General features: G+C 36.4%; 6 protein-coding genes and 2 non-coding genes across 10 annotated transcripts; 5 read left to right on the forward strand and 3 right to left on the reverse strand.

Annotated features, from left to right (window-relative positions):
- Positions 1 to 21,868: 21,868 nt before the first annotated feature.
- Positions 21,869 to 24,363, forward strand: LOC112762531 (uncharacterized). The gene is made up of 5 exons (XM_072223825.1): positions 21,869 to 22,168; positions 22,818 to 22,961; positions 23,059 to 23,664; positions 23,754 to 23,951; positions 24,041 to 24,363. The coding sequence occupies exons 3-4, from the start codon at positions 23,182 to 23,184 to the stop codon at positions 23,898 to 23,900; spliced, it is 630 nt and encodes a 209-aa protein (XP_072079926.1). The 5' UTR covers positions 21,869 to 22,168; positions 22,818 to 22,961; positions 23,059 to 23,181; the 3' UTR covers positions 23,901 to 23,951; positions 24,041 to 24,363.
- A 6,170-nt stretch (positions 24,364 to 30,533) lies between these two features.
- LOC112762758 (protein FAR1-RELATED SEQUENCE 5-like) lies at positions 30,534 to 31,707 on the reverse strand. Its single transcript, XM_025808602.1, has 3 exons — positions 31,319 to 31,707; positions 30,870 to 31,202; positions 30,534 to 30,804 (listed from the first exon to the last, which is right to left on the reverse strand). Exons 1-3 carry the CDS (start codon positions 31,705 to 31,707, stop codon positions 30,534 to 30,536), a joined length of 993 nt encoding a protein of 330 aa, XP_025664387.1.
- An 8,614-nt stretch (positions 31,708 to 40,321) lies between these two features.
- On the reverse strand, positions 40,322 to 40,429 carry LOC112767719 (small nucleolar RNA R71). Its single transcript, XR_003185160.1, has one exon. It is a non-coding gene; the product is annotated as a small nucleolar RNA R71 (small nucleolar RNA).
- A 9,633-nt stretch (positions 40,430 to 50,062) lies between these two features.
- On the forward strand, positions 50,063 to 60,651 carry LOC112764172 (lethal(2) giant larvae protein homolog SRO77). 3 transcript variants are annotated; one of them, XM_072222321.1, is made up of 25 exons: positions 50,063 to 50,477; positions 50,668 to 50,798; positions 51,164 to 51,248; positions 51,566 to 51,619; positions 51,819 to 51,910; positions 52,017 to 52,120; positions 52,380 to 52,452; positions 53,465 to 53,924; positions 54,795 to 55,130; positions 55,300 to 55,506; positions 55,620 to 55,718; positions 55,812 to 55,884; positions 56,526 to 56,656; positions 56,785 to 57,073; positions 57,156 to 57,376; positions 57,453 to 57,577; positions 58,026 to 58,140; positions 58,667 to 58,722; positions 58,843 to 58,936; positions 59,018 to 59,198; positions 59,269 to 59,334; positions 59,405 to 59,452; positions 59,526 to 59,641; positions 59,721 to 59,783; positions 60,202 to 60,651. In XM_072222321.1, the coding sequence occupies exons 1-25, from the start codon at positions 50,424 to 50,426 to the stop codon at positions 60,307 to 60,309; spliced, it is 3,381 nt and encodes a 1,126-aa protein (XP_072078422.1). In that variant the 5' UTR covers positions 50,063 to 50,423; the 3' UTR covers positions 60,310 to 60,651. The 3 variants fall into 3 exon arrangements, with proteins under 3 accessions (XP_072078422.1, XP_025665496.1, XP_072078423.1); XM_025809711.3 differs by having other exon boundaries at positions 50,140 to 50,477; positions 57,450 to 57,577; XM_072222322.1 differs by having other exon boundaries at positions 50,140 to 50,477; positions 56,529 to 56,656; positions 57,450 to 57,577.
- Positions 60,652 to 61,637: 986 nt separating this feature from the next.
- Positions 61,638 to 64,956, reverse strand: LOC112764173 (zinc finger CCCH domain-containing protein 29). The gene is made up of 2 exons (XM_025809715.3): positions 64,582 to 64,956; positions 61,638 to 64,053 (listed from the first exon to the last, which is right to left on the reverse strand). The coding sequence occupies exon 2, from the start codon at positions 64,041 to 64,043 to the stop codon at positions 62,010 to 62,012; it is 2,034 nt and encodes a 677-aa protein (XP_025665500.1). The 5' UTR covers positions 64,044 to 64,053; positions 64,582 to 64,956; the 3' UTR covers positions 61,638 to 62,009.
- Positions 64,957 to 108,714: 43,758 nt separating this feature from the next.
- On the forward strand, positions 108,715 to 109,791 carry LOC112762762 (zinc finger BED domain-containing protein RICESLEEPER 2-like). The gene has a single exon (XM_025808606.1). It carries the CDS (start codon positions 108,715 to 108,717, stop codon positions 109,789 to 109,791), a length of 1,077 nt encoding a protein of 358 aa, XP_025664391.1.
- Positions 109,792 to 129,828: 20,037 nt separating this feature from the next.
- LOC112766773 (jasmonate-induced oxygenase 2) lies at positions 129,829 to 134,077 on the forward strand. The gene is made up of 3 exons (XM_025812667.2): positions 129,829 to 130,457; positions 131,187 to 131,517; positions 133,726 to 134,077. The coding sequence occupies exons 1-3, from the start codon at positions 129,937 to 129,939 to the stop codon at positions 133,984 to 133,986; spliced, it is 1,113 nt and encodes a 370-aa protein (XP_025668452.1). The 5' UTR covers positions 129,829 to 129,936; the 3' UTR covers positions 133,987 to 134,077.
- A 4,409-nt stretch (positions 134,078 to 138,486) lies between these two features.
- On the forward strand, positions 138,487 to 138,594 carry LOC112767570 (small nucleolar RNA R71). The gene has a single exon (XR_003185012.1). It is a non-coding gene; the product is annotated as a small nucleolar RNA R71 (small nucleolar RNA).
- Positions 138,595 to 144,179: the final 5,585 nt, after the last annotated feature.

The following is a 144,179-nucleotide window of genomic DNA, read 5'->3' on the forward strand; positions in this document are numbered from 1 at the left end:
ACCGGATATTGTTCAAAGTGTGGGTGTATGCTCAAGATTTCAATCTCACCCAAAAGAATCCCATCTTACGGCTGTTAAACGCATCATTAGATACATTAAGGGAACTTGTGATTATGGCTTGTGGTATCCTAAATCTGATGAATTTTGTGCAGTAGGGTTTTGTGATACAGATTATGCGGGAGATAAAGTGGATAGAAGAAGCACATCCGGAATGTGTTGCTTCCTTGGAAGCTCACTCAATATGTGGTCAAGCAAGAAACAAGCCACAGTGGCTCTATCCACAGCTGAAGCTGAATATGTTTCCGCATCTGCATGTTGCTCACAATTAATTTGGTTAAAAACACAATTGGAAGATTACAAATTAAAGATCAATAGTATCCCCCTATTTTGTGATAATATGAGTGCTATAAACATTTCAAAAAATCCTGTTCTGCACTCAAGAACAAAGCACATTGAGATAAAATATCATTTTATTAGGGAACATGTGCAAAAGGGCATTATTGATATTCAATTTGTAAAATCTGAAGACCAAATTGCTGATATTTTTACAAAACCCCTCTGTGAAGACAGATTCTGTACACTGAGAAAAAGTTTGGGACTGTTTGATTTAAGTTTCATTGATAAATTATGAAAAGTTGATTCTGTTCAGTTTTGTCTCGTAGGTTTGGACGAGATAAAAATACAAGGATGATGAAGGAGCTGTGGTCAAGGGGGAGGCAACGCAGAATTCAATTTTTATGGGCCTCACTGAATCTCTTTGACCCCACTCGGACCGTTTTGTTAGTTCATCATTTTTTCTGAAAATCAAAATCTTTTTGTGGTCTTATCTCATCATATCTTAAGAGGGGATGATAGTAGAAAAAGAGAGTGACTGATCTAATGATACTCTGAATTTTCTGATGTTTATTGCCTGCCAATTTTATTTGATCTGATATGTTGGCTGAACTTTATGTTGCTGGATATTTTTGCTTGATTGAATTATTTGGCAGGAAATATTTTTTGAACATGTTGAGTTTTGGTTACCTGTTACTGCTGCTGAATGCTCTGTTATTTTGCTCTATGTGTATTTGACTCAGGAGAACTATTTTCATGTGTCTTGGATGACTGTACCAAACTTAACTTGATGCTGTTTTGTTTTATGCTTGATTTATTATGGATTGCATTGCTTTGCAGGGTCCCTCTTTGATAACAAAAGGGGGAGGAGAAAAAAAAAGGGCTTAATTGAAACTGTTATGTTTCATTGATTTGTTGCACTATTTTGCAGACCTGGTTTGCTCTGTTTTATGCTCTGATCTGGCTCTGTTTTGAGCACTTTGTGTTAGTGTATTAATTTCGAGTTGAACCTTGATTGTCATTTGCTCAAATGCATGTGTGCTGTCTGGACTATTGTGTTTTGGTGAAAAACAAATATTCTGCCTTTTGTATGATGTTTTCATTTATTTTGCAAGACCCCTTGATGACAAAAGGAGGAGAAAGTGCTGAAAATTGAAATCATGAAAATAGGGAATGAAATCCGTGTGGATTTATGATTATCCTTGTTATAAATATTGTGTTTTTAAAGATTATGTTTTATTGATATAATGCTTATGCTGCATTTGTTTTAATAATGTGACTGCCTGGTTGTGAACATGTATTCTAGTGGTTGAAGCAATGGATTTATCTTGATGAATATGCTTGTTACTAGTGGAAAAGAAATATTCTGATTCATCTTGGTAAACATGTTTGTTGAATACTTTATTTTTGGCAGTTCCTTTAAGCATTAGGTATGAAAATAAATGTTGAAAATTGCTGTGATCATGTCGTGATTAAAAATATTTTCTTACCATAAGTATGTTGCTCTGATTTGATTGGAAAATATTTTTAAAACATCAATTTATTTAAAAAAAATATATTTTTTTGGTTAATTATGTTGTAGTTTGAGCAGATAATCAATTTATGATAATAAATGAGTTTTGTTTATCACCACATTCTACTCATAAATCAAGCATTCAACATTTCAAAATAAACATGTTGAATAACATTGTTACTTGAAGCTTGATTAAATTGTTACATGTTAGTGCTTCCCTTGGTAAAAATGGCATATATTAAGGGGGAGCCATGTGACAATTAGAAAGGAGGAGAAATTCAAATTCAAAGGGAGTATTCTTTACTCAATCTTTAAATTTCTCTCCATTTCAATTTTAATAATGTTTGTCATCAAGGGGGAGATTGATGAGTTTGGAAAACTCTAAATTAATATTTGTGATGACTAAACATTATTAAAATAATTAATTACAAAATTATTAATTTGATTTTCATTTAACATATGTTAATTAATAATTTTGTGTTGCAGATTTTATATTTGGGCCGAAATGAAAAAACGAGATCCCAAGCCCAATAAAACCAACATTCAGCCTTGATGTTAAAATTATTATGAGGATAGTGGCTGAAACAAGTGTTTTATTAAGTGTGCTAGCAATTGTGATAACAAGCCCAATTAAAGGTCTTGGTATGAGACCAAAAATGCTTGGTCCGAAATTAAAAGGAAATGGAGCACAATATTATTTTATTCACTTAACAAAAGAAACCCATTCCTTTGATTATGTGCTGCATGCTTCAACGGATATCACTTTTATCTTTTGATGGAATCCAAATTTTATTAATTGGAGTTATTGCAGACCTTGAAAACATGAGAGAGATTATACAATTGATTTGATGGCTCATTAATGCTACACGCCACCAAGAAAGAAAGGGGAGTAGGAATTAATTCAGCTTGTTACTTTATTCAAACTCATTACATGCTTTTAGTTCCACTTTATCTTCTCTCTCATCTCTTTCTTCTCTTCGGTCACTTCAACAGAAATTATGGAAGCCATAGAAGCTACTTTGAGCTATCAAAAAGAAGGAAGAACAAGCTACAAGACCATCATGAAGATGGCAAGAAAACATAAAAAATATAGTGGCTGAGATTCTTATCACATATGGTAAGATATGGTGATGTTATCTTGAGCTTTGCATGCTCAAAAAGGAAGTTGAAGATTCGGCCAGCATGGAGGAGATTTTTGAAGCATGACTTGTCTTTGATTCTGCTCAACCACCACAGGAAGTAGCTAGAGTGGCGAAGTGATGGTTGAAGGCAGAGATTGAAGCAGATGAAGTCATCATCATCATGAAGCATCAAGGGCCAGAATTCCATCTTGGAGAGCAAGCCAAGGATGGAGAGCTCGGATTGATGAAGGGTGATGATCAAGAAAGGACTAGAGGTAATTGCATGTTGGTTAATGCATGGTTATCTCTTCTCTCTCTATGTGGCCGAACCAGTTTTGTTGAAGGAGGAAGAAGTTGGTTCGGTTTTGGCTTCAAGTGTGGAGGCTTTCCTCTTCTTTAAAAAGGGGGAACAACCACTGTTTGAAGCAAGGAGTTAGAAGTAAGCATTGAGAGTGCAAGGCACAGGATTCTCAGAGCTACCTAAGCTTACAGATTTTCTTCTCCTTCAATGTATTCTGTTTAGTATTTTTCTGTTTAATTTTGTCATGTCTTGAGTCTCATGGAAAAAGGCAAACAGTGAGGTTTGTAATGAAAAAGCCATAGAGCGGAAAAAGGCAGAGAGTGCAAAATTAAAAGAAAAAGCCATAGATGTCTTAGAGTTCCTTTGTTCATCTATGTTGTGTTTCATGATTCTGTGGGAATCCCCTTGTAAGTTGGGTTAGCACTTTACAAGTTGTAATCAGATTGATTATAGTGAAATTCCATCATGTTTGTGATGGAGACTGGATGTAGGCTGCACTGCACTTAGCAGCTGAACCAGGATATATCTTGGTGTAATCTTTCTTCTCTCCAACTCCATTTCTGATTTCTACTGCACAGGAGCAAAAACTAAAATTGTCTCATGCCAAGTGACGAGACAAAACAAAAAGTCTCGTGGCAAGTGACGAGCAAAAACAAAAAGTCTCGTGTCCAGAGATGAGCTAAAACAGAAAAGCCTCCTCTGTATTCAGCAAGTGTCAGCAACATAAAAAAGGGGGCTAAGATTCAACCCCCCCTTCTCTTAGCCACTGAAACCATCACATGGGTTCAACCTTTATATCTTAATCATCATATACATAGTTAACTTGATATAGAACCGTCATTGGGTCTTTGATTGAAAAACTCTCATGACTTTCAAAATCTACTTGCAATATCCTATCATTAAAATCCTTAGAGTTTGATCCTCTTGACTACTTTCAAATAGCATATTTAAACTACTTGCGGAGTATCGTTAGTTCGTCACCAATATTCAAAAAAATTCCTCCACATAGGTCAACAAAAAAAAAAATAATTAATTTCAAGAGATAAACATTTATCTATGTCAATCTCTTATTAAATATATGTCCTCATCATTACATAATCGATACCTAAATCACATAAAACCTTATTATAACTGATAATAACATAACAAAATAATAATAAAAAAGTGTCATCTATAAAATATAAAATAATAAAAATAATTAAATACATGCTATGAATAATAAGATTATATGTTTTGTAAAAGAAAGTGACATTTACTTTCATCGAATATCTATAATAAATTTTTTCACTCACTTTATGTGTTATTGACTAATCACGTGCATTATAAAAATCTTTAACATTTTTAGACATTTTTCTTCGACTGGCATGCATATAAAAGTTAGTTGAATAGAACTAAATACAACAGATCTATGTTGATCATATACTATTTTTCTATAATAATGAATAAATAACAATAGTATTTCAGACATTTTAAAGAGTATAAATCAAAAGAAAAAATAGCAGAATGAACGATGAATGCATTTTTTTTCACCGAGTAAAAACTTTTCACTTGGTGATATTTATAAGGATTTGGGAGTAAGTTCGTCGAAACTCTGAACAAACTTTAAAAATTATATCAAGTATGTCTTATATTTAGACAAATTTTGTAGAATTTCGAACAATTTGCCGAAGATCTATGCGAACTTTAGAAGATTTGTTAAAGTTTGCCGAAGATTTGAGCGAATTTTGCGAAAAGTTAAAAAAAGAAAATTCTAAAAAATAAAAATATTTTAATTTGTTATAGAAATTAAAGTGTTTTTCATTTTATAACAGAAAAAAATCAGATCTCATCAATGTGGGTATTTTATTTGCACTTTCAAACAATACATATTTTCTTTGGTTTTTCTCATCACTAAAAAAAAAAAAAAAAAAAAAAATTCGAAATGAACCAAATTAAATTGGACCAAATATATATACGTCAACAATGATCAGCGGTAGAGGGTCAAATGTATGGATAACCCATTACATATTAGCATAGGATTATCAAATTAGCAGCCATTTATTAGTAGATAAAGATGTCAAAAACGTCTTTTTTTAAAGATGTTTTTTAAAAATTAAAATTTAATATATATAATTAATTAAATTGTATTATTTTTATTAAAATTAGACTGGACAAATTAATTTAGTAAAAAAAATTAATAAATTAAATTTTAAACCGGTATAAATTAATATTTTTTATAAAAAATTACTACAATATCCCTATTATAAAATACAACTAAAATATATATATATATAAACTTTAAATTCTAACCCTATAACGATATAAAAGAAAATGGTTAGAATTTAGAATTCTCAAAATTAATATATATAATAAGAGTATTTTAGTCATTTTATATAATAGGGATATTGTAGTTATTTTTTATAAAAATAATATTAATTTAGACAAATTCAAAATTTGATTCACTATTTTTCGGTCAAATTAATTTGTCTGACCTAATTTTGACAAAAATAACATAATTTAAGTGATTATATGTGTTAAATTTTAATTATTAAAAAATATCTTAAAAAAAAAAGACGTTTTTTTACGTCTTTATGCTAGCATCCCCCTTATTAGTATAGCTGTTTTTTTTTGTTAAATTACGCAGTTGGTCCTACACTTTCAGTGAAATTGTAAATTAGTACCTATACTTTAAAAGTTTATAATTGGGTCCCTAAAGAGAATTAAAATTTGTAATTTAGTTCTTGCTGTTCAAAAAGTGTTTGATTTAACAGAATATTCTCAAAATATTCTCTATTTTGAACATGTGAGCTGCACATGTTTAACAACAGGGACCAATTTGTAATTTTAGTGAAAGTATGGGGACTAACTGTGTAATTTAATCATTTGAAGTGACCAAAATCTTCCTAGACTATCTGAACCTACCCGTCTCTCTCCAACTCTCTTACTCTCACTTTCTCACTTTCTAAAACGACACCTGAACCCCATGGTGTGGAATTTATAACCCACAAACTAACTGGCAAGTGTACTGGGTCATACCAAGTATTACCTCAGGTGAGTGAGGGTCGATCTCACGAGGATTGAAGGACTAAGCAACAATGGTTAAATGATTTACTTAGTTAGCCAAGCAGAAAATGGTTTTGAGATGTTCAAAAGGTTTAAGAAGTGACTTCAAAATATCAGAAGACAAGCAGTAAATGAGTTGTGAAATATATATGGGGAAACAGTTAAGGCTTCAGAGTTATCTATCTTTCGGATTGAATTTTCTTATTAATTTATTTTAATCATGCAAGATTTAATTCATGGCAAACCATATGTGACTAGACCCTAATTCCTTAGACCTTTCTAGTCTCCTCTAAAATTCATTAACTACCAATACCTTGGTCAATTAATTCTAATTAGAAGCTGCATGATCAAATTCCAGTTTATATGCCACAAAAACTCTAATTACCCAAAAATAAAAGGATTATATGTCACGTATCCCGTTAAATCCAAATAATTAAAATTTAGGAGAATGTGTTTTCAAGCTGTTGTTCAAGTAAAGAGCTTTTCCAAGTTATACAATAACTCAAATAGAAAGAGGGTCATACTTCTGTTTCACCCAAATTCATAAAATAAAGAACGAAAACAATTCTTAAATATAAATCAAGACATGAATTAAAATAGACAAAGCAATAAAATCAATTCATATAAATAGACAGAGCTCCTAACCTTAACAGTGGAGGTTTAGTTGCTCATGGTTCAGAGTAAAAAATAAGAATTGTAAATTGTGAATTGGAATAATGTTGAGGTGGAACCCCCTGTTAACTAATTGGGATCCTTTTATATCTAATCCTAATAAATTTAAAATTCAAATTTCTAAAACTAAAATAATATTTTTTACACAGTTGGTCCCCATACTTTCACTAAAGTTGTAAATTGGTCCCTATTGCAAACATGTGCAGCTCACATGTTTAAAATAGAGAATATGTTGAGAATATTCTATTAAATCAAACACTTTTTGAACGGCGGGGACTAAATTACAAATTTTAATTATCTTTAGGGACCTAATTACAAACTTTTAAAGTGTAAGGACCAATTTGTAATTTCACTAAAAGTATAGGACCAACTGTGTAATTTAACCTTTTTTTTTTGTTTTCTTTTTCGTTTTGATTAATTAAGAATGAAGGCGCTTATGAAGGTTTACATAACACTAATCCGCCACGAACCTAACTTGGTTTAGGTGAATGTGACTATTGTGCTGTGTTTTGAATTATATAACCCAAAGCATCTCACAAAGGTAGTAGTTTGAACTTTAATTTGAATTGAATTATCTCACTAATAATTCGGATTATTCAACCCAAAAATGTTAAGAAGCTACGTTGACTATGTTTTTTATTTTAAAAATAATTTAATTAATATATGTTCTCTACAATTATCAATTGAAAATGAAACTATAAAAATAGTTAAAAAGGGATTAAATTTATCTTTTATTTAGACACTAATAAATGTGTACTCTTTTTCTATTTTTTATATTTTTAAATTCATCATAAAATCAAACCCCCGCCTACACTTGCATTCATAAACCTTATATATCATTTAATTTGGAATTTGAAAATGATCAATGGTCTATTTGATAAGAAAATAAACAAATGAAACAAATAAACGTTAAGTCTTTCTTCTTCACCATTAGATTAAATATTTTCAGTTTAGTTACATCTAATTTGTGTTTTTGTGTTAAATTTAATTGAAAATATATCACTCATAGAATGACTATTCAATAGTTTTATATATGAGCCATGCGAATTGTCTATTTTCACATACATAAAAAGAGAATAATTATATAAAGAAAAGGATATTTCAATATTTTTAATATATATGTTATGTTGTTATTTTTTAAAAAAATAATCTGTTCTATCATAATTTTTACACTAGTTTTTTTTTATTATGGGACGAGGATTTTATTTAAATATGCGTGAAAAATAGATAGAAAATTAGTAAATTTAAAAATATTAAAAATTTTAAATTTATAAAAAAAATAAAAAGATTAATACAAAGACTAATTTTATTGATGACCTTTCATTTTCAAAAACTAAATCGAGTTGTTTAATAAAATTTAAGGGCCAATTTAAATCACATGATAACCCGTAAGGGTAAAAATAGGTAGTCAACTTGTCATGTGCTTACAGTTTGGCCTGACTTATTGCAAAACAATGATACTACATGTACAAGTGTTTTATAATCAAGTCTAATCATGCAGGCATAAGTGCAGTGAAAAAAACACACGTGTGCATCACCATTTCTCTATCTCAGTACATAAAATTTTGCGCCATACAAACTTATCGATATAATATAAAAGTTTTTGCATATAACACATAAATATTTGTTATGAATATATTTTGTTGATTGGATAAGTCAATGATCTGAAAATGCATGTGGTCTTTTAAAAATTTATGTAATGTGAACAAAAATTTTGTAATATGCACCAAAATTTATGTTATATACTAAAATTAATGTATTGTGCATGTTTTTTTTATTGAGTGTCAATATTTTAAGCATGTGGTCCTTCAAAAATTATGTGTTGAAAACAAAAAAATTTTATACTGTACACTATTTTTTTTGTGTTTTACATCAAAATTTATGTACTTTAGTTTTCTCAAGATGCATAGGAAAAGAAGAATATAAAAATGAAGTGGACGATAATAATAATAATAAAGGAGGATAAAGAAGAAAAGGAAGGAGGAGAAGAAATTAAACGACAACAAGATAGGAGTGGCAGCAGCGATGACAACAACAATGTTAAAAAAAACGCAAAATAAGAAGAAAATAACAAATGAAGAGGAAAAAGAAGGAAAAAAAAAGGTAACAGCATCGTCGTAGGTATGAAAGAGAAAAAGTACGCAATAACTTAGTTAGAAACCTAGTTTACAAAATGTTTGAAAACCTAGATTTGTTAATAGCAAAATAGATCCAAATCTAAACTTTTTTAAAAGTCTAAATTTATTAGGGTCGAAGCTCACAAATTAATCTAATTAGCTTGCCAAATCTACTTGAACCTTGTTAATATATAAATAACTATATAAATACCTTTTTAAAAAAATTGTTAGACTTTATTATAATTAAATATTTTTATATTTTTAAATGCTTTAAAAATTTAAATATTATTTTAAATATTTAATTTAGCATATTACTTTTAAGTAATTTTTTATTGAAAAATATTTTTTAAATAATTTAAAAGAAAATTATCAAGCCTTTTAATAAATATAAGATTACATCACACTTTATAACATGCCAAATTTAGTACTTAAAAAATTAGTTTACAACAAATTATATGTCAAATTTAATTGGTTTGTTTCCACCTTTGATGACATAAAAGTGATATGTAGATAAATTATGCTATAATAATATTTTATGTGTCACTAATTAATATATCATCACCTCATTATACGTGATCGAACTATATTCTAATACATGATGTTAATTATTCACATTACGTAAAGTGAAAATTCAAGATTCAAATTGAGCTAATTGAAAATCTAAGGATTAATTTAAAATTAAAGAAAAAATTTAGTTGCCACTTTAAAGTTTAACTCAATGACCAAGTCACCAATTGAATTGCACTTGGCTTTGGTTTTGCTTCAAAACCCTAATCACTAAATTATTCGAGTTGGGATTACTAGTTTTAAAGCTCCATTTTCATCTTTACATTGCCTTCGAATCTGTCGCTACATCCACCTTCTGTCGTTTTTCAGATCCACCTTCTAGTCTTTCATTTTTGCGTCTTCATCTTGCTCTTTAGATTCTCTTTTATTATTTATGTTCAAGTCGGATCTGACTTGACGAGACCGCGACCAGGTACTAGACGTTCCTTGACTAATTCTCCTCTGGGACACTGAGTGAGAATCGAATGGGAGTGGACCTGCAATGACACTTCGATGTCAAAATCAATAAAGTGTCTATGAGGTCGAAAGCTAGGGTTAGGTTGCATACCTTGGGAGAATCGTGGTTCCCCTTCTTATAGGATTCCGGCGCTTCTTGAATTGGAAAGATACGATGCGTTTCCATGGCATTAAGTGCCGGAGGTGACATGGGTGGAATTAAAGGAATGTGCCATATCAACGCGCAGATCCCTAATAAGTCGGGTCTTGGGTTCACCAGTTGTTGGGCCACCTGGTCTAAAGCCCAGGCCCGGAACAGTAGTCCCTCAAACGTGGCAGCTTAGTTGTTACAACGTCGTCACATTTCTGGGATCCCAAGGTGGTGTTTGTTCTTCGGGAGTTTGACTAGAGATGAACGGTTTCCAGAAGCTCCTGATTGTGGGAGGCGTTGAAAATGAAGAGAACGAAAAGAACACATAGAAGGAAGAGAGCGCAAAAAATATTGAGAAAATAAAAAAAACGAAACACGCATAAAAAAGGCAGTTATATATAGTTGTGCATTAAGTCAAAAGGTTGTTAGAAGTAAGGCCAATTATAACGTACAGATTTACTCATACAGATTTAAGGAGGTGTTGACAAAGTGGCAAAGATGATGGTGTTAGGGAACAGGCTTGGCAGGGCTTTATAACATTGTCTGCCTTGGCTGCTGTAGGTGGAGCTGGCTAATGAAAGCTGGAGCCGATGTAACAAATCTGATATTGGATTTAGTGAGTGGGCTGGGCCTTTGCTTTAGAATTTTGTTTTTGGGCATGAGTGGACTAGAAACAAGATGATATAAGAAACAAAGAAACAAAATGACATGGTGGAGTCCAGAAGAATGCAGGGTCTGGTAAAAAATAAACAAAATCGTAACCCCAATTCAGTAAGATCAGATTCAGAATCGTCAACCTTCTTCGTAGTTCGTGGTCCTTATCTTCTCTGATTCACATGTGTGAATTTCTTCATTATTGATATGAAAGTCCTTGTGGTTCGTTTCCAATGTATTGATCGAATATCAGCTTCACAGTGTTTGGGAGATGTGGCCTGTGACGGACTTAAAATACCTACAGATAAGGCCAATGAAATCGCGACTTATTCTGATGGTGTCCACCTTTGGGGAAAAGTTATATACCCTGAGGAAATACTTTCCTAGTATTCGACAAAGTCCGTTAAAAGTTAGGTGCTGTTAAATTCACTTCTGGCTGCACTTTTATTTTCCCTTTTTGTATAATCTCATGTTTAAGGGTTTTTTAATTTTTTGTGGCTTACAGTGGTTCCTGGTTGCATACCCAGGAGAATACATGGTAGAATAGGACCTTTTCGGAATAGAGGTGATTCGGAGGAGCAAATGGTGGCCGATTTGGGTAATCGAGGCTTGCAATCCTACGATGACCATAGAGGTATTACTTAGTTCGGGTTATTTTGTTTGGGCTTAGTCCAAGACTGGTTAAACATAATAGGTTTAAAGAGAATGTAGCAGCCGCTGTTCTATAACAAGGAGAACCCTAACCCCAGTTCATCACACCTAGAAGCAGAAACGTCGACCCCTTCTAACGTATGTAACGGTCCGGGCTTTAAGGTAACTCCTCGCCCTTGTCGTCTGGTATTTCAGAAGTGTGAATTTGTGGGTTATTTATATTGTAATGCCGCTGTGTGTTGCTATGATTCATTGTTTGATTAATTGTAAGGTGGGGGTTATGAGTGGGGGAGAGATCTGGATTACCTCGGAACAAAGACACCGCGGGATAAGGAGGAAGAGTTCCGGTGCTTTGATGAGGGTGATTACCCTTGGGATGCGCACTGAAGAGGGAATTGTGTAGGTGGCGTACAGTAGAACTGGAAAAAAGGTATGTTGAACCACCAATATTTCTTCATATATGTTATTTTTGTTAACGAAGGAGTTGAAAGGTTGGTCCAATTCATGTATTTTTTTTAATTTTAGATACTTAATTTTATTTTAGGGTGTTGTTGTTCTGTAGGCGATGAGTGATGCAGACCCTAACCGATATTGTGTTGTTGGTGCTTTGTTGCTTCAATCAGATACGAGTCGAAAGCTTATTGTTGATGAATCCAGGTAAACTGACAAATTCCATACTATTCTGGGGACTATGTTATTTATAAGTTAGAGAATCAATTCTAAACCTAAATTTATGTAAATACCTTGCCTTTAAAATACTTATAATATATTTTCGCATGTATGAATTGCAATGAGTCACGTTGATGCTTGCATGTTGTGTAATTGAGAAGGCAACAGATTAGTTTGGAAAAAAAGTAAAGCTGAATATCCACACTTAATTAATGTAAGGGTAGTCTTGGGTGATGGAATGGAACATCAAAAGAGGGTTCTGTGTCGGGGGAATTGCATTATACAAGCAGTTTTTACGAATCATGATTTTTATTGTTGTCGGATTTTCTGTCCATGTTCATCGGCTGATTGATTGTTGATAGTCCTATCTAAATGCATTTTCTATTTTTGATTGCTTCTCCGGTACCCCCGCATTGTAATGATTCGCCTCTGCCCCGACAGAATCACGGAAGGAGCAATTTAACACGGAAGAGCAGCTCCAAAATTGTTTAGGCGGCTAGTGGTTCCCTCGTTCTGTACCTCTTCACGAATCGGTTAGTAATATAGTAACTTTTGTTGGGTATAAAGGTATCCTGGATTTTAATAAATTTTTCCGTTTCGAAACTCCAATTTATAGTTTGTTGACAAAAAAAGGCAAAATGATCTGTCAGATTTTGGTTAAATTGCATTAATTCCAGTTCAACTTAGTATGTGAATAAAAAGTCGTTAGAACAGAGAATACTAGTGTATTGTATAGTTTTCTGTGCCTGTTGTTAGTAAATAGTTGAGTACGTGCTGCTGTAAAGTCGGATAGTTTTAGAGGATTGTTGGAGAGGGTTGTCTGGTCCGATATCGGTGAAGGTATCAGCCAGGGAAGGAATAAAAGTAAAATGGAGTAAGAAAGAAGATGTTAGTATTTGGTTTAATGAATGTTGGTACGGAATTGTAAAGTTATTGGGTTTAGGGCATTGGTATTTTGTGATTTTTAAGTGTTATGGAGGATCTAAATTTAAGTTCCCGGTGATCCATTCGAGTGACTCGGAGCTTGAATATTCGAGTTTCACAAGTTTCCATGACGATGACCTCCTTGTGGGAAATAATTTTCCGAGTCATATAAGGGTGAGCATCATGGAAACTTCTGAAACTTGAGTATTCAATCTCCGAAGCACTCGAACAGATCACCACGAGATTAAATTTAGATTCACCGTAATACTTAAAAATCTCAAAATATTGATGCTTTAACCTGTATAGCTCGACAACTCCGTGCCAAGCTGCATTCAACCAAACACTATCATCTTCTTTCTTGATCCATTTTACTTTTATTCCATCCGTGGCTGAAAATTCCAACGATATTGGATTTGATAGTCCTTTCCAGTAATTCTTTTCGAAAAAATGACGGGAAAGATCCTACCCAGCAACACGGCTTAAACAAGATATTAACAATCGACACAGAAGATTAAATATTAACCAGATGGATGATGATGTTTGTTTTTTCTTTGTTGAGGGAATATTAAATTGAATTTTACTCGGGAAAAAACTGTTGCATACAATTTTTGAGTGAAATTTTTAGTACGAGTAATGTTAATTTCTTACCCCTATTGTTGACGAGGACATGGAGGAGGACGGGTGCAACAACAGGCAATCAATGCGTAAAGTTGGTGTTACAGGAAGCAGCAGAAGAATAAGAAGATTTACCATAGACGTTGCAAACAATATGTCCTTGTCCGCCTAAGAATGCTTATCATTCGATTGCTTAATTGGAGGGGAATTCCGAATCTAGCTATATCATCGACGTTTGATTCAAAGCAGCCTCTGAGCATGGTATCATTTTTTGATGCCGTATGTGCGGAGCTTGTTGTTGTGGTCATGCCGTTTTCTGGAACAACAACTGATAGGCAGGATGAGTTTTGGAGTAAAGCGTGTTCTGTTCAAACAGATAAATATCCCAGACCTCTGTGCTGAGGACAGTTACCCCCTCAGTTTGTAATTTTTGGTGGTGCTATGTGTTTGTAATTTACATCCTCGCACATTCTTCAGTAGCTCATCATTGTTGCCTTTGGGGTTGAATGACAAATCTCGGGTGAGTCCGATTGCTGGTTATTACAACATGACATACCCAATGAGAGAGTATCTGCAGAAGCACGCAATTCAGACACAGGATTACTTGGTCTAGTTGTTGCAAAGTTTTGGTCTGGTAGTGTTTGCATCGCTCGTAGGGAAAAGGCACGGTAGTAATTGTAAGATGACTTGTAATTTTTGTTGGTTTTTTTTTTACTTAATTATGAGCATCGGTGGTAGTATACATGTCATTGGTTTTCCATTTTCATGGACTTTTGAATTTCCGTTTATCCAGTTCATTCTGTCTGATGTAATGTAACAATCAATTTTACAGTTATGAGTATTAAGTTCGATTGTGAAAGTTTTTTAATTTCTAGTCTTGGGTGAAGTCTTGAGTGAATGTATTGGACATACTTTCCTGATAGGTGAGTGTTTTCAAGTGACTTAGTTACAATGTTAGGTTTTGTAAGTTCAACCGTCCTAGACTCAATGGTTTTTGATTAACGTTTGGATAATAAGTACTCTTATGTGTGACTCTGAAAATCATGGTCTGTTTTCTGGTGTACATTTTTGTATGCGCTTATTCTGAGAGGAAGTTGGTTTCATAGGGGGGTTTTGAATAAATTTGTAACCTCCTCCAATCAGGCTTGTTTACCTTACAATCCCAGACGGGACATGTGCATCAAATAATTTGCGTGGATGGTTAGTTGTTTATAACGTCTACGATTGACCTATGTTTAAGTCATTGTAGGAGCCGTTACGATTTATTTTAGCGGTTCTCCTTTATACATTTCTGGCATGTACGACGTAAGGACACCTCTTGAATCTTATGCTCGGTAAAGTCTATCATAGGGTCACCTTAAACAAGTAATTGGAAGTGATATTAATTTGAAACGAAGCTCATTGTTAATGTTTGTTACTATTTTATTAACTCATGTACGTTCCACCATAAACTACTCCCAGCCGTAGCTCTTTAATGGGATTAGAAAATTACCAACTACGGGTAATCAACCCAATAGAATCGATTTATTGTGTTGTCATACTTGTCGAAGTGAACGGAGTACCCGTGACATGCAACGTGCACAGTAGGTTAACATGTAACACAAGATCGACAAAAATGCATGCTGTATTGCTAGGTTACTGACTTCAAAACAAGGCTGCTATGTCGCTTATTGTAATTTTAACATCCTCCCGTGGGTACACTTGGTCACTGGAAGTCATATGAGGTTAACTCTTTCAGTTACGGTTTAGTCATGGTTTCGAAGCTGTGTGCGCATCCCTTTAAATTTCGTTCGTTAGTGGGGCTCCCCAGTTTTGGGTACCGAAATTCGGGGAAGAGATTAGGGTGGTAAAATTATTTTAACCCTAGCAACAGACGGCTTCATACATTGATCCTCGCAGTAGACATAATACAATAAACAAGGAAAAAAAAAAAGAAAACATCACGAAAACTAGAACACCATACACACAAACAACGAGGACCTGATGGATGTAGTTCATGGACGATACACGCATGGACGCCTAAAACCGGTGGTTGGCCAACTGTATTCGGAGGCGTTGTTGATGAGAGTGGTCCCTGAGGAAAGTATTAAGAAGAGTCCGAGTCGGAGTCTACCAAATCCGGGCTGTTACACCGGAGAGCGTACCTGTAGGAGGAGCGGAGCTCTCTGTAGCTGGACTTCACTGCCCTGATCTCCCATTGTAGTTCGTAATTTAGTGTCAGGGCCTCGTTCAGTAGGTCGTAGTTGTAATCATCAAGGTGCTTCCCGGATATCTCCAGAAAGACGCGGATAATCTTCGCTGCGGCATCTTCCCGAGCAAGGTGAGGGTCCGTGGAGAATCTGCCAACTGCAGACAAGGCACCGGTGCGCAGTCCCGGAGGGATCAACACGAAAAATCTGTGAACAATGCCCACAATAGTGAAGTCTCGTGTTTGGATTTGGTAATAAGGAGCGGGTCTAGACAGCTCCTTGCAAAGTTGTCTTAAGGCAGTTTGGCGGCTCCTCCAATCGGCGACCTTGCTCCAGTCACGATCTGGGATCATCTCGTCGGCTACGGGAACAAAAAGTTTATGTCAAGAGTGGTAACGGAGATGAACTAACGGGGATCCCCTCGTTAAGAGCTGTTCACCCAAAAGAATGAAACCAAGTGTACTTAAAATAGGTGAGATGGAATACTTGATCCCCTTCTCCGTGTGTTGCTTATGAGCCTGGCAACCTCGTCGGGGTTTTCGGAAGCCCACCGTTCTTGCCTCAAACGATCAGCAACGGAGATCGGATCTGGACCATCGCCGCGTGCTTCCGCGATTAGAGCGCGGATGTGCTCGACGGATGCCGCCTCTTCATAAGTGTCTTGAAAGGTGTTGCTGTTGGACATCTTTTCGTTTCTACTGCCACCGAAGAACTTGTCTACGCTTGTTATGAGTTCGACCAGGAGGATGGGTTTAGTGCCTTCACAAAGAGTATAGCCTAAACCTGTGTTGGGCTCCCCATATATAACCGACTTATCCATTGCTAAGGGTCTTCAGTTTCCTTGCTGATTCATTTATCTGTAAGATTGACTCCGTATGGCCCGGTATTCGTTTCTTTAAAAATATTTATAATTTATTAATTTATTTTGACGTTTATATGTTTTTCATGTTCAAGAAATGAATTTATTATAATTATTTTTACGGGAGTGATTTTTTTTAATTTGTTGTTATGTTTGAATTATTTTTTGTTATATTTACTTTCAATAATTTCTATAAAAAATACGAAAATTTTTTTTCCTTTAAATAGTATTTTTTTGTATTTATTTTTATTATGATCTTTTTCAGGAAAATACTGTTTTTATAATTAATTTTTACTGCAATCTCGAGAAACTAACACCGTCATGAGTGGAACTCTGCTGGGGACAGTTTCAGGAAAAAAAAACAATTTACGAGAGAGAATATCATTCCGGTGTTGGTTTTTTAAGTGTTCGGGAAAAAACATGAAAAAACCATCCTCGAAAAAAAAAGTTACTAAAAATTATCTTCTGAAATAAAAATAACCAAGAAAGTAATGTCGGTGTTTTTGTTAAGAAATTATTCAGAACGACACTCATAACACAAAACTATATAAAACCATTTTAGGAAAAATAATTAGACAAAATTATGTTTTCATAACGAAATCAATAATAAAATAATAATCATAGATACAGTTTAAATTTTAGGTTTGTGTTATCTTTTTAAAATTATTTTGTACAATTCTAAAAATAAGGAAGCAAAAATATTTTGGAGGGAAATAATCATATATAAATAAATTAAGAAATTATTGTAAAGGACCGTTGGAAAGATTTAATTATTAAAAAGGACTTTTGATATTAAAATTATTAAGAAGTTCTAAATCTTTGTACAGTATTTAATAAGAAGTACGAATTTTTTTTATAAAAAGATAAATATATCTTTAATTATATTTTATTTATTTTTATAATTTTTATATTAACAATTTTAATTTTTTCCAATATTTTAGTAATTTTAATTATTTAGTTATTTATTTACCTTACTTTTTTTTTGATCTTTTGTCTTTTTCTCTCGTTGGGTAAAGATCATAAAAATAATTAATTAAAGAAAAAAAGGAAAATAATTAACAAAAACTACTAAAATAGTAAGAGAAAGAGAATTTATGAAGATAAAGGATATAATAAAGAAAGAAAAGTGTAATTAATGATATATTTATCTCTTTATTAAAAGATTTGATTCTACTTCTGAACTAGTATGAAAAAATTTGGCCGTTCTTAATAATTTTAATATTAAAGGTCCTTTTTAAAATTTAAATCTTCCTAAAGGTCCTTTACAATAATTTTTCGTAAAAAAATTTCACATAGAACGTACTTTTGAATTTAGGTTAACATTTTTAATGCAGAAATGTTTAAGGTAGCAGACCTCTCCTGAAGTTGTTACTATGATCAATAACTATTATGATGTACTATCGTTGATCTTACTACTAATTACTTTGTAGCCAAATTACCAAATAACAGCAACGAAATAAATCAACCACCTCTTCGTCGCAATCTTCCTTTGTGAATCATCCGTCCATCTACTGAGAGTGTAGCATTAGTGTACCCGACGTGCTCCAATTCCTTGCAAGAACGAACAGCGGAGCACACCACACATGCCAAGTAGGCTCACTTCCAACAAACAGATGACAAGCAGAGTCAACCGAGATACACCGGAAAACACACATACTGTCAACCTGGCCACTGACAGAGGTCACAGCTAATAAACAGATGAAAAGCAGAGTAAACAGAGTTACCACATAAAACACATAGACTATGGAAATGGTGACTTAGGCCTAATCTGCATAGTATTTCCTATGTATTCACCCTCTCAACCAATACAAACCAAAGATAATAGCTCCACCCTTGGAAGGACAAAACACCTCGGAACGTGAGTTCCCATGGTGCAGTTAAATTCGGGACAGTTAGCTTTCGAAAAGAAATTTTCTATGCATCGGTCAGGTACGTTGAATCAAAATACTTTGTTATAGTATTCACAGCAACGTTGCTATGCCTTTTGAGTTAGTGGATAACTTATTCATGTGGCAACGGAAAGGGTGGTCCCAGCGTCCAAATTTTTGGCGTGCTCGAAGATATATTTAATTAATTCTGAAGTAAATTTGTATTTTACTTTAAAATAGGCAAAGATATTTTTTTTTTACTTTTAGAAAATAGATTTTAAATTACGTAGTATTATATATAAAAGAGAAAAGAAACTTTTCTTCTGGATATTGATTCCACCTCAATCCAAATTTACAGTTTAAGAGAATCCTTGTTTCCACTCTGAACCATGAGCAACTAAACCTCCACTGCTAAGGTTAGGAGCTCTGTCTTTTGTATGGATTGATTCTATTGTTTTTTTTCTATTTTAACTCATTCATTGATTCATATAAATCAAGAATTGTTCTCGTTCATTTTCTTATGAAATTGGGTGGAACGGAAGTATGACCCTCTTTCTAATTGAGCTCTTGTATAACTTGGAAAAGCTCCTCACTTGAACAACATCTTCAAGACATATTCTCATGAATTTCTATTTATCTGGACTTAACGGGTTATGTGACATATAATGGTCTTATATTTGGGTAATTAGGATTTTCGCGGCATATAACTAGAATTGAACTTCACCTTCTAATGGGAATTAATTGGCATATAATCCTCTTAAATTCACTGCTTGCTTGTTTAATTTTCTGAATTTACTATTTAATGCAACTGAGACCGAAAAGCTCTTTTCTGTTTGTGTAATTAAGCAAATGACTTAACTATTATTGCTTAATCCATCAATCCTCGTGGGATCGACCCTCACTCACCTGATTTATTACTTGGTACGACCTGGCTCACTTCCCGGCTAGTTTGTGGGTGTGAACTCCGCACTGACAGTATAGGGATTGAAGTTTGAATGAGAGCAACTCAGTAACATACATGAAGTGTTGGATTGAAAATTGTTGTTCCTACTAGAGCAAGGAGAGAACACCCGGGTATGAAGTTTTATCTCCGATGAGTTTTTTGCGCGACATTTGTTTCAGGATGGACCGTACTTTCTACCAAAGAAGCATTTCACCAGAATAACTAAATCGGAGTCAAGTCAATTTGGTTCTCCGAAACCGGGCATAATGCCCAACGTTTATATGCTCTAGTAATGAGCATTCAACTCATTCACAGCAGAAAAGAAGAAAGAGGCCCGACTTGAGAAAAAAGACGAGAAAATGTGATGTTACTACTTATCATCGCCTTACGATAGCAATGTCTTGACCTACGGACCCCCATTGATGGGCTGTTCACGGGCACACAAAGCTCTCGTCGACTTCCTGGTTTCTATCTAAGAAAACCTTGTAAGAACTCGAAGCAGACACTCCAGTTTCCAATCTAGATTTGTGCGTATTCGGCCGATGGTTTCTGAGTAAATTTTGTGATTTTTCCTGTTTAGGTGATCTGTTGTAGCGGCTTGCTTGAGAGAAAATTTGTACAAGCTGTTTCATCTGTCTGTATTCTGTATGTATGTACATAACTAGCCAGCTTATGCTCCGCGAGCGGCGGCTAGATCACTATCATTATTAGCTTTTGATATACGTACTCAAAAATCTCGAGATCTGTACTTATATCTTGTGCTTCGTTTAGTGTGGCTTCGTGTGAACATTCTGCGCTATTCGACGTCTGTTGTTGTTAAAACATGTTCTTTACTTATCGGAGGAATACATTTTTTAATTTCCGTTGGTGTTTCACAAATCTTTAGTGTAAAAAGTAAAATAACTGGTATAAAAAAAACGAACATTCTCTCCGTGACGCCATAATTTACAACATCTTTTAAGACATTTTCTCCCCTATGAGGAAGATATTTTTCGTGTGAATAAATAAAAGTTCCTAACGTCAAGTCATTACGAGATTCCCTGCATGCCCTGGACGATGAGAGAGCCCCGTTGAGTCGGGATCTTTGTTGTTTGACTAAGAACCCGCCACGTGGCGATTAGTTGGAAAATAAATAGTTACACAAATTTATTATTAGTAAATAATCATAATAAACAATTTTTTAAACATATTTATTATCAGCAGGTGGGATTATTAATTTCCTTTGATAACTAATGTTTTTACTGAACTTAATTCAGCTTATTTGTTTAACTATTACATGAAATTATTAAACTGTATTTTATTTTTTAATGATTACAATTTTTAATTACATTACCAAATTATAAAATTATTTAAGTGTCAATTTATATTATTCAACTCAAAATGAAATTTGAGTAGTCATAATTTCATTATACTAAATTATAATTATTTGAGGAATTACGCTAACAGAAATACCATTTCACTGCCTCAGACGATGGGTGTTCTAGTACTAATTACTACTAGGAAGATATATGCTAACTATTATCAACTTGTTTTTTTAAAGAGTTAACTACTCGAATCCTCCGGATAAAATGGATTCATGATGACGGGTTAAATCATTAAATCCAGTTAATACAAATTCCCGAGGTGGCCCCCGTTTGATACCAAAGATGCAAAGGGAAGGCTTCTATTCGTACTATGCCGTCGAAGTTGTAACGGTACAGCAACTTTCGAAGAGTGAAATCCTTGAACGTACCACATCAGTACCGCCTTTAGTGTACCCTTATCCATAACGTCGTCCACGACCCCTGTTCGGCAGAGTCACATCCCTATGAATCTATAACAGCGTGCACTATTGGTAGGGAGAGCAGGCCCCTGCGGTTGCGTGCCCGAGGCTGGGATTAGGTCGGACGTGACGTGATTGACAGATCTTGGCGGGAAGCTCTTGTACGGGCATGGTTTGTAGAATAATTCAGCTGTAAAAGACCACAATGTCCCTGCAATGGACCCGTGACATTTTTTGGTTATTTGCATCAGCCTTTATGCGATGCACCTAGTTTTATGATACTGCAGTTGAGGTGTTGACGGGAAAATGGGTTGGCTGAGGGGATCATAGAACTGAGTCACATGGCTGGCATAGGAGATACAGTTCCACTGTCTCGCCACACCAACCACAATGCATGTGAAGTTGGACTATTGAGTGACATTCGTCTCTTTGCAAAGAATCAGCCATGACTAACAGAGTCAACCTAACTGCCCCCAAAGGCATTTCGTGTTCCAGAAACCCCACGGTTCTTTGGTATTCTCCTTTATTTTGGAAGGACATGTCAATGTGATCGATGAAGATTACATGATCGGCATTCGGGTACGGATTACACTGATTTTTCATTTAAAGGTCACATGGTGTGGTATCTTTAGCGAATCTCTGACGGCTAACAGGCAGGGATAAGCTCCACTTCCTGAAATCATTCGTCGGGGACACATGTCATCGTAGCGGGAAGATGGAGATTTAAAGCATACCCCCGCGTCATCAAAAAGAGGTGGAGGCTCAAGTTGTTCTTCACGAAGGTTAGCATTCGAAACTTTGTATCATTACACGTTCCTGAAGAGTTGCATTTGTGGATGCGCATTAGATTCTGTTGAAGTTCTTCACGGTATTCCACTTCATCTCTACGGGGGACGTCACCCCCACGGTTGACGTCTAGGTCCTCCAGTGCAATCTGATGTCCTGTATCTCCACTCGCTTAAGCCACATCAGCGAACCACTATTCGCAGAACTGATGGAGAAAAAAAAAGTTTTTGTTCAACCTGATGCAAATTAAACACGGTTTACCTATGGCAAAAAAGTGTGAAAATTGTAGGGCCAGGGTTGTACAGGATTTTGAAAGCATTTAAAAAAAAGGGCATTTCCGGTAGGACCAACTTAGCTTTTGTTTCGGGTGCATTCATGGGCCGACAAATAAGTAATATAAATGGGCTTCATAGAAAACTATCATTGTAGACCTGATACAGCATCACGAATGCTGAACCAGTGTTGGCCCTTGTATGAGCATGGTAAGTAGACGATAACAACCTTTAACGGGCCGACCAAAATAGAAAACCAAAAAAGCAGAAAGTTTAAGTTGGATATAATTTTGGTTGGGCGCCAGGCGCATTTGTCGCTAATGAAATTCGAATTTTTTTTACCCTAAACCGCTCACTTACATGTTGTTTGCAGGCGTGCAACAAGCAACACAATAACAAGGTCGCCATCAAGGTTTGGTTTCTCCGAACCGCCCGTTAGTGTCCGTCCTTGGTCGCCCATGCAGTCCGAGTCGAGGCGTTCATGTGCAAGGCGAGAAACCCCAACCCATTTGAACAGGTTTGAGACTGTTCCGCTATCGGTATTTATCATTCCAATTGTAAATATGTTATTTTTTATATCAGCAGATTGACATCGTCAATCGTTATGTCCGTAGCTTACCTCAGCGAACCAATGTCAATCGAGGGTAGTCCCTTGCCGGTACTAGATCCTCCTGCGCCCGTGTTGCAAACGTAAAGATATAGATGTGACCAGTCTAGTAATTAGTTTGGTAAATTCTATGAACAGCTGCATTGAAACCTGTTTAGTTATCGATGTCCTGAAGTTGTTGTCGAAACAGGATTGCAGCCCAATTGCACTGAGTGTTGTCACCAGCGTGTCCGGCCTAAATAAAGAAATTCAAAGGCTCATAGAATGCATATGCCAACACAATCAGGTCGTGGCAGACTTTCGGAAGGCGTTGACTATGTTGGCGAAGATTCAGGACAGGGAGCAACAGTGTGACCGAAAAAATGGACTCAGATGCCCGTGTTGGAATGGGATCCCGTCAAAGCGGCGACTACGTCCAGAGGATTTGCAGCAAGACGATCTTATTTCTCAGGAGACGAACCCGTCGCAACACCATGATCCGACCTATGTGCCGACGGTGGGTGCAAACTTTAGCATGGATCACATGCCTTTCAGATCCAAGAGGTCTAAGAAATCCCCTCGCAATCGACGATCCGCCCGAGCCAAGACGCAGCCAAAAATACCCCCTAACTTGGTAAGGCCTAAGACCGTTATCAGTTAATTAAAATGGTAAAGCAACTATTTCTTTGACCATATTTTTCCTTTTTATACTTATGCAAGTAGTGCCCGTCTAATTCCTGCCAAGTTGATCTAACCGGCGAACGAGGAGGGCAGAGTCGACGTCCTCGTCATCCACGTAGCAAGTCGCCGCGGCACTCTAACTGCCTACAGAAGCACTACAATTACCTCGCCCTTGTTGGTAGCGATTGAGTTGTGGACGAGTCGGCTCTTTTATGCATCAATGCGGACAAGATCCCCAAGGTTAAGTTTCCTTTTTTTTTAATTATTTACCGTTCACCTCCTTCATGACTGACATGAGACTGGTTGTGGTATTTCACTATTTGATGTAGGCTTTCAACCTAGCCTACGTACCAATACGGAGCATGGACCTCGCAGGGGTTGAGCTTGCTATTGCAACGTACATCTTTAGCAAGGATCTTCCAAAGATGTATATCAAATGTTTTTAGCAATTCTTTCTAGGGTGCATTGCTTCATTTATTATGGCATAGAAAATGTTTGCGAAAAAGATTTGGAGACTCCAACGTTATTAGGCAACAATTAGCTCCACCCTCTGTCTGCTTTGTTACACATTTGTCTTTTGATTACGCAAAACTGGATCAGCGAGTATGTTGTGACCCTTGAAAGCATGTCATTTCAGTGAAATTCTGGCTGACGTTGGTCACTGTTAAGGGTGTAATCGGTTCGGTTTTGAACCAAAAACCAACCGAACCGACCTGATCGGTTCTACAATGAGACCAACCATTCGGTTGGCTGCTGTTTGAACAACCGAACCGAACCGAACCGAACCAATAGCGATTTGGTTCGGTCAGTTTTTTCGATTTTTTTATTCCTAATAATCAGAATTTAAATTACCATAAAATGAACTTTAAAACTGTCAATAAACTAGAATAACAAGAGTATATCACATCCCAATTCAATACAAATTCAACTTAATTAAACATAAAACAAATACAATTAAAAATGTCTAGTAAAACAACAAAAATAAACACACTTTAAACCGAAACAGTCACTTTAAAATAAATGAAAACTAAACAGCCACCATACTTAATATGAATCCACACCAGACTCATCGTCATCTTCCCCGGTTGGTGCAATTTCTTCCAAAATAAAACAAAAAAATCAATATGAATTATAAACATAAACATAATATAGATTATAAATTATAAACATAAACCATAAAAGGAACTACAAGATAACAAATTAACAGCACACATATATGCACAAAGAAATACAAATTAACGGCACACATAAATATGCAGCCATAATGAAGAAAATAATAATTATGACTTGTTGATCCTTGATGCAATTTTCTAACAAAAATAAAAGAAAGAAGATATAAAAAGAAAAAACTTCTTTGAAAAAATTATCAAGTGGAAAACAGTACAAAAAATCATTGTTCTGCTTCAAAATACAAAACCGGCAGGAGCACAAAGTTGACAAGCAAGGTAATCTGGTTTGACACAGTCTGCCGATCATGCCTCTAATCCAAAATAATTTAACTCCAACAAAGGTCATCTGGTTTCAGATGATTAAAACAGATTATAAAACATATTATATGCATTAAAGCATATTATATGCAGCCACAACAAATTATATGAGTTGATTAGATTAATGCAGTAAAGAACTAAGATAAATTCTGCAGCAAGATGTTAGGCTAGCTGAGATATAAGTGCAGAAAAGAAGTGATTGCGTAATATTTTATGACTAGAATTGATAGGATAGAATTATATCCATTGACTACACCATAGACCTTATATATATATAGCTATAAGACTAACTACTTTTTGTTATTGAAACAGAACACTAACTAATGAAACTCTCCCCTATTTGCTTGTTGTACGTTCCATAATTTTTACTGATTCTTGATTTTCTTCTTTATGGGAAACATTGTTAACTTTTTATTGGATAAAACAGAGACCAGGGTTTGGTAAACAAGATAAAAAGCAAGAACAATAATTAAGCAACAACAATAAAATTCTGCAGAAAAAAATTTCAATGAAACTCATCTTTCTAATTAAGCACAAACTAGCAACAACAATAATTTTAATCAGTAACAGGCTAACAGCAACAACAATAATTTTAATCAGTAACAGCAACAACAATCAGGGACAAATTAAGCACAAACCAATAAGAGCCCTCAGAGACAAAATCAATTATAAAAATTTGAAAATCAGATCTAACCTCCGAAGAAGACATTGTTCAGGTGCTTTTTGCAGGAGAGGGCTCGGCGACTGGAGTGCTGCTCTGCTTAGGGTTTCTTGCCACGACTTAGGGTTTGTTCCGACGGCTTATGACTGGATGACGGCGTGGACTCCAGACTACACGAGGACGCGAACTGGACGATGCTGCTGGCTACACGACGATGCTGATCTTTGCTACGCCTACGAGCCTGCGACGGAGATGAATGGACGACGCTCTCTGGCTCTCTGGCTCTCTCAGGCTCTCATTCTCCCAGACATGGCCGCGTGGAGGAGGAAGAATGGAAGATGGAAGTGAGCTATGGCCTGTGGGTATGTGGGTGTCTCGTGTCTGTGTGAGGAGTGAGCAGTGAGCACCACTGAGGGTGAGTGGGTGACTGCGCCGCGTGAGTGAAAGGAAGAGAGAGTGAGGCTATGAGGGTATTCAGAGTCTAGGCTTTTATACCTAGGTTAAATCAGTAAAAAGAATCACTTATGCAGCATCCTATTCAGTTCGGTTTGGTTCGGTTTGGTTTTTACTAAACCAACCGAAAATCGAATCGAACCGATCGATTTAGTTCAAAAAAACAAAAAAAAAACCGATTTTTTTCAGTTTTTCAATTGGTTGTTGTAATTTTTGGTTCGGTTTTGTGGTATTTTTTGGTCCGGTTCGGTAACTTACACCCCTAGTCACTGTGTTGCGGATAGAACAACATTATTAACGTTTGGCCTAAATGAAAGAGTCATAGATGACGTGAGTGTTTACATTTAACTTAATGCATTAGTTGTTGTCTTACAATTATCATTTGGCCGAATGTCCCATATCATCACTTGTAAGTTGCTTGCTTAATTTGCAGGTTATTACTATCGTGGCAACGATGTTGTCGAAGACCTCCAGTCAGCACCAGTGGTTTATGCTGACTATGATCATGGTGAGTCACGACACATGTAGCAGCGACCATATACATGGGTGTGGTTAAGTCTTTCTTAAGCGTGTGGTAAAGTCAATAAAGTTTAGGATAAGTTTCGTTAACTGAGTTGGGACCCATGTTTCTTGGACCTCAGCAAGATGCCCTCCAAGGAACACGTATGATGCAGGCTAACATGGACGCAGTTGTGAGCAAGCATATGAGGTGCAAGGTCAACAAGGTTACCGAGGTTTGTAAACGATTTCCATATCTGTTGGAAGACGTGATTTATTAGGTCGTAAGTTATACTCCCTAATAAACATTTGTTGCCCCCGTTGCGACCAATAGATCTTTCAACTGATGTGGACAGATGGACCTAGTACTTGATGGTCGTGGACGTACTCTGACAGAGGCTGATGTACTTCGATTCCTTCAAGTGTACAACGGAGACCGAGTCAAGAAAACTTGGTATGACGCAAGTGGTAAGTGTAGTCACTGGGTACCAGATCCTTCACTTTTAATACATGTTACTTAGGTTAATACCTCTTACCATGATATGCTTGTTAGTTCTGAACTACGTAGTATGTACCATATTATACACGGCTAAACTATGTTCTTGTGATTGTGATGGCTGAATTATTTCCTTCGTCTTTGCTAGTCTTGTTAGTGTTGCTATATTAATTCATAAAAGTGTGAAATGTTAAGAGAAATGCACATTGTCATATATTATAAATAGCATGGAACCTGTGGAGCCACCGTTTGTAGGTGGAACTGGTTTGATCCAAGTCGGACCCCTGGACCTGACTTAATTACCTATACTGGCTGCGTCTACTAAGTTATATGTAGGCCTGATTTTTTTTTCGGAATTTAATCGTAAATGATTTCCTCCGACTTGTTTCTTAATCAGGCGTTGCATCTGGAGTCGCTAACAATTGGACCCAAGTAGCTATCCAAGACCACTGCTGAAAGACCACGCTTCTCGTCGTACCCTTTCGAGGAGCCTGTGGTGCCTCAGCAACATCGGCTATCGTGAGTTCTCTTGTCATAATGTTCTTAATAATCGTTGTGTAGCATTATCTTTGTGCAACGTCTTTTGTGTATGGCATTGCTATTATATCAGTCTCTAAACAAATTATTCTTTTGTTTGTGTTAGGATGGACTGCGGTGTATGGGTCTTGCAATGGATGATTAGGGGAGCTCTATGGGCTATACACAGTGTGACGATGTGTGTTTCACGAACATGGATCATGAGTTAGTTAAATGTAATTTGATAACGATGAAAATACTTAAAATGTGATATGACAGTGTTGTTAATCGAGCAAACTCGGATGCGAATAGCCATTGACCTTGTATTGAGATCACATAATGCAAAGGCAATCGATGTCGTGGAAAAGGCCATGACTTTCTGGAGAAAGGAGCTTGCGTCTTCGCAATGTGGACGGAAGTGATAGGATTATACAGTGTGAAGAACATATACGTCTGATGTTGAGGGGACTCAGGAAATTATTTTTTTGTTTGCGTGCTCCTCTGACCGGAACATACGACCGGTGATGATGGACATTGACACCTAAGGAACTGTTTACATGTGCATCATTTTTTGTATCTTTTTGTATTTTGTTAGACCAGCAGTAGCGTCCACCCTTGTTCCGCGTGGGAGCCCAAGGCACTTGATACGCATAGTAAGAATGATAGGAGTTTTCAGCCCAGATGCGGTTAGCATTTCTCAGGTTTAAAACCAGTATCCTGGTTAGAAACTACACTCTCATTATAACTATTAGGAATGTGACACTGCATACTCACAAACGGTGCAAACAATATTTTTTTGACCGTCTTGCACAGTGTACAGGCAGTTAGTTGGCTGTAAACTTTAACATTGGTGTCATCGATATATATATATGTTTGCAGTATGAATTATGGTTACTTTAGCTGAGTTCATCGTTGAATGGTTTTGGGCCCAACTTCAATAATTTTGATCACCCTATAAAAGGAATAATAGGGTGTGGAACAAGTTTAGATGCATCAATAAACCACTAAGCAACTAACAACATAATTCACAAGCTGCGTTAATTCAAGCTGGCCCTCAACCATTCATCTAAATTAACAATCGACGTGTCTACATTTATGGAGACATACTTGGCACAAGTCAGCATGCCTTGGCCCGCAACCACATGTAGACTATGAGTTGTGCCTAACCTTTTGCACAACACAAACTACTGATCAACTTTAACAATCAACGTGCCTACAATTATAGAGAAAAGAGTTGGAACAATTCAGCATGACTTATGACAATCACAGATTACAGCTTTAATTAACTTCCGCTTATAAATTCATGTTAACAAATCCCAGGACCATAAAAGAACCATTAAACTATAGTTGAACACAAGATGGACTTCATGTTCGGGAAACATATTGATACTACAAGTTCCGAAACCATGCGTAAAATATAAGTAAAAATAATACGAAGCAACCATCTGAACGTACGGAGTACACCCAGATGTGTACTCCAGGGAACATCCTGTAATCTTGAACATAATTCTCTCAAAGCAACAACGTGAGATAATGAAAACTTGTCGAAACCTGCGCGGTTGTAGCCATCCCGAGTCCCTTTCTCCCGCAGAGTCTTGTTGCTCAACCTATAAAAAGTTCCCTCCGGACCTGTTCCCGGACCACTATTTGCCCATTGCATTCTAAAATAAGATTTAACAGTCATAATCTCAGCCTTAACCATCGTAGTCTTAACATGGATTCAGCTGACATCGGCAGCACAATGACTGAAAATATGAAACATGCATACCTCTAGAATCCACTGTTGGAATGTATCAGAACCCGGTGTATTAAACTGCGTAGGAGTGATTGCGGGAGCTCGTTCAGGTGAGGAAACTGTCGCAGCTGCTTGAGTAGGAACTAACCCGTGCTTGGTTGAGCAGCTGGGAGCGGCAAAGAACTGTTCTATGTGCTGCCCCCCGAGGAAGAAGTTCCCACTGCCAACCCCTGGGTTCAGCCGGGGTAGACTCGAGTTGGTTGCATTTGGTTCGGGGGGTCTCGGTATGTATGGATATGCACCGCCGGGATTACCAGGTTGAGAGACGCCATGTGCAGCCTGCAAGTAGATAAACAACTTATTCACATAAGAGGGCTATGGAAGAATAAACTATACGTTGCGAAGCAAAAGGCAATTCAATAAACATAAGCAACATGTTACGTGGGACCGAAACCAACAAAAAAAAAGTAAATTACATACAATGTGCCAAGTTTACAACACAGACTATATTCAACATGCGTGCATAAATGTATTCTAGCAGATAATATGAATCTAGTTATTCAGTAACCATTGGCTTGTCATATTCCCATCGAATTTTCCAAACCACTGTATCTCACCTTGCATAGGTAATTCACATGTAAAAAATAACCTAAAGCATGAAACATACCTCCGAGCAACTACGCCCCGAACGATTCCCACTGGGCTCGCTTGATGATGGATCCCCGACCGTGGCTGATGTCCCTTCTCGGATGCCAGCTTGGCTCATCTCCCGTTGGGACATGCACGTCTTCTTCGTGTGACCGGGAATCCCACAAGAAGTGCAGCAACGCCTCTTCCCCCCAGGCACCGCATTTGTCGAGGACCCCGTCTCCCTACCGTGTTTTGGGGCCCCCTTTGTCCGGGTGACAGGCGGATCCCTCACGACGTCTTGTTTCCTCACCCTTTCTTCTTGGTCAACCATATTGCCCCTTCGCACCTATAGCCTCCGTGCCAAAGAGGTAAGTGCATCCCTCGCTAAAAAGAAGTCAGCTGCATCATCAGAAGCTAGTTTCGCGACGACACTTATGGCACTGCATAGAGCGCCGTACCTCAATAAATGACTGTTGTGTCCCGATGAATTACATGTTGCGTTAGCTGTCCATTCCTTGGCATCTTTACACCAACGCCTCAGTATCAAACCAGGTGGGATTTCGTCCCAACCCTCATACTTCATCACGCAAAATATATGGCAGCAAGGAATGCCTTCACTGTTCCATATCATGCAATCACATTCAATCTTCGGTTCGCTTGGATCGTAAAGCACCTTACGAACCTTACGACGGTTCCCGACGCTTGAGAACTTGTAGACGGACGTCGTGCTAATGCTGTCTTTCCCAGAAACAATAAACTCCCAACCCCCTTTATCTGTTTCCTAACCTCCTTGAAAATTGCCCTGGTGTATAACTTCGCAGCAAACAGCTCGATCTTATCAAGGCCTGTAGTTAGTACAGGCGTGTAGTACGATGAATAAAATTGAGCCGTGACCTCGTTGTTGCGGTAATCTTTCACCACCCTATCCAGGATCTGAACCAATTCAAGAAGGCTATTTGTGGACTTCAGGAACCCTTTGACGAATGCATTTATGCCCTCACACCTGGAAGTTGTCCTGTAGCCGGTGCAAAAGGTGCCCCGTAGATATGCCTTTGCCCAACTTTGTCTTAATTCATAGGTGCTTTTGATAATCCTAAGCTTTCCACGGCCGTGCTCCAGTACTCCTCAAACTTGGCAACATCGAAGTTTGCATAAATAGCCTTTTTGAAGACCTTCCAAAATTCGGGCTCCTTCACCCTTAAGACACAGTTTTTTTCCAAGTGCCACCCGCATAGGCGATGCCTAGCTGAAGGAAGTACATCCGCAATTGCTGCTCGCATGGCTTTATCCCCGTCGGTGACCACAACGGAAGGCTTCTTGTTTTCCATGACATCAAGCATATTCAGCAACACCCATCTATATGCACGGACCTCCTCGTCCTCCAGCAACGAGAATCTGAAAATTGCTGTCTTCTTGTGATGATTTGATCCAGAGAACACCACTAGAGGCTTCTTGTACTTGTTTGACCTGTATGTTGCATCAAATGCAAGGACGTCACCGAACAGCTGGTAATCCGCCATCATCTGCCCATCCACCCAGAAAAGGCTGCCAAGTTGATCCCATGTTGTTTTCGTATATCTGGCGACAGTCATCATGTCCGCGTTGGCCTTGCCTTCCAAATAACTTATTGCTGTTTCCGCGTCTCCGTCGTTAATTTGTGCTATCCTTTGGCTGTGAATGTAATTATACAGGTCCCTCTTCGTAAACTGAAGCATCCCGTACCCCCTGACTGCCCAGCCATGTACGCCATAATCTTCGATGTCGCAATCCCAAACTTTTTTAGACTATCAACTTGAGCCTTATCACTCTCACTTAGATTCCGGTGACTGGGAAGAAGATGAGTAAACATGGTTGTAGCAAGAGGGTGGTTATGGTTGTCGTCTATCCTCCAGACTTTCCACACCTGATCTTGCAAACCATAGTAAATTTTCAGCTTCGCTGAACAAATCGTGCGACTCTCCGGCTTATCCTCCCTTACTCTTTCTGGACGATTGTAGTGTTTCTCATGCCTTGTACCTTGACAGTGACAAAAAAAGTCTCGTCTTACCAAAATACCGTTCATTCGAGTCACGTCACCCTTCCTTACACCAAACCCCCTAAGCCTGGCAAACTGTTTGTATGACGCATAAGCCTCTTCCTCGGTACTAAACACTTTGTCCAGGAAATCCTCCGTGGACCTAAAACTGGGAGCATCACCCACACATGTCTCCTGGCCTGGGCCGACCCCATTCCCGTGGGTTTCGTCACCCATTTCAGCCGTCTCTAAGTCATTCTCATAGGAGTCATCCTCGTCATCCCCACTCGAAGAAGTGATACGGAAATACTCCTCCTCACTAAGCCCGCCCGAATCGTCCTCCCCAACGGTGAACTGTAAGTTCGAATCCATCTTTGACAACAAATGAAGCCATTCACCTGGAAGATGGTTAGTTGGCAAGTAACTTATCATGACTTACTATGCGACTTAATTAAACACCCGCATCGGAATAAGTACTTAAAACAGGCTAAGCATACTTAAATAGCAAAACCAAACTTCATACAACAGTGAGTGTTCCTCACGCTATATTTACTACACATCGATCGAATGCAAGCAGCACTCCCAGACGGGAAACACGGTGTGACAATCTCTAATCGAATACAGAGTAACAACCAGCATATATTTAAATAATTATATACACAGCAAGTCTCCGCTTATAAATGATACTACTTATTTTAACGCACACTGAATAACCAGTAAACTCATCAATAATGCCACAACACCAACATACTTACATATAGTCGCGTCCAACCTCGGGACAGGGTGTGGACATGAATAAGCTTTATCAATTTCATCCAACCCTCAACACTCGCTTTCTGTCCAATTTGTTCAGCCTGAATGAATGGATTATTTGAGCAATGCAGCAAAGTTATCCACATGGTCAAAACAATAAAGAATAACAACAATAACTGTTTTTAATTGAGATCATAACAAGAACAAAAAAAAAGGGAATGGGAGCCATGCTCTATCGCAACATTAGTATAGGAAATATTTTCTTTGCCAAAAAAGAAAAGAAAATAGTCTTTCTTATGACAGGGACCACTGGTGTAGGCACCTACATTGAATACAACTAGATCAGCACCTCCTCTTACATAATATATTTTACTTACTATTAACTTATCAAAAATTAAAAAAAATAATAGCCTAACGCCATACAAACAAAACTAGCACAACGTAAGACATAACTCACGTTACTCAACCAATGGAACATGTAAACGTTATAGCTAGTCTTTTAAGCCAACTCTCACGCTATAAAGACACTGGGTGTGAGAAAGACACTGCATACTAATACACTGAAACTTTCCATCTTTTTAACTATGACTACTAAAGACTATTCAATTGTTACTTGCACGATCTACGACCGCCCAGTACACATCCACAAACATGTCAAACAATTTTGTATGAACCCTATTCTCTATCACAATTAACTTCTTCTTCTCCGTAATCTCATTTTTGTTCTTACAATGTTGGCAAATCCATAAAAGGGTACCTTAAAGACAACATTGAAGCACGGCAATGTGTAGATGACTCACTTCATGTGTTCTATGCAATGACTAGCTACGGTGAGGAAGGAACACCTGAATGTCAAACATAAAAACACAAACAGGAACGAGAAATTTCATGCGACAAGTAGCAATTGTAAATCAATCCCAAAACTCTATAACACCAACAACTCAGTATTCAGGTAGAACGAGACAAGTTGACATTCCAGTCGTAGAAATTCAAAAGGAGGAAAGCACCAAGGCAATAGCATAAACAACAAAACTTGATAAACCACGTACCTCATGCTTCTATCCGAAACCAAAGCCACGCACAATGCAACGGTCGTTCTCAATAGATTAATGGATTGAGTTCACTTCAATACACCTTATGCTTCAAACCTCTAAAGCAAGACACCGTTTTCAACAGAGTATAACCCAACAGATGAAAAACCAGCCTACTTCATACCTGCCCCGACCCGGGAAGTAGTGCAGCACCGGCTTTGGCCCCCGCCCGCAGCGGTGACGTCTCATGCACAACCGCAATCAGCGCCGGATAGGAGAGGAACCAGCAACCTACACCGAAGTTGGTTTCGAGCATTCGACCTCTGCCTCTGTAGCAGCACTGTCTCCCTGTACCTCGAACCTAGGGCATCATTTTTGGGCATAACATCCTCGTCACTGCTTCGCTTTCCTTTGATGCATCAGGGTACGCCTCTGTGTTTTTTTTCCTACCTTCCATTTTCAATACAAATAAAAACAAAATCCATCTTCTATTGGATACCCAAATATTTTTCTTGGCATAGCTGATGAGCGGATAATTTATACGCTTTTTGACATTGTTTTTAGTATGTTTTTAGTAGGATCTAGTTACTTTTAGGGATGTTTTTAATAGATTTTGTGTTAAATTCACATTTCTGGACTTTACTATGAGTTTGTGTGTTTTTCTGTGATTTCAGGTATTTTCTGGCTGAAATTGAGGGACTTGAGCAGAAATCAGATTCAGAGGTTGAAAAAGGACTGCTGATGCTGTTGGATTCTGACCTTCCTGCACTCAAAGTGGATTTTCTGGAGCTACAAAACTTGAAATGGCGCGCTTCCAATTGCGTTGGAAAGTAGACATCCAGGGCTTTCCAGCAATATATAATAGTCCATACTTTGGCCAAGAATAGACGACGTAAACTGGCGTTCAACGCCAGCTTTCTACCCAAATCTGGCGTCCAGCGCCAGAAAAGAATCCAAAACCAGAGTTGAACGCCCAAACTGGCACAAAAACTGGCGTTCAACTCCACAAATGGCCTCTGCACGTGCAACACTTAAGCTCAGCCCAAACACACACCAAGTGGGCCCCGGAAGTGGATTTATACATCACTAAGGTGGATTCATTCCTTGTTCTTATTTCTTCTGTTTTTCGTTTTCTATGTTATGTGCTTATCTATGTTTGTGTCTTCATTACATGATCATTAGTAGTTAGTAACTTTGTCTTAAAGTTATAAATGTCCTATGAATTCATCACCTCTCTTAAAAGAAAAATGTTTTAATTCAAAAGAACAAGAAGTACATGAGTTTCGAATTTATCCTTGAACTTAGCTTAATTATATTGATGTGGTGACAATGCTTCTTGTTTTCTGAATGTATGCTTGAACAGTGCATATGTCTTTTGAAGTTGTTGTTTAAGAATGTTAAATATGTTGGCTCTTGAAAGAATGATGACTAGGAGACATGTTATTTGATAATCTGAAAAATCATAAAAATGATTCTTGAAGCAAGAAAAAGCAGCAAAGAACAAAGCTTGCATAAAAAAAAAAATTAGGCGAAAAAAAATAGAAAGAAAAAGAAAAAGCAAGCAGAAAAAGCCAAAGCTCTTAAAACCAAGAGGCAAAAGCAAAAAGCCAATAACCCTTAAAACCAAAAGGCAAGGGAAATAAAAAGGATCCCAAGGCTTTGAGCATCAGTGGATAGGAGGGCCTAAAGGAATAAAATCCTGGTCTAAGCGGCTAAACCAAGCTGTCCCTAAACCATGTGCTTGTGGCGTGTAGGTGTCAAGTGAAAACTTGAGACTGAGCGGTTAAAGTCAAGGTCCAAAGCAAAAAAAGAGTGTGCTTAAGAACCCTGGACACCTCTAATTGGGGACTTTAGCAAAGCTGAGTCACAATCTGAAAGGGTTCACCCAATTATGTGTCTGTGGCATTTATGTATCCGGTGGTAATACTGGAAAACAAAGTGCTTAGGGCCACGGCCAAGACTCATAAAGAAGCTGTGTTCAAGAATCATCATACTGAACTAAGAGAGTCAATAACACTATTCGAAATCTGAAGTTCCTATAGATGCCAATCATTCTGAACCTCAATGGATAAAGTGAGATGCCAAAACTATTCAAGAGGCAAAAAGCTATAAGTCCCGCTCATATGATTGAAGCTCTGTTTCATTGATAGTTTGGAATTTATAGTATATTCTATTCTTTTTATCCTATTTTGATTTTCAGTTGCTTGGGGACAAGCAACAATTTAAGTTTGGTGTTGTGATGAGCGGATAATTTATACGCTTTTTGACATTGTTTTTAGTATGTTTTTAGTAGGATCTAGTTACTTTTAGGGATGTTTTTAATAGATTTTGTGTTAAATTCACATTTCTGGACTTTACTATGAGTTTGTGTATTTTTCTGTGATTTCAGGTATTTTCTGGCTGAAATTGAGGGACTTGAGCAGAAATCAGATTCAGAGGTTGAAAAAGAACTGCTGATGCTGTTGGATTCTGACCTTCCTGCACTCAAAGTGGATTTTCTGGAGCTACAGAACTCGAAATGGCGCGCTTCCAATTGCGTTGGAAAGTAGACATCCAGGGCTTTCCAGAAATATATAATAGTCCATACTTTGGCCAAGAATAGATGACGTAAACTGGCGTTCAACGCCAGCTTTCTACCCAAATCTGGCGTCCAGCGCCAGAAAAGGATCCAAAACCAGAGTTGAAAGCCCAAACTGGCACAAAAACTGGCGTTCAACTCCACAAATGGCCTCTGCACGTGCAACACTTAAGCTCAGCCCAAACACACACCAAGTGGGCTCCGGAAGTGGATTTATACATCAAATACTTACTCATGTAAACCCTAGTAGCTAGTTTATTATAAATAGGACCTCTTACTATTGTATTAGGCATCCTGGATTGTATTCTGATCCTGTGATCACGTTTTGGGGGCTGGCCATCTCGGCCATGCCTGGACCTTTCACTTATGTATTTTCAACGGTAGAGTCTCTACACTCCATAGATTAAGGTGTGGAGCTCTACTGTTCCTCAAAGATTAATGCAAAGTACTACTGTTTTCTATTCAATTCATCTTATTTCGCTTCTAAGATATTCATTCGCACTTCAACCTGAATGTGATGAACGTGACAATCATCATCATTCCCTATGAACGCGTGCCTGACAACCACTTCCGTTCTACACTAGATTGAATGAATATCTCTTAGATCTCCTAACCAGAATCTTCGTGGCGTAAGCTAGAATGATGGCGGCATTCAAGAGAATCCGGAAAGTCTAAACCTTGTCTGTGGTATTCCGAGTAGGATTCAATGATTGAATGACTGTGACGAGCTCCAAACTCGCGATTGCAGGGCGTTAGTGACAGATGCAAAAGGATAGTAAATCCTATTCCAGCATGATCGAGAACCGACAGATGAATAGCCGTGCCGTGACAGGGTGCGTGAGCATATTATTCACTGAGAGGATAAGATGAAGCCATTGACAAGGGTGATGCCTCCAGACGATTAGCCGTGCCGTGACGGGCATTGGATCATTTTCCCGAGAGATGACCGAAAGTAGCCATTGACAATGGTGATGTATCACATAAAGCCAGCCATGGAAAGGAGTAAGACTGACTGGATGAAGATAGCAGGAAAGCAGAGGTTCAGAGGAACGAAAAGCATCTCCATTCGCTTATCTGAAATTCTCACCAATGATTTACATAAGTGCCTCTATCCCTATTTTATTAATTATTATTCGAAAACACCATTATCACTTTATATCTGCCTGACTGAGATTTACAAGGTGACCATAGCTTGCTTCATACCAACAATCTCCGTGGGATTTGACCTTTACTCACGTAAGGTATTACTTGGACGACCCAGTGCACTTGCTGGTTAGTTGTATCGAAGTTGTGACAATTATGAATTAAGATCAGAGCACCAAGCTTTGGAGCCATTACCAGGATTTGTTCAAGCCTGGAGATCACAATTTCGTGCACCAAGTTTTTGGCGCCGTTGCCGGGGATTGTTCGAGTTTGGACAACTGACGGTTCATCTTGTTGCTCAGATTAGGTAATTTTCTTTTTGTTTTCTTTTCAAAAATTTTTCAAAAATATTTCAAAATTTTCTCACTTGTTTTCGAAAAAAAAATGTTTTCAAAAATATTATTTTTCTTCAGAATTTTTAAGAATGAATTCTAGTGTTTCATGAAGCATGTTGAAGCCTATCTGACTGTAAAGCCATACCCAAACTACTTTGGGATTGGCATTCAACTAATCACTCCAGTCCATGTAATTATATGCTAAAGCTTGGCTGGCTATTAAGCCATGCCTGACCCTTTGATTGGAGCGTTAAGACTAACATGGCAAGATTCCTGGAATTCATATTAAAAATTTTGAAATCCTTATTTTTATTTTTCACAATAATTTTCGAAAAAAATTTAAATAAAAATACAAAAAAAATTAGAAAATCATAAAAATCAAAAATATTTTTGTGTTTCTTGTTTGAGTCTTGAGTCATGTTATAAGTTTGGTGTCAATTGCATATGCATCTTGCATTTTTTCGAAAATATCATGCATTAATAGTGTTCTTCATGATCTTCAAGTTGTTCTTGGTAAGTCTTCTTGTTTGATCTTGATGATTTTTTGTTTTGTGTCTTTTATTGTTTTTCATATGCATTCTTGAATTCTTAGTGTCTAAGCATTAAAGAATTCTAAGTTTGGTGTCTTGCATGTTTTCTTTGCATTAAAATTTTTCAAAATTATGTTCTTGATGTTCATCTTGACATTCATAGTGTTCTTGGTGTTCATCTTGATATTCATAGCATTCTTGCATGCATCACATGTTTTGATCTAAAAATTTCATGCATTGCATAATTTTCATGTTTTTCATAAAAATTTTAAAAATAAAAAAATATCTTTCCTTTTTTTTCTCTCATCAAATTCGAAAATTTGGATTGACTTTTTCAAAAAATTTTAAAATCAAGTTGTTTCTTATGAGTCAAATCAAATTTTCAATTTGAAAATCTTATCTTTTTCAAAATCTTTTTCAAAATTCAAAATCTTTTTCAAAATTCATGGTTATTTTCGAAAATTCCAAAAAAATAATTTTCAAAAACCTTTTTCTTATTTTATATCATAATTTTCGAAAATAACATAATCAATTAATGTTTTGATTCAAAAATTTGAAGTTTGTTACTTACTTGTTAAGAAAGATTCAAACTTTAAGTTCTAGAATCATATCTTGTGATTTCTTATGAATCAAGTCATTAATTGTGATTTTAAAAATCAAATCTTTTTCAAAAACTAATTTCTATCATATCTTTTCAAAAATATCTTCTTATCTTATCTTTTTCAAAATTTGATTTCAAAATATCTTCTCTAACTTCCCAACTTCTTATCTTTTCAAATTTGTTTCAACTAACTAACTAACTTATTGTTTTTTTCTTAACTGTTTCAAAACTACCTAACTAACTCTCTCTCTCTAATTTTCGAAAATATCTTCCCTCTTTTTCAAAAATTTCTTTTTTATTAACTAATTATTTTTATTTTTTATTTTAAAAATTTTTCAAAAAAAATACTAACCTTTTTCAAAAACTATTTTCAAAAATCACTTACTCTTTTTCAAAAATTGTTTTCGAAAATTCACTTCCCCCTCTCATCTTCTTCTATTTGTTTATTGATATACTAACATCTTTCCTTCAACTTTCCAAAAATCCGAACCCCCTCTCTCTCTGAGTTCAGATTTTCTTTCCTTCTTTTCTTCTACTAACACAAGGATCCCTATACTGTGGTATAAAGGATCCATATTATTATTACTATTTTTTCTGTGCCATCTTCTTTGTCATATGAGCAGGAGCAAGGACAAGAACATTCGTGTTAAAGCAGATCCAGAACCTGAAAGGACTCTGAAGAAAAAATTAAGAGAAGCTAAAATACAACAATCCAGAGATAACCTTTCAGAAATTTTCGAACAGGAAAAGGAGATGGCATCCGAAAATAATAATAATATAAGGAAGATGCTTGGTGACTTCACTGCACCTAATTCCAATTTACATGGAAGAAGCATCTCCATTCCTGCCATTGGAGCAAACAACTTTGAGCTGAAACCTCAATTAGTTTCTCTGATGCAGCAGAACTGCAAGTTTCATGGACTTCCATCTGAAGATCCCTTTCAGTTCTTAACTGAATTCTTGCAGATATGTGATACTGTTAAGACTAATGGAGTAGATCCTGAAGTCTACAGGCTCATGCTTTTCCCTTTTGCTGTAAGAGACAGAGCTAGATTATGGTTGGATTCTTAACCCAAAGACAGCCTGAACTCTTGGGATAAGCTGGTCACGGCTTTCTTAGCCAAGTACTTTCCTCCTCAAAAGCTGAGCAAGCTTAGAGCTGATGTTCAAACCTTCAGACAGAAAGAAGGTGAATCCCTCTATGAAGCTTGGGAAAGATACAAACAGTTGATCAAAAAGTGTCCTTCTGACATGCTTTCAGAATGGACCATCCTGGATATATTCTATGATGGTTTATCTGAGCTATCAAAGATGTCACTGGACACTTCTGCAGGTGGATCTATTCACCTAAAGAAAACGCCTGCAGAAGCTCAAGAACTCATTGACATGGTTGCTAATAACCAGTTCATGTACACTTTTGAAAGGAATCCTGTGAGTAATGGGACGCCTATGAAGAAGGGAGTTCTTGAAGTTGATACTCTGAATGCCATATTGGCTCAGAATAAAATATTGACTCAGCAAGTCAATATGATTTCTCAGAGTCTGAATGGAATGCAAGCTGCATCCAACAGTATTCAAGAGGCTTCTCCTGAAGAAGAAGCTTATGATCCTGAAAACCCTGCAATAGCAGAGGTAAATTATCTAGGTGAACCTTATGGAAACACCTATAACTCATCATGGAGAAATCATCCAAATTTCTCATGGAAGGATCAAAAGCCTTAACAAGGCTTTAATAATGGTGGAAGAAACAGGTTTAGCAATAGCAAGCCTTTTCCATCATCCACTCAGCAACAGACAGAGAACTCTGAACAGAATACTTCTAATTTAACAAACTTAGTCTCTGATCTATCTAAGGCCACTGTAAGTTTCATGAATGAAACAAGGTCTTCCATTAGAAATCTGGAAGCACAAGTGGGCCAGCTGAGTAAAAGGATCACTGAAATCCCTCCTAGTACTCTCCCAAGCAATACAGAAGAGAATCCAAAAGGAGAGTGCAAGGCCATTGACATAAGCACCATGGCCGAACCTGTGAGGAGAGGAGAAGACGTGAATCCCAAGGAGGAAGACCTCCTGAGACGTCCAGTGATTAATAAGGAGCTTCCCTCTGAGGAACCAAAGGACTCTGAGGCTCATCTAGAGACCATAGAGATTCCATTGAACCTCCTTATGCCCTTCATGAGCTCTGATGAGTATTCCTCTTCTGAAGAGAATGAGGATGTTACTGAAGAGCAAACTGCCAAGTTTCTTGGTGCAATCATGAAGCTGAATGCCAAATTATTTGGCATTGATACTTGGGAAGTTGAACCTCCCTTGTTCATCAATGAACTAAGTGATCTGGATCAACTGACATTGCCTCAGAAGAGACAAGATCCTGGAAAGTTCATAATACCCTGCACCATAGGCACCATGATCTTTAAGGCTCTGTGTGACCTTGGTTCAGGAATAAACCTCATGCCCCTCTCTGTAATAGAGAAACTGGGAATCTATGGGGTGCAAGCTGCTAAAATCTCATTAGAGATGGCAGACAATTCAAGAAAACAGGCATATGGACAAGTAGAGGACGTGTTAGTAAAGGTTGAAGGCCTTTACATCCCTGCTGATTTCATAGTCCTGGATACTGGAAAGGAAGAGGATGAATCCATCATCCTATGAAGACCTTTCCTGGCCACAGCAAGAGCTGTGATTGATGTTGACAGAGATGAAATAGTCCTTCAATAGAATGAGAACTCCCTTGTGTTTAAAACTCAAGGATCTCCCTCTGCAACCATGGAGAGGAAGCAGAAAAAGCTTCTCTCAAAGCAGAGTCAACCAGAGCCCCCACAGTCAAACTCTAAGTTTGGTGTTGGGAGGCCACAACCAAACTCTAAGTTTGGTGTTGAACTCCCATATCCAAACTCTAAGTTTGGTGTTGGAGAGTCTCAACAAAGCTCTGCACATCTGTGAAGCTCCATGAGAGCCCACTGTCAAGCTATTGACATTAAAGAAGCGCTTGTTGGGAGGCAACCCAATTTTTATTTATCTAACTATATTTTTCTTAGTAATATGTCTTTATAGGTTCATAATCATGTGGAGTCACAAAACAAACAAAAAAAATCAAAAACGGAATCAAAAACAGCAGAAGAAAAATCACACCCTGGAAGAGCATCTGTCTGGCGTTCAAACGCCAGAACAGAGCATGGTTCTGGCGCTGAACGCCCAGAATGGGCAGCATCCTGGCGCTGAACGCCCAGAACAAGCATGGTTCTGGCGTTCAACGCCAGAAATGGCAGCAAATGGGCGTTGAACGCCCAAAATGGGCACCAACCTGGCGCTGAACGCCCAGAGTTGTGTGCAAGGGCATTTTGCATGCCTAAATTGGTGCAGGGATGTAAATGCCTTGACACCTCAAGATCTGTGGACCTCACAGGATCACCTCAGGATCTGTGGACCCCACAGGATCCCCACCCACCTCCACTCACTCTCTTCTCTCTTCTCAATCATCCTTTATTCCCAATAAACACTCTTCCCTTCTGTTTTCCATTTACCACTCACATCCATACACCCACTACCTTCAAAATTCAACATCTCTCTCTCTCCCACCCAATCCCACCCATATGGCCGAATACACACTCCCATCCATCTCCTCCATATCTTCTTCTTATTCTTCTATTCTTTCTTCTTTTGCTCGAGGGCGAGCAACATTCTAAGTTTGGTGTGGTAAAAGCATAGCTTTTTTTATTTTTTCCATAACCATTGATGGCACCTAAGGCCAGAGAAACCTCTAGAAAGAGGAAAGGGAAGACAAAAGCTTCCATCAAGGGTCTATAGCTCAGTGGTAGAACATTTGACTGCAAATCAAGAGATCCCTGAGATACCTCAGGGGATACATTTTTTTCCACACAATTATTGGAAGCAACTAAGGGTGGAACATCAAGAGCACTCCATCATCCTTCATGAAATCAGAGAAGATCTAAAAAGCAATGAAGGAGGAGCAACAAAGACAAGGAAGAGACATAGAAGAACTCAAGGACATCATTGGTTCCTCAAGAAGGAAACGCCACCATCACTAAGGTGGATTCATTCCTTGTTCTTATTTCTTCTGTTTTTCGTTTTCTATGTTATGTGCTTATCTATGTTTGTGTCTTCATTACATGATCATTAGTAGTTAGTAACTTTGTCTTAAAGTTATAAATGTCCTATGAATTCATCACCTCTCTTAAAAGAAAAATGTTTTAATTCAAAAGAACAAGAAGTACATGAGTTTCGAATTTATCCTTGAACTTAGCTTAATTATATTGATGTGGTGACAATGCTTCTTGTTTTCTGAATGTATGCTTGAACAGTGCATATGTCTTTTGAAGTTGTTGTTTAAGAATGTTAAATATGTTGGCTCTTGAAAGAATGATGACTAGGAGACATGTTATTTGATAATCTGAAAAATCATAAAAATGATTCTTGAAGCAAGAAAAAGCAGCAAAGAACAAAGCTTGCATAAAAAAAAAATTAGGCGAAAAAAAATAGAAAGAAAAAGAAAAAGCAAGCAGAAAAAGCCAAAGCTCTTAAAACCAAGAGGCAAAAGCAAAAAGCCAATAACCCTTAAAACCAAAAGGCAAGGGAAATAAAAAGGATCCCAAGGCTTTGAGCATCAGTGGATAGGAGGGCCTAAAGGAATAAAATCCTGGTCTAAGCGGCTAAACCAAGCTGTCCCTAAACCATGTGCTTGTGGCGTGTAGGTGTCAAGTGAAAACTTGAGACTGAGCGGTTAAAGTCAAGGTCCAAAGCAAAAAAAGAGTGTGCTTAAGAACCCTGGACACCTCTAATTGGGGACTTTAGCAAAGCTGAGTCACAATCTGAAAGGGTTCACCCAATTATGTGTCTGTGGCATTTATGTATCCGGTGGTAATACTGGAAAACAAAGTGCTTAGGGCCACGGCCAAGACTCATAAAGAAGCTGTGTTCAAGAATCATCATACTGAACTAAGAGAGTCAATAACACTATTCGAAATCTGAAGTTCCTATAGATGCCAATCATTCTGAACCTCAATGGATAAAGTGAGATGCCAAAACTATTCAAGAGGCAAAAAGCTATAAGTCCCGCTCATATGATTGAAGCTCTGTTTCATTGATAGTTTGGAATTTATAGTATATTCTATTCTTTTTATCCTATTTTGATTTTCAGTTGCTTGGGGACAAGCAACAATTTAAGTTTGGTGTTGTGATGAGCGGATAATTTATACGCTTTTTGACATTGTTTTTAGTATGTTTTTAGTAGGATCTAGTTACTTTTAGGGATGTTTTTAATAGATTTTGTGTTAAATTCACATTTCTGGACTTTACTATGAGTTTGTGTATTTTTCTGTGATTTCAGGTATTTTCTGGCTGAAATTGAGGGACTTGAGCAGAAATCAGATTCAGAGGTTGAAAAAGAACTGCTGATGCTGTTGGATTCTGACCTTCCTGCACTCAAAGTGGATTTTCTGGAGCTACAGAACTCGAAATGGCGCGCTTCCAATTGCGTTGGAAAGTAGACATCCAGGGCTTTCCAGAAATATATAATAGTCCATACTTTGGCCAAGAATAGACGACGTAAACTGGCGTTCAACGCCAGCTTTCTACCCAAATCTGGCGTCCAGCGCCAGAAAAGGATCCAAAACCAGAGTTGAAAGCCCAAACTGGCACAAAAACTGGCGTTCAACTCCACAAATGGCCTCTGCACGTGCAACACTTAAGCTCAGCCCAAACACACACCAAGTGGGCTCCGGAAGTGGATTTATACATCAAATACTTACTCATGTAAACCCTAGTAGCTAGTTTATTATAAATAGGACCTCTTACTATTGTATTAGGCATCCTGGATTGTATTCTGATCCTGTGATCACGTTTTGGGGGCTGGCCATCTCGGCCATGCCTGGACCTTTCACTTATGTATTTTCAACGGTAGAGTCTCTACACTCCATAGATTAAGGTGTGGAGCTCTACTGTTCCTCAAAGATTAATGCAAAGTACTACTGTTTTCTATTCAATTCATCTTATTTCGCTTCTAAGATATTCATTCGCACTTCAACCTGAATGTGATGAACGTGACAATCATCATCATTCCCTATGAACGCTTGCCTGACAACCACTTCCGTTCTACACTAGATTGAATGAATATCTCTTAGATCTCCTAACCAGAATCTTCGTGGCGTAAGCTAGAATGATGGCGGCATTCAAGAGAATCCGGAAAGTCTAAACCTTGTCTGTGGTATTCCGAGTAGGATTCAATGATTGAATGACTGTGACGAGCTCCAAACTCGCGATTGCAGGGCATTAGTGACAGACGCAAAAGGATAGTAAATCCTATTCCAGCATGATCGAGAACCGACAGATGAATAGCCGTGCCGTGACAGGGTGCGTGAGCATATTATTCACTGAGAGGATAAGATGAAGCCATTGACAAGGGTGATGCCTCCAGACGATTAGCCGTGCCGTGACAGGGCATTGGATCATTTTCCCGAGAGATGACCGAAAGTAGCCATTGACAATGGTGATGTATCACATAAAGCCAGCCATGGAAAGGAGTAAGACTGACTGGATGAAGATAGCAGGAAAGCAGAGGTTCAGAGGAACGAAAAGCATCTCCATTCGCTTATCTGAAATTCTCACCAATGATTTACATAAGTGCCTCTATCCCTATTTTATTAATTATTATTCGAAAACACCATTATCACTTTATATCTGCCTGACTGAGATTTACAAGGTGACCATAGCTTGCTTCATACCAACAATCTCCGTGGGATTCGACCTTTACTCACGTAAGGTATTACTTGGACGACCCAGTGCACTTGCTGGTTAGTTGTATCGAAGTTGTGACAATTATGAATTAAGATCAGAGCACCAAGCTTTGGAGCCATTACCAGGATTTGTTCAAGCCTGGAGATCACAATTTCGTGCACCAATAGCCCACCTTAACAAGTCCACTAACAGACAGTGCAACCAAAAAGCTTCAACTGGTGGCTCAGCCAACCCTACCATCAACCGGTAGACAAGCTCTGCAAAGCAGAGCAACGTGTCGATCTCATGGTCATTTGGGCAGAAAATCTGTAAATCTGTATCAATTTGAATCTGTACCATATAATGACCCTAGAAGTAATGGCGCATGGAGCTGAATTAGGTTATAGAAACTTGGTTGGACTTAATTGATTAAATGACTTAGATATAAAATTTCATTATTAAATAATTAAAAATAATAGTAAAAAATAATATATTTTAACAGGATTGTTACACATCCAAGTATTTTTTCATCTAAGTTTATCCAAGTAGGTCCAACACCAACAAAAATTACTCTCATTAAAAGAGCATCATTACACGCACTTTTTCTTCTTCTCCTCTCCCGCGCTTCTTCTTCTTCTCCCCTGCACTTCTTCTTCTTCTTTCAAATACACGCATACGTCATCTTCTTCTTCTTTCAAATTCACGCATACCTCTTCTTCCTCCTCCTCCTCCTCCTCCTCCTCCTCCTCCTTCGCGCACGCAGATTGTTCTTCTGCTTCTCCTCCTCCTCTTCTTCTTCTTCTCCTCTTTCGTTATCATCATCACCAACAATACCAACATTTTGCTAATGGATTATTTTTCAATCGAATTGAATGGAATGCAAATGCTAAATTGAATTGAATTAAATTGAATGGACGCAGGTGTTCTGAATTAAATTGAATTGATAATATCTAAATTGTACATACAAGTGTTTTAAATTTAATTTTATATAATGGATAATGTTCCGTTCATTTAGTACTATACAATTGTTTCACCTTAGATGTTCGGTTCATTATGCAAAAAGTTGTTTTGAATTTGATTTTATATAATAGATAATGTTCCGTTCATTTAGTACTATACAATTGTTTCACCTTAATAACATGTTTGGTTCATTATGAATTGAATTGAATTGAATTGAATAGATGCAGGTGTTCTAAATTGAATTGATAATCTCTAAATTGTAGACACAGGTGTTTTGAATTTGATTTATATAATGGATAATGTTCCGTTCATTTAGTACTAATAAGGTGTTCGGTTTATTATGCAGAAAGTTATTTTGAATTTGATTTTATATAATGGATAATATTCCGTTCATTTAGTACTATATAATTGTGTCACCTTAATAACATGTTCGGTTCATTATGAATTGAATTGAATGGACGTGGTTGTTTTAAATTGAATTGGATTGAATTGATAATCTCTAGGAGGAGGAGAAGAAAGAGGAGAAGAAGAAGAAGAAAAGAAGAAAAATTTGTGTGTGCAAATTTAGAAGAAGAAGAAGAAAAAGAAGAAGAAGGAGAAGGAGAAATAAATGAAGAAGAATAAAGATTGCGTAATTTGAAAAATTAGGGAGTTGCTATGGTGCTGAAGGCAAATTCTTCAGCAAGTGCTGATGCTGCGTGTCCCAAGGTGGTGGAAACACGCGTCTACCTAAAGAAATACAGAAGTAATATGAAGTGACGCAGATGTGATGGGACGAGTAGGTGCTATATCAGTAAGGTACGCACGCTAAGTACACAACCTTTACTTCTTATAACTTATTTAACCATTTAGCACTCTAATAATATAATTAAAGATATTGAGAAATTAACTCTACAAATAAATACATCTTATTCTCCAAATAAAATAAAAAAATATATCACATCTAAAATAGGTTCTTTATAATTACCCGGTATTGATACAAAAAAAATGACCGTAAAACTAAAAAATATAGTGCTTAATTTTTTTATTGACACATAAAATAAAATGTTGACTAAAGGTATTTCACATATTATATGTTATTTGATATTTTTTAACGGTTGTTTTATTCTTATGTATTACCAACATAAAGTACTTTAATATTAAACTTGGTTAGAAAATTTATTTGATTTAGTACTTGCACAGTAGCATGGCTCCATCGTTATTATTCATTATTAAGGTCAAATCTATATCATTTACTATTTAGCTACTGTTCAGTATCACTTTAAACAATTTCTAGTAGAAAATTCATCTCAATTTCTATTTATAACCCACTTGTATTAAAAAGTAATTTTAGATTAATTTTTGTATTATAAACAATAAATAAAAACATAACGTGTCTCTCTCTTTTTCATTAAGAGAAACTAATTTTAGTCCTTATTATGGTTCCACTTAATTAATTAAAATAATTAAAAGGAATATAATTGTATTAGTCCGGTTGTATTTATTTGATGTCTATTTTCAGCGATTTTTACTACTATATACAGTAATAATCCGACAGAATTAAGAAAAATTTAGCTCATATCGTGAATAGATATTCTTTTTCACTAACATTTTAAACATAGTCAAATAAAAATTTTACTCAACAATTGATAATCTAGTTATTACTTAATAAGAATATAACATTTTAGTATTTTTTCATAAAAACACAGTTTTAATTTTATTTTTAAATTAAAATAAATATTTTTTTTATTAACCAACTCATTAGTTTATATTCATTATATTATTATATATTACATATTATATGTATTTATCGAAAAATAATATTAATAAATATTATATAATCTTAAAAAAAATTATATTGTTATTTACTAAAATATTTAATTTTTTTATTAATACATATTTAATTATATTTATAATAATAATCATGACTAATAAAAAATATACTAAATTTAAATATAAGTGAGTCTAAAATTAAAATAATTAATAACAGGAATTACTACACATATTGATACAACATTTTTTTTTATTTTCTTTATTTATTTATTCCACAACAATATATATAATTTAGTATAATTACATATATTGATCCAATATATATCAAGCAAATCTCAAATGATTAATTTAACGCACGAAAATGACAACTGCTATAATATCATTAAAAAAATTATTCATAATTTTATTCTCCACGTTTTTAAATTATTAAGATATTAAATAATTATTTTAATATTATTGTTTATTAAAGTCCAAAATAATATATTATATTTTTTTGTATAATATTAAAATCAACTATTTTAATCATTCATTTTTTTTAATCCCATTTTATTATTTGAGTTTTAGGATAGCGTTATCATCCCTTATTTTTTTTTAATGTTTTTAATTAAAAAAAAAGACAAACAAATTACAAATTGTAAGATTATCCTATCTTTTATTAAAAATCAAATTAAAAGACAAAAAATATCCCCTTAAACTTATCTAAACATTTCAAAACCTATAAAATTTAACATACAAGTTAACTTAAATTAATTCTACCATTGGACTCGGATAATAAAAGTAATGGGACATGCATCATGTATACCTATTATCAAATATATTGTGTCCACCACATTTATACTACCACATCTACATGTCAACTACTAATCACTTTGGTTAGCCCAGCTTTACCAAACAAAAAAGGTTTTACAGTCCCGTCCATTTCATATAAAATATTATTAATTACAATAATTATATTATCCTTAACTGCATTAATTATCATCTCTAAACCATTTGCTAAGTACCGACAATTTACAGTTTTACACAGATACTGTCAACTGAGGGGGCCACGATAATTTTCGTTGGCATCATCTTTGGACACGCGTTTGAGCGACATGCATCGTCAGCGGGTGGGGATAGATCTTCACTCAGCACAGGAGAATTTTCCGAAAAATTATTACAACAACTTGGATAGATTTAGATAAGAATTTTGTTTGGATGTAGAATTTTACTTATATTTTAATGATACTATAGCATTTCTATACCTAAATTGTAACATACATATAAGTTTATTATGATTTTGATAGATCTTTTATCATGTATGGTTGTTAACTCTATCAACCGAACAAGTAAAACTAGTAAAATTTTCAGGGAAAAAGAGGAGAATTTAGTTTAGAATCAGCTGCTTATCGGTAAATCAATAACTACTGGTCAATTATAATTATTCTTTATGGAAAAATATGTTAATACGTTTTAATTTTGAAAGAGAAGAAGTCGATGGAATAGAGCAATGAATAACTTCCACGGGCCCTACATCTTCCTTTTTCAGTTTTTTGCTTTTTCGAACACATCTTCATAGCTCCCTTGCAGCTTCAAATCGTACGGTCGAACAGTCGAAGTGTTCCCTGCAGCCCCGCATCACCGTCCATCTTTTTTATCACATCATACGAACAAGCGCCCTTGCACGACGCATCATACTGGTGAGTAACACGGTACCTGAAACCCGCGCAGAAACCGAAAAAACCCGAATACACAAAATCTTCAGCACAGAAAGAAGCGAGAGCTCATTTCTATTCATTCATCGTCATCATCAACATCAACATCAACAGCAATGTTTTCTAGATTCTTTCAGAAACCTCCACCACAGCAATCTCCTCATGCGCAGGTAGTGCGTGCCTCCGTTTCCGCCATGGATCAATGCTTTTTTTCTATTTTTTTCCCTGGCGAATTCTTCGATTACTTGTTTTCATCGATTGTGCATTTTGAATGTGCGAAGTTTCTTTGTTGAGCTATGCATTGATATGATTATGCGAGTTTTTTTTGAAATCGATGCCGTGTTTCTGTTCTTTCTGCAGCAGGAAGCGGGAAAAGGAATTTCTAAATCAGCGGATTTCGATCCGCGAGTTGTTCTTCACTTCGGAGTTCCATCTACGGCGTCTATCCTTGCATTTGATCGCGTCCAGCGTCTATTGGCTGTGGGAACACTGTGAGTTATTTACCAAAGTAGTAACATAATAGTATTGACCAATTCGTGAATCAGATAACATTAATTTTAAGGAAGATCATGTATAGTATGCATGCTTTTGTAACTAGCTATATTAATTTTCATTGGTTAGGCAGGTTTGTTATGTACTACCTGAGGATACGTTGAATACTTTTTCCTTCAATTTTGTTTAAAAGGAATACATACGCAATATCGTTATTCTTTCTGTTTGATGATTGAGGAGTAGCATATGTATTGGAATAGCAATATTACACTAGCATTTTATCATGTTGTGGACTTAACAAGTTTCCCATGGAGAGATTTAGTGGCTTTATTAGTTCACTGAGGAATTTTCTTCACCCTTGCAGTGATGGCAGGATAAAGGTGTTTGGAGGAGACAATATTGAAGGAATTCTTTACTCGTCTAAGCATACAGCCTTCAAGAATTTAGAGGTTCATAATTTTCGGTCAATTTTCAATTTTAGAGACTATTCTATTCTATTTATTTATTTTATCAAAAACATTCAATCTCTTGTATATTATATTATGACCGGGATAATGTGTCTTGTTTCTAATTTTGAGTGTCCGTGTCCATGTCCGTATCCGTGTCTAGAGTCATGTGATCATGAGTATCACATGATGTGTGTACAGAACTGTGCTCTATGTATGTTTGGAGGTGCCCATGATTGAACTATAGAAGCTACAAAGTGAAATATTTATTGAGGCTTTCATGAATATTATGGTATCTAATATTTCTTGATCTCTCTCAGTTCTTGGATAATCAAGGTTTTCTTGCTAGTGTCTCAAGTCGTAATGAGATTCAGGTACCTTCTAAGGCTACTAAAGTTCTTAAAAACTGTCTATGATCAGGCATTTTCCATGTCTGCTTTTGACTGCTTTTTGATTTTTCATCTGAGCTTTCTTTATACTTTATTTCTTGTCGATTTCTTGTTTCCCTCTTATTCTTCCCCCTTACCGCTGTTTTATTTACTAATTTTCCCATTACGTTTCTGATCATGGCAGATTTGGGATTTGGAAAGCAGGCAAATTGCTTCTGCTTTGCAGTGGGAGTCCACTATAACTGCTTTCTCTGTTATTTATGGCACCAGTTACATGTAAATACTTGTTCATGTGATTTGGAATCAGCATTTGCATATAACACTTTCTGATAAATAATGCACATGGGTTTATTAGTTATTCCCCACTTCTTATGATATTTAGGTATATTGGGAGTGAGCATGGGATGGTATACGTGTTGAAGTTTGACGCTGAAAGCAGAAAAATTGATATATTGCCTTATTATGTTCCTACAAATGTTATATCTGGTAAGTTTTCTACAATGAAGTCAGTATAGGGAAGGTGGCTCATGAAAAGAAAAAAGAAAAAGAGAGAAGAAAAAGAAAAAGAAGCTACTAGAATATTTGTACTTCATTTTGGAGGGGAATAGAATGACTTGTGAAGGGTGTTAGGTAGTAATGCTTACATTATATTAGAGCACAAAACTTAAAAAAAAAAAAATGTTCCATGAGTTATTGTTCATTTCTCTAACATCTAACATATTTCAAATGATACTCACCTTTGCAGATGCAGTTGGAATATCACTTGATCAAATTTCAGTGATCAGGGTTCTTCATCCGCCTTATTCCAATGGAAACAGGTAACACTAGAAATTATTTTAAGAGTTTCTCTAATTGATTTCCTTGTATCTTAATGGAATTTGCATGACACGAATATTAGGTAATCTTGCTTTCGAAGGCTGTGCTAGTGATCATTCTATTGTGTTCTCATTTTTTCAGGTTTATTCTGACTTTGAGTCGTGGTGATTTTAGAGTTTAAATAATTTGCGAATAGGCTTTAACCACGGAAGTGACGAAACAAAATTGAATTATCACGAAATTTCTTCTACAAAATTTGAATGCAGTATATTTAATTCATGTTTTCAGGGGACAACTAAGTTTTCTTGACCGTTTTGTTGTTTGGAAATGAATTATAAATGAGGATTCTTTAGTTTAAAGTGAGTCAAACTGCTTGGTATATCTTTTTGGTGTTTACAACATGGACACTAAATTCAGTGTACATATAGTTCAAGATAAAGGTAGAGACCCAGTGAACATAGAAAGCAAGAAGAATATAAAGCTTTTACTCTCTTAATAATGTTTGCACTCATTCAAAGGAAAGGAGAAAAGCCAAATAAAATAGTGGCAGTCTGCCAATCTGCCTGTTTAACTTGAGGGTTTTGTGGGTTAGGATGAAATGCTAGCTTAATTTACCCTGTCCTTCCAGTCTGCAGAGTAAATTGGTTAGGGATGGTTAAGCAAAATTTTTATATAAAAAATATAAGTTGAATCAATCAACATAAAGGTCAAATTGCTATGGATCTTATTCAGACTTACGACCTTAAAATTTTTTCCTTGATGCATTTAGATAACTTGAATGCCTAAAATCTAAGATGATATACTTATTGTGTAAATTGAACCATCCAGTTATCCAGTATCCATTTTGGCTCTATTAAGGGTTAATTATGCTAATTATTTACAGTTACAAATTACAATACAGAAAAAACCAATATGAAAAGTTGTGTATGTAGAATATGTGTTTGTAACAATAGAACTTAACTTTTTGCGTAAGGTATGTTTGTTTATTGATTCAATAAAACCATCATCTTGCAGACTATTGATGGCATATGAGAATGGCTTGATAGTACTGTGGGATTCTTCTGAAGATAAAATTGTTCAAATCAGAGGACAAAAGGACACTGAGCTGAAGATAGAAAGGGTGACTAGTTATTCAAATGACCCTAAGGATGATTCCTCTGACAATAAATTAGATAATGAAGAAGAGGATAAAGAGATAAGCTGTGTTTCATGGGCATCTAATGATGGATCTGTTGTTGTTGTTGGTTATGTAGATGGTGATATAATGTTTTGGGATTTGTCAAATGCTTACTCTTCTTCAAATCATCAATCCCAAAAGTTGTCTAATAATGTTGTCAAGCTTCAATTATCATCGGCAGTTAGAAGACTTCCTATTATTTTTCTACATTGGTGTGCCAATAAATCTTTTGGTAATAATGGAAGCCAACTTTTTGTGTATGGTGGTGATGAAATTGGGTCTGAAGAAGTTCTGACAGTAAGATTCATACTCATAGTAGTTATTTTTGGCAATGATGTTTTAATAGTTACTATTAGAGGTAAAAGGAAAAGAAAAAGAAAATCCTAGCTTTGGGTGTGTTTGTGGTTTCTGTATATAGAACATGATAAAACAGAGCCATGATTACCACAATTTCCTGTCATAACAAACTATCTGATTAGTGTTTTAGACAGTTTAGTCTTAACAAAAAATCAGTTGGAGGAAAAAACCCTGTCTTATGTGGGCTAAGTGTGGAGATGCTATTGCAAACATTTTTCATGAGTTAGCCCCTTCTTGAAGAAAGGTTCCTATTCAGGAGTTTCATGATACAAAAACATAAGTAGGGATGCGGGCAAAAAAAACTCAAGAGATCACATATTCATTAGTTACTTTCTGTAGAGAGAGCTAATTCAAGCGTTGCACTCAAGGAATTGTTGTCCAATAATAGAACAAATGAACCACACTAGGAAAGAAATAAAGACAACAAAAGTAACTAGATGAGTACTACAACTTTATTATTTTGGTTTGTGCCTTTTCAATCTATTGGTGGATTGCTTTTGTTATACACAATAAATATACTTCCTGTCATCCTAATGTGGTAGAGTTGCAAGGAAGAAAACAGGCTGCAGTTAAGAACTCGGGGAACAGACATTGTTCAGCCTCTGCATTGCTAGTTAATTGTTTTCTACTGAAAATTAACTACTTTGTTGGAACTGCTTATTGCCACAATCAGTTTTGTACTTTTGCCATATCAGAATAAAAAATTAACTATTGTCATGTTTAGCACTGTCAGTGGCTTGTTAAGCTTTCATATATTCAACTTATATAGATGATAAATCAATATGACACGCCCTTTTCTCTTACTTACAGGTTTTGGGCCTTGATTGGTCATCTGGTTTAAAAAGTATTAAGTGCACTGGTCGCATTAATATTGCACTTAATGGTTCCTTTGCTGATATGGTTTTGTTATCTAGTGATTACCATGCAGCGGGAACTGGTAATATGATATTTGTGTTGACCAATTCTGGACAGCTGGATCTTTATGACAACAATTGTTTGTCGTCTTTAATGTCTAAGCAAGAAAAGAAGACTACTTCTCATACACTGCAATATCCCATGGTCATACCCACTCTTGAACCCTACATGACAACTGCAACGCTTGCTGTGATAGATCACGATGTGAAGACATTTAGGGACTTGTCTCAGGTAAATGCATATTCAGTGGGTCCAAAGATTTGTTCTTTCTTTATCAATAGTTGCCATGCCTATGTAAACTGTTACATAGATGTCATGTTTTCCTTACAAATGTTGATAACTTATTTTGAAGATAAAGCAGCTCTATTGTCAGTATTAATTGTAAGGGATATCTGTGTAGGTTCTTGTAGCTGCAAAGCAGCATTTAGTACAAAATCAGACAAGTATGGGCATAAAGTGGCCTTTGACCGGTGGTGTTCCAGGTCAGCTTTTCAAAGAAGACGATCATATCATTCAAATATATATAGCAGGATACCGAGATGGATCTGTTCGGATATGGGATGCCACATATCCGGCTTTGTCACTAGTTTACAACATAAAATGTGAGGTTAGCCATTAGCATACTACAAAATTAACTAGCATATATTTCTATTGATACAGGATGCACTAATATTAATAGGTTGTTGAGACTTAACAGAAAATTATTCCTGCAACTGATAGGTAAATGATGTTAACAGTGACAGTGCAAGTGCATCAGTGTCAGCATTGGATTTTTGCCCTGATACTTTACACCTGGCTGTTGGTGATGAAAGTGGTATTGTAAGTTTTACAAGTGTTGAAATTGTTTGTCATTCTCTCTCTCCATAAAATAAAGTCTTCTATCTCTGATAATTTTATCTTGTCGGAGTGTAGGTCCGTCTATATGGTCTAATACAGAGTTCAAGTGAAACAACCTTTCATTTTGTGACTGAAAAGGGAACTGAAGGTTGGGTTTGCTCTCTATTTGACTTAAAAATAAATCCATATTTGTTTCAAGTGTCTCATTAGGCTTGAATCATGAATAATGCACAAGCACACCCTACCTTGTGTTGGAGCTTAAACTTTTTATATAGAAGAAAAGGTGTAAACAAGGATCGCACTAAATTCCAGACTACTTGTCATAAAGGCACCAATAACATTTTGTAAACCATCTCTCCCAAAAGCTCAGTCTATTGGGTAAAGGCAAATAAATGGCTTTACATCATAACACAACATTATGCAATAGTTAGTTGGGTTTCAAGTGTGGACAATGCACAAGCCATACCATCATATACTGAAATTCAATTTGCTTTGTTTAGAATAATGAGAACAAGAAGTACTGAACTTTTAACCACTAGTTCATAGAGGTTTCGATACCATATGATAAATCTTTTCTCCCTAATGTGTAAGCTATTGGGTATGACTTTACATCTTAACATTTGGAAACAAAGGAGAGTACGTTAAAGTTGTACCCTTTCCTGCTGCAGTGTGGTGCATTTGGTTTACGCGATATGAAAATGGAAGATTCTTTTTGTGTCTATGTTTACACTACAAATTGAATTGATGTTTCTAATATCTAGTTTAACCTGTTTTTATTTATTGAGACAGTAGTTCACAATAAGCATCAAGGAGATGTACCTCATTGCACAGTACTGTTTTCCCTTCAAACTTCTGTTGTATGCACCCTACAGTTCGCAAACCATGGAGGGAAGCTTGCTGTTGGATATGAAAATGGCCAGGTGAGATCATCCAGTTCCTTTCTTTGTTGAAAGAAATGGTGTATTTATTGTCAGTTTAGTTGTCAGGTAGCTTTTTGGATTTGGAGGGCATTGAGTTTCCAACTTAGACGTTCTAGTCCACTTTGCAGGTTGCTATGCTTGATATCAATACATCATCGGTTTTGTTTCTTATGAAAACTGAACCTGACTCACCTTCAGCAGTTATTTCTCTGACTGCAAAATTTTCAGACTCTTGTAGCTTAAACATTCCACAGCAATCTGTATCTGATAATTCTGATAGTTCTGAAAAGGGGCTACTCTTCATTATAACAAGGGATGCAAACCTTCTTGTAGTAGATACTTCAAATGGAAATATGGTCTGCAGTAGGAGCATGAGTGTAAATGCAAAATTGAATGCAGTTTCAATGTATGTTACAGGCAAGTAATTTCGGTTTGAAACATGTACATATATAAAATTGCCAAATAATTACATTTCTTACCTGGTGATGTGTTATTTCAGATGGTTTTTCTGAACTATCAACTGAAACAGAGTCATTAAAATCACCTCAGAAGAGTGATTCTGGAATTCAGGACAATGTTCAGTCCGAAGATGCAAAAGTTGTAGATGAAACAGCTACTACCGTAGAAACTTCATACTTCGGGGAGATAGTATCCAACTCTCTCATTTTAATTTGTTATGAGACTGAATTGAGCTTACACACTTTAAAATCTGTGATAGAGGTGCAATTCGTCTGTCTATTCTTTTTCAAATTTTAATTTATTTCTTTCCACAGCTTGATAAAATCATTTTCAGCAGGATAGCAGCAAGTGTATAAAGAAGGTGAACCTTGTAGAGAAATGCTGCTGGACTACAATCATTAAGAAACATGAGAAAGAATGTGTTCTTGTTGTACTGTATCAAACTGGAGGCATTGAAGTAAGGTGAAGTGCTTCGTGTAATACATGTCTTCATGTAACCTACTTAGGTCACTAGTTGAGTCAGGTTCTAATGAGAATAGCCAATGCTGAAGTGCCCAAAAGAAAGAAGTTGAACTTCATTTGCTAACAACTAATAAGAAAATTTAACATGGGCTCTTAAAAATTTGAAATATTACTTTTCAGTTTTCAAATAAACCATGTATATATGAAATATCGTTAATTCTATATTATCTTCATGACTGGGATTTTTGGCTCCTCCTCCTTCCAATATTAAACCTGTAGTTTTGCCAATTGAAAAATGCATAATGAATTAATTATGTGTATTGCTTAAGAGAAATCGTATTTTTTGCTCTGAATCCATAATAGTAATTCCAGTCAAATGTTGGTGTTGATATTTTTCTTCCAGCAACTTACGACAAGCTTTTGATGGATGTAATGTCACTTTCATCAGGTCCATACCAACTTTGGAAGTGTTGGGAGAGAGTTCTTTAATGTCAGTCCTAAGATGGAATTGGACAAATGACATGGAAAAGACAATATGTTCTTCAAATGGACAAATAATTCTGGTTTGTAATTCCTCCTGAAAAGTGCTATTTTGTTAGAATTTGTTGCAGGAACCTGTTAGATTGGTCTGTTTAGTAAAGTGAATTTGGTATACTTAACCGATATCCATTCACTCAACTTTTTGTACAGTGAATCATGCAGGAACTGCACTTATTTGGAAACAAGTAGGCCAAATAAACAAGTTTATTCTGTTTCTCCTATTTTATTTCTTATTTTCTTTTAAGCATCACCTGTGATATATAATGTATTATTAACATTTGAAATACAATGTGATCTTTCTAACTGCACCGAATAATCCACAATTGACATCAACATTTCTGCTTTAAAGGAGAAAAATTGAAAATTCACTAAAAGCACTAAACATTTGCCTTCTATGTGCATGGATCTTTCGGAAAGCATTTCATCTGAAAGATCCTAGAACATGCATTGCATGAATAGGTCTTGTATTTTTACAATTGAACAAATTCCAGTTGCCTTTTGCTTTTGTAATCAGACTAACGGTTATCTTGTTTTCAACTTTTTATATAGGTCAATGGGAATGAAATTGCTTCAATATCACTGTTGACATGGCAAAATGAGTTCTGGTATCTTTCTTTGGTCATGTAAACTTGCTGAATGTGATTAGCCTCTATAAAATTTATAAAGAAAGTCATATTTACAGACTCAGTAATGTGTAAACTCAATTTTAAAACATAAACTTTTAGGATTCCGGAGTCTTTTCCTTGTCTTCATGATAAAGTTCTCCAAGCTGCTGTTGATGTTACTGTGAGTCAATCTCCAAGCCAGAATGAAAGACAGGTCCAAATTTTTCAGGCTTTCTTTGCTTTTGGTTCTTTCATTACAGTTACAGGATTTTTAATTCAACTTTCCTTGCCACAGGGAACAACTTCTGTATTTGCTAATTTTGTCAAGAACTTCACGGGAAAAGCAGATCCAAATGCAAATCAACCAGCTCATCCTAATATTTTGGAGAATCTAGATCAATTATTCTCAAATCCTCCCTTCTTAAAGCCTTCATCAGGCACAGTTGATCCACTTGATGATTTGGAGCTTGACTTAGGTCTGTCCTTAATTTCTTCTTCTGCTACCATCTATATTTTATTTATGAAACTTTTTACTTTCTCTTGCAGATGATATTCATATTGATGAACCCATAGTCCTTTCACCTATACAGAAAAGCGATGATGACAAAAGAGGTATATTTAACATTTGTATTTCCTCATTGTGTTATGTCTATCTTTTGAATACTGAATGCTTGGCTTGCAGATAAAGGAAAAACAGCTGACAAACAGAAAACTGATATCGACAAGAAAGGTACACCTCTATAATGTTTTATTTCCTCATTCCGGTATGTTTATCTTTTAAACACTGAACGGTTGGGTTGCAGATAAAGGAAAAGCAACGGACAGAGAGAAACTGTTTGAGGATGCAGGCACTGATTCAAAACCAAGAGCTAGAACAGCTGATGAAGTTAAGGCCAAATATAGAAAGACAGAGGCAAATGTAAGTTGTGAAAATTCTCTAATTTATTCATCTTCTTAGATTACAAGTTCTGACCCTTGGACATGGTGAATGGTTTCAGGATGCCGCTGCAGCAGCTTCGCTTGCAAAGCAAAAACTTCTAGAGCGGCAAGAAAAGCTTGCGGTACATTATTATTTTATTCTATTTTACATGAATTATATATCTCTGGACAGGTTTATATGAATTACAACAAAAATCTTTTTCAAGTAAATTTGTATTCATCTTAATTATAGTTGAAATCCCATTATCTAGCTGCATGACACATTCTACTAAATAATACCTTTTCTTCTTTTTAAGTTTTGACAATAAAATTCTTTTTGGTTCCTGATTGCGTCTTCTAATGAAGAGGCCAAAATTTAAATTGCTACAACCAAGTTTTATGTTTGATTTGTTTGTAAAATAGGCTTGATTGCAAATGTGACCATTTACCAATATGAGAAAATGGAGTTATTACATATTATTGATTGGAACCTGGCTGAAATTCTTCCAATTGTGTTTTATTACTTTTCTTTCCAACGGTATCTACTTTCTTTTATTATAGCTGCTCAACGAACGTACTGAAGAGCTGGCAAATGGGGCAGAAGATTTTGCATCCATGGCCAAAGAACTCGCTAGAAGAATGGAAAATCGTAAATGGTGGCAGTTATAACCAAGTTACATGATTCATTTTTCCCGTGGGCGTGTCCAGGTGGATTCCAAGTTGAATTTCTGGACTAGCTAACCGCCAACCTGCCTCACTTCTCTCCGAGGTAGCTCTTACTCTCTAGTCTGTTGCTTAGTTAGTAGTTACGCTTGTAAAAAACATTTATTATTCTTACATGTGTTAGAGTAATTTGATTATTGTGTGTGCTTATATTTTATTTTTGTATATTATAATTAGACTCAATAAGGCGCTAAACGTGAAGAGAATATTTCAGTAATTTTTCTCAAACTAAATGTATAACTATTTTACTATCAGATAAATGAAAATACGACCAGAGAAAATTATGTATATGCTAATATGCAAGCTTTTATATATCTAGTAGTGCAAAATATATTATGGTTTTGAATTTACTATTCGAATTATTTTCTGAAAAATTGTTTCGAGGGTGGCACCTTTCTAGCTTCATATAAATTTCGGCATTTATTCATTGCTTGCTAAAAAAGAATTTATTATTATAAAATTGATGATGTGGAAGAAAAAGTGATTTACCTTACTTAAATACATATAATAAAAAATGAAACTCTTTGATTTATAGAGGCAATAATGAGCTAGTCAGCCACATTTAAGTATTTAGAGTTGTCTTCATTTAAATTTCTAACGGTACTCGAACATGATTACTTCAGAGGGAACATAATATCTTAATTTGGGGGAAAGGATAATTTCTTAATGCCCTCAATCTTACTATCTTTTTTGTATAAACAAAAAATAAACCGAAGCGAAATACTGTAAAACATAAAAATCGATATTCGGTACTAAAAAGCAAATGCTAAATCGTTAAAAAGTAAATAAAACAAATTTAATAGCATATACACTACACGAATTGACAAATAAACCTAAAAATTTAATTTGGAAGATAGAGAGCCATTTTCGTTTTCTGTTGCAACTTCTCACGATTTTTGCTTAGGACTCTTGATAATGATACGCAGAACATGATTGTCTTCCTTAAACAAAATAATATAATAAAAAAATGAATTATCCTAATCCTTAACGTTCAAAATAATATAGGTAAGGTCATATGGAAATGAGTTGGATTTGAAGTAATCATGTTTCCAGCCTATGATTATTTATCATAGCGGGCGCCATTTCCTGTTGATTTTCACACACAACTACAGAAGCAGTTTTAAGAAATGATTTCCTTTTGCCTGAGATTAATTAATAGTAATACTTATTTATGCTTTAGGACGAATCAGATTTCCAGATAAAGACAACCACAACAGTTGAAAATTGAAAGCCAACACAGATAAGAATAGGATGCCCAAAGAATACTATAAGAATTTATCAGCCGACTTAAAACAATATATATTTAAAAAATGACCTGCTTTATCAAATATCAATGACAAATACCTTGTCCACTTGTGCTAAATAAAATACAACAACCCACTAAGAAAAGGAGGGCCAATTAAATAATATAATAAAAAAAAATTCAGCATCCTTCATCCAACGTTTCTCCATGTCTTCCTTGATCAAGAAGGCGACACTATGCTCAATTCTCTGGATTAACCTGAACTCTGTTCTTTGCAACATCTCTTCTTCTATCCCTAACTATACTCTAATGTTGGATAGTAATAACAGTTCAAATAAATAAATAATTAATAAATAAATAAACTCTTGTCAGAAAGACCAAGGAGCGCTCCCATGGCAGCACCTTATGCTACCATCTGCTCCTGCTCTATATACAACTGCTCCACCCATGGTGGAAGCCTTTCTTTACTGAGATCAAACTGCTGCTTCTTCTCAGCACCAAATATCTCAGAACTTTCAGAAGGAACCAATGAATGAACCCATGAGACATCTGGCTCAACATGTTCTGACTGTGCCAAAGGGGAGGCAGTTGCTGCCCCATTGTTTCTGAATCCAAAAGAAGCTGATTTCCTCAGCTTATTCAGTTCATCTCCATTCACACCCCAATCAAGCTTCCCAGATGGGGAATTCCAATCTGAAAGGCCAGAGGAGACCCTGCAGCTGGGGTTGGAGGGCGAAGACAGCCCAATGTGGTGGTTTGCAGCACTGCGATCAATGAAGCTTTGGCTTCGCTTTGCAAAGGCAGCAGACCTTGAATTCATCACTGCAGCTGCCACAGCAGCTGAAGAGTCAAACCCAAAAGCAGAAGGTTTCCTCACCGGTGAGGAAGTGACATTGGATGGATAACTTGCCCGAAGATGGTTCATGTTGTTCATGTTTTGGCGCATCGACGATTGCAATTGCGTAGGAGTTGAAGGTTGAGCAGAGATTCCATGCAATTGAGACAAGAGAGAAGGGTCAGCAGCTGCTAATAGGTCATCAAGGTTAGTAGGATTTAAATCACCAATCCTGCTCCTGAAAGATGGAGAAGATATCCTTGCAATCTCCTCAATTAGTTGTTGCTGCTGCTGCTGTTGACGAGCAGGGCTGTCTAGACCAAGCAGTTCCATCTCCATATCGAAATCCCTGGCACTCAAAGCAGTCTTCAAGCGACTGCCAGGGAGCTGCAATGATGGTGGGGTAAGGTTTATTTTGTTTGCCCACAAGCTTCCACTCTTGGGAGATGAAGAAGCTGCCAAGGGTGACATGGGTGGTGTTGAAACGGTTGGCATAGGCAACGATGAGGAACTAAGCGAAAGAGGACTCATCGCCGTCATGTCAAGTCCACTAGCTGAGTAAGATTTTGGCGAAGGCATAGCTGAGCCAGTGGAAGCATACACAGGACGCAACTCCTCGGGTTTGTGAGCAAAGAAGCAGACTTTTCTGCTGCAGCCAGTCTCATCCTTGCAAAGCCTTGTTCTGTATTGAGCAGGGTGAAGCCAGGACTCAAAAACACCATGTGCATACTCACAGGAATCTCCCTTCTGGCAGGACCCTTTGCGGAATTCTGGGCAGGGAACACAGCTGTAAGGGTACTTGCGTGGGTCTCTCCTCCTTGCGTTCTCCCCTGGATGAACAAATGGGCACTCAGTCCAATCATGGGAATAAGCCCTTGAGCATGGCTTCACCTTGAAGCTGTACATCCTGAACTCGTCAGTTCCATAGACACCATTGTTTATGTCCGGCAACGAAACATCAACAGGATATTCTTTCTTATCAGTTCCTTCCTTTTTCTCCAATCCTTCTTTCAACGAGAGAGAAGAGAGCATCTGTTGCTCCATCTCCTGGTTGAAAAGCTGATCTCTTTCCCCACCTCTTAGAAACAACTCTATGGCCTTCCTCCTTGAACTTGACAAAGAATTGAAGGCAGGAGCAATCAGATTAACAGGCTTATTACCACTAGCATCAACGCAATCGGCATCAGCATGGGCATCGAGCAAGAGCTTGACGATCTCGAGGGAGGATTCAGAGCCCCCAGCAACAGCACAGTGGAGAGCCGTTGCCCTATCAGAACCACAGGCCCTGTTCACATCAACCATGCCTGTCTCGATAATATACTTCAGCACCCTGGTGCTTCCAAACAGTGAAGCAATCATGAGAGGGGTCCTCTTCTCGAAACCCATCTTCTTTGATCCGATTCTTCTCCCATACCAAAAGCCTGCGTCGTTTACATCACAACCCTTCTCTTCAACTTCTCTTCTGAAAGCTTCGAAATCATCGGATGCAGACAGCTCAAGCAAAGCTGAGAAGTTATGGACACCATCCTGATTCTGCTTCTGAAACTCACCTTCCATGACTTCGTCCGAGGGAGAAAGCTTACTTTTTGAACCACTGCACATGCCCCAAATCCTGCATAATTCAACAACATAAACTAAATAAGCCACAAAATTCAAACCCTATTATCATTTCAGGAAAAGAAAATGGACTAAAAGCCCTAACTTTACAAACAAAAACTTCCCAATCCCGGCAACATCTAACAACAACCATGGTTTTGCATCACTATAACATCACATAAAAAGGTTTATGCCATATCAACTAATAAGTAATAACAGATCCTAGAAAGTATAATTTATGTATCAGACATCAAATATCTAAGACACAACGTGGTATTATACACCAACTTTTTTCTTCGATTTGAATCTCCAAAAGATTAAACAAAGTGACCCAAAAAGGTATACAGAAAAAGGGGCAAAAAAACAAACCTAAACCCAAAGTTTGAAACTTTGATCTACCCATAATGAAACCCAGGAACCATTTTCATCCATTTCAAGCTACACAAGCTAAGATCAAGCAAGAACACCCAAAAGGAAATGGAAAAAAAGCCCTTTTTTTTTTTTTCAATCACATAGTCAAAACATGAAGGAGAAAAAAACATACCTAGAGAGAAAGTGTGTATGTAATACTTTGATAAGGTTGTTTTTGTTGCAGATAAGAGAGTGAAGAGTGCGTGTGTGGAGAGAAGAAAATCGAGAAGACCTCGATTGAGAATTGTAGATGAGGAAGCAAGATTGGAGGTGGAAGCCTTTTTATTGTCTTGGAGAACAACGCCCACCAGCAACAGCTAATAAGGGAAACAAAGGAAGAAGAGAGGAAAGTGGGACTTTTCTTCCTCTCTCTTTCTCTCTCTATTTCTCTTTGGTCAAAGTCAATTATTCAATGCCAAAGCTATGGGTCCCACTTGCAGCGCTTGCAGCTTGCTTCTATCTCCTTTCTTTTCTCTCATCAACTCAAATGCAGATGCAAATTCAAATGAAAATGAAACCCCAAATGAGATTGAAATGTAGCTTAATTTTTCATGGACCCCACCATTAATTGATGATTCCCTACTCCATTATCCTCTGATTTTATTTATTTTTTTATTATTATTTTTTTCTCTAACGGGTGGTTTAACTCTCTCACGTGCGCTGACTAAGCTGTGAATCTCTCTTGGTCTTGGGTTTGGGTACGCGCAAGTGTCCGGTTTCACTTCCTTAGTCTCTCTGTTTTCTTCTACTAGTTGATATTTTCTACTCCCCACAAATTGCATCCAAATTGAAGCTTCTAGTTTCACCTCACCTTCCATATACATTGCCCAAAGCTTAAATCCCTTTTAATTATACAGGTCAAGTGTATTTTAAACTTTTTATCTGGACAAAAAAAAGTGCAAATTAACATGCTTTGTACTATTATCTTCTAAAAAGTTCAAGTTGTGATTGTAAAATACAGCAATACCTGCATACTTAATAATTGGCCCAAGAATGCAATTAATATCAGCCAAGATAGAGACGGGATAATCTTCCAAGAAAAATAATTATGAATTATAATTTATCCTTTTAAGTATTTTCTTAATTAAAAAAAAGTAAAGTTTTAAATTTTTATTTTTTAAAAAAATAACATATATTTAATTTTTTACCTATTAAAATGATAATTAAAATAATAAATTGAGATTCTCAATCATCATTCATCTTTCAAAACCTTTAGCTTTAAGGATCCTTCTTTAATTTCTATATATGTGGGATGTTTTTTTTTTTTTTTTTTACCATAGATATGAGACTCGAACTCGCAACCTCTTAATTGAGTATGTGGAGACTATGCCATTTAAACTATTACTCATTTGCATATATGTGGAATGTTTACACCTTCATTGTATCTCATCTATATTTATATATACCGTCTAAGATACATTCAATGATTTAAAATTCTATTTATACATGACACGATGTAAGCAGGAGCGCCCCCCTCCCCCCCCCCCCCCCCCCCTTTCTCTTCTTTTCTTCTTTTCTTCTTTTTCTGCGTGCTCTTCATGCACGTACAAAACCTAAAATGATGTGCTAATAGGTTGGATATCTAAGAGTATGTTTGTTTATAGGTATGGAATATTAAAATAAAAAATATAGAAATATAAAATTATGTTTGATAAATAAAATATAAATATAAATATTATATTTAAAAATATTAAATTAATATATTTTATTTTTTATTATTTTTATTTAATTTTTTATTATATTTTATTTTAATTTTTTGTATAAAAAATAAATTAAACTTTTATAATTTATTTTAATTTATTATTAAAATAAAATATAAAAATATTAATTTTTGTTTCTCTATTTTTTATAATTTTTCTCAACCTAAATATTGAGGGCTTAAAAAAGATAGCACCAAAAGGAAAACCCAAAGTTCTTTCAATAATTTGGTGCGCCAATTTTCAGCCTAATTTTGTCTATTGTTTTAACATTATGTGCATGCAATTGTTTTCATAATTAAAGATACTGGTCAGGTCAGGTATCTACCCAATATCCATACAATAATAGTATTATTGCAAGAAAGTTAATGAATTCGTCAACCGTGTTGTCCCATAGGTCATGAGTCATGACTAATCCCTTATCATTGAATAATAATTATGTTTATAAGAGAAAAATAATATTGGATTATGTAACTAATGGCTCTTGCTTTTCATCTTAGAATAAGCAACCGATGCTGCACTTCATTTTCAGAAAATAATTTTATATTTTATATATGGTACTAGTACCATACTATTCTCTTTTGAATTCTTATTTTCTTCTTTCCAACTCTTGGACTTTATTTGATAAATTAATTAATGATAATGTTGAAGAGAAGAGTATGGGAGCAAGTAAGGGACCACAAAGGAAAAAGAAAATATGAATAATATGAGGTTATGGCAGTTCAACCCATAATAGTTTGAACGCGCTTCCGCTGTTTATTACTATGAGGTTATTGATATGTGTTTGGCTCTTTTAAAATAAGGACTCACTCACGTAAAAGACACTAAAAACGTCTTTTTATAAAAATATTTTTTAATAATTAAAATTTAATATATATAATTAATTAAATTGTATTATTTTTTTAAAATTAGACTAAACAAATTGATTTGATCGAAAAATAGTGAATTAAATCTTAAATTGGTCTAATTAATATTATTTTTTATAGAAAATGACTATAATACTTTATTATAGAAAATAATTAAAATACTTCTATTATATATATTAATTTTAAGAATTCTAAATTTTAGTCTTTTATTTTTTTATCATAGGGTTAGGATTTAGAATTTTTAATATATATATATATATATATATATATATATATATAAAATAAGAATATTTTAATCATTTTCTATAATAAAAGTATTGTAGTCATTTTTTATAAAAAAATAATATTAATTTAGATCAGTTCAAAATTTGATTTACTATTTTTTCGATTAAATCAATTTGTCTAGCCTAATTTTGACAAAAATAACATAATTTAATCAATTATATATGTTAAATTTTAATTACTGAAAAACATCTTTAAAAAAGACATTTTATGCATCTTTATTTAAGTGATTCCCTTAAAATAAATATCAGAAGATCATTAAAATTTATTATTTTTTGTTATTATTTAATTATTAATATTTAAGATATAAAATAAAATATATTATTAAATTATTAAACTACAAAAATTTAAATTAAAAAAATAAATTAATAATTAAATAAAAATTAAAAATAATAAATTTGGATGACTCTAATAACATTTCTCATCTAATAATGTGTGATGATAGTTGAGTGCTTAGTGAGTGGGTCGTAGTTGGGTGACAGACAGCAATATATGTATGTTCCTTGAGTCAGCGTTCCACTACTTTATACTATACACTATGCTATTGCATGCCTTGAATTGAAAATTGAAAAAGCCTCTTCTCTTCTTCCTCTCTAATCTATCTCTATGTGACTATGTCTTATTAGAGTGTAGCACTTGGAAATAAGGGCACCACAATTTTGACGGAGTCATACTACATCTTCCATTACTTTTTCATCGATACTCTTTTATGAAGTACTATGCCACCTTATTTATTTCTATTGGTTCCAACCCGGCTCATATATTTTATTATAAATTTTAAAGTAAAAACTATTGATTGAATAATAACAAAAGGAATTTGAACGTGCTGTCACGGCCTTGGACACACTCCAACGCTATCGTGCCGGCACTCGAATTTACTCAACTTCTTGAGCTAAGATCAAGTCAGTCTAACTCTCAATACTTAGCAAAAAAGCTAAGAATACAAGAGAACACAAGAGAAAGGAAGCTTTGGTAGAAGAACACTTTATTGCTCAAGTGTGATTACAAATGATTCACACACACCCAAACTCTAACTCTCACCCCTATTTATATCCATCCACCTCCTCAATGGATGGTTAGGATTAAATCTAATCAACGGTCCAAATTAATCATCCAGAATCTTCTCTACAAATATCTATCCTACCACAACTCTCTAAATGTTTCTAGATTATTCCATACCACTCTTTATACTTCTATATACATCTACACTCTTCTAGAATACTCTATGACCTTCCAGAGTTTTCTAGAACCTTCTAGGGTATTCCGGGACCTTCTAGGACATTCTAGAACGTTCCGAAACCATCTAGAGTATTCTCAAACACTCCAGAAAACTATACAAACACTGTTAAATCTAACCTTCTAAAATTTACCGTGACATTCTCCCCCACCTAATGCGCAGACGTCCTCGTCACGTTCTGTTCATGATAGCGCTCTAGGTATTCTTGGAATTGCCACAGATCTTCGCGAGTTTCCCAACTAGCTTTGGTTATCGGGAGCCCTTTCCACTTGATCAAGTATTGGATACTTGGTGGCACCCCTCTTCGTCGCACGATGTGATTAGCTAAGATCTCTTCGATTTCTTTATCAAAGAATCTAATTACCACAGGTGGAGCGCGACTTCAGTCACCTCTACTCGGTTCATCTTGGTCTCCATGATATGGTTTAAGCATACTCACATGGAAGACCGGGTGGATCTTCATAGAGGGAGGGAATTGTACTTTGTAAGCAACCTCCCCAACACGTCCAATGATCTCAAATGGCCCTTCGTATTTGCGGATTAAGCCCTTATGAACCTTGCGAAAGGCTTTGAATTGTTGTGGAAGAAGTTTGATCATTACCTTGTCTCCCACTTGATAGCTTGCATGCCTCCTCTTCTTATCTGCCCATTTCTTCATCCTCTTGGCAGCTTTGTCGAGGTAAGAACGAGTGACATCTGCTTGTTCTTCCCATGACTTAATCATATGATAAGCTCCAGGGCTCTTCCCTGAGTAAGAGGAAGAAAGAGAGTGAGGTGTAAGCGGCTGTTGTCCAGTCACAATCTCGAATGGGCTCTTCCCTGTAGACTCACTCCTTTACAGATTGTATGAAAATTGAGCAATGTCTAGGAGTTTTGTCCAATCCTTCTGATTAGCGCTTACAAAATGCCTCAAGTAACACTCAAGTAAGGCATTCACTCTCTCAGTATGCCCATCGGTTTGAGGATGGAAGCTTGTTGAGAAATGAAGCTCCGACCCAAGGAGTTTGAACAGCTCTGTCCATAGTCGTCCTGTGAAGCGTGGATCTCGATCACTAATGATGCTCTTAGGCAATTCCCAGTACTTCACCACATTCTTGAAGAATAGTCGTGCTGCTTTCTCTGCAGTGCAGTCAGTAGGGGCAGGTATAAAGGTAGCATACTTCGAAAATCGATCCACTACCACGAGAATAGATCCAAACCCCTCGGACTTCGGTAAGACAGAGATGAAATCTAGAGAGACACTTTCCCACGGTCGCTCTGATGGAGGCAGAGGTTCCAACAACCCGCTTGGTGTCTTGTTTTCAATCTTATCTTGTTGGCACACAAGACAAGTCTTCACATAGTTCTCCACTTCATCTCTCATTTGAGGCCAATAATAAGAAGATTCAATGAGTGCCAAGGTCCTTCGCTGACCTTGGTGACCAGCCCACTTGGTGTCGTGGCATTCCCTCACTAATTTTCTTCTTAGATTTTTCCATTTAGGGACGTATAGTCTTCTCCCTTTAGTGTAGAGAAGGTCGTTTTCTAACCAAAATCTTTTGGTCTTACCTTCTCTAGCCAACTCCACCAACTTTTTGGCTAATAGATCGTGATGCAACCCTTCCTTGATGATATGCATAATATCTCCTTCAACCATAGAAATGGCCGCTAACTCAGCCTTGCGACTCAGCGCATCTGCTACCACATTAGTCTTGCCTGACTTGTATTCGAATTCGAAATCAAACTCAGCCAAGAAGTCTTTCCACCTAGCTTGTTTGGGGCTTAACTTCTTTTGAGTTTGGAAGTAGCTTGTAGCCACATTGTCTGTCTTGACGATGAAGCGTGAACCAAGCAAGTAGTGACGCCAAGTTCTCAAACAATGTACCACCGCGGTCATCTCCTTCTCTTGGACAGTGTATCGCCTCTCTGTATCATTCAACTTGCGACTCTCAAAGGCAATAGGATGTCCTTTTTGCATCAGAACTCCTCCAATAGCGTAGTCAGAAGCATCAGTGTGGACTTCAAACACCTTTGAGTAGTCGGGTAGTGCTAATACTGTTCCTTTTGTGATAGCAGCCTTCAACTCATCAAAAGCCTTTTGACACTCCTTTGACCATTCCTAAGAGTGGTTCTTCTTGAGAAGATTAGTTAATGGTGCAGCCTTGGCGGAGTATCCCTTGATAAACCTCCGATAGTAATTAGCCAACCCAAGGAAGGACCTCAATTCAGATACCTTGTTTGGAGGTTCCCACTCTTTGATAGCCTTCACTTTTCCTTGATCCATGCAGAGAGTTCCATCTTTAATGATGTGTCCCAAGAAGTGGACTTCGTCTCTTGCAAAGGAACACTTTTCCTTCTTCACATATAGGTTATTCTCTCGCAAGATCTTGAACACGATTCGTAAGTGTTCTACATGTTCCTCCAAAGTATTGCTATAGACAACAATGTCATCCAAGTAGACCACTACAAACCGATCAAGGTAAGGTCGAAAAATCTCGTTCATCAAAGTACAGAAGGTCGCAAGAGCATTGGTCAAGCCAAAAGGGATCACCAACCACTCATACGATCCATACCTCGTGACACACGTGGTCTTAAGTTCATCACCATCGGCAATTCTCACTTGGTGATATCTTGACCTCAAATCTAGCTTTGAGAACCACTTAGCTCTACCAAGTTGATCAAACAAATCGGCTATCAAAGGAATGTGGTATTTGTTCTTGATGGTTACCTTGTTAAGTGCTCGATAGTCGATGCATAGTCTCAATGAACCATCATACTTCTTTTGGAACAAGACTGGTGCGCCATAAGGTGCCTTCGATGGACGGATGAACCCAGCATCTAGCAAATCCTTGAGTTGCTTCTTCAACTCATCGAGTTCTGGCGGTGCCATCCTATAAGGTGTTGAGGCGGGCGGCTTTGCTCCTAACTCCAATTCAATCTTGTGGTCCACCTTCCTCCTAGGTGGTAGTTATTTTGGCAACTCGGGAGGCATCACATCCTTATTTTCTTCAAGGACTTCCTTGATTTTGGGAGGAACGTCTTCTCTTTCGGATGTTGACTCCTCTTGTAATAGAGCCAAATATGTAGTCTCTCCCTTCTTGAACCCTTTCTTGAGTTGCATGGCAGACAGTATCGGTGGTCCGCCAACTTTAGAGACTGTAGGGACCATGCATGGAGACCCTTTCTCCATGACGCATACTACGTCGTAGTATGGCATAGGTATTATATTTGCTTTCCTTTGCAAATCGAGCCCGATGACTATTTTAAAATCGTCCATGGGTGCTACTGAGAAATCCACAAGGCCCTTCCAAGAACCAAGAGTCATCTCAACCCCTTTTGCTACTCCCTTAAGGGGTTCACCCTTGGTATTCACGGGTTTGAACCAACCATTCTTTTCGGTGATCTTCAACTCAAGCCTCTTTGCTTCATCAGGCGTGATGAAGTTGTGTGTAGCACCAGTGTCGATCATAGCCATAACGGATTTTTTATTGATAAAGGCTTTGACATACATCAAGCCTTTCTTTTCTGTAGTGCTTGCCTCTTTACCCTTCACAGCATTCATGTGTTGGATAGATCCAACACACTCAGTTACTTGAGTTTGAGCTTCTCGTTCCTCGGTGATAGATGCCAAAGTCCCTAGCTTAGAACAATCCTTCATTTGGTGTGGTCCCTTGCACATGAAGCATCCTCCTTTGGGCACGAAAGCCTTTTTCTTTTCTTCGTATTCTTTCTTTGAAGAGTATTTTCCTTCCTTCTTGGTTGAGAAACTCTTTCCCTTGTCTCCCTCACCTTTAGTAGAACTAGGCTTGGAGGATGACTTAGGTTTAGAGTCTCCCCTATGATACTCAATGAGTGATTCGGCCACCATGATGGCCTCATCGACATCCTTAACATTCCTTCTTTGTAGTTCTTGATTTGTCCAAGGTTGGAGTCCATCAATGAAGAAGAACAATGCATCCTCTGATGCTAAGTTGGGGATTTGAAGCGTCAGAGTAGTGAACTCCTTTACGTAGTCGCTAATCGTACTCTTGTGCTTCAACTCCCTCAACTTCTTCCTTGCTTCATAAACCACATTCTCAGGGAAAAATTGTCTTTTCAACTCCCTTTTGAAATCTTCCCATGTGGCTATGTTGCAAGTACCCTTTTCCATATCTACGCACTTTCTCCTCCACCACAAAGTAGCATTATCAAAAAGGTAGAGAGCTGCAGTGCGTACCTTTATTGCTTCTTCGACCACCCCTTGGCCTTCGAAGTACCTCTCCATTTGCCATAGGAAGTTCTCCACCTCGCGAGCGTCCCTTACGCCCTTGAACTCCTTTGGCTTGGGGAGATCAATCTTTGTCGTCTCCCTTATAATGGTTGGTCGAGATTTTGCCTCCTCGAACCAAACTCGAACTTCCTCAAATAGCTTTAAGGAATTCTCAAGCTTCTCTTCGATTTGGAGCATGCTTTCTTTGAAAGCATCTAGTTCTCTCCTTATCATGTTCTATCCTTTGGAAACGTTCATCCATAGAGGATAGAACATTCTCCAACACAGAAACTCTCTCTTCTAGGAAGTTAGAGTCCTTACCTCTAGGCTCACTTGAAGAACGGACCTTCTTGCCTCCCCATTGAGAAGGAATAGCATTCCTTCTCCTTTGAGACTCAATATGCTCCATGATGATACTAGAAGCCATACCCACAAATCACTTGTGCTCCCTCTCGAACCTTGCTCGGATACCAAATTGTCACGGCCTTGGACACACTCCAACGCTACCGTGCCGGCACTCGGACTTACTCAACCTCTTGAGCTAAGACCAAGTCAGCCTAACCCTCAATACTTAGCAAGAAAGCTAAGAATACAAGAGAACACAAGAGAAATGAAGCTTTGGTGGAAGAACACTTTATTGTTCAAGTGTGGTTACAAATGATTCACACACACCCAAACTCTAACTCTCACCCCTATTTATATCCATCTACCTCCTCAATGGATGGTTAGGAATAAATCTAATCAACGGTTCAGATTAATCATCTAGAACCTTCTCTACAAATATCTATCCTACCACAACTCTCTAAATGTTTCTAGATTATTCCATACCACTCTTTATACTTCTATATACATCTACACTCTTCTAGAATACTTTATGACCTTCCAGAGTCTTCTAGAACCTTCTAGGGTATTTCGGGACCTAGGACATTCTAGAACGTTCCGAAACCATCTAGAGTATTCTCAAACACTCCAAAAAACTATACAAATACTGTTAAATCTAACATTCTAAAATTTACCGTGACAGTGCGTTGGAAATTTTAATATTATTGAAAACTTTAATAAATATTTTTGGAATATTATAAAAATATAAAGTTAGATAGTAGTAAAGTTTAGTACCGCTTGAGAAAATAATCATACATAATGTATACATAAAAGAAAGTATCAGAACCAATTTTTTAAGTCAATTTCAGTTAATTATTTTTTCTTAATAAATTATATTTTTCTATCTTACTCTTCACCTTGGTCAATTTTATAGTTATAAGGAGTAAAGTTTTAAACTGTTACATGATATGTTTATGATAACAGGATACATTACTAAAATCTAAGCTTTTGTTTATTGTTTGAGAGTTACTTGACGATTCAAAAAGTATTTATTTTAGTAAAAAGGGATTGAGTATTTATTGATCTGGCAAAATAATAAGGTTGATTTTTTGGAATGAAGTAGTAATTGTAAAAATATTTTGATATTTAAGTCAGAGAATTAGAGAGGTAGAGAATAAGTATTGGAATACAATGAATTATATCTGAAATATCGAACTCTTATTTTATAAGTAGTGTAAAATATTTTATCTTTGTGAAAAGAGTCCTACTTCATATAATTTTAAAAGGTGGCTAAGAGGTAAAGATGGTTTCGGACGGTTAGATTGGCAGAATATTTTTGAGCTTGTTATATTGGGCCCGTTAAGAATTTGGACGCTAGGTTCGGAACAGTTGCCTCCGAAAGCGTGAGGGTAAGCTTGTCTCCATATTGATTGAGTTTGGTTTTTCGTGTGTTCGACGTATGTTGGGATTTTTACTTTTTTCCTTTAAGGTCGTAATACTTTGTGTTTTAAATACTTTTGCGCCTTTTGGTGGGCCTTTTGGACCTTGGAGTAGGAGTGGCAAACGGACTTAAACCCGCCGGCCAACTCGCGTAACCCGCCAAAAAAGGCGAGTTGGGCTGGAAAATTGGGACCGCCAAATAGCAAAAGTCCGCCTAACTCGCATTGCTTAAACCGCATGCTTTGGCGGGGCGGGGTGGGCTTTCCCGCCGGGTTTAGTATTTTTTTGACAAGGTGTATTTTTACAATTTTTTTTGCCAAAATCCAACTTCCCCCAACCCAACTTACAAGAGAATGAAGATGAAAATTGAGTGTTTTGGATTATGTTTATTTTGTTTTAGAGACAATATTTATAATTAGAGGTAATGACCAATTCGGTACCCAAAAGATTCAAACGCTGACATTTTGGTACCCAACTATTGATATTGACAAAAAGGTACCTGAATGATTTAAAATTTTGCCAAGCGTGTCCAAGAGCTTGCCGGAACATATCTCCGGTGAGTACGATGCTTACGTGGTGGCCCGTTTTTGCTGACAAGGTTAGTGTTATATTAGATGGAATTTCTAATTTTAATTATTCTTATCCTACTTGGAAAATAAACTAAACCTAATTTGAACATTAGTTTTGTCCCAAATTAATTTTGCCCTAAAACCCAATTAGCATATACCAAGTTACTAGTTACTGAGTTACTATAGTTAGTGTCATAGTGTGTCACTAGTGAAAATCAAAGGTCACGTAGAGAGGGAGAGACGTTGGTCTCGAAGCTTGGCGAGAAGAAGAAGGATACAAGGCGAGAGGCATTATCGATTCAAGGGTAACGGTTCTCAAGTGGCATCGTGGGATCACCATTGTTCGCAAGGAGCAACCCTACGAAGAGGTACGTTCTGCTTCATGTTCTTTGTTTAAGTTCTGGTTTTTTACGTTTGCTGGTGACATCCTGTTTATTCATTGTATCTTCTCTCTACTATTTCTTAGATGGATCGTTTAGTTACGTTTGTGTATCATCACATGGGTTGCTTGAAAAAGGTTAGAGATGGGAATGTGATATACGAAGGGGGTTTAGTCACTGAGATACACAGGGTGAATGTGGAGACATGTAATTTATTTTTTGTTGAGGGGTTGTTTTTAGACCTGGGTTACCCTGGATATAATGAGGCGTATTGGCTAGAACCTGGTTTCGAATTAGGTCAGGGTCTTAGAGTACTAAGGACAGATGCTGAAGTGATGAGGATGTGTGAGAGTGCAATTAAAAACGACAACACTGTCCATCTCTACTTTGATCACCCTATTGATGCCAACCCTGAAATCATTGATGACGATGTGGTGTCTTCTGGTAGCAGTGAGAGTGTGGTTGAGGTCAATCCACCCGGTGATGAGAGGGAAACTGAAGTTGTGAGTGAGAAAACTGGCGAGGTTAATCAGTTGAGTAAGGCTTTAACAGTTGTTGTGAAGAAGACTTTGAATGAAGTTGTGACTGAGAAGGGTGTTGATGTTAACGAGTCGGAGGCCGGAGAGGGTGGTGTTATGAATGAAGATGTGAATCACAGGAATGGGGATAAAGAGACTGAGCAACCTGCAGCTCCAGAAAAAGTTGTTAAGAGGGTGAGAAAGAGGCATCCAAGACCACCACCCAGTGGTTTATCACAAGAAAGGAGAGCTGCTGAATCTGAACAGCCTGAGGGTGATCCTCTAGAAGCTGAAACAGTAAATGAACAAACACATGAGAGGAATGATGATGATGCACATGTTGCCAATGAAGGTGCTAACAATGAAGAATCATTGGTGGATGAGATGAGGGCAAAGGAAGCAGCTACTCAGAATGCAGGAGGTAAAAATATTATTTCTTTTTTGTTATATAATTTTTGGATAAGTATTGGTTTTATGAATCCAATGATTATGATGCACATGTTGCCAATGAAGGTGTTAACCTTGAAGAACCAGTGGTGGATGACTTGAGGGCAGAGGAAACAGCTACAGAAAATGCAGCAGGTAAACATATTATTTCTGTTTTGTTACAGCATTTTTTGATAAATATTGCATGATGGCTGACAAGTATCACCTGATGTATTAACAGATACAGAAACACAAAGAAAGGATAGGACAAATTCAAGGAGAAATCATCCTAGGCCTCAACCATCTGGGCAGAGGATTGTACCTGGAAAGGATGATGAAGCACCAAGGGTAGAGGTGCCTAACCCAAACAGAGCAGATGGAGAGATGGGACCTGAGATGTACCAATACGAATCTGATGAACTGTATAGCCCTTCTGGATCTGATGATGAAGATGAACCTATTTTTCCTCAACATAACCCGAACACACCCTTTGGGAAAATTACTCTGGAGTTGAACATGGAGTTTGAGACCATGGAACACTTTAAAGCAGCGGTTCAAAAGTACAACATACAGATTGGAAGACAGGTTTTCTATCTTAGGAATGAGAAGAAGAGGTGCAGGGTGATTTGCTATGACCCCGACTGCCCTTGGTTGTGTTACTGTTCTAGGACCAACTATCCAGCCTCGTTTCAGATTAAAACATTTGTGGATGAGCATACTTGTCCGAGAAGCAACAAGAGTAAGTCAGTGAGTTGTGCCTGGGTTGCTGAAGAGCTTGTGCCTAAACTCAGAATCCATCCTAACATGTTACAAAGGGAGGCACAGGAGTGGTTTAAGGTGGAGTATGACATCTCAGTTAATGAGAGGATGATGTACAGGGCTATGGATAAGGCCAAAGATGTTATTGAAGGAACGGAAAAGGATCAATACCTGAGACTTAGAGACTATCTGAATGAGATCATCAAGGCTAATCCTGGGTCAAGAGCCAACATGGGGACAACTCCACAGCAGGAAGGGTTGCCTAGATTTAGGAACTTGTATGTATGTTTGGCTGCTTGCAAGCAGGGATTTAAAGCAGGGTGCAGACCCTTCATAGTGTTAGATGGGACGTTTCTGAAAGGGTACTTTGGAGGGCAGTTACTAACAGCAGTAGGTCAGGACGCGAATAACCAGCTATTTCCAATTGCATATGGTGTTGTCGATGCAGAAACTCGGGAAAATTGGAGATTCTTTCTCGAGGAGTTACATACTGACATAGGGGACTATAATGAGAATGGCTGGGTGTTCATGTCCGACCAGCAAAAGGTAATATGCAGTGTATCCAATCATTATAGTTCTTATATTCCTACTTGAGTAACTTAAGTGTATTAATGTTAACTGCTGAATTTACCCATGAATGCAGGGATTGATACCAGCATTACAGGATGTGATGCCAGGTGTGAAGCACAGATTTTGTTGTATGCATATGTGGAGAAATCTGAACAAACGATTGAAGGATAAGGAGCTTAAGGGAGCATTCTGGCAATGTGCAAAAGCAACTACTGATCAAGAATTCAAGGATGCAATGGCTAATGTGAAAAGGATCAATAAACAGGCATGGGAGTATTTGGATAAATTTGAGCAAGAACAGTGGTCAAGAAGCAAGTTTTCTGAATGGCCAAAGGTTGATAGCTTGACTAGCAACAACTGTGAATCGTTTAATTCAACCATTGTGGGTCTGCGGGGGAAAAGCATACTGACAATGCTTGAGGAGCTCAGATTCTATATCATGAAGACGATGGCAACTCACAAGGACGCACTGATGGCTTACACTGGACTTATAGCCCCAATACAAGTGAGTAGATTAGAGAAGGAAAAAAAACAAGCTAACTACTGGGAGGCATAGTGGTGTGGTGATGATGAACATAACGAATTTGAAGTCAGAAAGTGGCAACATAGAGTCAGGGTGAACACAAGAGAGAGGACATGTTCCTGCAGAAAATGGCAGCTGACTGGACTACCATGCTGTCATGGTATTGCAGCAATCCAGAGGCAGAATGAGAAGCCTGAAGACTATGTCCATCACAAGCTCACCATCGAGGCATACAACAGGACTTACCAGTTTCACATTAACAGCATACCAAGCCAAGAGTATTGGGAGCACCATGAAGGGTTGCCTTGTCTGCCTCCTCCATACAAGAGGCCTATTGGCAGACCTTCCAAGAAAAGGAAGAAGGACAGCAGCGAGCAAGACTCTGGGAGCCAATACCATGCCAAGAGAAGATATGGCCAGATAACATGTCAAACCTGCAAGAGAGTAAGTGAAACAAGTTTATTATCTACTATCTACTTACATAATATTATTCAATGATACATAAACTATTTGGATACTGATTTAATTTATTTATTGCCTGGCTGCAAGGTTGGACATAATAGTAGGACTTGCCCTGAGAGATCAAATGGAGCAGCAGCTCAAGAAGAAGGAATTGATGAGGATGAAGCTAGAGAGCAAGAAGCTAACTGGGAGGAGACCATGGATGGAGGACCATTCGAAGAGGAAGACCCCCAACCTCAACAGCACCTCAAACTAGGGTTGCCAGCCATGATGCTTGGTCTAATTGTCAGATCCCAGCCACACCAACCAATGCTGCAGGACCAAGTACTGGGCCTGGGTCAATGTCACAAGGTCCTTTGGGTAGGCCCACTCTGCAAGCCCAATATTCAGCATCCTCTAGGCCACCAACTGTGACTAGGGAAACCATGGCAGCAGCAAGCCCAGCCACACAGAGCAGGTTCACAGGCTTCATGCCCACCCCATCCTTGAAGAAGAAAAAGCCTTCAGCAAGCATCAAGAAGTGATAGCTTTCTTTCTTGGGTTTTCATTTTGTTTTTAGTTCCATGTTGGACTTGATGTAGATACTATGCAACTAAATTCCATTATGGCATGTTTAGTTTTTAGTTCCATGTTGGACCTGATTTAGTATTACTTGTTATCAACATTACTGTCATTATGCCATGATAGGTTTTTTGGGGCAAAACTTTTGTTATTTTGGGTCTGAGGTATGTTACTCTGGATACTTATGGAATATGTTTTCATGCTATGAGACATGTGTTTTTATACAGCTTCTGTTTATGCCATTTTTTCATCAATGGCTAACCTATCTTATATATGGCTTGCTCACAATTCAAAAGCAATAACTCAGTCACAAAAGACAAATAAGAGTGCATCCATTAATTCATCTCAATTACAATTAGGAGAACATTACAAATAAACAAAATTTCATTCCTAAAATCTTAAATTTGACCATACTTAGCCATACACAGCAGACTCAAATACAGATTTAACCCAAGCAATACACAGATAACAATCAACAAGAACTCAACCCTCTTCAGTTTCTCCTTCATGTCATTAACCACAGGAAGCACCATCATCATCCTATCCCTTTCCCGTCCATCACTACCCTCCTGGTTGATTCTGCTTTTCTTTTTTGGGTCTGCTATGCCCACCATGTTGCTATTCTCTGAAGAAACTTCTCCTTCCACACATTGCTCTTCAATTTCATCCAACCATTGAAAATACCCACAACGTCTTTGTGTGTTCTAGCATGGCACAAAAATTTCATGAATCAGAGAAGATCGGAAAGTAAATCTGAAAAGTGGAGAAAATAAACCCAGGAAGAATGCATCATTTCCTCACGTAACATCAACATTTTAACCTTACCTTCCACAGAGGGCAACGTAGAAACCATCTATCAGGATTGCTACTTGTCTTCGACTTCAACGGAACCACCGGAAGGGGACAAAAGCAACACCCATCGTAGATTTTACTACCAACTCCAGAACCACCATCAACGTCGAAGGCTATGGATGAGTGCTTTCTCACGGTTCCACCTTTTCCACGAGCCCTAGCTGCTTGCATCTTCCAGATTGGGATCATGCTCTACGAGAGAGCGAGGAGAGCAAAATTGGGTTTTAGGGCAAAATTAATTTAGGGCAAAACTAATGTTCAAATTAGGTTTAGTTTATTTTCCAAGTAGGATAAGAATAATTAAAATTAGAAATTCCATCTAATATAACACTAACCTTGTCAGTAAAAACGGGCCACCACGTAAGCATCGTACTCACCGGAGATATGTTCCGGCAAGCTCTTGGACACGCTTGGCAAAATTTTAAATCATTCAGGTACCTTTTTGTCAATATCAATAGTTGGGTACCAAAATGTCAGCGTTTGAATCTTTCGGGTACCGAATTGGTCATTACCTCTTTATAATTATGTTATTATGTTTATTTTGCTTTGGAAACAATATTTATAATTATGTTTTGGATGAAAATTTGGTTTATAATTATGTTTATTACATATTTATAATTACAAAGATTTTAATGTTTGTGAATATAAAAATTATAATTTGTTTATACTTTTAGAAATGATAATAGTTAAAAGTAAAAAACAGAAGAGATTTTTTTATGCCTTTATATATATTATTTAATAGTTAAAAGTAAAAAAAAAAAGGGATATTTGGCGGACTTAACCCGCCGGCCCGCTGTTAGGCGGTGCGGGCTAGAATTCTGGGACCGCCTCACTAGGCGAGGTGGGGTGGGGCGGGGCGGGGTGGGGTGGGGCGGGGCGGGGCGGGGCGGGATAGTCGTTTTGTCGAGTTCCGTTTTGGGTTTACTCGTAAAAAATGGTTTGAGTCTAGGTGGGCCGTTTTGATATTTTAGTTTTGTGAATATCCGTTTCATTGGCCTTGGGGGTGATCAGTCCCCAGGATAGCCATTTTGTCGAGTTCCGTTTTGGGTTTACTTGTAAAAAATGGTTGGGCCTTTTTGGTGGGCCGTTTTGATATTTTAGTTTTGTTAACTTTGGATATCCGTTTCGTTGGCCTCGAGGGTGATCAGTCCCCAGAGTAGCTGTTTTGTCGAATTCCGTTTTGAGTTTACTCGTAAAAAATGCTTTGAGCCTTTTTGGTGGGCCGTTTAGGTCTCTTGGTGGGTCATTTGGAGTTTCTCTGGCCGCGATCATCTTGGCGAGGTCAGATTTTCAGAATCTGCTACAGTTTCTGCGTCTCCCGCGATCGTGATTCAGGATTTTTAATCTGTATTCTTTACGGGAGGTAGTTCGAAAAATCGCTTCGTCGATATGTTCTGACTGGTAGCATTCATTGGTGACGACTCTGCCTTCTAAGGACTGCACCCGATGGCGTAGCTCTTGAATTATTCGGTTCATGTCTTTGCCTAGGCCGGTGAATAGTCTGCTTCCGTTAGATTAGCAGTCGTTTCTCCGTGAGTGTTATCTTAATTGGCTGTGTGTTGTGTGGTTTTGGACCACGCTGGCTACCCTTCTATGGGTTGGATTGTCACAGGTTTGAATTGATTGGGTTGATCGTGAGGTCGGATTTTAGGTGATCAAAAGGCTGCTCTTCGAGAATGCCCACCATGCTGTTAGGATTTTAGTGGATCCCCACAAACGGCGCCAATGTTCAAAAGGGTTACCTGACGGATCAAAAAGTATTTGTTTAGGTGAAGAGAGATTGGATACCCGTTAGTCCGGCAAGATACCAAGGCTAGTTTAATGAATCGTACCTAGGAGAGGAGCTGAGCTCTCCTTTTATAAGTGATGTAAGCTATTTTATTCTTATATTTGTGGAAGATGGTCTCACTTCATATAATTTTGGAAGGTAAAGATGGTCTCGAGTTGTTAGGATGGCGAGAATATTTTTGCACCGGTTATATTTGGCCTGTTAAGAATAAGAATATTGAGAATATTGAGTTTTTTTTTTTTTTTTTTTGCATAAATTATATTGGAGTATTGTATTCTATGTATAACTATAAAAGTATATTATCTTATCATAATTTATGTGTTAATGAACAATATTAAATTTGTGAATAAATAGTGGTAGAATACTAAAATATATGTATTTTTGTAAAACATAATATTCTGTTATGATTGATGTGCACTTTTACTTTATAATTTAATTCATAAAAGATCTCTTTTAAACATGATTTATTTTCGAACATAAAATTAAACATCTTAAGATGATTTATATAAATAATGAAAGAAAGAGTATTATATATTTGATTTTCATTGAAAAAAATCGTATAAAATTAATTATCCTATAATTTATTTATGTAAACAAAATCCATAATTATATTTTTGAATAAAAGTTTAATCTTTTCTTCAAATTATAACACTTTTGTTTATTAATATCCTTATGAAGAAGTTGAAGTTGAGCTGAAGAAGAACAATATATAAACAGAAAAAAGTGTAAAGAGAAACTAAAAACTCAAAAAATTATCTGAATGATGATGATATTAAAAATGAGAAATTATAATCTAATTTTACAAAGCATGATCTTCATATTGTGACAGGGGGTATATATAGAGAGTTAACATCATCTAAGCTAACTGCCTTACTAAACATAGAAAGAGTTAACTATTTGTTACTAGATTCTGGTATAGCAACATAATCTTCATCTTCTTTATCTCTATCATCACCTTCCAAGCTCAATGACATTTTTAATGTGACTTTGAGTGTTCTTAAATTTATCAAACACTGCTAGAGATAAAAGTTTGGTGGTCCATGCATGGAATATAGATATGTGGAGGTTGTTCTAAATCACTAAGTGACAAAATGAATATCAAGTTCAAAATGCTTTGTTCAACTATTAAAATTGGATCCCGCCTTATGTATGCAGCAACCCATTAGCCAGTGGCAAACCTCTAAATAGAACTCAGTACCGTGACAGATTAGTCTTTGACCTGTCGGGTTGATGGATACCGTAAAAAAAAAAAAAACTATTAAAATTGAATTTGCTAAAATCTGCACAAGCACTTGTATTATCACAATATATAGTTGGAGTACTTGAATGCTTGAGTCCTAGTTCAAATAGAAGATTCTACAGTCAAATAAGGTTAGTATCATCTGCTATCAGGTTTCTAAATTTAGATTCTGCAGTGGACTTGCTCATAACATGTTATTTTCTACTTGATTATGCAACCAAATTACTTCCTAAAAAGACACAATAATCTGAGATTGATCTTCTATCATCAATGTCTAATGCTTAATTTGCATTGGTAAAGGCAAAAATTTGAAAATTAATGAATAAATGGAATAAATAACCCTCACTCAATTGAACCAACTAAATACCTTAGAATTTAGGAGTGAGCACGGGTAGCGGGTACCCAATTATCTATCCGAACCCGAACTGAACCAATTAAATTGGTTCTGGAATCAACGGGTAATCGAGTTCAACCCGAACCAAACCGATGGTCTTTGTTAGTGATTAGTTCGGATATCAGTTTTGGGGGTGCGAAACCCGAACCAACCCGCGAATCCGATCATATATTAATTAAATAAAAATAAAAAAATATATATATGACTTTTCTATTAGACAAATATTATTCACAATTAATATGTTTGGATTTTAATGAGTTTAGTTTTTAATGTATTTGGTGTTTAACATGTTTGGATTATTTCTATTGATGTCACATGCTTATTGTACTTGTTGAATTTTTAAGATAAAAATTTAATTTTTTTATGAATTTCAAAATCATCGGGTACCCAATTACCTGAGCCGAACCAATCCGTTCTTAATTAGTTTGGTTTGGTTCGGGTACATATACAAAAAAACACAAATCCAAATCAAACCAAACCAATTATATTTTGATCGGTTCGATTCTAATTTTACCATAAATCCGAACCAAACCGACCGTGCTCACCCCTATTAGAATTCTCTTAACTAGATACCTTGGATAACTCTCACAACCATGTATACTCTCAAAGTCTCACTTAGAATCCAAAAATTGAGGTGAGAAAGCTATAGTTCAAGATATTAGAGCATATGCAAAACAATGAGAAAGCAACATGACTTGAATAGCTCACAATGACTCCATTAAAGAAAACCATCACAGGTTCCTACATTACGATTCTTTCTTTTGCTTCATATAGTGCAAAACACTTCCTATACATGCCAAACTCGATCTTGCTGCTACAGATTTTGTGGGGTCAATTTTTGAAATAGAGTTTTATATTTGAGAATTAATATCTAGAAAAAGAGTCTTATAAATTAAATCTGTAGATCGTCTCAATATAATAGCTAGCTTGTATAAGGGATAAATACAATTTTGGTCCTTAAAGTTTTGTGCCAGAATCGAAATCGTCGCTCTTGTAATTTTGGATTTAAAATCGTCTTTAACGTTTTTTTTCGTATTAAAATTGTCCTTTTAATTTTTTTTGGACAAAAATACCCTCACCACTACCAACATAATTACCTCCTTCACCACCACCAACTGCCACGCCACCACCATTATCAACATCATCATCACCATCATCATCATCATCATCAACACCCACTGCCACTCCACCACCACCAACGTCACCGCCGTCCCCCTCCCCTCCCCTTCCCCCACCCCCACCCCGCGTCCCCTCCCCTCCCCCTCACTGCCTCCCCCTTCCCCCCACCCAGCGTCCCCACCCCGTCCCCTCCCCCTCCCCGTCTCCCCCTTCCTCCCACCCCACGTCCCCACCCGTCCCCTCCCCCTCCCCGTATTCCCTTCCCCCACCACCTCTACCTCCACCTCCACACAGAGAAGCAGAAACAGAAAATCAACATATTCAAGTACAAATTTAACACAAGCAGAAACAAGAAGCAACAAATCAACAAATCAGCAACAATAATATTCCACAACAAAAGAAGAAGAAATCCAGAAATTCACAGAATTCACAGAAGAAGAAGAAGAAGCGGCGGGCGGTGGGTCGGCGGTAAGAAGAAGAAGAAGAAGAAACGGGCGGCGGTGCGGTGGCGGAAAGAAGAAGAAGAAGCGGCGGGCAGCGGGCGGCGGTGCGGCGGCATGGCGTCCCCCTTCTCTCCCCCCCTCCACCCTCCCCCACCCCCTTTCTCGGCCCCCCTTTCTTTCTTTCTCTCCCCAGTCCCCACCCACCCCGTTTCTCTGATCCCTTTCTTTCTTTTTTTTTTATTTTATATTTATTTTATTTTAAAATTTTATTTTTTTATTAAAATAGGGGTAGTTTAGGAATTAAATTAAAAATTTTATTTAAAAGGACGATTTTAATACGAAAAAAAACGTTAAGGACGATTTTAAATCCAAAATTACAAAAGGACGATTTCAATTCTGGCACAAAACTTTAGAGACCAAAATCGTACTTATTCCCTTGTATAATGATGGTTTTTTTTTTTTTTTCAAAATTTTTGTAGTTCATTATACTTACTCTCTTTAATGATGGAGTAAACTTTAAATTAAATTAAAAAAATTCTATCCAACATGACTATATGAATATTAGAGGTATGGGACAAATGATATGCATTTGGAATGTTATGGGAGTTTTTTGTGTTCAAAAAAGGGGATTGTGTGTGGAGTATTGTGCCATTGCCGTTTGAAAAGAGAGGCTTTTTTTTTTTGTAAAACTATTCTTTCTTCCTTTTTATCTTTTTGTTCGTCTTGTCCACACTATTAAAAAAATTGTATTCCACCAAAAGCATTTTTTTTTTCAAATAGCATCTGGGTTTGGGCTTCGTTGATCGTTATATTTCTTGTATAATTTGAACTATGTCATAAAAAATGACAAAAAATGGTCATAACCATAGGATAGTTATGGGCTTTAGCATTCTACTTGCTTTACGGCCCAAACTAGAGAGAACGATTTTTGAAAAAAAAAATGAAAAACATTTTTGCATTGCGATTTTGTTGATGGGAAAGTAATTATAATATATGGAATAAATTACTATTTGTACCTATGAAAGATACAGACGCTGACAAATGTACTCATATAAGAATAAAACGACCATTGTAATCACAGAAGATGGCCTTCGTGTGCCAAGAGTATCCGAATGTTGGTTACGCAATTTGTCTGTTAGGATACTCTTAGCACACGGAAACCATTTTTCATGATTACAATTATCGTTTTATTCTTATATGTGTACATTTGTCAGCGTCTGTATCTTTTATGAATATAAATGGTAATTTATTCTAATATATAATATACTATAGAAGATTGTAAAGATAGGAACTAGGATAGCTTTTATGTGGTAATTAGGTGACGAAGCTGATAAGCTTATTATTATTTTATTATAGTGACAGTTGATTAATGATTTTGATGGAAATGTATAGGAAATAGAAAAGGATTAGGATGTGGAGAAACGGTATCATCATTTTCTTACTATGTATTGTACGGTGAGGTAATTTATCCATTTTATTTTCCAACATTTGTTAGATACATTATCGCAAGTGGCAACTATACTTTGAACAAAAGAAATAGACTAATCATATTTCAAAAAAAAAAAAAAAAGGAAAAAAATAGACTAATCAAAATTACACTCACTTATAGTAGCATTATCAGGCAATTTAAATCACAGTAGTAATGTTTCAGGCGAACTTGGTACCATTTTTTTTTTAATTTTGAATTTTTGTGTGTAATTTTTTAATTTAAAATTTTAGAAGTTTGAATACATAAATTTTAAATTTTGAATTTATACTTTGTTAGTTAGTTGAAAAAGTATAGTTGTAAAAATCGAATCGGTGATCAAACCAGTTAGGTTACTAGTGACTGGTTCAAGTTCAACTAATAAATCACTGGTTGAACCGATAAAACTGGTTCCATGTAAATAAAAAATATAAAATACTAAATTCAGCAAGACAGGAACCCAAAATTTCCTATTTCCTATTCCCTATTCAGCAAGACAGCAACCTTAAATTCACAGAACAAGCATATTCATAGTTTCATACTAAACAGATTACTTCAACATCACCTATTTCAACAAGCAGCTATTTCAACAACAGAAAGAATAAATTACCATTTGTACCCATGAAAGATACAAATGCTAACAAATGTACCTATATAAAAATAAAACAACAATTGTAACCACGAAAGATGACTTCCGTGTGCCAAGAGTACCTTAACGAACCAATCACGGACCAACGACTGGCTTCCAAATACCTACTAATAACCTCATAATCAAGGAATTAAAATTTATTTGATTTAAGCTATAATTTTTAAGGTATTACATCATTGCACTCATGCAAATGAAATAGATTTTGTGCTAATGTTATATAAAGCTAGGGCTGGGATTGGTTGCCAGTACATTCATACTCATTCTCATGGATAGGCTTAGATTGGAATTAGCTGTCGGTAATGTCGGTTAAGTGGCTGAAAATCGACTCATAAGCTCATGACCAAATATATAGGAAGGCATTTGATGTGTGCATCGTATAGTTGTGTGATACTTGATGATGATTGTGCTACGTTACTAAGATGAAATCTGCCAAAGGTTATTGGACTGCTTCACAAAGCCCACTTATTCAAAAAAACACATTCTAAATTAACCCAGTTAATCCTAATACCACTTGCTCACCCCTGTAACCCTACTTTATCCCTTTTTCACTTGTTCTTACCGTTGAGACACACACCCACTCCCCATCTCCACTTGCAGCGCCGCATAGCACGCCAGATTGCCGTCTTCGCCGGTCGCATTCGTCGACGAAGTCAACGCCGCTGGGAAACCAGTTGCCGCCACTAACAAGTACGGTCCCACATCCGGCAAAGTGACAACCGGCGCGGCTGCATGTTGCCGTCGTGGAGACGCATCCACACGTGAAACCTTCATCGCGACGCCCTCCAGTAGCTCCGCCACAAGACACGCTGCGGTTGGACTCTTCCGGCCTCGTGGAGACATTACCATCCTCGCAACTTGTTTGCCGCTGCATCGCCCTCCCAGCGTCGATCCCTGTCTCGAGTTCGAGCCCCCCTTGCATAATAAAATAATGTAAAGCATCGATCACGATGTTGTATGTGTTAATTGATTACTAGCTTGTAAAGATACTTGTTGGAGATTCTAGACTCGTTCAAGCCAACCACCGATTTCATGTCTTCTACGTCTCTCTCCATGGATCTCATTGAACTCAATTCCTATCATCACGTATCTGAAAATGTTTTCAAGATGTTCCATAATTGAAGATGTTTCATTAAGAAAGTCAGAAATGGTGAATTAAGAGGTTTCTTGTTGACATGGTTCCCTGTACTAAGATTATTTGTTATGCTTTTTTCACTTGTAACTGGTTCGTGGAATTTGTAACCTATTTATAATTCTGGAAATATTGATGTGTTCGCATATGTTACTGGTGTCTTTAGCGGTACAGGAATTGTCTAATTAATAAATGTGGTTACTGTGTGTCTTCTTGTCGTTGTATTTGAGTCTACTTTAATCTAGATAATAAAAAGCTAAAGCATTGTTTTCTTTGGGGCTGAGTTGTGTTTTGTTTAATTATCTAGTGCTTATCTATATTTCATCATGTTCTTGTACCGCTTACTTAGTTGAGTTCGGGGAAGAAAACACAAGTTGGAACCTGGACAGAATTTTGAAACTGTTGCAAGAAATCAACATCAAGACATGGGAAAGCTGGTATTACATCATTCAGAAACTTGTGTTTCCTTCTATTTTAGCATTGGTTTGTTTCTGAAGGTCTTGGTTTATGTTGACAGAAATTATTAGAGACACGGTGTTCACCATGCTACATCGCAGATTTGTTCCACGATCTGGAAACAAACCAAGCCCAAGCAAAGCTAGATGAGATAGAAGAAATTGGTTTTGGTTTCCTTAAACTAGTACCAAAGTGGAATGTTAAACAAGGCATAATGGTGATGTTGGCCAAGGCTTACGACACTAAAACAAGCACCTTGAAAGTAGGTGATGGAGTCATCCGCATTGGGGTTGAGCTGTTCCAACGTCTTTTCGGAATTCCGCCCGGTGGTGAGTATACATTTATCTGTTAAACAGCATTTTATTGGTTAAAACGGTTTCAGTCTCCGTAATTTTACCTTTATTATTCCTATTCAGCTGGTTGTTTTACCCCATTTAATACACATGTATGTTGCAGTTGATGACTTCCTACCGTTCGATGCTGGTAATGTTGACCATGTGTCAATAAAAAGATTTCACCGGTTAAAAACTATACAACTGAGGCGTTTTGTTTACCAGTGTGCTATGGATACTGAAGATGACAGGATGGAGTTTAGGAGGCATTTCATCATGCTCGTGCTGAAGATGTTTCTGTGTCCGACTGTGTAACACGTCATCTCGCCGTGGCACATCGATACAATACTTGATGTATCTGATCCTGGGAGATTTCATTAGCCATTGCATATTTTCAAATCATTAGAACAAACAATTAGGAAGTACCAATGTAAAAATAACAAGTCTTGCGAGGGCTGCATGTTTGCCTTGCTGGTAACCTTTTTAATTCAAAATGCATTTTAATCTGACTAACCCTTGCATCCCAAAAAATAAGTTCTGTATGCAATATCCGCAGGTGTTGTACTTCTAGAAGCTAAAGCACGGTGACCTCGATAATTGTCAAGAACCTCAGTCGTGGCTTTCTGCATGGACTGCCAAGGAGCTTAGCGCAATGGCAGCAACTATTCAACTCGATGTATTTACTCTTCGAAGCTCTCTTTCTCTTGTAATTAACTGCAAGTACCCTTTTGAAGACTTGACATCTATGGTTGTGCATTGAATTATTAATGACTTTGATTTGTCGGTTATGGCTGTGTTTTTTCATATAACCATATTTTCATGTGTTAGTGCTGGATGTGGCTTTAGTTGTATGTGTCTTCTAACTAGTTGATGGCCCTAAACAGGCTTTTAACGAATCCGGAGGAAACGATGGTGTGGTCCTGGAAGGTGCCACAAGGGAGGACACAATGGGCGCAGGTCTTAACAAAGAAGACGCGGACCACACAATGAGTCCTGATGGGTACAAAAAAGTGAGTTAAGATGGCTAGGTAATGAATCTTTTATTTAGATTTGTAAAATAAAAATAAAGAGAATGTTACAGCTTCTTTTTTTACCTTTGGCTGCTAAGACTCTCTTTAATATTCCTTAAAGAGAAGTTGTATACATTTAATTTGTGTTATTAATGTGAATTCTAGCCACTATGTACTTGTTGAAAATGAATAGCTTGGTGTTGTAAATTTAGGGATCTGATCGCAGAGAGGGTGATGACGATGATGATGACGACGAGCCCATTGCGAAGAGACTATGTCGTAAACATGATTTGAAAAGGACACCTCAATCTTGCATGACAGAAGGGGAGACCAGCACAACGAGCAAGACAGACAGAACAAATAACCCAAAAAATGAGTAAGATGTGGCGGTTTAAGAATTTGTCAGTTGCATGTTTCAAACTTAGCACACGAACACGGGTTTAACATATGTTTAAACAAATAACTGTTGTTGCCATGTCTCGATAAAAAATATATGTTATGCTGTATTTAGTTTATCTTGCGTTGATTGAGTGATGTGAAATCACTTTGATCTTTTTTTGTTACCATTTTTTGATGCTGCGATTTCAAGGATCCAACATGAAGGCAGGAGTTATTAGCACCTCAGTGATAAGAAATGATCACGCAGTTGCTTTCGACGAGGATGACGATGATAGGCAAGAGAATCCGCATCAAAACTCAGAAAAGAAAAACACAACAGCTAAAAAGGACAGAAGGGGAGAACATCGGAACAAGCCTCCCGAAAACATCAAAGCAACCAATAGAGACGGATGATACTGAACCAAAAACTCCGTCAACTGCATTGATTGACTATTTAGGAATTCAGGAATATTCTAGTGAATTTTTTGACGGGCAAGTGAATAGTAAATAACTTTGTTTCCATCAATAGTATGTATTGTTTTTCACTTCTTCTCTTTAAAATTCATATAGGTTGACCGCCTCACATGGTTAGATTTGAAACAGACATCCTGACATCTTATCGCAGCGAGATCCAGAGTGCGAAAAGCTATGGGCAGAAATCGAGCGACGTTACCCATTGAGAGCAATTAGCATCGACCCGATACAAACAATTATTCCAAAAGGGTCTTTAGTCCGCACACCGAGTCCACAACATCCATCATTCTTACTTGGGATGACGCAGATCTTCAAAACACCCACACCATCCCCCCTCGACCCATTCATCGATTACTTAGGGGACGAAAACTCACTGAGCGGAACGAACAAAGAATCAGAGGATGGGCAGTGGACAGATCTCTTGCTAGACAGCAAAAAGTCGCGTCGTATGAGGGTAGACCACACCTAGTGCTGAGAAGGGAGGACTTGTGCATGCTGAGGCCACGTGCTTGGCTCAATAACAATGTCTGTAATCCAAAAACTTGTTAATCAAATTTGTTTAGGCATTCTATTTTGTAGATAATTAATCTTTACATTCTAGTTAAGTAGGTCGTGCACTGGATGTGTTGTGCATTCAATGACTCAAGGTTAAGAAGATTCACGCATGACTTCTACTGCGTGTGTCCAGGGATACTGGTAAGGACACTTCTATATGAATAATTTAAGTAGATTAAACCTTTTGAACAAACACATATTCGTCTTTGGATAGGAAATGGTGTTGGTCCAAAAGAATGTAATGCAGTTTCAGGACGGCCCAAATCCGGTGTATGTGGGATTGGAAGAAAACTTTGGTTTTGATACAAGGTATTTTGATAAGGTAACAGTTTCAAAGAGAAAATGGTAAGTCTGTTTGTCATATGAGAAATTACTATTTTCACTTGCACCCGAACAATGGATATGTGTTTTCCTTTATAAGTCCACGTAAAATGCCTAATTACAATTGCATAATGTTGCAGTGATTTTTTCCTGTATGTATCACCTGTCACTGGTGGGTGTATGCGTTCGATGTATCCGGAAAAATATTGTATGTACTAGATAGCATACCTAATAGACCACATGATATATTCCGGAGCAAGCTAGATGCATATGCGTTACCACAACATCTCGTCACCCTTAGGCTTTATTTAATCCTTATTATTGTATTCTGTTTAAGTATTTTCAATGTGGTTTAGGCGAGGCTCATTGAAGACATAGCACAGGTGACCATCCCCACTTATAAGCCCACTCAACAAGAGCTGCCTTGCACATATGCCTCTGTTCTAGTACAACCAAATGGGTGAGTCTCCCTCAAAATCTTCAAATGTTTTAATCATTAAGTTTCATTTAGATTTTTTTGGTTATCCTAATACAATCTGTTGTTTCCATTCACATAGTTTTGATTGTGGGGTGTATGCAATAAAGTTTATGGAGTACTGAACTGAAGGCGGGAATTTGAATGACTGGGATTATGTGAGATTCCAAATTCTAGCTCTAGTTAACTGATTTTTTAAACACATGTCATTGTCTATACCTAGATGCAGTTACTTAACTTTGATTTTCACATGCAGGACACTATCAAGTTATATAGGTTGGAAATAATGCTTGACATCATCCTATGTCACAAAAATTCAGTCATTGGAAATGCTCTGAATGCCGTTGGCAGCCGTGATCGACCCCCTGTGCGCCGCAACCAACCAAGGAACAAACATAAGGAGGTTAGGACTCCATTCACAGCACCTGGGACAAAGAGCATGCTTCGGCGAGCTGCAGGGATGCAAAAGAAACAGACGAGCAAAAGAAGATAAATATGGAAAGAAAAAGGATGTATATTACATTCTTGTTTACTTAGGGCAGGGTTGTTCTTACATTGTGAGATATATTTTGTTGGGTCTAAATATTTTCCTTATTTTACACAAAGAGGCATTTTGTTTTGGATTCTTGTCCTTTACACGTTGGTTTGGGATAATTTTATGCACAAGCTGAACAACTGATACACTTTGGAATATTTTTGTTTCCAATTGTTAAGCATGTTCCAGTTTGAATGTCTTCTATTTTGGATGTCTCCATTTATGTTAGCAGTGTATTGTTAGTCACGTGTTGTTCGTAGGTGCTGGAAAATGGAACTGTTTGCTTATGGAACAGTCTTGATATGGACGTGTCTTTAGATGGAGGTGTCTATCTTAGTCGTGTTCTTTTGACAGGTGTGTCTTTTTGGCGGATGTGTCTTCTGAATGGATGTCTCTTGTTAACCATAGATGTGTCTTCCATATTTTTCTCGGATGTGTCTAGGTCTATATGGATGTGTCTTCTGCCACATGTGTCTTATAAGAATGTGTTTTTGTCGTGTTTGCATGTAATCGCATGTGTCTTCCATGTTCCTACCTAATTTCATCATGACATCTTCGGAGTTGTCTCAGCATGGATATGTCTTACACTGTAGGTGGCTATCATAGTCATGTGATGTTAACAGGTTTTCCTTTTCACGGATGTGTCTTCTGTTTGGATGTGGCTTGCTAACCACAGATGTGTCTTCCATATTTTTCTCGGATGTGTCTAGGTTTATATGGATGTGTCTAATACCATACGTGTGTTATAAGAATGTATTTTTTTTGTGTTTGCATATAATCGCAGATGTGTCTTCCATGTTACTGCCTAATTTCATCATGACTTCTCCGAAGTTGTCTCAGTATGGATGTGTCTTATACATGTCGATATTTTTTTTAAGTTACGATAGCATGAAGGTTTTAATGAAGTTTTAATTGATTCGTTACGAGGCATAACTCACACCTTTTTGGGATAGTAACCGTAATATTAAGAAACGTAGCCTAATATAAAAAACTCATTTAAGTAATGATATAATCTCAGCTTAAAAATGTCAGTTAAATAAAAAACCTGAATACTTTGTCAAAAGATAAGTGGAAAAAAGTTAATACTACAAAAGGCAAGTGTCCATACAAATCCATAACCAAAAGTAATCTAAGTATGTCGAAATGAGTGTAACAATGACAAGAACTTGCCATGTCCCCATGATTCATTCGTTCTCACAGCAGAAACCGCCACTATGTTTGGATTGATTGCTCCATTATTTTCCTAAAAAGCACAAACATGCATAAACAAGAAGTGAATAACAGTTTCAACATGTGGTTAGAAACTACGAACTGGTAGACACATACCGGAGGTAGATTATTCTTTTTTCTTCGAATAGATCTCTTAATGGAGGTGTCCAGTTCAGATCCAAGCCTCTTCAATCTCGGTCGACCCTTTGTTGTGACCTTTGAGGGACCTTGGATGTCAGATGCACCACGAGCTGGGTCACACTGTGTCACCATACTGTTCTGTGTATTTGGAACACTTCTGTACCCCAAGTTCGCACGATAATCAACCAACTTGGACCTTAACTCATAGAGACCCGAATGTAGCATGGCCGCCTCTTCTTCACATGTCACGAATTCCTGTGCCACATTAAATAAGTGCGAACACAGTCCTCTAAATAAGTTGTGGCTTTCATCCGATTGCTTCTCAACATGGCTACTCTTGATGAAAGTGTGTTTGCGCTGTATATTCTTGCTCCATCAAGGGAGAACATAGCAAGATGGTACTCTGTCTACTCCGTTATAAAAGTAAACAGCAAGACAGTGACAACAAAGAATACCTTTTGATACAAACATGTTGCACTCGCACCGAATCGTGTGTGTCGATGGGTCAAACTCGACATTGTTCGTCCAGGACCTAGGTTCCCCATATAATATGTATTGCTCTTTCACGATCACATGAAACAAATCACCCTCTTGAGTCACACCACGGACTAAACAATCCCTTTTTTTCCTGAATTCCTATTGTACTTCCCTAAACTTAGAGGTTGTGTACTCACGCTGAAATTGTCTTTCAATTGTAGAACTCGATGAACATGGGACAACTCCTTTAGAGTCTGCAGCATCATCTTCCAGTTCCTTCTGCTACTTGTTCCGAAGCACGTTGTCATACTCATGCACGAACTGAACCAGTCCACTCTTGCAATGCAAGTAACCACCGAAAAAGGCATGCATACTCTCACTCCGTTAAGTACTTCTCATACCTGCCCAAAATTCACCTTGAAAATAGAGTGGAACCCACATTCAACGTTCGTCATAAAGGTCTACAAAACCAACAGAAAAAAAGTAATAATCACCATCATGAACAATTAGCTACATCACAACACACAACTACAGACTTAGTGAACTAAGTATTTTCAAGACAGAGCTTCCATAAAAAACCTACTATAAAAGAAGAATATAAGAGCACAATACAAAATGAACCTAATAGCCATCTGTTTCGCTCTAAGTTAAACTTAACAATGAATGCAGACCAATCCTTCTCAAAAGATTCCACAAACCTGGCATTCCAAACAATGCCATGCATTCTACCATCTATTTCTCTATACCGAGCATATCCTCCGAACTTATGCGGTATCTTTTTCATTATGTGCCATATGCACCATTGGTGGCAAGTATCTGGAAGAACATTCCTAATAGCACCAAACATGGATTTGAACTGGTCCGTGATGATGGTCGGTGGGGGAGATCCCATGCACCTCAACCATTGCTTAAAGACCCACTCGAAGCTACGAATTTTCTCATTTTCCAACAAAGAACACCCGAGCAGAGTGAACTTGCCATGATGGTTGACACCAACAAAAGATGCAAATGGAAGTCCGTGCCTGTAATAAATCAAGCCAAAATTAACAAAAACATGCTAAATGTGAAAATCATTAAACCTTTGAAATAGAGGCAAAACACACTAACATACTTGTTTCTACTGTACGTTGTATCAATGACGTTGAGATTTTTTGCTAGTAAAGAATTTCAATAAAACAGTCGCGTTGTAAATATAGTTTCTAAACCAACAAAAATCCTTTCGTACAAACGTTTTGGTTGTCACAAGTAACAAACCCTTTTGAAATTGATAACCGAGTATTTAAACCTCGGGTCGTCTTCTCAAGGAATTGCAGGGAGGTGTTCTTATTATTGGTTATGAAAAAGTGTGTTTTGGGGTTTTGGATTAAGGTAAAAAGTTAGTTGAATGACATGAAAGATAAAATAATAATAATAAAAATAAACTCTTGGCAAGGTATGAAAAATTGGAAGTCCAGTCTTAATTATCCTTATCAATGATGATGAAAATTGAATCTTAATTCCACTTTGTTAACCCTTACTAAAGCAAAGGAAGGTCAAGGGACAAATTGGTTTGATCAATAATAAAAAGTTAGTTGAATGACATGAAAGATAAAATAATAATAATAAAAATAAACTCTTGGCAAGGTATGAAAAATTGGAAGTCCAGTCTTAATTATCCTTATCAATGATGATGAAAATTGAATCTTAATTCCACTTTGTTAACCCTTACTAAAGCAAAGGAAGGTCAAGGGACAAATTGGTTTGATCTTCGAATCCTATTTATTTCCTAAGAAAAGATTGGGATTATTGAAGTTCAATTCAATTGGCAAGATAACAATTATCAATTATGCTGTTAAATTGGATAACTCCTGAGTTATTGATTTCTTAACCAAAACCAAAAGGGAAAAAGTAAATCTACTGGAATAAAAATGCCTTCAGATGGGAAGCAATAATCATGTAAATAAAAGAAAGCAATAATAACTGAAATACCTCAAATAATATTAATTCAAAGAAAACCATAACATGAATGTAGCATAAGCCAAATAGGCAACATAACTAATATAATCATTAAAGTATCTAAAAATAAGAGATAAATATAAAGTAAAAGAACATTGAACCTGGGATTTAGAGGCACTCCTAAAACTAAGAGAAATCCTAAATCCTAATCCTAAGAGAGAGGAGAGAACCTCTCTCTCTAAAAACTACATCTACTCCTAAAATTGTGAAAAGCTTGTTGATGAATGGATGCATTCCCCCACTTTATAGCCTCTAATGTGTTTTCTGGGCCGCAAACTGGGTCAGAAACAGCCTAGAATTTGCTGGTTGCGAATTCAAACACGCTGATTTTTGTCACTGCGACGCGGCCGCATGGAGCACGCGGTCGCGTCGCTTAGAGTCAAGGAAACTATGGCATATTATATATCAAATCGAAGCCCCGGACGTTAGCTTTCCAACACAACTAAAACCGCGTCGTTTGGAAATCTGTAGCTAAAGTTATAGCCGTTTGAGTGCGAAGAGGTCAGGCTGGACAGCTTAGCAATTTCTCCAACTTCTTGTATTCCTTCCACTTTTGCATGCTTCCTTTCCATCCTCTGAGCCATTCCTGCCATGTACTCTCTGAAATCACTTAACACACATATCAAGGCATCTAATGATAATAAGAGAGAAATTAAACATAGGAAACTTAAGGCCAAAGAAGCATGTTTTCAATCAAAGCACATAATTAGGAAGGCAAATGTAAAACCATACAAATAGTATGAATAAGTGGGTAAAGATTGATAAAATCTACTCAATTGAGCACAAGATAAACCATAAAATAGTGGTTTATCAACCTCCCCACACTTAAACATTAGAATGTCCTCATGCTAAGCTCAAGAGAAGCTATAAAGAATGAAGAATGTATGAAATGCAACCTATGAATGTAACTACATGCAGAATGTTTCCACCTACTTAGTTAAAAGTAAACAAATATTTCAAGAGGAAATATGAACTGGATTTCACTAATTCAAATCATGAAAATGAAGTACAAATAGACTTGCAAGAAGAAAATAGCTCATGAAAGCAGGGAACAAGAGATTGAGCATCGAACCCTCACTGGTAGTGTATACACTCTAATCACTCAAGTGTTTTATGTTCGATTCTCTCAATTCTCTACTAACCTTGCATTCTAAGGCTTGCTCTTCATCTAACAATCAACATAAATTTAATACATAAATACACAAATCAAGAGGTCTTTTAAGGGTTGTAATGGGGTTAGGGTCAAGGTAGGATTGTATTTGGCCAAGTGGACTAAAATTTGAATCCTTAATTAACTTAAACTTTCCACCTAACTTTAGACAATCCATGTAATCATAATACAATATCTAACCATCCATTAACCATGTTTTCCACATATTCATGCATTCTAATTTCAAGTATAGTACATCTGCATTGTTTTCAACATTTACTTTGGGGCATTTTGTCCCCTTTTTCTTATTTGCTCTTTTTCCTTTTTTTTATATACATATTTTTTTTTATTTTTCTCAATGTATATGATTAAATTATTGGATGCATGAATCATGTCCTAAACATTTTTTTCACATTTTCAGAAAATTCTAACATACTCAATTCTCAAACCAAATGTTTCCAAATTCACTTCCCCACACTTAATTTATGAGCACTCTCACTAGTCTAAGCTAACTAAGGATTCAAATTAAGGACATTATTATTTTTCGCTTAGAGTTAATGATGTGCTAAAGTAAGGAACAAAGGGGTATAATAGGCTCAACATTGGTTTGCAAAGAATAATGAAAAGGTAAGGCCATATGGGTATGTAAGCTCAGTGAAACAAAGGCCTCAATCATGTAAGTGTATGCATACATCAAACCATGAAAATATAGAATTAAGCAAGACAAAGATCACAATTTTAGAGAGAAAAATACACATAAAAAATAAATTATTGGTTGATAAAATGCAACCAATCAATTAGGCTAAAAAATCTCACGGCTTTCGTGTGTTCGAGCTCTAGACCATGTTCTCAACCTAATCAATTTTTTTTTTCAAATTAGTGAAATGCTCTTAAAAGGTTTCTTGAAAAAGAAAATATTACTTCAACCAAGTGGTAAAATATGCACAAAATCAAATAATCATGCAATCAAACATGCAAATACAACAACTAACAAGGAAAATAAAATATTGGTGTTTGAGAAGAAAATACTAACCCATGGAGATCGGTATCGACCTCCCCACACTTAAAGATTGCACCGTCCTCGGTGCATGCTAAGATGTGCAGGTGGACAGGTTGTTCCAACTGATGCTTTTCTCATCAAGGAATGTGCTGATGGACTTGTTTGTCTCCCCATGTAAACGTCTTCCAATTCTCTTTCTGGTGGCCATCCTGAAAGAAAAAGGGAAGAAAGGTAACCCAATAATAGAGATAAGAAAATAAATGAAGTATGGTTGGGTTAATGCCAAATGAAAAGGGTCCCAATTACATGGTAGCTACAACATGCAAGTGAAAAAATAGTAGAAGTACATGGCAAATCAAGAATGCAAAAAGTTACAACAATAGGGAAGAGATTGTGGGTAAGGAGAGATAATATAAATTCATGTCAATGTAAAAGTAATACAGGTATAAAAGATTGGCATTGATATAAATAATATTACCTATCCAGAATAAAACAAGTCATAAGCACCAAGAAAATACCAGAAAAGATGTAACAGTTGAATAGAAAAATTTTAACACCAAAGGAAAAATAATTAATTTAGAAAAGAAAATAAAAATATGCACAAAATTACGATGCAATGAATGAAATATGCAAATAAATTAAGTAAAATAAAATGAAAGATAAGAAGAATGAGAAGGGAAATAAATAAAGTAAGAAAGAAAGAAGAAAGAAGAAAAGATAGAAGAAATTAGGATTGGGGGAAGATAAGATAAGTGGCAAATCAGGAAAGCTGTGCGGCGCAATCGACGCGGTCGCGTGGGGCACGCGGTCGCGTGACTTGCGCTTATACTGATTGACGCGGTCGCGTCAGTCACGCGGTCGCGTGACCCGTTTTAGGCCACTGGCGCGAGGGCAGCCTCGCACTCGCACAACTCTCTGTTCAAATCATTAATTGCCAAAATCTAGGGTGACGCGGTCGCGTGGTCAACGCGATCGCGTGAGTGGCCATCATGGGGATATGACGTGGACGCGTGAGCCATGCGTCCGCGTGGTAAGGCTGTGCGTTCAGCACCGATCCAGCACCACTCCAGCTCATCTTTCGGCCATGCACCCTTTTGACGTCGATTTTCAGGTCACGCGGCCGCGTGGGTGACGCGGTCGCGTGGGAGGCAATTTTTCCACATGACGCGGACGCGTCAGCGACACTGCCGCGTTGCGTGCGTGCTTCTTTTTTTTATACTGTATGCAGAATGCAATGCTAATATGAATGTTATGCAAAACTCCAGGTTCAATAAAATAAAATAAAACTCGAAAATAAATAAAACTAAGTAAAAATGAAAAAGGAACGATCATACCATGGTGAGTTGTCTCCCACCTAGCACTTTTAGTTAAAGTCCTTAAGTTGGACATTTGATGAGCTTCCTGTTAGGGTGGCTTGTGCTTGAACTCATCCAGAAATCTCCACCAATGTTTGTAATTCCAATGGCCTCCGGGATCCCAAACTAGACGCAGAAAGCCTTCAAGTAAGTTAAAGCAAGTGACAAGGCCCCAAGAGTGCTGATTTCTAGATTGAATTCCAGGGTCCCAAACCTTGCCTTTGCACCCATCTTCTTGTTGATCATCATTTTTCCACTTGGGTGGTGAACAGTCGGAATTCTCACTGAGACATCCAAACAGCTTCCTAGACCCATTCAGTTGAGCTTTATACCAACCCTTGCGTTTAAACTTAAAGCTTCCAACCATAATGAACCTTGCAAGACAATTCTTACCGCTGGCCATCTTCCTCTTACTCTTAATGTTACAAAGAGCTCTAAGTTGACCATCCGTCTCCAGTAGCCCATATTCAAGTAGAATTAGAAAGCTAATGGATATAAATTTTAGCCACTTGAATGTTGTGAAGGATGATGGCAACTTAGGGGGAGGTATTTCTAACGAATTTGCAAGCTCCACTCCCTTGTGCTCTTCTCTGACAACTTCCACCTCTTTGCAAACTTCTTTAATTTCAACATCTTCCTCTTGGTAGCTTTCTTCTAATTCAATCTCTTCTTCATTACTTACCAAGGACATGGGAGGTTGTGCTTCTTCTTCTTGAATCTCCATCTCCTGATCGACCTCTTCCAAGTCTTCAACCATGATACGCCTTGGAGGTTGTACACCCTCCTCAGCATTCTATAACTGGACTTTCCCATGGAGGTTCAGCATCTCCTAAGTCTTCAACCACTTCTTCCTCTGCAACTATTATGGCTTCCTCCACTTGTTCCAATACAAAGCCATGTTCCTCATTGTCCACCGAAGTTTCTAGTGTCTCCTTCATGCTTTACTCTTCTTTTGATTCTCCACATGTAGCCATGGGAGTTCTTTGAGTACTCAGATATTGGAAAGATATTATATTTACTAACTCGCCTAAGGCGGCAGCGAAATTTAGCACACTCTTATTCATCCTTTCTTGCCTTTGAAGAATAACACCGAAGTCTGTCATCCATTGGAGGTTGGGGTGGATATGAGAATTCATTGGTTGGGAGAGAGGGTTCATAATAGGAAGGTGGTTCATCTTGATAATGATATGGAGATGGTGAATATTGAGGTGGTGGTTCATGAGAGTTGTTGTGTTGGAAAGGTGGTGGTTCTGTGTATGGTTCATTTGGCTCATAAGGTGGTTGGTATGGTGTTTGAGGGTTAGGGTCATATGGAGGTGAATGGTTGTAGTTGGCTTGTGAGTGTGGTGGTTCAAAGTCATGTTGAGGAAAGGGTTCATAGGCATATGGTGGTGGTTGTTGATAGTCCATTGGAGGTGGTTGTCGCCAAGAGGATTGATCAAATCCTTGTGGCTCCTCCCATCTTTGATTGTTCCAACCCTGATGCCTGTTCTCAATGTAATTTCTTCTTCCTGCAACATAATTGTAACCAGACTCATAGCCAAAGGGGTGAGAGTTTATAGTAGCAAATAAAAATTAAAAACAAAAATAAATTTAAATTAAAAGGTTATTTAGATTTTGAATTTGAAAATTAAATTTTGAAATTTTGAATTTTAAATTTTTGAATTTTGAATTTTTGAAATTTGAAATTTGAAAAATTTTTAAATTTGAATTTTGAAATTTGATTTTTGAAATAAGATAAGATAAAATAAAAATTTTAAAATAAAAACCAATAACCTCTTAACTTAAGAAAAAGCAAAAATAAAAACAAAAATAAAAACAAATAAACAAGCAAAAATAAAATATTTATAATAACCAATAATAACGCACACGTTTGCAATTCCCCGGCAACGGCGCCATTTTGACGTTGAGATTTTTTGCTAGTAAAGAATTTCAATAAAACAGTCGCGTTGTAGATATAGTTTCTAAACCAACAAAAATTCCTTCGTACAAACGTTTTGGTTGTCACAAGTAACAAACCCCTTTGAAATTGATAACCGAGTATTTAAACCTCGGGTCGTCTTCTCAAGGAATTGCAGGGAGGTGTTCTTATTATTGGTTATGAAAAAGTGTGTTTTGGGGTTTTGGATTAAGGTAAAAAGTTAGTTGAATGACATGAAAGATAAAATAATAATAATAAAAATAAACCCTTGGCAAGGTATAAAAAATTGGAAGTCCAGTCTTAATTATCCTTATCAATGATGATGAAAATTGAATCTTAATTCCACTTTGTTAACCCTTACTAAAGCAAAGGAAGGTCAAGGGACAAATTGGTTTGATCTTCGAATCCTATTTATTTCCTAAGAAAAGATTGAGATTATTGAAGTTCAATTCAATTGGCAAGATAACAATTATCAATTATGCTGTTAAATTGGATAACTCCTGAGTTATTGATTTCTTAACCAAAACCAAAAGGGAAAAAGTAAATCTACTGGAATAAAAATGCCTTGAGATGGGAAGCAATAATCATGTAAATAAAAGAAAGCAATAATAACTGAAATACCTCAAATAATATTAATTCAAAGAAAACCATAACATGAATGTAGCATAAGCCAAATAGGCAACATAACTAATATAAGCATTAAAGTATCTAAAAATAAGAGATAAATATAAAGTAAAAGAACATTGAACCTGGGATTTAGAGGCACTCCTAAAACTAAGAGAAATCCTAAATCCTAATCCTAAGAGAGAGGAGAGAACCTCTCTCTCTAAAAACTACATCTACTCCTAAAATTGTGAAAAGATTGTTGATGAATGGATGCATTCCCCCACTTTATAGCCTCTAATCTATGTTTTCTGGGCCGCAAACTGGGTCAGAAACAGCCCAGAATTCGCTGGTTGCGAATTCAAACACGCTGATTTTCGTCACTGCGACGCGGCCGCATGGAGCACGCAGTCGCGTCGTCTAAAATCAGGGCAACTATGGCATATTATATAACAAATCGAAGCCCCGGACGTTAGCTTTCCAACGCAACTAGAACTGCGTCGTTTGGACCTCTGTAGCTAAAGTTATAGTCGTTTGAGTGCGAAGAGGTCAGGCTGGACAGCTTAGCAATTTCTCCAACTTCTTGTATTCCTTCCACTTTTGCATGCTTCCTTTCCATCCTCTGAGCCATTCCTGCCCTGTACTCTCTGAAATCACTTAACACACATATCAAGGCATCTAATGGTAATAAGAGAGGAATTAAACATAGGGAACTTAAGGCCAAAGAAGCATGTTTTCAATCAAAGCACATAATTAGGAAGGCAAATGTAAAACCATGCAAATAGTATGAATAAGTGGGTAAAGATTGATAAAATCCACTCAATTGGGCACAAGATAAACCATAAAATAGTGGTTTATCAATCAAACGATACCACGTCACCGTAATATTCATAAGAAGTCCTGCATCTTGCATCTACCCAGAGCGCACTTTTAAACTTGTTAGCTTCATCTACTACATCAACTGCATAAAAGAAATTCGGGTTGATATCTTTCATTCGCATGAAATTGCTAATCATTTCCTTCACATCTGCATTTCTGTCAGCACAACGCAGATTGCTCGTAATGTAGTTCCTCACATCCTTTTTTGAGTAACCCAAATTCAATGAGCCACCAACCTCGTTTGCCAGTGCGAGATAAGTCTTGTTGGGTCGTATGCCAGCCTCATCGTTGTTCTGAATCACACACTTGACATTCATGGTTAGTTCCCTTTACTCAGTGTAATGCACAGCTTGTTTGGCAGAACACGGGTGGGTGTGCTTCAGTTCTAGTTTGGAGACCATCCAATTATCCTTCTGCCTATCAAGCATCACGTACATCCTTGCTTTGCATCTGGCTGTTGTTATTCTCTTTACCCGAGTTGCTGCCTTCACTCGAGACTCCCGATAACCTTCACGACTACAGTGTAATGATTGGTTAATGGGTATCTTTGAATCCTTCCTGGTCTTATCAAAGTTGGTATTCCTAATCCTAGTCACGAAGTCAACTTTCTTTGCATAATTAGAATAAAACTCTTGTGCCCGCTGCAAGGAAACAAATCTCAATCCTACGTACGGAATTTCATCTATTGGAATTCCAGTGTGATCGGGTAACTGCAAAGCCATTTAGAAAAAAAATATCATTCAACACAAAAAGTACTCAACTAATTAAAATAAAAATACCTCGCTTCTTTATTCAGGAAAATAAAGAATAGTTCACACCTCAGGATTCACTGTCATTGCATCATCCTCTACTTGAATAACGTTTACAGATTCTTTCCCCTGAAATTGATAACCGAGGACATACCAACAAAAGACATATCCATCCACCGTTCGACACTCACAAGAACTCTTCCACCAACCATTTATCCATTGATATCACCAACTAATAAACAATCGAAACTAAACTGGTATAGAACAAACATTAATCAAAGTTGCAAACATCAATTAAACATGGTGACCAAACAGAATAATAAACCATATGAAAATGTAGCACCATTCTAGCATAGTTGAAAGAAAGATTATCCACACAATTCCTAATTAAACAAATGAAATCACAATTCTTCCAACAAAGCTTATCTCTGTTAATAACTCAACAACAAACTAAAAAACAAGTTACAAATAAACATAACCAAATATATTTCTACCACACAAATTACCTTGTCCACATGTTGTGTGTCATCTTCACTAAGCGATGGAACATTAACGTCGCAAGAATTATACTGATCACTATCATCATATGCAGTGTCATACGATGCTTCTTCAGAAATTGCTTGGTCCATCGACAATATGTGGTCCTCGTGCATTCAATGAAGACACATGTACCTTACCGAAGATGGTTAAGGAGAAGAGGGTTGCATGACACCTTCAAAGACTCACGTCGCAGTTCTCTTTCACGAAAATGGTGGTTGGTCCACTTGACTTCAATGGAGACACATATACCTTATCGGATATGGTTGAGGAGAAGATGGTTGCGTGACACCTTGTACCACTGATGTCACACTTCTATTCAAGGGGCCTGGTGGTGCAACAAGGTGGGATCAGAGTGACGGCACAATCACCGTATAAGGGTAATGATGGCGTGTCAGTGACCTGAAGAGTTCCACAAATGAGAAGCGGGATCCGGGTGTAGGCGCAGTCACCGTTGAAGGGTAATGTTGGCGTCTCAATGACTTGAAAAGTTCCACGAAGGAGAAGTGGCCTCCGGGTGAAGGCGTAGTCACCGTCGATGGAACAAATGGCGGCGTCCCGGTGTGATGAAAAGCAACCCGACGAAGACGCAACCAGCGAGAAGAATGAGGATGAGGTTTGCGTGACGGTGTGCCCTGGTGCGTTCGTAATTGGCGTGAAAGTCTCATGTTACGTTAGTACGTTACCACTCCTTGCTATTTCAAATTGCATTGTACTGGACCCACTAAATCCCTAATTGACATAACAAATTATATTTAATTAATTTTAATTAGTGTTGGTAATAGTTGGCAGATACAACTCTTGGTAGGGGTGTTCAAAAAATAACCAAAATGTGGTTAACCGGTTAAAAAACCATAACCACATTTTGGTTAACCAGTTTAATAAAACAATTTAAAAACCATATCCATATTTTTTAGAATTGGTTAACCAAAACCAAATTAAAAAAAAAACCAGTTTTTAACCGGTTAACCAAAACCAAAACCAAATTAAAACTAAAACCTAAATCAAAACCTAATTTCAAATTCACTCTTCGTCTTCGATACTTCGACAAAACCCAATTCTCCAGTCCGCCACCGTCAACAGTTCTCCTCCTCCGCCTCTCGCCGGAGCTCGCTGGTGGCTCGTCGGACCTCTACCTCTTCGAGTCTTCACTTTGATTTGCGACTCTATCTCTCTGCCTCGACCTCCCATTCGCGACTCTGTCTTCACTTTGATTCGCCTGAGTAACTCTCTTTTTCGGTTCTCTTCTTCTTTCGTCGGTGGCTCGCCGGAGCTCATCAATTGAGGTAAACCCCCTCCTTGCCCTTGGTTCTGAGTTCTGAGTTGGATTTGTTATCTGGGTTTTTTCTATTTTATTGATTTGTTCTGTTTTGTTTCTTCATTAGTATACTTCTGACTTCTTCATTTTAATGGATTGAAAATGTGCAGATTTTAAATCTCTCACTATTGAACTCTTCATTTCAATGGATCCTACTGTAAGTTTCTTCTTCATTGTGGTTCACTTTTTGATTTGTTAAAACTTAATTAATTTGTATGAATTGAATGGAGAATTGTTGTTCTAATTATCTGTCTCATTGAATGGAGAATTGTTGTTCTGGCTGCTGCATTATGCTGTGTTTCTGCACCATTAAACTATAAATTGAATGGAGAATTGTTGTTCTAATTATCTGTCTCATCATGCATTATTCACTCTATTGCAACTTTACAGCTGTAAATTTCTTTGCTGGGCAACAATTTTTATTCTAATCTTAGAAGCATAATAACTAAACTTTTAGCATTCATTTCACAGAACCTGGAATATAATGGTCTTTTCTAATAACAGAGAAAATATTGTATAGAAAGTAGAACTAATGACTCAAGTTCGTTCAGATATACTAATTTCTTAATCTAAAGTTAATTAGCTCAAAATTCCAACAAATTTTCCATCAGCTTGTATAAAAAATAATGTGATCAGGTTAAGATTTCCATTACTAAATTTTCATCATTTTAGTTTGGTGGGAGACTTTGACACCTTTTGCTAGTGGTCTAGTATTCTAGAAAGTTGAATTCCTACTGGGTATGATAAGCTACACTTCTATTCATGGGGAAAACACTTGATATGCTTTCATTTTTTATCCATTCCTTTTAATATGCTTTCATTTTTAAATATAAATAGGTATTAATCCTTATTGATTAGGTCAGCTATTAGAACATGATTAGGTCAGCTATTAGATTTTAATCCTTATAGGAACAATACAGGTTGCTTCTGTTTTGCTTAATAATGATATACTTTGGATGTGCTTCTAGCAATTGTTTTAGGAAGGATCAGTATTTGTATGCTTAAATCAGTTACTTTGTTGTAATTAAAAGTTCTAATACAAAGTAAAGATAAAACAATTTCCTATTCTTTTATCTTTTTTTATGCGATCATTCTCAATAATTAGTTATATATAAAATCATTTGGTAGTGCATTCTAATAAGTGAAGATAAAACAAAGTGAAGATTAGAATGTACTAATAAGTAATAACTGCATTGTCATCATTTGGTAGTGCATTCTAATATAATAGCTAAACTAATAAGTAGTACAACATCCATATGGTTTATCTCCTTTGGTAGGAAAGTAACCAGAGTTGCATGTCATCATTTGGTAGTGCATTCTAATATAATAGCTAAACTAAGCCTTGTATTCAGTGGGATCAACTATGTAGATAGCACGATGCCGTTGTACTTTGTTGTACTTTGTATAAAATTATATTTGTGTTTACCTAGTTATATTTAAAAGGAAATGAAAGCAAATCCAGTTTAATAACAAAAAATATAAACAAAAAATATAAAAAGGAAATGGAAGAGGGTCATTAATGTATATGTTATCCATTAGGCATTAGCACATATATTGTTTATATTGTGAACATCAACATTTTGAACACCCTTGGAATCAGTTTCAAAGTATATGTATATATTGTTTGAACTTGGCTTTGTGCTTGATAACTTTTCTTTGTTGAAGTATTTAATAATTAGATTTTATGGCTTCTTATTCAGAATGAGGTAGCCGATCGTGATGTTCCCATGTCAGAGTCTGCAGAGCATTCGGCTTCTACATTACCTCCTCTCCCAACCACATCATCTGAACGCAAAAATCGATCAACAGTTTGGGACCACTTCAAGAGAACATCTGATAATGAAAATAAGGCTCAATGTCAACACTGTTTGAAAGTGATCAAGTGCGGAAATGGAACAAGTGCAATGAGATCACATTTAAAGATTTGCATAAGCAATCCCGGTTCAGATAGAGGCAAACGACAGAAAACAGGCACATCGCCTAGCCCAGAAGCACAAGTGGGTAGGTTTGATGCAGAATATGCCCGGGAAAAATTGATATCAATGTTTGTTCGCGAGGAGCTTCCTTTTCGATTTGTAGAAAGTCAAGGTTTTAAAGAATATTCGGCGACTCTACAACCAGGATTCAACACTCTTTCACGTATTACATTGGCACGTGACATCTTGATGCTCTATGAAACAAAGAAGGTTTAACTTCAAAAATACTTTTCCAAATACGGAGGAAGAGTTTGTCTTACAACTGATAACTGGAGTTCGTGTCAGAATATGGCGTATATGTGTTTGACTGTTCATTTCATTGATATGGATTGGAAGTTGCAAAAGAAAATACTAAATTTTTGCCAATTCACCGGCCACACGGGAGAGATTATGGCTCAAAATGTTGAAGCTTGCTTGAATAGCTGAAAGTTGAACAAGATCTTGAGTTTGACAGTTGATAATGCATCGTCTAACGTTGTAGGAGTTATGTATTTAAAAAGAATGCTGATTTCTTGGAAGAGTTCAGTTTTGAATGGAGAGTATCTCCATATGCGGTGTGGAGCACATATTTTAAACCTGATTGTGAAGGATGGATTGAAGGAGATTGATGATTCGGTCGCCAAAATTCGGGATGCTGTGAAGTATGTTAGATCCTCAAATTCAAGATTAACTAGGTTCAAGGCATGTATTGCACAAGAGAATATTCCACATAAGAGTCTTGTTTGCATAGATGTTGAAACGCGATGGAACTCTACATACTTAATGTTAGTAGCAGCCTTAAAGCATCAGAAGGCATTTGAGCTATTAGAGATGCAAGACAAAAAATTTGTTGAAGAATTAAACAAGGGAAGAGGGGTACCTTCAATTCAAGATTGGGATTATGCTAAGTCCGTCTTACCATTTTTAGAGATGTTTTACGATGCTACACTTCGCATCTCTGGATCCTCTTATGTCACCAGTAACTTGTACATGAAAGAAGTGTTTGCTCTTGGAAGGAGGATTCAACAATATCGTGATGATGATGATTTGAGCATAAGTCTTATGGCAAGTAAGATGAAAGCAAAATACAACAAGTATTGGGGAAATGCAAAAACTATTAACATGTTGTTGTTAATTGCTGTAGTTCTAGATCCTTGCCATAAGTTGGATTATGTTGAATGGTGCCTAGTTAATTCTTTTGGTGCGGAAGTGGGCGGTGAATTGAAGACAAAGTTGTCTTCTTGTCTTCATTCACTTTATAATTTATATCAAGGTGCAGAAGAAGGAAACCAAGATGATACCCTCTCCCAACCGAGTGCAAGTGATAAAGCCAAAGACATTTATGATATGGGGTTATATCGCCGATCAACCGGTCACAAATCCAATCTTAAATCTGAGCTTGATCGTTATTTGAATGAAGACTGTGAGCCAGATGATAAGCCTTTGGATATTCTAGGATGGTGGAAGGTTAACTCGAATCGGTTTTTCATCCTAGCAAATATGGCACGGGACATATTGGCTATACCAGTTTCAACAGTGGCTTCTGAGTTTGCTTTTAGTATGGGGGAAGAATCATTGATCAATATCGTAGCTCATTGACTCCTAAGATGGTAGAAGCTCTTGTATGTACCGAAGATTGGCTTAAAGGAGACTTTTTCTCTTGTCTTGCACCTGAGAATTTCGAAGAGCTTGAAAAGGTCGAGCAAGGTAAATTGAATATTAAATGTTTCTTAAATATATCATATGATTTACTTAGAAAATGTTTTAGTTTAACTTATAATTATAATTTTTTAAAATTTATAATTATAATTTTTTTTGTGTGCAGATTTGATTTTATCAGAGGACATTACTTGTTCAATGGGTCCAGGTTCAATTGCGCTTGAGGATGACTAGAAAGTCTTGATTGTTTGTTTTATAAGTGGCGAAGAGATTAGACTTACTAAGTTAATTGTTGATGGCGGTAGCTTTTCCTAGATGAGAATTTTGGGTTCTTTTCTTTGATGCTCATTCTTTGCTGCTTCTTTTAGTCTTGGAATGTATGATGAACTTGTCAAAAATTTATGTCCACTAATCTATGATGTTATACACCTTGTCTTGTCCACATTTCTAGCTGTAATTCCTGAATTTAGGTATTGTTTGCATTTTTCTTTGTGTATGCACTTTGTGCAAGTTGACCCAAAAATGATTCTCATCATTAATCATGACAGATTAAATAGGGAATGCTCTTGAGACCATTCTTTTTCTTTTATCACCCTATTAGCCTGCTTTACCAACTATTTTTCTACCCAATATTTAATATTTCACTTCCATTATCTTTAGTAGGTGTATGTGATAAGTATTGCCACCAAAAGTTTAGAAAAGTAATTATAATTTATAATGGAAGGAATTTTATTATTTACAAATGTTATTTGTATTATTTAGAAAGAAAAAAAAATTAATTTTTATATTAAAAAAAATAATTTAAAAGAAAAAAGGTAAAAAATTTGGGTTTTTATATGTAAAAAAATTTTTTGATATAAAAACTAATTTTTTAGTTTAAAAATCGGTTTTTTGATATAAAAACCGGTTTTCAGTGTTAAAACCAATTTTTTGTATAAAAATCAGTTTTTCTATATAAAAACCAATTTTTCTATATAAAAACCGGTTATTTTTTTAAAATTGGTTTTTATTTTAATAACCGGTTAAAAACCGGTTTTGAATTTTACTAACCGGTTAATAACCGGTTTTATCATATGAAACTAATTTGGTTAATTCACCACTACTATATTTTTTATTAACTAAAAAATTGGTTTGGTTTTTGAATTAACCAAACCATGAACACCCCTAACTCTTGGTACCCTATACTTTTCCATAACCTAAATATTGATTTTTAAATAAATGATATACGTTGTATTTTACTAATCTCTACTGGGAATCATGTGATTGTCACTCCAAATTTTTTTCGTATTGTATGTTTTCTATTTTGAAATTATACAAATGGTGACTCTAATGTTGTTTATTGAGTTTTCCGAAGTGAAAGAGTTTGTGATAGATCCCATTACTAGAAATATGTACATAGTAGGAATACCTCAGTTCGCTTCTATTTTATGTCACTCTAATCTTCTCAAGAACCTTTGATGAGTTTTTTGTTTTTTGATATCATAATGCACGATATAATTTTTCTCTTGTCAACTTACATACAAATTCACTTTCTTACTCAATGAAATAATATATTTGGATAAAAATAGGACATATAAAATATTATGAATGAAATTAAGATTTTTTTAAGGGTAAAACACTTGGCGAAAGTTAGTGCACTCTAGGTAAAGTAGGGAGTGTAGCACTCTTTAAAAGTTAACCTGCTATCAAAAGTAATTAGGTAAATTAAATTTATTTATTATTGTTTTTTTTTTTCATGGGCTGAACAAACAAATCGGCACTAACAAAAAAAACTAATTCGCTCGTTTAACACAGGACTATCTTTACACCAGAAGAGTACTCAGAAAAATTTGATCGATTTCCTCCGTTATTCTGTTATTGTTGATGTGATGTCTTCAAGCATTTTCACGGTTTTGTTTGCTAGCAGGTGCTTCCACTATTGTTCTGTCTAGCCACATATTTTGACGCTCTTGAATCCACCCCATTTCACATCTACCATAAATGGACCTTCAAAGCCCGAAAAATTGCTGCCATAGAAAAGGAAGAGGCTAACTCCAAACGTAAAACTGATTCTGTAGAAGAACCGGTCTCCATGAAGGCGCCATAATTCTCAGATGACAACGCAATCAAAGCACAAAATACATGACAGTTACAACAAGTCCATTATCTTTTATTTCAAATTATCCTCAACGTGTACGTAATAGAATGAAAAATTAAAATACAATTATATTTAAACAATTATTTGTATTATTTTTATTAATTTATTCAAAAAATAATTAAATTTTGAAGCTAATTGGTATAAAATATTACATATATAAAACTAAGAAAAATTTTTATTTGTATAAGAATGAGCCTAATAAATAATTATTTTATTTAATATATAATTAAGAGTATTTCTTTCTTTGCCAACGAGTTATAGTTCAAATGACATAGTCTCTATATTCACCTAAGAGTTGGTAAAAAAAAAGAATACTTTTTTTATTAACTTTTTTAAATATTAATTATTTATTTTACATACAATATAGAAATAAATGAATATAATATTTATTGAGTAGACGCAGTTACGTAAAAAAAATTTATTGTCATAGTATTTGAACCAAAGAAAAAAAAATATTATTTTAAGAAAAACTAATAATATATTTTTAATAATATTCTTAATACAAAATAATAAATTTTAAATATTTTTTAAATAATATATATTAACTAAAATAATATAATTATCCCAAATAATATATTATAAATATAGTAAAATGACACATTTCAATAAAAAAATGGTTAATAAAAACTTATATGAATTTTTGTTTCGCACAATATAAAATTATTATATGTTTGTTTGCTTTTTACGTTGTATATATATTTTTTTAATTAAATTAGTATAATACAAAATCTTTTATCATTCTGTTCATATTTAATGTTTTAATTTTGTTTCTTACAAAATAAAATTATATATATATATAACACAAAATTTTTTATCATTGTGTTATATATATATATATATATATATATATATATATATATATATATATATATATATATATATATATATATATATATATATAGGGCAAAAAACCCTAATAAGCCAACGTTGGAAATGTGTAACGTAAATACGCTAAACTGAAAATCGTTTCAGCAATAAGCCAGAAGCTATTTTTATGTAATTCGAACCAGGTTGGTTCGAACTACAAACCTTAGTAATTCAAACCAGGGTGGTTCGAATTAGGAGGAGAGTAGCTTTGAATGCAATTCGAACCAATGTGGTTCGAACTCCCACCAAAATTTTCTTCATAAATCGAACCAGGTTGGTTCGAACCTTGGCTGCACATAGTTCGAACCAGGGAGGTTCGAATTATAGAGAGAGATCCGGCGTGAGTAATTCGAACCGTGCTGGTTCGAATTACACAAACCATAATTCGAACCGGACCGGTTCGAATTAGTGAGAGATAGACCTCTATATAACCGTTCTAAGCGTGAGTTGGTCTCATTAGACCAGTAAGATGGCTAGTGAGGAGAGTTTTGTTGTTCTGGTTCACCACAGAGGATCCATTAAGAGGAAAACTCGTTCCGGAGTGAAGTTCACAGATAAGGATCCTTTCTGTATTGTCGTGAATCCAACGACAAGCTATGATGACCTTGTTAGATCTGTGCTGATGAAACTTGGCCTGAAAGGTGCGAAGCGGGTTAAGAAGTTTTTCTATCGCATTCCAGTCACGATCCTGCACGATACGGTGAAGTATGATTGTCTCACGATTGGTAGTGATGAGGACCTGCAAGTCATGTTTCTTTGTCGGAGGCAGTTTCCGGAGGTGAGGACACCAGAGTTGCTCGCAAAGCTGATTGATGTGGTATCCAGCTCAGGGGGTTCCAACCAGAATACCACCAATGTAGCCACGGCAGCTGGCTCCAGTTCCAGGGCTGCCGTGGCTTCTTCCTCCGTCCCAGTGTACGAGCCAGCGGTCCAACTTGTCGCCTCCCCGTCTTTTGCTGTTGATCTGAATGACGGCGTAGGCGACGATGCAGGATCCTTTGATATTATGCCGAACGCTTTAGAGGGCGTTCCACCGGTTGGCGTCGAAGACGGAGTCTTGGGTGATGCAGATGAGGACGACGTCGAGCCGGATACGATTGAGGATGACAGCGGTGACGAGGTTGGAGCGACTGGTCCTGCATTGGCGGGCGGTGGTTCTACTTCTGGCACACAGCAGTATCCACCACATTTTTTCTCATCGGACTTGGACGCCATGAGGCATGAGGGGGTTTTAGGGCACGCTGTTGGATTCGGAGCTAGAGATGCGGAAGGGACTGCTGGTCTGACAGAGTTCCAGGTTGGTCAGCAATTCCAGGATAAAGACGAGGCCCTGCTAAGTGTGAAGAGTTACAGCATCCGGCGAGGGGTACAGTACAAGGTGCTGGAGTCCGATCACCGCAGGTATGTGGGCAAGTGTTCCGAGTTTGGGAATGGGTGCACATGGTTGATTCGACTGAGTCTCCGGAAGCGCAAGGGTCTTTGGGAGGTCAAACGGTACAACGGACCTCACACTTGCCTGGCCACATCCATCTCTAGCAACCACAGGAGTTTGGATTATCATGTGATTTCGGCGTTCATTATGCCAATGGTTAGGGCTGACGCATCCGTGAGCATAAAGGTGCTCCTAAACGCCACGGCAGCGCACTTTGGTTTTAGGCCGACTTACAGGAGGGTATGGATGGCAAAGCAGAAGGCTATTGCCCTCATCTACGGTGACTGGGATGAGTCATACAACGACATCCCTAGGTGGGTGTTGGGTGTCCAGCTGACGATGCATGGAAGTGTTGCGGTCCTCAGAACGGGCCCGGTTCGAGTTGGAGGACAGGTGGACAAGTCTCAAGCGTATTTCCACAGACTTTTCTGGACTTTCCCTCCGTGCATCGAGGCATTCCGTCATTGCAAGCCGCTAGTCAGCATTGACGGCACACATCTGTATGGGAAGTATGGGGGAACGTTGCTCATCGCGATTGCACAGGACGGGAACTCCAACATTCTACCAGTCGCATTCGCCCTGGTGGAGGGTGAGAATGCAGAGTCCTGGACATTCTTTCTCTCGCACCTTCGAGAGCACGTGACCCCGCAGCCCGGTCTGCTGGTTATATCGGACAGGCACAACGGCATCAAGGCTGCGCTTGAGGCCCCTGACGGAGGTTGGTTACCGCCATCTGCGTACCGTGCATTCTGCATACGACACGTAGCGGCTAATTTTGCCCTTACCTTCAAGGGCAAAGATGCTAGGAGGCTACTAGTCAATGCGGCGTATGCAAAGACCGAGGTTGAATTTGATTACTGGTTTGATATTCTTCGGTCTGAAGACCCGGCGATGTGTGACTGGGTGAACCGGATTGACTACTCCTTGTGGACTCAGCATCGTTATGAGGGTCGGAGATTTGGTCACATGACGACGAACATCTCCGAGTGTGTGAATTCAATCCTCAAGGGGGTCAGAAATCTCCCTGTAGCATCCCTGGTGAAGGCAACATATTGTAGGCTTGCGGAACTCTTTGTTCGCAAGGGGAGAGAGGCTGAGGCGCAGATGGGAACCGGACAACAATTCAGTCAGCATTTGGTGAAGTGTATTGAGGCCAACTTGAAGACGGCCAGGTGCTTCACGGTGACGTTGTATGACCGGGATAACTCCGAGTTCACCGTAGCAGAGACCACTCCGACTGGTTCTTTCTCCTTGGGTACCTATAGAGTATCGCTTGCATCGCAGACATGTGACTGCGGGTACTTCCAGGCGCTTCATTTCCCGTGTCAGCACGCACTTGCATGCTGTGCCTACTCACGGCTCACCTGGACCTCTTACGTTCACAGCGTCTATCAGATTAGCTCGGTGTTCAGTGTGTATCGGATGGGATTCACACCTCCGATCCCGGAGGGCTTCTGGCCACCTTACGACGGGCCCACGGTGATTCCGGACCCTGACAGGAGGCGTGCGAGAGAGGGTCGTCCTAGATCCACAAGGATACGGACGAATATGGACGAGGCAGATCCGAATCGGCCAAAGAGGTGCGGCCTATGTCGCCAACCTGGACACACACGATGTTGTTGCCCACAGGTTGGAGGATCGTCTCAGGCAGGACGCCATTAGTGGGAATGTAGTTAGTGTTAGTATTATTTACATTTTATTTTTCCTGTTAGATGCAATGTCTTAGCACGTATGTAACTGTTTGATCTTTATACATTGTACTTTGATTGTTGTGAGTAGTAATGAATATATTGTCTTTCATTATGAATACTGCTACAAGTTTCGTCGATGCAAATTTTAATATGCAAAGGTAAACACTAAACTGTTTCATGATTCGATGATTATAAATAGTCAATGTCCCACAACACAAATAACAAATAACAGAGGTAAATAGACTACAACATAACAAGGAAAGTACATATCGTTATCATACACGATTGAACCATAGGAAAAAAATACATGAAACGTGCATCATCTAAACAGATGCGATCCAGTACCACAGCGACGGGCTACCCGTGCCCTCTGACCTCGGCGGATAAACGGCTCCTCATCCTCGATGTCATCCCCATCCTCCTGCAGGGCAGGCTGTGCAGGTGGCGCAACATGCAGGAGTGCCGCAGCCACCCCTGCGACAGACTGTGATGCAGCGGTGAAGGCGGATGGAGGGGTACCTCCGAGACAGAACTGCTGACCACCGGATGACGATGGAGGCTCGTTCAGATCAACATCTAACGGGGCCTGTGTGCCTGAGCTCTGACCACCACTGCGGGGAGTGACGTCCCCCTGCATGATGGCGCTGATCTCCTCTAGGAAGCGTGGACTCCCGAAGTCCCCAACAAGCGTCTCGGACCCAATAAAGTCTGACCACTGTGATCCCGGGATAACCCAAGGTGTACCCCCCTGCTCAGGCTGGTCATCGGCTGGCACACCAACGAAGTAATGTCCAAGAGGGCCCGATCCAAGTCCAGCGTCACCCGTGTCAGCCCCGTCACCCATCCCTGTACCATACCACTCACCCCCATGACCGCCATCGTGTGTACTAGTACCTGCAGCTGCAATAGCCCCTGAACCACCCCCGCCAACGGGCCCATGCTGATGATCGTCGTCGTCCCCACGGTCAGCATGCCCCCTCGCCCAACCTCCCTGGGCTCGTCGTCCGCCTCTAACTGGACCGGCGTCGTGATCATCGTCCATACCATGATCAGGCCACCTAAACTCATGCTGGCTCCGCCGTGTCCCCACACCCATCCTCCTCTCAACCCTACGCCTGTCCGGCACGTCCTCAGGACGATCCATGTCAGGAACTCGCCCCGGACCTCGCTGTGACGCCTCAACTGGAACCGGAACTGCTCTAGGATCCCCCAGCTGCGTGTCCGGAGACAAGAACCTCTTCCCATGCTGACTCCACCAATCAAGGAACTCATGCAATGGTCCGGGGTCGGCAACAACGTCGAACCTCAGCACACTCTCCTGACGAGAGTCCCAGTAGAGATGCCACTTCTCCAAATAAGACGGGAACCACCGATCACCACCTCTACCGTCCTTGGACATCAGAAAGTCGATGTTCAGGGCGGAAAGCGGAGGGGGATGAACCCCTCCAAACTGCGGAAGAACACGATCTATCTGATGCCACTCTATGACAGCAAAGTAGATCAGCGCGGTCACAGAGCGCCACAACGCCATATGCCGAGGCTCCAAAACCTCCGGATGCAAAACCTGAAGTACGTCGGGGCTACTGTACGGCATCCATATGAACTGCACAACACAAGAAAGCCATTCTTGTCAGGGCAACTGTTGGAACCAAATAGAAAAGCTTGCTTATAATACGACACTTGTTAACTTGCATACTCACCTCCCTGTCCTGTAACCGGTCTATCCTGAGCCTCCACATCGCCACTCTAGGACCCTTCTCGCTCCCGGAAGGGTTGTAACCTGACCATCTGCAACATACACATGTGTTACATCAATTGAAATATGTGTTTAGAGTATGCAATAGACTATTAATGAAATGCAGTGATGTGTGTAAAATTGAAACAGATAAGGCCGTTTCGAGTACCTCGAGGCCAACGGCCAGCTGAACGTCTCATATCCTGCAGGCCTAGACCGAGGAAAGCGCCAAAAGATCCAAGACTGAAGTAGCTGAAGCGGGCCGGCTAACTTGACGACATGTCTGTTCGCCACTCGGCACATGCAACGGTGCAACCAAGCCAGTGCTGCAGAACCCCAGCTGTAGGTACCCAGCTCCTCCAGCCTCGCTACGTACGGAAGCCATCTGATGTGAATCCGGTTCCCGGACTTGTCCACGAACAACTGCGTGCCCAACAACATCATGATGTACGCACGGGCATATCGGCGCACAGTCTCCTCATCTGCATCCTCCGGGCACTCGCCAAAAGTCTCCTGAAACCAGCTGCAGTTCACGGCGTACTTCTGAACCTGACTAGGAGGAGGTATAACTCCGAGCAACTCCTGGAACCAGACCCAGGCTGGACGGCCACCCTCGATGTATATATGGAACTCTGACAGGCACCCGCTCACGTAACGGCCGTCCACTGGCAAACCCAGCTGGTATGCCACGTCCTGGAGTGTGATAGTGCACTCTCCGAACGGCATATGAAACGTGTGCGTCTCGGGACGCCATCGCTCCACGAATGCACTGACAAGGGCCTCGTCTAGGCGGAACCATCGGTCGTTCAACCTTGCAAGATGGTATAGACCTGCCATCTGCAAGTACGGAACGTATCTATCATCAAGTCGCATGCCCTGCTACCGCCGCATGCTCCTAATGCATCGCTGGGGCTGCGAGTAGTAATGAACCGCATAGTTAAAACCAGCTTAAAAACCAACCACAACCGTAAGCAACGCGATAAATCATCAACAAACCATTCTGCTAAATAAAACCGCATAACATTACATGAAAGATAAGCAACTGGAAAACAAACCCATATACCGCACAACTAAGCCGTTAACATAAACCGGCTTAACGAGATCCACTAACAAGAAAAACCTTAACTAAACCTATTTACATAAAATATCTAGCGTAAAACAACTACAATCAAACAAGTCAAACAAATCACCAACATAAAACCACTAACGAAAACCACCTACCCTAAACCACTCAAATAAACCGCTTGCATAAACCACTCACAAAAACCGGTAACATAAACCATCAAAATAAACCACTAACAAAAACCACTAACTTAAACCACTAACTTAAACCACTAACATAAACCACTATCCTAAACCACCAACCTAAACCACTAACATAAACCACTAACTTAAACCGCTAACTTAAACCACTAACATAAACTACCTACATAAACCACTAACATATACCACCATCTAACCCACATGCAAAACTACTAAGTCACAAATACCGCTATAATCAAAAATATTTCCGTACTAACCTCGTCGTTGATGACCCCGGCTATATGAGCGACTCCGTCCAAGCGATATAACCGTGCCGGATCGTCCCCCATCAGCAGAGTATTCCGTTCAGGTCTTCCTCGGAGAGAATCTGGGTCGTTTTCTCTGAGATTTGGTGGGGGTAGGGGGAAGGAATAATAGTTCGAATGAGGGTGATTCGAACTCCTTATATAGCCGAATCACTCCTAATTCGAACCAGCTTGGTTCGATTTATGAAGGACCATGCCAAGGGTAATTCGAACCAGCCTGGTTCGAATTACATACGTTGCACAATTGGCAATAGTTCGAACTAGAGGAGTTCGAATTACTTGGGTTAGTAGTTCGAACCACATTGGTTCGAATTACACACAAAGCTCCTCTTCACCTAATTCGAACCACCCTGGTTCGAATTACTAAGGTTTGTAATTCGAACCACCCTGGTTCGAATTACATAAAATTCACGTTTGGCTTATTGCTGAAACGATTTTCACTTTGGCGTATTTAGGTTACACATTTCTTGCCTTGGCTTATTCTAGTTTTTTGCCCCATATATATATATATATATATATATATATATATATATATATATATATATATATATACAAATTTTTTAGCATTGTGTTTATAGTTAATATTATAATTTTATTTCACACAAAACAAAATTTATTTAAATTTTAATATTATATACATAATATATATTTAATATTATTTTTTTATGTATTATTTATTTTAATTCTAAAATCCAATAATTTTTTTTACAGGCATGTTATTTTTAATATTTATATACTATTTTTTTATTTTGAACTTCAGCCCAATACCTGAGACTTACAAAAAAAAATCTAAAACTTATCAAAAATGATTAACCTGATTAACAGGTTACCTTTTTAAATCCAGACCATTCAAATAAAATATAATAAATGAAGAGTTCAGATTTACGAATTCACAAGGTGTGCAGCACTCCATACTTAGCAAGGAGCGTTTAAGGATGAGCCAAAACACTTATATAAATCAAACTAATGTCAATATTACATAAATCACCCAAATCAAATAACGTTATATGAATGTCTCAAATCATAATTCTATATAAATCGAATTAAGTTAATTCGAATTATACAATATAGTAGTAAATCGAAACACATTGATTTGAATTACATGGGAACATTGTTTGAAGTAGAGTAAAGTATTGTTTTTATCCCTAACGTTTGGGGTAAGTCTTAAAGTTGTCCCTAACGTTTCAATCGTCCTATTTAAGTCCCTAACATTTCAAAATTGACTCAATGTTGTCCTACCGTTAGGGATCCGTTAATAGAATTGACGGCGGGACAAAATTTAGACGATTTTAAAACGTTAGGGACTTAAATAGGACGAAAACGTTAGGGACAAAAACAATACGTAAAAATAAATTTTAATTTAATTATATCTTTCAATAATATTAATTTTTTACTATAGATAGTATTCAATTATTTTTTAATTACATCTAAATAAATTACATTTAATCACATTACTTTTATTTTAAATAAATTTATTTTTTTATAATTTTAAAAAATTTTGATATATTAGAGACAAAAGGTATAATTTATATTTTATTGTATATATATTATTTTTTTCTTTTCTGCAAGTTTATATACTAGTTATTCTACAAACGTTTTATGATAACTAAAAATCTTTAAGAGTAAAATTATAAAAAATAATTTATTTAAAATAAAAGTAATATGATTAAGTGTAATTTACTTAGATGTGATTAAAAAATAATTGGATACTATGTATAGTAAAAAATTGATATTATTGAAGGATAAAATTAAAATTTATTTTTATGTATCATTTTTGTCCCCAATGTTTTCGTTCTATTTAAGTCCCTAACGTTTCAAAATCGTCTCAATTTTGTCCCGCCGTCAATCCTATTAACGGATCCCTAACGGCAGGACAACATTGAGTCAGTTTTGAAACGTTAGAGACTTAAATAGGACGATTGAAACGTTAGGGACAACTTTGCGACTTACCCAAAACGTTGAGGACAAAAAAGATACTTTACTCTTTGAAGTATAAATCGAATTGGTTAAATTCAAATTATACATTATAGTACTAAATCGAATCAGTGTGATTCGAATTAGTATGGAACAATGTAAACTAAGTCAATTGTTTATTTATTCTATATTAACTTTAAAACATAAATGTCAATAAGGAAGTACCCCATTTGGATTCAAATAAAATATCAAAAAATCAAAACGAATAAGAATGAAAATCCAACTTTTCTGTTTTAGTTCAAATTTCAGAAAATTTACATTTTTATAAACTTATGAATTTAAAAAGGAACATTAAACGATTTCTAAAAATTTATTAAAAATTATTTTTTGACTTATTAGCATCTAAAAAATCATTACCGAGACTTTTGATATTGAAAAAGTTAATATAAAGTATAGCCCTCCAAGGTAGCATAGGAGTTAAAATTTGAATTTTTTTCAGAGTGAAGTAACAGATTGTTATAAATTATAAAATGACCAACTATATTTATACAATATGTAATTTGAAAAATAATTAAAATACAGTATAAATATAGTTAAACAATTAACTTAAAAGTAATAAATATCAATAATCTATTACAAGTAGTAAATCGAATCAAGCTGATTCGATTTATATTGTTCCATACTAATTCGAATCATACTGATTTGATTTAGTACTATAGTGTATAATCGAATTTAGCCAATTCAATTTATATTTCAAACAATAACCCATGTAATTCGAATCAATGTGTTTCGATTGACTGCTATATTGTAAATTCGAATTAACTTAATTCAATTTATATAAAAGTATGATTTGAGTTTTGAGACATTCATATAACATTATTTGATCTGGGTGATTTATGTAATATATATTAGTATTGGTTTAGTTTATACAAGTTTTTTTATCTTTTTTTAATATTAGAACCTAAAATAATCCTTTATATATTTTTTAAAAAAAAGTGAATGATTTAGTGATTCCAACACAAAACAAACATTTTAATTGAATTATAAATAGTTGTACTATAGAAAATATTATAGGTTAGGGACGATTCAAGCACCTTGTGGTTAATATAATATCCACATGACAACATTTGAAATTGAACTAATCTTTTAAGACGTACGATCTTAGAAACAAAATATGAAACACCTTCCAATTGTTGAAGCCAAATATATAAAAGGGTCCATGTATATAGGAGATTAAGCACTAATCCTTACCCATACCAAATACTTAGGGACAAATCAAATCAAATCTAAACCCTCTTAACCTTTTTCATACAAACAAATTAAAAGGCAAGCCCACAAGGCTTAGTGGCTTTCTATGATTATATTGCATTTATCAAATTTTTCTGGTAGAGAATTAGACAGAACCTCCAAAATTAAAAAATTTCAAGTTGTTGCACGTCACTGAAATTAAATGTGCTTGAGTTCTCATATCCACCGGTGTGGCCATTCATATGCAATTATGCATATGTGTGGCCATTTTAATTTGGTTGAAATTATCATAGGTGTTTTCTCATTGAAGATAATCTTGTCGGAGCATTGTTAGATATATAAGTTATGAGTTTTTTAAAATACTGATTTTAATATACTTATTATTCAAATTTGACGGCACAACTGATTAAAATTTTTTTAGTCAAAGTGTCTTAAGGGAATTGGTTAAAAAGATAAAGATAAAAAGTTTAACCTTTTTTTTAATGCATAACAAATTTTATAATTAATTTATAGAATTTATTTTTTATGACTATAAAGGTAAGAGAGTTTTATATAGATAATCAACTGTGTATTATCATATTAATAAAACTAATTAATTTTTAAATTTGTCACTTAAAAAATCATATGAATCATAGTTATTAGAATTGAACCTACAATTAACCCAATAAGAGTATTAAGTTAACGAATTACTGATTCAATTCAATAGATGATTGATTGAACCAGTTGATTCAGTCATAATTAAATAATTATTTAAAATTATATTTTTTTCTTATTATAATAAGTAATTTTTTATTTTGTTTTTGTATTAAATTAATTATTTTTATATTTTAATAATTCATTAGTTTATACCTATTATATATTTTAAGTATTTATTAAAACATAATATTAATATATTTCGTATAACTATGAATAGAAAAAGAGTAAAGTATATTTTTTGTCCAGTTTGTCAAAAATTTTAAAAATACTCATAAATTTTAATTTTTTTCAATTTTATCCTCAATATTTTCGATTTGCATTAATTTTATCCTTATCCTCAAATTCTTCTGGTTAAAATATAGTCAACAACATTTTTTTTTCAATTTTATCCTTTAAGAACTATTTACCATTATCATCAATTTCAAAATATGTTCTTCTCTCCCTCTTTAAACTATTCAAATCCTTGTTGGCGGAATGACGGCATGTTCAGAGTCATTGGGCAATTGGACGGATGGTTCTTAGCACAGCAGCAGCCGCCTATGCATGCCAAACAATAGCTGTGTGCAGGGACTGACAGTGCTGTGGAAGAGCAACGTGCAGGGATCGACGGCGACGTAAAACTCCTGGCAAGGCGGCGGTGTAGTGGAACTTTCAGGAAGAAGAAGAAGAACGCTGCTAAATGTTGAAGAAAAGAGTCTTCAATCTAGATTCGGGTTGGAGAAGGAGGTGCAGAGAGGCAGAAAAAGAAAATGACGCTACAACACAAGGGTGGAATCATAGCAATGGTAGCGATAGTTACCAAGTTTTCAGTCATCAACGACGGTCGAAGTCTTGCATCCAAGGACGACAGATGTATTAGAGGTAGCATCTGGGCGAGAATCTCAACAGTGGTGTCGTGTCATCATCGACAAACCTGGTCCCCCCACCGATTGGCAACGACGGAGACCAACGGCTGAGGCGATAGGGAAAATGCTGGAAGCAAGGGCGCGCGATGAATGATCTTCTTTGAAGCACAGTAGCGACGGCCATGGAGAAGGGAAGGAGAGGCCTCGTCTTGTAGTGTCTGCTAGGTCGGGTTGGGGCTGGGGGTTCTGTAACACCACATTACCCTAAGTCTTACCTCTAGCCGTAAAGCGAAGGATAACAAGACGTTACGACAGTTCTAAAGCTTAATATATATATATAACTAGAAGCCCAATGAAAGAGTAAAGCTCAAAGTCGTTTAAAGCGGAATTACAAAACGCGAAGCATTCACACACGATAACTAAACGCGTAGGTATGAACAGAACAAGACATAATACATTTAAAATTTTGTAGATAGCTCCAGGATACATAAGGTAATAATTAAAATAAACAAGATACATACAAGCCTCTAAGGCTAGTCAAATTGGAATACAATAGAGTTTTAGAAGTCTTAAACAGCTTATACAACTTATCTCTCAAATAAAGCCTCTAAGGCCATAAAGTCTAAAATAAAAATGTGAAAGAAAATACTACAACAAATAATCAAAATACAAAAGAGTGCATAAACTAAGATCTTCCGCTCCGTCACCATCTCGTAACTCATCGAGGTGGGTTACGACCTGCATATGAAAAACAACAACATATGGTATGAGAACCAGAGGTTCTCAGTATGGTAACAGTGCCCAATATGTAAGATGTAAGGTTTCGGGATGCCAAAGACAATTCTAGAACTTCACATCACAAATATTCAAGCTTAACCAAAAAAAAAAAAAAAAAAACTTAAACCATAAACCAAAATAGGGTTATCTAAACTTAGGGAATTTCTAACTAAAACTAGTCACACCGCTATATCCCACAGCCTTAACTAACCTAACTTCCGCGCGATCCCATCACCGCCGCCTACCTGACCTCCTCAGCACCAAACAATCACAGATAATACAAGCAAGTAAAACACAAGTAATATACATATATAGCAGGTAATTCAACTAACATTTAGGCATGTTATTCAAATAGGCATAATTCAAGTAATCAAAGCAAGCAAGCATATAGAAGATGCATATGATGAATGTCTATCCTATATGGCTCGTGATATCACTTGTCGGTTCAAAATGCCAACCCGACACATCCCCGGTGATGTTGCTTTTCTGTCACGACCAGGGATATAGTGCCATGCTCACTCTTATGTTATCTTGCGCCTCGCGAGTTATAGTGCCCGACACACTCTTTTGAGTTATAGTGTCTAAGTTCACTCTAGCAGCAAAAAGGTTATGTGAGCGGGAGACTGTCATAGCCCTCATATCTCAACGTAGACGGGAGACTGCCTCAACTCCTACGCTGGCACCGCTACCTCACACAAGTGGGAGACTGCTACAACCCTCACATCCGAACATAGGTGGGAGACTACCACAATCCCTACGATGGAGAACAATGCATGTCACAAACACATAATCCATCTCAGAGGCCACTGCTTATAGCACACTTCTGTTTATACTCATTCCATTAACCATAATCATTCATCAATATATCAAGTTCATCATCAACCTAGCTCCCCATTAGTTAACAAGACGAAAACACCCAACAGACATACCAAGCCTAAGTCACCGTCTTCTAAAACCCGTACATAAATCTATTAATCTCAAACATAAATCTATCTATACTAGTCTTAGGGCCTAATTACTATCCACAAGTCTTAAGGAAAAGTTAAAGAAGTTTGAAAAACTAGGGAACACTTAAAAGTGAAGAAAAACACATTTTCAACAAAACAGCGGTTGTGCGTACGCACACCCCTATCATGCGTACGCATATGTTGAAAAAGGTACGTTCGCGTACGCATACCTGGGCCGCGTACGCAGGAGTGCTAGATAGAGGCCACCATCCGCGTATGAGGCATGGTTCCGCGTATGCATGTATATCAGAATCTAGAAAAATTAAGTTGCAGAAATTTCAGTTTTAGATCCCAAACTTTAAACGTTCATAATTTTCCCTACAAAACTCTATTTTTCTCAAACTATATATCAATTTAAAGCTCTTTAAATCATCTTTAATTTAAAGTAATTTTCAACAAATTTTAAAAATTGAGGCTCAAGTTATGATCTGACAAAGTTCACCAAAAATTAAATTTTACACAAAACATCAAAGTTCTCTACTTTCCAAATTCCCTAACCAAAACAAACCAAAACATACCCAATCATCATAAAACACCACCACACACAATAACTTACCATTTCATATCATTTCCATCAATTTCAACCTCTATCCCACTCATTCTCTTCTAACTCTTCCCACCACAAATCCAATACAATTCACAACTTCCAAATCAAAATATCAATATTAACCAATTTGCACAATCCAACCACTCATAAACCTCATCCATCCTATGACATCTTCAATCCTCATAAATTATATCATTCAACACTAATATCAATACTCAATATCACTCATTAACAATAACATCATAGTATCATCAAAATCATCACATTCATCAAAATCAACATACATCATCAATTCACAATTTTTAACAACCAATCCAATCCTATCCTAAGGTCCATTAGCCTAAGTGTCAATAAATATTACATATTACATAAAGGAAACTGAAACTATACTTTGGCCGATTCCTAAAATGCACCAAACACCAAAACGAAGCCACCAAGCTCGATCCAAAAGTCTCAAACCAACTCCGATAAACACCAAAACTCAATCTAACATCATACAACATACCAACATCAAACTTAGGTTTTACAAAAATAACTAAACACAAGGGTTCAGTGAGATCTTACCTTACCCAACGAGATTAGGGACAAAACCTAATAATATTATAATGCTAGATCACCCCTAAACAAACAAAATTACAAAATCTACTCAAAAACCAAACATAAAAATGCGAAAATGTTAGGGCAGAAAATTGGAGTACAAGTTTTGAGTTCCTACCTACAAACCTTAGTTAGAAATGATGGACTCAGCGAGAACTTCGCATGACCGTAAACGGCTCGTCAATTGGAGTATCGTAGCTCAAGATACAAGCAAAAGAATGAAGAAGTGAATAGTGTTTTTGTTTTTTTGCTCTCCTCTCTCACTCTCACTCTCACCGTGCTCCCTCTCTTGGCTGCAAGGAATGAGCTGAAATGCTCATTAATGAGGGTTATATATATTAGACTTGGGTCCAACTTGAGCCCGGTCCAACCCGTTAGTGTTTTTGGCCCGTTTGACTCAATTTTGGGCCAAACCTTTAGAATTAGTGCTCGATTTTTAATTCTAAATTATTTTTGTCATTTCAAAATAATAAATTAAATTTTTAAAATCTTATTTTTCTCAATACGCGCTTCCGGTCAGACTAGAATTGGTACTTCTGGCTTAAGTGCCGGTACGCATTTTTACAACAAATTTTCGTAAAATATACATTTTCCCACTCAGAAAAATTCATTGAATTCAAATTTTACCTTTATATTTTCAAATTAAGATGTCTAATTTTTCAAACCGATTCTGTGCAGTTAAAATTATTATTTTATTAAAGCGGTTAAATCGGTTCTTATAGGTTCTGTCGGTTCGGGATCCTCGACACTAGGATGAGGCCGAAGACAAAGAACTTCGACGATTCTGGCATGCCTCTGGTTCCCACAAGGTGGCGCAAACAATGTGAGCTCACTTTGAATTTCGATCCATCCCTCTATAACAGAAAGCTCATCGGAGCCGGGATTTTTTCCAAAGGCTACTTATTGTCCTCCGACGGCAGTTACATGGTTAGGGAGAAGGACCAAGGGTCTCCACACGACCATGAAGGACATGGAGGATTTGAGGAGGGATGTTTTGAAGAGAGAGAAGAACATATTTTAAAAATGATGATGATGGTGAATAGTCTTTTAAAGGATAAAATTAAAAAAAAATGTTGTTGACTATATTTTGATCAAAAAAATTTGAAGAAAGGAATAAAATTGTTGCAAATCGAATAGAAGATATTAAGAATAAAATCAAAACAAATTAAAATTAAGAGTATTTTTAAAATTTTTGACAAATTTTAAGAATAAAAAATATATTTTATTTATAAAAAAAATATGTTATGAATTATAAATATTTTTAATTTATAATTTTTTTAATAAAATTTAATATTTGTCTTAATAATTATGTATAGTTAAAAATATAATTAATTTAAAAATGAATATAAAATTAAAATTAAATAAATATGAAAAATTACATCTAACTGCAAATTTTAGATAATATGTATTAATTAGCATATATATTGGTAAAAGCAAACTTAGTAATAAGCTTTCCAAAACTTCTCTGCCTCCAAGCTGCAAGTTCAGATAGTACACTTTTCCTAATTAAAATTAAGGGGGTTTTAAATCTAAATCGATCTAAATTAAATCGTTTATTAAATTCAATTCAAATTGAAAATTGATTAAAAACACATTAATTTAGATTTGATTAGATTTTATTTTTTATAAACTTCATGGATCAGATCGAATTTCAAATCTACTTCTCATAATCGATCCAATCCAATTTAATCTAAACCGCACAATATATTATAATATTATTATTTTATTATTATATTTATAATTTTACTTATAATATGTTCAATTTATTATATATTTTTATATATTTATATATTATTATTATTTAATAAATATTTTATGTTTAAAATGAGATTTATTTTATATTAATTAACCTATAATTTTATTTTTATTATGTTATTATTAATTTTTTAAGATATATATTATTGAGACTTGTTATTTCATTATTAATTATTTAAAATTTGATACTGAAACTTGTTATGTATTTAATTTTTTTAATTTATAAAATTACAAATCCAATCCAAATCGTACCGCAAGTAAAATTAGTATTCGAATCAAATAAATTTTTGCTCAAAACCGATTTAAACTGCACCACGAACACCCCTAATTAAAATAATATTAGGTAATTAATTTTTTCAGTCTAATATTTTAAAATGATTTTATTTGTTTTAAATTTTAAATTTTAAATCTTAAATTTTAAATTATAAAATTAAATATTAAAATTGACGACTAATATTAATTAACTTAAACTTCATTCACATAATTTTTTTAATTGTTAATGTCAGCATTAAATACCCTTGTTAACCCGCTTTCCCCCACCTTGGAAATTAAAAAAAAAAAAAAAAAAAAAAAAAAAAAAAAAAAACCATGTTAGTTTTCTATTTATATTTCTTCTGGAATTTATTATTTAATTCTCATTTCACATGCACCTCTAAAACCCCATCAAATACACGTTTCAAATTCCAAGTCCATGACGGTCCCCACATAGCATGGTCCACATTTTCCTACACCCATACCTCTGACCTCTCCTCTTTAAATTTCTCTTTCAATATCATGTCCGGTGATTAAAAATTAAAATTAAAATTTTAAATTTTGAATATAAAATTTTAATTTTTTTTTATTGAAAATACAAAAAATTAAAATTTTTAAAATAAAAACTAAAACCTTAATAAATTTTTTTGGTGACATTTTATTAAGTGTTTTTTGTAATCAGTCAAAGATTTTATTTTATGATTATTTATAGGATAAAAATATATATTAAAACTTAGGTAGATAAAGATTTACTTGAAGAAGGAACATACAGAACAAATAAAATATTTCTACTAAAAAATAACACTAAGAATGTTATAGAGACAATTTTTATATTTTTCTATTTCTACAATAAAACATACAAAAAATTTGTATTGAAATAAAAAATCAATACTAGTATGACATAGAATTGTATATATATGAGGTTGAGATGAAATTAGAACCTTAGAAATAAAGAAAGCCTAGTAGTAACTGAAACTATTGTAGCAAAAGAAGAATAACAACACATAGAAATAAACAATGATGATGAATGATAGCCCACAGGAATGGCCAGAACCTATAATCAGGGTTCAATCCTTGTCTGAAAGCATCAAAGGTTCAAACTCAATCCCTGAAAGGTATATCAAACCCATAAGTGAGCGTCCAAATTCCAATAATAATATGATTAGTGATGATGATTGCATCAACATACCAATCATTGATCTAAAGGGTGTGTATAGTGAGGACCCAAAAATAAGAGCCTTAACACTTAACAAGATTTCAGAGGCTTGTAAAGAGTGGGGGTTCTTCCAAGTGGTGAACCATGGTGTTAGCCATGAATTGATGGACATGGCAAGAGAAACATGGAGGAAGTTCTTCCACATGCCCATGGAGGAGAAGCAGAAGTATGCAAACTCTCCAAAGACATATGAAGGTTATGGAAGCAGATTAGGGGTGGAGAAGGGTGCAATTCTTGATTGGAGTGATTATTATTATCTTCATTTTCTTCCATTCAACTTGAAGGACTTTAATAAATGGCCTTCTCACCCTCCTTCTTGCAGGTTTCTTTTCTTCTCTTTTTTATATATAGACTCTTTCATTCATTCTTAACAAATTAAAACAAGGTGAAAACTCAGGTAGAGTCGGCTTCACGTGAAGTTCATACCTGATAACCGTTAGATGATTTGACTGATTTGATTAAATTTTCATCTAACGACTCTCAGATATCAACTTCAGGTGAAGACTTCACCTTAAAACAAATACAAAGGATATATCTTTTTAATTTTTTTTACATGTAGTAATTAATTTGTGTATGCATGTTAGGATGCTATTATTAGTATAGATTTTGGTGTTTAGACCCCACAAATTAAAGTACAAACACATGCCTAGCTAGCCCACTGGAGTCTTTTGGAACAAATTAAAGACAATGGTTTCGTAGAAGTTAATAAAATCCAAAAACCCCCAATCATCAACTACTTTTTGTGTCTACACTTTTCTATAAATTCTTTTACTTTTGGTTGGTTCATATATATTATAGATGACGATGGTTTATATCCGCGGTAGTTAATTATATGGTTAAAGATATAATTATTTATATATTTTTTTATTGATGTAAATTTTTAAAATAAATAATTTTATATGATTATCAAAGATTTTTACATAAAGAAAAAACATGTTAAAGATATAATCTTGTTAATTTAATTTTTTATTGGATAAATACTCATATAATAACACTTGTATAAATAGAAATATGTTAATAATATAATAAATCCAAAATCATATGTGTAAAGGGAAGTGGTAGATGAGTATGGAAGAGAGTTGGTGAATCTATGTGGGAGGTTGATGAAGGTGCTATCAAAAAACCTTGGATTAGAAGAGGAGTGTCTTCAAAATGGTTTTGGTGGAGAAGACATAGGAGCATGTTTAAGGGTGAATTTCTACCCAAAGTGTCCAAGGCCAGAGTTGACTTTGGGTCTCTCATCACACTCAGACCCAGGTGGCATCACTCTCTTGCTCCCTGATCATAATATTCCAGGCCTTCAAGTTCGTAGAGGCCATTCTTGGATCACTGTCAAGCCTTCTCCTCATGCCTTCATTGTCAATATTGGAGACCAAATTCAGGTTATTATTCTTTTTATTTCTCTAAGTTATTATATATTCTTTTCATTAAATCAAATCGAGTGTTCAGCTCACTCATCCGTTTAAATAAATGTCAAAAATTTAAATCCCACTTTGTGTATGTAGTATTCTATTAGCCAGTGAGACAGCGATAAACTTTAGCTTTAAAAGGAAGTTAGATTCGCGACAAATTTTAACCAAAAAAAATTTCAAATGTCTTACTTAAACATTTTCAATTTTTTAGATAAATATAATTTTTTTTGGTAACTAAAAGATTTAAAATTTGATCATTATTAATCTATTTTTCTAAATAACTATTATAAATTTGTTAATTATAAAAAATATGTATGTTATCATCATACCATAAAATCTTAAAAGACTATTGTTGTTATATCATATTTTTTTGTTTTTATTATATCGTCCAGAACCCTTTTATTAAAAAACTAACACTAGAATTCTTTTACTATAATTAAACAAAAAGTTTTACATATTCGTGATAAATGAATTTGTCACGTGGAGGGGGGCACTTGAACTTAGTTGAGGCATTTTGATTATTTTATTTATTTTGTTCCTTGTCATTTTTTCCATCTTGTGGTTGTTGCCTTCACATTATTGTAGCTGTTGTGTGTGTATATAATTTACTATTAAATTATTTAATTTTATGAATAGTTAATAGGACTGTGAGCATGTGTGTGTACATCTACTAACATATGATTTCTCATGATTCTCTATGAGTAATACAATTAAAAAACTTAACTATTATATTATCTGCTGATCTCTCATGAAATTATATAATATTTAATGATTATTATATTCAGTGATTCTACAAAGCTATCCAATATTATTATATTTACAAGGATATTTCATGGAATATTATAAGGTTATATATTAGATCTAATATCATCTAAATGTAAGAAAAATTAAGGTATGTTTTCTTCAATCAAAATATTTACGTGTAATATATCATAATCAAAAAGAATATCAGTATACAATATATATTTCTTTTAAAATAGCTTCTAAAAGAAAGTAAGTCTACATATAAAAATATTACTTCTCTTTTTTTTTTTTTCTTCTTTCGGCTAGAAGTGAGATATTCAAGATTATATTATTTTAGTTTGCATCTCTGACATCAGAAGGTTAAAGGCATCAAGTATATATATAAAAAGATTTATACTTTAAGTTAAGCTCTTTTGTGCTTTTACATGCCTTTCTACTATGTAGGTTATTAGTGACAGTGAAGTAATTGTGTAATCTTATATATAATTGCAACCAATTATATAATTGAGAACTAGATTTTCTACTAAAAGAGTGCAATTTAAATATGGAGTAGGGTTTACAAGGTAGGTGGGAATAATCTATCTTTATTTGTGTAAAACTAAATAAACCTAACATGCAAATGAAGGCTTAATAATAAATTAATAATGGATGCATGAGTTGTTATTCCTGTACGCAAATACAAATAATAATAAGAAGAAGAAGTTAGCTACCCACGTGGCCACATGTGATAGGATGTGAGTGATTATTTTTATATATTGAGTAATGCTACATGTACACTAAAATTAGTTTCTAAAATCAGCCACTAATATAAAATACATATTGGAATATAAATACACATTGAAAATAAATTAAATTATATATGTATTTATATACAAATGTATTAGTGGCTGATTTTAATGATTAATTTTAGTGTACAAATAACATTTTTGTATAAATTTTGTTGGTTACCGTTGTAAACTGGAAAGGCTGGATCCCAACCAAAAACTATATGAAAAAATAGACTAATTTATGTATTTAATTATGTATGCAATAATTCTGAGTTTATTTTTCAATGTTGATTTATAAGACTACTTATTATATATTAAAAAAATTAAAAAAATCTTAATTTATCTTTTCGATTATCCTCCAAATTTTAAATAAAAAAGTTGTTTGAATTTTTTTTACTTTTTTATGTTTTCCAAAAAAATATGTATTTAGATTTTTACTTAATTATTTAAATATTAAAAAATAATTAAGTGGATGAATTAGAATTTTCAATCATTTCTCTTATATATTTACTTAAATAATGACTCTAATTTATTTATTTATTAATTAATATTTAGGATTTATAATTTGGAGTTTAAATGTGATCAATTGATCATTGATGGATATTATTAGCTTGTCAATATGAAACTCATCATACACAATTTTAATTTTTTTTTTTTTTTTGACAAGGTTCTAAGCAATGGAATTTACAAGAGTGTAGAGCACAGAGTAATTGTAAATTCAAATGAAGAGAGGGTTTCCTTAGCGTTCTTCTACAACCCTAAAAGTGACATACCCATTGAACCAGTGAAGGAATTGGTGACCAAAGAAAGACCTTCACTCTACAAGGCCATGACCTATGAAAAATACAGGCTCTTCATTAGATTGAAAGGACCTTGTGGAAAATCTCATCTTGAATCTTTAAAGTCTCCACCACCATCAACAAACTAAATGCATAAATAATTTCTTTATTAATCAATCATTGTATGATCACATGTTAACTGCCCTTAATTAGCTTCTATGGTAATTGTGTTGTAATATATATTATATGTAAAGAATTGTGTCATATATATATATATATATATATATATATATATATATATATATATATATATATATATATATATATAATGTGATGATATTTTATATATAGATATTATTAGAACAGTTCAGATATAACTAACGTAACTAAATTATACAAGTATTTATACAAATATGAATAAAATTATTTAAAAATATAATGGTGAGATTTTTCTGTCCTTTTGATTATTTTGGTTATTGATTATTCTGTTAAAAATATATACACGATGTGATAAATGTTAATACGCTATGAAAAAAAGTAAGGAGTATAGTACTTTTTGAAAATTAATTTATTATTAAAAAGAAAAAATAATAGTAAATAAAATATTTAAAAAATTTTAAATTATAAATTTTAAATTTTAAATCTAGATGGTTATATAGAATATAATAGATGAAGAGTTAATATTTATTTAGTTAATAAAAAATGCAACATTATTTAGTTAGTAAACGTGAGCGTTTAAAGATATAAATGATATCAACGGTTAATTATTATGGTATTTATAAAATATTTTTTAATGAATATATATATATCTATCTATCTCAACAGAATATCTATCTATAATAATTTTCAATTGTGGAATGCTTATAGATAGTTGACCTACAAAGTGAGGGTTCGAATCAGAGATTATCGGATGAAGATATAGAAATGATTGGACCACAGTGTTACTGTTACTTAACAAGAGAGTTCACTGATAGTTAGTTAGAAAAAACTGATTAGAGTAGTTAGATATTTATGCTACTAGCTGTGTATAAATATAAGAAGATCAGTTATGTAAAAGAGTAATTCATCATTTTAACACAAGTATATATTTTCACTCCTTCTCTCTGGTTTTTCTATCCTCTGCATTTTTTCTCTGTTCTCATGCGCAACCTTCAACATGGTGCGGTGAACGATTGTGATCTTCGATTCACGAACATCAATCGTGGTTGGAGAGAGATGATGGATTCAAATTCCTCTTCAAGACTGATTTCTCTTAGTTCGAGTTCTCTTCAAGCATTCTAATTTCTCTTTCAAGATACTTCGATTTCCGATCTCATCTCTTTCTGCAATTTCTTCTTCGATCTCCAATTTCTCCTTCTCCGATCCTACAACTTCTTCTCCTCTTTCGAACTCACACCGCAGAGCTTGATGAGAGCCTAATGGCTTCCTAGTTCGACGAGTCATATCGAAGCAATTAGGTGTTCCGATCAACGAGATTGAAAGAGGAAGGTTCAGATCTGTGCACCAGATCCACAGTTTCCGTCATTATGAGTTCCGATTCAAGTTCTAGCGGAGTGCAATTTCCCACCATGGACGCAACTCAGTTTGCTGCATTCTTCAATCAAATCGCCGCGATCCAACCGCACATCAGCAAAAGTGCGAATCCGAGTCAAGATCCTACAAATTCGTACTTCATTCTCCCATATGAGAGTCCAAGTATACCTCTCACTTCTGTTGTTTTGACTGGATCGAACTATGGAGCCTGGAGTAGAGCTATGCTGTTAGCTCTCAAATCGAAAAATAAGCTGAAATTCATAGATGGTAGTATTGAGAAACCGGATAGCTCAGATCCACTGTTTGAGGCGTGGGAGAGGTGCAACACATATGTCGTTGGTTGGCTTAACCTCTCACTAAGTCCAGATATCTACCAAAGTGTTTTGTGGAACAATCTAGCCTATGAGATATGGGATGAGCTAAAGCATAGATATTATCAGGGGGACAAATTTCGAGTGGCTGAATTATATGAGGAAGTGTATGCACTCAGGCAAGGAGACATGAATGTGACGAATTACTATACCAAGCTCAAGTCAATTTGGGAAGAAATCAACAATTTTAGAATCTTGCCACAATGTAACTGTGACAAAAGGTGTTCGTGCGCCTTATCCATAATTAGAAAGCAAAGAGAGGAAGATAAGGTGACAAAGTTTCTTCGAGGTTTAAATGATCAACACTCCACCATTCGATCACAAATGATGCTCATGGATAGTTTACCAAATCTGAATGCGGTCTTTGCTATGATCACGCAGCAAGAACGGCAGTTTCTCAGTCCTGACTCTACCTCGGACATTAAGGTTTTGGCTAACTCTGCTCATCCCTTGAACACTGCGTTGTCTTCGCTAGGTAGAGGGAGAGGGAGAAGCAGAGGAGGTAGATTTCAGCCTGGGAGAGGACAAGGTGGCAGAAGCAGGCTGCAGTGCACCTTTTGCAACAAGACTGGACATGGTGTTGATACCTGTTATAAGAAACACGGGTTCCCCCCAATTTTAGACAACGATATGAATATTCCAACTCTCAAAACACTGGCACACCAGTCCTCAATTGCATCTCAACAAATGCAGGTACTGAGGGTATTAATGATGAACTCAGTACCAGTCAAGGCCAATTGGGAGCGAGTGAAATCACAGGGGCTGGATTCACTCCAGATCAAAGGGAAGCCCTACTAGCTCTACTTAGCAACCAAGAGGTCAAGCATATCCATAGTGTCAGCCAGATTACAATACAACCTCAGCCATCACCTCATCAAGGTAGAATGGTTCATCTTTTGCATTTCAATTCTCACATACAGGCTCTAGATGTATGCATTCAAAAGCATAAATCCTGGGTAATAGACACTGGTGCCACGGACCATGTCTCATATAACATCAAAGATTTCAAAGATTTTCGAAAAATTGAACCAATAATTGTTAGATTACCCAATGGTGCTGGTGCACGAAATTGTGATCCCTGGTAATGGCTCCAAAAACTTGGTGCTCTAATCTTAATTTATAATATGTCACAACTTCGATACAACTAACCAGCAAGTACACTGGGTCGTCCAAGTAATAAAACCTTACGTGAGTAAGGGTCGATCCTACAGAGATTGTTGGTATGAAGCAAGCTATGATCATCTTGTAAATCTCAGTCAGGCGGATATCAATTGGTTATGGAGTTTTCGAATAATAATAATAAATAAACAGAAAATAAAGATAGAAATACTTATGTAATTCATTGGTGAGAATTTCAGATAAACGTATAGAGATGCTTTCGTTCCTCTGAACCTCTGCTTTCCTGCTGTCTCCATCCAACCAGTCCTACTCCTTTCCATGGCAAGCTTTATATAGGGCATCACCGTTGTCAATGGCTACATCTCATCCTCTCTGTGAAAAAGGTCCAAATGCTCTGTCACGGCACGGCTAATCATCTGGAGGTTCTCGATCATACTGGAATAGGATTCACCCTCCTTTTGCGTCTGTCACTACGCCCAGCACTCGCAAGTTTGAAGTTCGTCACAGCCATCCCTTCTCAGATCCTACTCGGAATACCACAGACAAGGTTTAGACTTTCCGAATCTCAGGAATGGCCATCCATGGGTTCTAACTTATACCACGAAGATTCTAATATCTCGGACTCGGTCCCCTATATTAGATATCCAAGAGATATCCATTCAATCTAAGGTAGAACGGAAGTGGTTGTCAGGCACGCGTTCATGAGGGAATGATGATGACTGTCACGATCATCACATCCATCATATTGAAGTGCGAATGAATATCTTAAAAGCGGAAAAAGTTGAATTGAATAGAAAAACAGTAGTACTTTGCATTAATCTTTGAGGAACAGCAGAGCTCCACACCTTAATCTATGGAGTGCAGAAACTCTACCATTGTAAATACATAAGTAATGAAGGTTCAGGCATGGCCGAATGGCCAGCCCCCAAACGTGATCAATAGATCAAAAGATAATCCAAAGATGATCCGAAGATGAAACTAAAGATGTAAATACAATAGTAAAAAGTCCTATTTATACTAGACTAGCTACTAGGGTTTACAGAAGTAAGTAATTGATGCAGAAATTCACTTCCGGGGCCCACTTGGTGTGTGCTTGGGCTGAGCATGAAGCTTTCACATGTAGAGGCTTCTTTTGGAGTTGAACGCCAAGTTGTAACGTGTTTTTGCCGTTCAACTCTGGTTCGTGACGTGTTTCTGGCGTTTAACTCCAGACTACAGCGTAGAACTGGCGTTCAACGCCCTTTTGCGTCGTCTAAACTTGGGCAAAGTATGGACTATTATATATTGCTGGAAATCCCTGGATGTCTACTTTCTAACGCCGTTGAGAGCGCGCCATTTGGAGTTTGGTAGCTCCAGAAAATCCACTTTGAGTGCAGGGAGGTCAGAATCCAACAGCATCAGCAGTCCTTCTTCAACCTCTGAATCTGATTTTTGCTCAAGTCCCTCAATTTCAGCCAGAAAATACCTAAAATCACAGAAAAACACACAAACTCATAGTAAAGTCCAGAAATGTGAATTTAACATAAAAACTAATGAAAACATCCCTAAAAGTAACTAGATCCTACTAAAAACATACTAAAAACAATGCCAAAAAGCGTATAAATTATCCAGGATGGTCCATTCTGAAAGCATGTCAGAAGGACACTTTTTGGTCAGTTGCTTGTATCTCTCCCAAGCTTCATAGAGGGATTCACCTTCTTTCTGTCTGAAGGTTTGAACATCCACTCTAAGCTTACTAAGCTTTTGAGGAGGAAAGAACTTGGCTAAGAAAGCCTTGACCAGCTTATCCCAAGAGTTCAGGCTATCCTTAGGTTGAGAGTCCAACCATATTCTAGCTCTGTCTCTCACAGCAAAAGGGAAAAGCATGAGCCTGTAGACTTCAGGATCTACTCCATTAGTCTTAACAGTATCACATATCTGCAAGAATTCAGTTAAGAACTGAAAAGAATCTTCAGATGGAAATCCATAAAACTTGCAGTCTTGTTGCATCAGAGAAACTAGTTGAGGCTTAAGCTCAAAATTGTTTGCTCCAATGGCAGGGATGGAGATGCTTCTTCCATGTAATTTAGAATTAGGTGCAGTAAAGTCACCAAGCATCCTCCTTGCATTATTATTTTCGGCTGCCATCTCCTCTTCTTGTTCGAAAATTCCTGTAAGGTTGTCTCTGGATTGTTGTATTTTAACTTCTCTTAGTTTCCTTTTCAGAGTCCTTTCAGGTTCAGGATCTGCTTCAACAAGAATGTTATTGTCCTTGCTCCTGCTCATATGAAAAAGAAGGGGACAGAAAATAATAATAGGGATCCTCTTTGCCTCAGTAGAGGGAGGTTTCTTTGTGTGAGTAGAAGAAGAAAGGGAATAAGAGTGAAGAAGAATGGATAATCCAAACACAAGGGTGAGGATAGGAGCAGTGATTTGAGATGAAGAGAAGTGTTAGTAAATGAATAAATAAATAGAAGGAGATGGGAGAGAGAGAATTTCGAAAATAATTTTTGAAAAGGAGTTAATGATTTTTGAAAATTAAGATAAAATTAAAATTAAAATTAAAAATTGAAACAATTAATTAATTAAAAAGAATTTTTGAAAAAGAGGGAGGTATTTTCGAAAATTAGAGAGGGAAGAATAGTTAGGTGGTTTTGAAAAAGATAAGAAACAAACAAAAAGTCAATTAGTTAGTTGAAAAAGATTTGAAAATCAATTTTAAAAAGATAAGAGATAAGAAGTTAGAAAAGATATTTTAAAATCAAATTTTTGAAAAAGATATGATTTAAAAAGATATGATAGAAAGATATGATTAAAATTAGTTTTGAAAAAGATTTGAATTTTAAAATCAAAATTAATGACTTGACTCACAAGTAATCACAAGATATGATTCTAGAACTTAAAGTTTGAATCTTTCTTAACAAGCAAGTAACAAACTTGAAATTTTTGAATCAAAACATTAATTGTTGATAATATTTTCGAAAATTATGAGATAAAATTAAGAAAAAGATTTTTAAAAAATATTTTTAAAATTTCCGAAAATAAATAAGATAAATTGAAAAAGATTTGATTTTTGAAAAAGATTTTGAAAAGATAAGATTTTCAAATTGAAAATTTGATTTGACTCATAAGGAACAACTAGATTTTTTAAAAATTTTGAACAAGTCAATCCAAATTTTCGAAATTTATGAGTAAAAAGGGGAAGATATTTTTTTAATTATGAGAGAGAAAAACATAAAAAATGACTCACAACATGAAAATTATGAATCAAAATACATGATGCATGCAAGAACACTATGAATGTCAAGATGAACACCAAGAACACTTTGAAGATCAAGATGAACATCAAGACTTATTTTTGAAAATTTTTAATGAAAGAAAAACATGCAAGACACCAAACTTAGAAATTTTCAAACTTTAGAAACTAACAAATTAAAAATGCATATGAAAAATAAGAAAAGACACAAAACAAGAAAACATCAAGATCAAACAAGAAGACTTTCCAAGAACAACTTGAAGATCATGAAGAACACTATGAATGCATGAATTTTCGAAAAATGCATAAATTTTTAGAAAAAATGCAATTGACACCAAACTTAAAAATTGACTCTAGACTTAAACAAGAAACAGAAAATATTTTTGATTTTATGATTTTATAAATTTTTTTTTTGGATTTTTGTACATTTTTATTTTTTTGAAAACCTATAGGGAAAAGGAAGCAATGAATTCATAGTCCTCAATCAAGATTCCAGGAATCATACCAGGTTGTCTAAAGCTTGATGGCCAGCCAAACTTCAGCATACCATTTTGAAACTTTAGAATTCATTCTTAAAAATTTTAAAAGAATTTTCGAAAACAAAAGGAAAAGAAATTTTTTTTTTTTGAAAGATTTTTGAAGAAAATTTTTTTTGAAAATAAAACAAAAATAAAATTACCTAATCTGAGCAACAAGATGAACCGTCAGTTGTCGAAACTCGAACAATCCCCGGCAACGGCGCTAAAAACTTGATGCACGAAATTGTGATCCCTGGTAATGGCTCCAAAAACTTGGTGCTCTAATCTTAATTTATAATTTGTCACAACTTCGATACAACTAACCAGCAAGTACACTGGGTCGTCCAAGTAATAAAACCTTACGTGAGTAAGGGTCGATCCCACGGAGATTGTTGGTATGAAGCAAGCTATGGTCATCTTATAAATCTCAGTCAGGCGGATATCAAATGGTTATGGAGTTTTCGAATAATAATAATAAATAAACAGAAAATAAAGATAGAAATACTTATGTAATTCATTGGTGAGAATTTCAGATAAACGTATAGAGATGCTTTCGTTCCTCTGAACCTCTGCTTTCCTGCTGTCTCCATCCAACCAGTCCTACTCCTTTCCATGGCAAGCTTTATATAGGGCATCACCGTTGTCAATGGCTACATCCCATCCTCTCTGTGAAAAAGGTCCAAATGCTCTGTCACGGCACGGCTAATCATCTGGAGGTTCTCGATCATACTGGAATAGGATTCACCCTCCTTTTGCGTCTGTCACTACGCCCAGCACTCGCGAGTTTGAAGTTCGTCACAGCCATCCCTTCCCAGATCCTACTCGGAATACCACAGACAAGGTTTAGACTTTCCGGATCTCAGGAATGGCCATCCATGGGTTCTAACTTATACCACGAAGATTCTAATATCTCGGACTTGGTCCTCTGTATTAGATATCTAAGAGATACTCATTCTAGCTTGTTTGCATGTAGAACGGAAGTGTTTGTCAGGCACGCGTTCATAAGTGAGAATGATGATGAGCGTCACATAATCATCACATTCATCATGTTCTTGGGTGCGAATGGATATCTTAGAAGCGGAATAAGTTGAATTGAATATAAAACAGTAGTACTTTGCATTAAATCATGAGGAACAGCAGAGCTCCACACCTTAATCTATGGAGTGCAGAAACTCTACCGTTGAAAAATACATAAGTGAAAGGTTCAGGCATGGCCGAATGGCCAGCCTCCAAACGTGATCAATAGATCAAAAGATAATCCAAAGATGATCCGAAGATGAAACTAAAGATGTAAATACAATAGTAAAAAGTCCTATTTATACTAGACTAGCTACTAGGATTTACAGAAGTAAGTAATTGATGCATAAATCCACTTCTGGGGCCCACTTGGTGTGTGCTTGGACTGAGCTTGAAGTTTACACGTGCAGAGGCTTCCTTTGGAGTTGAACGCCAAGTTGTAACGTGTTTTTGGCGTTCAACTCTGGTTCGTGACGTATTTTTGGAATTTAACTCCATACTGCAGCGTAGAACTAGCGTTCAACGCCCTTTTGCGTCATCTAAACTCGGAAAAAGTATGGACTATTATATATTGCTGAAAATCCCTGGATGTCTACTTTCCAACGCCGTTAAGAGCGTGCCATTTGGAGTTTTGTAGCTCCAGAAAATCCACTTTGAGTGCAGGGAGGTCAGAATCCAACAGTATCAGCAGTCCTTCTTCAACCTCTGAATCTGATTTTTGCTCAAGTCCCTCAATTTCAGCCAGAAAATACCTGAAATCACAGAAAAACACACAAACTCATAGTAAAGTCCAGAAATGTGAATTTAACATAAAAACTAATGAAAACATCCTTAAAAGTAACTAGATCCTACTAAAAACATACTAAAAATAATGCCAAAAAGCGTATAAATTATCTGCTCATCAGGTGCCCACACTACTAGCTGCATCATAGGCACAATTGTGTTCTCTGACACATTATTTCTCGCAAATGCATTATACATCCCTTCATTCAATTTTAAACTAATCTCAGTCTCAAAACTGACATCATCATTGCATTGCAAAATGAGTTTTACTGATGAAATGTGTGAGATACAGGATCGACACACTTTGAAGATGATTGGTGCAGCTAGAAATATTGATGGCCTATACATTTTGCACCACGATGTTCAAGGACCAACACATGCATCACACATTACTGCACTCATGCCTCATACATCTCAGAAAAATTTATGGCATGATAGACTAGGACATCCATCTAATAATAGGTTAGCAACACTGAAACTACAGTTTGAATTTGTAGATTGTTCAATAAGCAAGGAGCCGTGTAATTCTTGTCATCTTGGCAAGCAAAAACGGTTAGCATTTCCTCATAGTGTTTTTGTCGCTGAAAATGTACTTGAGTTGATTCATTTGGATATTTGGGGCCCGATCTCCATTCCTTCATTTTCTGGTCACAAATATTTTTTGTCAGTTGTGGATGATAAATCTAGATTTACATGGATTTTTCTTATGAAAACCAAGGCTGAAACAGCTCAATTAGTGAAGAATTTTATTAATTTTGTCAAAATTCAGTTCAATACAATGGTGAAAATAATCAGGTCTGATAATGGTGCTGAATTTTCAATGCCTTCATTTTATAACAATTTTGGAATTTTGCCCCAACGATCTTGTGTTGAGACACCACAGCAAAACGGAATCGTTGAGCGAAAGCATCAACACATTCTGACTGTGGCTCGCACCATTATGATTCATTCTCACCTTCCTAAAATCTTTTGGAGCTATGGTGTTGAACATGCGGTCTATTTGATTAACAGGTTGCCCTCACCATTCTTGACCAACCAAACACCCTATCAGGTTTTATACAATGCTCCACCAAATCTACTTCATCTTCGGGTGTTTGGTTGTCTTGCTTATGCTAATACTATTACGCGTAACAGAACCAAACTTGATCCAAGAGCATGAAAATGTTTGCATCTTGGATTCAGGGAGGGTGTTAAGGGCTATCTGTTATTTGACTTACAAACCAAAGCATTCTTCACTTCTAGAGATGTTCAATTTTATGAAGATTTGTTTCCATACTCTGAGGTTGAGGCTCAAAATGAAAATGCTAAGACTCAATCTAAAAATACTAACACCAACTTTGCAAATGAGAAATTTTCAGTTGACCAATTGCATATCACAAATCCAAACAATAATGCACATACACTCAATCAGGATCACATGAATCAGAATCATATTCAACATTCATCTCCTATGCATTCTAGTATTCATTTAGATAGTCCTATGCATCATTTGGAAGCCTTTGACAATCCTGACCATACATCACACACAAATGTAGACACTAGTCCGAGATTAGATACCCAGATGCATGATTCACCTAGTCTCCCTACTCGTGGTATGCTGAGAAGATCCACAAGAATTTCAAAACCACCAGCTTACTTGAAAGATTACAAATGTATGATAGCCATCAATGAAAATTCAAAAATCACGCAAAACCTTCAAAGATATCCTATCTCAGATTTTTTATCCTATCATTCCATTTTTCCCATGCATCTTGCATACTCATTAG

Source organism: Arachis hypogaea, chromosome 17 (assembly GCF_003086295.3).
Source record: "Arachis hypogaea cultivar Tifrunner chromosome 17, arahy.Tifrunner.gnm2.J5K5, whole genome shotgun sequence".
Lineage (NCBI taxonomy): Eukaryota > Viridiplantae > Streptophyta > Magnoliopsida > Fabales > Fabaceae > Arachis > Arachis hypogaea.

Bases quoted from the DNA above. Each gene is read 5' to 3' on its own strand.
- LOC112762531 (XM_072223825.1), top strand. From the start codon at position 23,182: ATGAACAGCTGCATTGAAACCTGTTTAGTTATCGATGTCCTGAAGTTG. The intron at 23,665-23,753 runs GTAAGGCCTAAG...TTATGCAAGTAG, and splicing joins CAAAAATACCCCCTAACTTG to TGCCCGTCTAATTCCTGCCA.
- LOC112762758 (XM_025808602.1), bottom strand. From the start codon at position 31,707: ATGGCGGATTACCAGCTGTTCGGTGACGTCCTTGCATTTGATGCAACA. The intron at 31,203-31,318 runs GTTTGAGGAGTA...CACCGGCTACAG, and splicing joins GCAAACTTCGATGTTGCCAA to GACAACTTCCAGGTGTGAGG. The intron at 30,805-30,869 runs GTTCGTAAGGTG...GATATGGAACAG, and splicing joins GCGTCGGGAACCGTCGTAAG to TGAAGGCATTCCTTGCTGCC.
- LOC112764172 (XM_025809711.3), top strand. From the start codon at position 50,424: ATGTTTTCTAGATTCTTTCAGAAACCTCCACCACAGCAATCTCCTCAT. The intron at 55,719-55,811 runs GTAAGTTTTACA...GTCGGAGTGTAG, and splicing joins TTGGTGATGAAAGTGGTATT to GTCCGTCTATATGGTCTAAT. The intron at 59,199-59,268 runs GTCTGTCCTTAA...TTTCTCTTGCAG, and splicing joins TGATTTGGAGCTTGACTTAG to ATGATATTCATATTGATGAA.
- LOC112764173 (XM_025809715.3), bottom strand. From the start codon at position 64,043: ATGTGCAGTGGTTCAAAAAGTAAGCTTTCTCCCTCGGACGAAGTCATG.
- LOC112762762 (XM_025808606.1), top strand. From the start codon at position 108,715: ATGCTGATTTCTTGGAAGAGTTCAGTTTTGAATGGAGAGTATCTCCAT.
- LOC112766773 (XM_025812667.2), top strand. From the start codon at position 129,937: ATGATGATGAATGATAGCCCACAGGAATGGCCAGAACCTATAATCAGG. The intron at 130,458-131,186 runs GTTTCTTTTCTT...ATATGTGTAAAG, and splicing joins TCTCACCCTCCTTCTTGCAG to GGAAGTGGTAGATGAGTATG. The intron at 131,518-133,725 runs GTTATTATTCTT...TTTTTTGACAAG, and splicing joins ATATTGGAGACCAAATTCAG to GTTCTAAGCAATGGAATTTA.